The sequence below is a fragment of the Lissotriton helveticus genome, chromosome 3_1, assembly GCF_964261635.1.
Source record: "Lissotriton helveticus chromosome 3_1, aLisHel1.1, whole genome shotgun sequence".
Classification (NCBI taxonomy): domain Eukaryota; kingdom Metazoa; phylum Chordata; class Amphibia; order Caudata; family Salamandridae; genus Lissotriton; species Lissotriton helveticus.
The window spans coordinates 273,545,021-273,689,199 of NC_136061.1; the positions used below are offsets into that span (position 1 = coordinate 273,545,021).

Consider the following 144,179-nt stretch of genomic DNA (forward strand, 5'->3'; position numbering starts at 1 on the left):
GGTTTTCCATGATGTGTTGTTTGAAACATGATGTGGCCTGTAAGGCTAAGCATGTGCCAGGTATGGACAATGACATTGCAGACGCTTTGTCTCATTCACAGTGGGAGAGGTTTGTTCCAAGGGCTGGCCAAGGAGGCAGACAAAATCAAGACGATGGTACCAGCACACATGTGGCGCATTGGAGAAAGAGGATGCTGCAGTTGGTGATAGGGTTGCTAGCTGTATCCACCAGGAAAGCATATGCTTTAATCTGGGAAGAGTTTGAGGCAGGAGAGGCCTAGTGGAGGTTAGAACAGTGGGACAGGGAAGAGGATGTAGTTCAGCACATCCTCATGTTGATAGCCAGGGGTCTCTCGGGGTTCACCATAGTGGGAAAACTGGCTGGAATTGCCTTTATGGGCAAGTTGTTATGGGGATACCCACCTACAGCTGGGGTCTAGGTAGGAGATTGTTGGAAGGGTGGCCTAGGGAGAGGGGGTTTGGCGGCCTCGGCTGCCAAAGCCTTTATAATGGAGGTTGCTCAGGAAAATAAGAGCACTGCTGCCAGACCTATGCAGTGACAGGGGAGAATGAGTGCTGTTTTTTACTCTAATGTCATGGATGCTTTTCGTGGCTTTCCGGGTCTTGGAGCTGCTGGGTAGGAAGCAGATTCCGGGCCTGGAGGGGGTAGACATAGTGTATGTGGTAGGTGGTTTAGAGCTGTGCATCGGACAATCCAAGACAGACCAAAAGGCTCGTGGGGCTCTCAGTGTTCCCGGCCCAGGACGTGTGCCTGGTGCATTGGGGTGCAGAATGTGGTGCAGAATGGAGGGAGGTGAGTGGGTTTGAAAGGGAGGAAGTTTTTAGTCAAGTACATGGGCCGCAGGGGACTGCTTATGAGTTGCTGTGGGTCTTGCAACATGAATTGGCAAGCATCATGAAACACCCAGGGGACTTTGGAACACATTCTTCGAATTGGTGTGGCCACAGAGGTTGTGCAGAGGGGTTCTGTAAAAGAGAACATTCTGCAGTTGGGACGTTGGTCATCAGACGGAAACCTGCCTTATGTGCACAAGGTACAGGCAAGGGGTTTATGAATGGTGTCAGTGCGGTATCTCACATTTGTGTTCTTTACAAGTGCAGAAGCTGGGCTGGAAGCAATTGATTTGTCGATATGGATCATGGGACAATCATTTATAAAATGGGCTGAAAGACATGTGCTACAGAAGTGTCATGACGGCAACCTTGGCTGGATAACAAGCCTTTTACCGTAAAGTGGCATGGAACAGGTGGTATGAAGTGGCGCAAATTGTTACCATGTTTGAACAAACTTATTGCGTAGGTGCAAATGTCTTGACATTCTTGTGTTACTTCTAGGTGAAAATGACTTAGTGGTTTGTAGTGGCCTTGTCCTGTTAAAGGCAGTGGGCAGACACATTTGTGATATGGACGGAATGTGTTCCTCTGCAACACTGAAGGGAGGGTGGGTAAGCCAGCCGCCATCGGCAACGCCCGCCGAGAGTTCAACAGGGATATGAGGCTTTTTTGCAGAGAGGAAAGGTTTGACAAGGTGATCCAGAGCTGAGACTCGATGCACCATATTTTTACAGAGGGGATGGGGTCCATTTATCAAAGTATGGGATGCAGCTCTACCTGGTTCAGATCAGAGAAGCGCTTGAGTCAGCGCTGACAGGGAACAAAGTAAAGAGAGGTTCTTAGAGGGGGAGGTCAGAAAAGGAGGCGTATGAGATAGGCCTTTTCTGAGTGGCGGGGCAGTTTCACTTGCCATGGTTATACATTAAGATGATGGTGGTGAACAGAGAGGAAGCAGGACAATGGCGGGTGGTACTGAAGTTAAACCTGGAGGAAGAAAAGGTAAAGTTAAGAGTTAGGATACATAGATTGTTAGATGATAATAGATGTAGAATAAAGTGTTTGTTGATGTAAAGGTTGACAGTTCAATGTCACGAGGAGACTTGCAATTGCAAGATAAGGATTTTAAGGAGGGGCGGGAAATGTAGGGGTAGGGGGCAGGTGGAGGTTAGGTGAAGTACTGTATAGTGAGGTCTAGTTTTGTGAGGCTAGGGCCAAGGGTAAATTTATTGTAATATGCACCTGTCTTAAAGAAAGTGGCGTTTTTCACACTAAGAAGCGAGTATATGGTCGGTGCTGTCCCTTTTGACCCAAGATGTGAAGCCCCGACATATCTAATAGTCCTTACTCGTTTTCCCCAGCCTGTATCATATAGAAGCAAGAATATATGGTTGGTCACCAGTCTGATTTTGTGGGGACAAAGACTTGTCTCCCCAGATGTGTCATAGTATTTATCTAATGTATGCCACTTTGTCCCTGCGTTTTAAGGTTACCTAGTTCATATAGTCTGTCAGTGTGGTGCCAGCAGAAAATGGAGTGTACAGTATGCAGTCCTCATTCCAGGGGCGTCGGCACGCTATAATACTTGTCGAAGGTAGTTAGCCCTTTCCAAGTTGACGCCTTGTTTGCGGCCGGTAAGATCTCTGTATTTTCATGACAGCTGCCCTGTGCTCTCCAGCCGACCCAATCTGACCACCTACTGGTGGACTGCTTGTGTCTTCCCACCGGAGCCTCCCTCATACCCAGAATGCAGCCAATGATTGCAGAGAGGCTCGTGACTGGTCTCAGTCCCCCTGAACTATACTAGATCTCCACCTCTGGGGCATTTGCTTGAGGTTAAGAGCCTCCGGGTGGCAAGGTTGGACGTCTTTCACTCCGGTTTAATGCCCCCAGCCCCACATCTGCAGTCCAACGTGTAGAATTGCGGCCAATAGGCCTCCCCACCACTCCACTACTAGTAGGGCAGCATGTGAGAATGCAATTACTACTCTCTCAGTATGCAATTCGGTTCTAGTGGGGTGAGGGTGGTAGTAGTAGTGGGTGTTTATCTCCGCAGACCTTTTCACAAAGCCTTAGGTTGTGCCTTATATCTTTCTGACAATTGAGGTCACAGGAGCTCTAACCTGTTGCCTCCATGTTTCTTCCATAGAATTAATCTGAATGGGAATCATTTACATATAAATGATTATGCTAATAATCTGGCTTGGATCAGGGCCTCTTGGCTAGGAGGGTGGCTCAGTGAGCTGAACTACTGGCAAATGTAGTTTTCTGAAAGCCATGAGCTTGAATACCAGTGAGGGTCCGTCTGGGGAACCAAAAGCAGCCCTGTTAAAAATGCTCAAACCAGTGACGTAACTAGGGAGTGGGTGTGGGGTGATCTGCCCCGGGCAGCACTCTTTTTGGGGCAACCACTTATGTCTGTCGACTACCACCATCCCACCGAGAACAAGTCATCCGTCGGGCCAGCAAAAAAAGTCATCTTGCTGCGGCCACCCTTCCCCCGCTCTTACCCTGCACCGGGTGACAAACTTACAGGTCGCCCAGGGTGTCAGGAGGTTAGGCTATGCCACTGGCTCAAAGCAGTCCTGCACCTTTCATCTCCACGCTCTGTCTCTTTCTATCCTCTCTCTCTCTCACTCTCTCGCCTTCTCTCTCTTAACCCTCTCTGATCTCTCGCTCTCTTCTCATTCCTCTCTTCTGAGCTGAACTTAACCCGGGAAGGGAGCTTGGGGAGCTTGGGGGAAGCACAAGCAGCGTCAGAGCATCCAAAACCAGCCTCCTTGGGGGGTGTGGCTAGCGACCAGCGAAAATGGTCGCAGCTTGAGAGAGCTCCGGCGATCGTCGATACTTTCCCCGACAATCCTGTCATAAACCCGGTAGCGATACAAAAGGGGATGATGGACGGAGCGTTTGAGCAAATCAAACACTCACCCCCAGTCAACTGATCTGGGTTTAATCCATCACCATTCTTTAGCCCACTCAGCAACCCCATTTCAGACATGGCTATATGCAAATCAGTCTGACCCTGTGCCTCATGGGAACAGTCCAGCCCGAACTGCTAAGACATGTCTTCCATGGACCGGAAACAAGCATCCTGGGACCGGTTTCGGATTCATAATCCTCATCAGCCAGTGTTTGATTGGTTCAGATGCTCCGTCCATCACCACCCCCTTTTGTACCGCTTTGGCCGCCATAAGTGTGGCAGGGTATGCTCAGACGTGAGTCCCTTGCTCACTTTGCCACTGGATTCAAGCAAGCCGGGCTGAAGACGGCTGGAATGCCAGAAACCGGTCCTCGGAAGCTTGTTTCCGGTCCAGGGAAGGCATGGCTTGGCAGTTCGGGCTGGACTGTTCCCATGAGGCACAGGGTCAGACTGATTTGCATATAGCCATGTCTGAACTGGGGTGGCAGAGTGGGCTAAAGAACGGTGATGGATCAAACCCAGATCTTTTGACTGGGTGTGAGTGTTTGATTGGTTCAGATGCTCCGTCCATCACCACCCCCTTTTGTACCGCATAAACCCGGTAGCCACATCCATACTAAACACCAACAGCGGCTCTGGTGCGTCCACGGCACAATACGCTGCAAGTTTAAACTCTGTGTCTGCAACCGGGACCGATGGAGACCAATGGGAGTCACAGCCCATGAACTAAAGGCAAGCCGAGGCCTCGCATGATCCACGAGCTGCCCGCGGCAGAGGTGGGATCAGCCTGACCCTCGACAGACGACGGCGAGATTTGGTGCTAGAAATGAGCTACATCGCCCACATTGAATGGTGCCGCAAGAAGCAATATATGGATCGGCGCAACACCGGCCCAACACAAACACGACGTTCAGGGATGGTGACTGACGGAGGGCCAGTGAGACAACACAAAACGCAGACAACCTAATTGGACTGGAACCAGGGCCACGCACTGCCATCTGCACTGCAGACATGGCCCGGGCGAGGGCGAGGTCCCTGAAAATATTGGCTCATCGGCCGGAAGGCCTTCATGTCACCTCAGTTTCCTGGACTACTAGCCGCACATTATAGAAACTAACTCCACTGCACTAGCATTCGACAAGGTGGCAACAGCACAGGCCTGTGCAGGTGAGAACGACTCTTGCAGGCGCCTTCTGGGGAAAAAAATAATAATAAAATCACAGGGACTACTTTCACGCAGAGAGCGTGTCCCGTACTCACAGCGCTAACTACTTTTGGCGGGACCGTCCGACGGTGGATCGACACGCTCTTTCGGCTAGATGCCCACGTCGGCACAGAGCTCCCGTACATTACTGAGACATAGAGGACTGACTTCGGCAACACTAGAGGGTGCCTAATATTGGCGTGAGTACATAGGTACGGAGCTATGGTGCCCTGAGCAAACGGCAGAGCCCAATATTTCCCCGCGGCACTTCAGAACTGAAAGGTGGTGCGGAGCTGTACAGAAGGAACATAAGACAGGATCAGGGCAAAAAACTTTTGCAAGTACCTGCTCCTGACGCGGCGTTGGCGAGAGACAGGAAAACCGAAAGGCTGCGTTTGGAGGACACTCCCCGCTGGCAGGCAACGGCGATTACTGTTTCTCCCCCCCTAGTGGCCAGACACGCCATCCAGAGAGCCATATACCATGGGAGGCAGAGGCCAACGCACGGTGCAGAGCAACAAATTGGACAAATACACCTTTCTCAAAGACAGTGGCCCACAGACTGCAAAACCCAAAGATGTCACTCTGCAGGATGTTATGGCCACCCTGCACCAGATGTAAACATCTATTGGCACAATCTCCACCGACATTATGCTGCTGCGCGCAGATGTCTCCAAAAATGAACACCAGGATAACAGAGGTAGAAACCACCACAGCTGCTCTCTCCACAAACACAGCAAATCTGCAGCGGTCGGTGCCCCATTTGGAACTGGCGACCAGGCAAATGGCAGAAAAACTTGATGATCAGGAAGGCCGATCAAGGCGCAATAATATACGCCTGGTCGGGGTACTGGAAATTATCACAGCGCCGTCCCGGGATCTCTTCGTAGAGGACCTCATCGAAACTCAATTACAGCCACCTGGACTATCCAGCTTTTTCTCGCTGGAAAGGGCCCATTGAGTACCAGGGTGAAAGCCCCGACCAGTGGCACCCCTCAGACCCATACTGGCACGCATATTCAACTTCAGGGAACGGGATATGATTTTGCAGGTGGTGCACGTCACTCCTCCACTACAAGTGGACAACTGCACTGTGAACATCTATCCAGACTACACAGCAGCTGTGACCAAGTAACGCCGTAACTTTCTAGACATCAAGAAAGAGCTGCGCAACCGAGAACTTAAGTATGCAATGCTATTCCCAGAGAAGCTAAGGGTAGAGGCAGAAGGGAAAAGCTGGTTTTCACAACACCTGAGGATGCCCACAACTCGCTGGAGGGGTAGCGCCCACCCACGGGACCCAGGAGACAAGGACCAAAGCAGAAACAGCAACCCACGAACGCAGCGTTGACAGCAACAAGAGACGCGAAAGCATTGGCTGGCTCAGAACTACATGCCGATGACGACTCAATCTAATATCTCGCCTAGTGGTAGTTAAGAATCAATGGGGAACAAGCCCAATGGCAACGGCGGGAGGAACCGACACCAATGTACTTTGCTGCTGGGCAGTAATTGATAAGGGCTACGCTGGGTATCCTGCATGAAGGCACCAGAGACAGAGGCGGCTGAGACAGAGACAATTTTCTTTTTTGGAGGTAAACATTTTGCTGCAGTTGACTACAGGAACAGGGGACGACTTACAAAGATCGTTACGTAGCTCTCCCCCTCGCTCAAGTACAAAGTTATGGGAATTAAGCACTTTGCTAAGTTGGGGAGGCAGGTAGTTTTAAATCCACAGTGCAGGGAGGCAGGGAGGGAAGAATTCAGTTTAATGAGATATCGTTTTTTTCAGTGCAGAAACACAGGGGGATACTTAAAGGCATAATGGGTGGAAATATGACGCACATAGCACAATTCTAAAATTGGGATGGTACATAAGACGCTAATAGACAAATCGAGGAACGACCCAACCACGCAGACCCCTAGGGTGTCACACCTCCCTTTCACTGTGATGTCATGGAATGTAAATGGCCTAGGTTTTAAAATAAAAAGGGGATTGGTCTTCAATACCTTAAAGGCAAAGGCCTGGCTGTCATGTTGATACAAGAATCACACTTGGTAGACCTCGGCTTGTAAGGCCCTGGATAGATGGGGATACAAAATGGCGGTACACTCAGACTTTACCTCCGGCTCTCGAGGTCTGGGGATTTTAATTAATAAATGATTCCCACTAATACTGAAGGGGTCCTGGACGGATGCCCTAGGACGGTTTGCAGCGATAGCGTGTCAATGGGATGGGTGACCTTATAACCTAGTGTCCTCCTATATCCCACCAACGCTGCATCAGACATCCTTCCTGGCCCTGGGAAAGTTCCTATTATTGCTCCCTCAGGGCGAACACATAGTACGGGGTGACTTCAATGCCACGATGGACGCATCCATAGACAGAAAGCCCCCAAGAGACCCTAGCAGTACAAACCTTAAACTATTAGAATTCGCTTAATTGATTTATGGAGAGCACTTCACCCACAGGAGAGTCCATACACTTACCAATTGAGCGCTCACAATAGTCCAGGATCGACTACATACTTGCATTAGCAACTGGGTTAGAAAGGGTGGCTGAGATCTCCCACTTGCCGAGGGGTATTTCAGACCACTTGCCAGTGCTCATAACGTATGCATCACACACCCTGGGGCGACGCCGAATCTTTCCACTTTACCCGGGGTATCTCAAAAACCGCAAGATTGGGAAAGGTCTAATTCAAGCAACAGAGCAATATTTCACAGAAAAACAACACTCAGTTTCCTCTCCGACGATTCTGTGGGAGGCATATAAAACTGTGCTACGGGGCCAGGCCATCTCACTAGTTACTGAGCATTAACTGACCAAACGACAACAGATTGAGATGTAAGAACAGGGGGTATCCCAGGCTGTGGTTGACTACGCTACAGACACCAGTGAGACTTCAGCACACAAGGTGCGCTTACCGCAACAGAAATACAGGGCATATGCTTGAGAGTAGGCGAAATCCAAATTTACCAATACGCAGCACGCTATTTATGGATTAGGTGATAAAGCAGGCTCGACAGAGAAGAAAGAGCTAGCAGGTGGGTGGCACAACTCCAGCTGGAAAATGGATCCAGAACCTCAGACCGACAGCAAATAGTCGATACACTAGTGGCCCACTACAAACAGGTATATACGCCTCTGGCCTCAGCCACAATAAATGAAAACCTAGCCTTCCTGAAAGATATACAGATGACCAAGCTGACACCTGAGGCAGCGCAAACTCTAGAGACAGATCTGACCCAGATGAGTTTAAGTTAGCTATGGGGGCGTTGCACATAGGAAAAGCGCTAAGCCCAAATGCTATACCGGTGGAGCTCTATAAGAAGGCGGCACCACAGCGCCTACCACATCTGCTCAATATGTATGTAGATAGTTCGAAAAAAGGGGAGTTACCTGGAGATCAGCGCATGGCGACAATCGTTGCAATATATAAACCGGGCAAACCACAGCAGGAATGCATGTCATACAGGCCGATCTCCTTGATAAATGCGGAAGCGAAAATATTTGCTTAAGTGCTGGCCATGAGACTGCAGCCACAATCCAGATGTATGCCAAATCGAAAAACGGCACTTAACCTGAGGAGGTTGCATAGTGTCATGGTGCGCAGGACTACTATTGAAAGGGATGTGATTATTCTCTCTTTAGATGCCCTTATTGCATTCAACCTTGTCGAATGGCCTTTTCTCTTCGCGGTCCTCCGCCACATGGGATTTGACCCACAGTTCTGCGCATGAGTACAGCTATTGTACACGAAGCCCCTAGCGCAGGTAATTGTGAATGGCCGCATTTCGGCGGACTTCCCTCAGGGTAGCGGGACAAGACAAGTCTGTCCCCTGTCACCACTCTTCTTTGCGTTAGTGCTGGAACCATTGGCGGCATGGGTACGACAGGACCCGTCATCCGTGCTTTGAAATGGGCGGTAGGATGGGAAGACCACATCTTGCTATATGCGGATGACATATTATTATATCTAGCATCACCGGCACACTCTATTAACAGTCTACTGGATATATGTGCAGCATATGGGCGGCTATCAAGTTACACCATAAATTGGACGAAGTCACTCCTCTATGTAATTCATGGTCCCCCGCCACGGCTCCCGCGTAACTGTGAAATACAGATTACAACTGAAAAATTCAGATACCTCGGTATATACATAACGCACCAAAACGCACAGGTTATTGCAGAAAACTTCACACAGCCACTGGCGTATTTCCGCCGCAATGTCAAACATTGGCGCTCACTGCCACTCACGCTACTAGGCAGAGCAGCCCTCTTCAAGATGATGGCACTCCCCAGATTTTTATATGCCCTACAAAATACGCTATTTCCAGTATCCCCCTCATACTTTGCAGCGATAAACGCTGAGGTTGCCACTCTGCTGTGGGACGGAAAACCTGCCCGGATAGCCATGCATAACCTAGTGAGGGGGTGGTATGATGGTGCCATTGCCCTCCCCAATATAAAAATATATATTACTGGGCATCACAGCTCGCGGTAATAAATCAATGGCTTCACGCATCGCAAGATGACTCTGAGTTTCACATGGATAGACACCTCCTAGAAGCCGATGGGATTATGGGGACACTATACAACACATCCAGAAGGGCGGCCCTCACAGGTCCAACGGCCCCCACCGTCCGAAACTCGTTTGAGGCACAATGAATGATGGGAAGGGGTCATAACGCAGTCCACGCCATTGTGGGAAACCCAATGGCTCTGTAAACTGTGAAATACTAAAGGGTTCAGACAGTGGGACCTGATAGGTATTTCAAAGGTGGGAGACATATGGAAAATAGGCGAGGTTGTCCCGTTCGCTAAATTACAGACCACTTACGGGCTGGCACAGACCGAAACTTTCCGATACATGCAGATCAGACATGCACTAAAGGCAGTACTTCCACCAGGTACACAACTACCAGAGGCATTGCCGTTAGAGCACAAGCTTCTGACAGATCACCTGAATAAAAAAGCCATTTCCATGACATACCGGAAAATAATAAAATGGACCCCTTGACTGCCCTTAAGGAATGATGGGAGACAGAGGTGGGAACACTAGATGAAACAGATTGGCAGGACGCAATTGCGTCCCCAAAAGAGGTCGCGATTTCTCCTAAATTAAAAATGGTACATCTGAAAATTTTGCAACGCACTTACTACACACGACCACTTCTGCATAAATTAGGCACGACAGACACACCACTCTGCTTGAGACAATGGAGTACACCTGGCACATTCCTACACACGATCAGGCACTGCCCGACAATTCCTGGGATAAAGTCATGAACACCATTTCGCAGGTTACCGGGGTTACGGTTCCGCTGGAGCCAAAAAGATGTCTACTTAACATATGGGAACCTACAGACCTCAATCACACGGCTCAAGACTGGGCGACATTGGGTATGACGTTGGCAAAGCGAAATATAGCTCAGCACTGGGGATTGAGACAGCCTCTTAGCCATCGCCAACGGTGTTGGGACATCGATAATGCAATGATAGTAGAGATATCACTCTACATCCACAGGGGATGCCCCTGAAAATGGACTTGGGTATGGGGTGGGTGGAATGCTTTCCGAGGTAATATTTGCGAGCCTCCGCAGGTAGAATCAATGTCAGACGTCAGCGACTACCAGGACCAAAGCAAGGGTAATCTGCACAGTGATAAGACTTCGTATATGCTAAGTGAATAATGTGTAAGCGACACACTTTACTGCTTAATGTAAAAGATAATCAAGTCATGTATTTTACTTTGTCACGCCACACATGCCTCGCTGAATACCACTGCACTGCACCAAATGTAATATCTTAAAAAATGCCACCAAAATGTTGTTGTTTTTTAAAACAACCTCCACTGGTACCACCTGACCCCCTAACCCCCCCCCCCCCCCCACACACACACACACAATACCCCCATATTCCACCTTTAATCCCCCAATAAACCTATGGTAACTTTAAGGCCTGTCCCGGCCCTGAGCCCTGCAAGGAAAACTAAGAATGTCATCCTTACGAGGTGGATCAATAGGTTAATTGTGAAGTATGTTATTTACAGCGCTTGGAAATGGCAGAAGTTCGGTATTTAGCACTGTATGAAAAACATCTTAGACTGATCATAGAAGCCTGGAAACATTGTCATTGTTATGCTTTCCTCGTTTTGGGACGCAGGGGCGGATCGGCAAGGCGGGCATTCGGGCATGGGCCGAAGGGTCGGTGCCTCAGTGCCCTCTGTGGGCCGTTTTTTTCTCCCCTGTCCCAGTCCACAGAGAGTGGACTAGGAAAGGGGAGAAAAAAAACGGCCCACAGAGTGCACGGAGACAGACAGAGAAAATGAAAGCAGCCTTGCTGTGCGGCCGGACAGCGATTGTCAGCTGTGGCCTCTCCTTCACCCCTGCCCTGCCAAGCAATCAAGCTGAGGCTGGGCTGGGGAGGGGTGATTGTTTGCAAGAATCAGCCTCCCTGGGGGCCAGGTGTTTCTCAGGCCTTTGAGACATTTGCACCTCGGCCCCCCTGGGGCCCATGCAGCCCAGAAACGGTGTTAGTCTTAACACCTCGCCCACAGCCCTTCACATTCAGGGCATAGTGGGCGAGGAAGAATGGGTCTTGCTGTAGGGGCCAGGTGATGTTTGGAATTTTTTTATTTTATTTATTTATTTATGCGATTTTATATAGCGCGGACTTTACCCGAAGGTGTCAGAGCGCTTCACACTAGGAACAGCAAGAATACATGAGGAGAAAAATTACAAGTGGACAAATTACAAAAGAAACGTTAAGTTACGTGAATCAAAAGTGACAATAGTGAGCAACCAAAATACATGAGGTAGCAATCGGTACATTACAGGAGGAAAAAGTGATATGTGTGCAGGTTACAAAAGCGTACAAAATACAAGTAGAGGTATAATACTGCAATAAATGGCAGACACTCCAGCACAAGAACAAACGTTACGTAGGCAATGGTGGCACTTGTGCAAGTATCGAAAGCAAACAAAAGTGAGAGGTAGCATACAGTGTGATACCAGAGAAAAGTGACGTGTGCAAGTTACAAAAGGGTACCATACACAGGTACAAGGGTAATACTACAGTAAATGGTAAACACTCAAACTGCCAGAACACACTGGAAAGGCACTTCCCATGCACCAGCTTCACCTCAGCCTCCCCCTGGCTACCTGGCTACCTTGGATGACCCAGAAAGCTGTGTTTTGTGCTCCCCTGCCAGGACATTTTCCCGAGGCCTGGAGGGCTGATTAATTTACTATTTGCAGGGGCCTTACCTCTGTTCATGTGCTCCTGAGCTGAAGGTCTGGGGAGGTCTAAGTAGGTTAGTAATAGCAGGGGCTTTGCTGCTTTTCAGGTGCTCCTGTGTTGGAGGGCTGGAATATTTTTTTTTCAGAAAGGGGCCTTGCTATTTTTTTTAGTTGCTCAGCATGTAGGCCATTGGCACCTTGGCCCTGTGTCCTGTGCAAGAACAGTACCCTCCCACTTTCATTCCTTGTCTGTGCAAATGGTGTTTCATGAAAGGGCACGCCCCTTGAAAGTGGGCCACGCCCCTTAAATATGGGCCACGCCTCTTGAATGTGGGCCACTTTTTTGTCAGTGCCCGGGCCGAATTCTGATCCCAATCCGACCCTGTTGGGACGGCACAAAACGAATGTGTAAATCCCAGACAGGCTGGTAGACAGTGGATCACGTCCTGACAACCCTCGCTCACATGATCCGATTTATTTAGTCAATTAAAAGTTTGAGGAATTGGGCAATGAGGCGTTTTTCCCGAAGGATGCAATTCCTCAGAATGGTTTCGTCTTTGTTGCTGACTAGTGTCTTGCCTAATCTTTCTCACTCTTGGCGCAGAGCCATCCGTCACCGATGTCACGACATTTCTGCTATTTTTACGTCGATTTGTTCTGCTTCTACGACCCAGTTTTTTGGTGCATGTAAAGATTTGTAAGTGTTTTTAATTGATAGTTTTTAATTTTGCCGAATGTGCCTCGAGCCTCTCTCTCTTTTTTTACAAGAGCTCATAGAGGGAATTTCCAGTGTGAATGACGCCTCAATAAGTCTCAGCTGACGTCATCAAACCAAGGAACGTTCCAGAATGCTTATGTCTGGCGCTTGTTAATGAGCCGGGGTCCGGTAAAGAGAAAGGCTTTTCCTGCCCTGGCTGGCCGCCCTTTTCGAAAAACTTAAGGTTTCGATTCACCTGCAGCAAACCAACTGAAAAAAACAGTTTCTGATCCTTTTTAACGGGTATGGCAACAGAAGATGTATCTGCTGAGCCTGCAAGAAATCAGACTGCGCGAAGACTAGAAATGATGCATCCATTCATAAAAACCTCAACCGTAATATGAATGTGTTGGTCTGAGATTGTGAAAAATGTAGTCAGAATGGCACCTGGTAAACCTGAAGTTACAGTAGTTATTTTAGACGGATTAGGCAAGTTTCGTTATAATAAAACGTATGGGGTTCAGGAACCTAATACCAATCAGAGCGCTACGGAACCTCGCCAGGGGTTTGAAGCGCTATAAAAATATAATACAATCGGCCCACACAGAAAGAGCTCTGGAGCTCACAGGGGATAAAAAGGCGCACTACAAATATCTATCAGATCGATGGCAGAGGGAGGCGATGCGTTCTGGTAAATAAATGGCTCACTCTCGCCCAGAGAGTAATTGACAAAAAAATCGTGTGATTCCGGGCAAATTGTTTCATCTCCCTGTTCACCCAATTGTAAATATGAGCCATAGCAAGAACAGGCGTGCAAACATACAATATAAACCGTTCGTAAATGAGTCTCGCATAAGTTGTAGCTCTGAAGAGTTCTGTAGGCGCTCCCGGCTACCCCCTGCATCGCACCCTGTGCTCTGAGTTCTGAGGTCAGCCGGACCCTTCACCCAATACTGTTCTCTTCCCATTAACGAGTAAACTGTTCTCTTTACCCGTCGCTAACAATCACAGACAGTGGGCGTTTCTTTGTTGGATGTTGTCTGCTTGGTTTTGAGGTGTATGGGACCCCATTCTGTGAATGCCCCATAGGTGTAAATGCTACAGTTTAAATGTTTTCTGCCCTTTGCATCTAGTTCCTGATATGTGAAATAACTCAACTAAATAAAATACACCCTCCATAGGGGAACGTGAGTGCGAACATTGCGGCAGGCGGAAATCATTATAAGGAAGGACGTCTATCACCTGGACCGCAGGGGGGCCTCCTATCCCTTTCCCCCAGTGGCGTAATAAAACTACGGGGGCTCTCAGGCTCCTCCGCGCACAGTGATGGTGGGGGCGCCCTCGAGCTCGCCCCCTCCCGCACCGCGGGGGCTATTGTTACGCCACTGAACCCCCTCCCTCCCCCTTCCTCCCCCTCCCAGGTCCAAAGGAACTCAGACTGACACCGCGAGCCTTTGTTACACCCTGACCATCAACTCACTGAGCTGCCTCCATTTCGAAGCACGGTTTATAACACTTAAAAGTGATATTTTATTTCGGCCGAGACTACCCCAATCACACCTGCTTACTTACAAAATCCGTTCATATTAACATGCATTTCTAAATAATGACGTATTTTTATATACCGCGTCGTGCAACACTGCTGCCTCTTTTAGGTGACTTCATGTTTAAGGCCAACAAGGGAGCCCGAAGGAGTCAGCATAGGACCTCGGGGAACATGATTATTTGAAACAACAGTGGTCCCATGCATAAAACAATATTCAAAGAACAATAAATATAGACACAATGGATCTATATTAATTTGACATGTCCAGCCGGACAGAGGTCTCAATCTTTACTTCGTCAAGAATGAGAAACACGCATACCTCAGTGGTTATTTGAAACATTATTATTAAGGAATTCTTGTTTCTCATTCTTGACTAAGTAAAGATTGAGACCTCTGTCCGTCTGGACATGTCAAATTAATGTAGATCCATTGTGTCTATATTTATTGTTCTTTGAATATTGTTTTATGCATGGGACCACTGTTCTTCTTAGCGCCGACATGACATCCAAATTATCGACCTGAGAAGGATGGAAGGCTGAGTTGGTTTTCAAAGTATTCGAACTCATCTCCTACAGCAGCTAGAGTTTAACTCGCTGAGCAATTCTGAGAATTTAGATTCCAGCCAGCGATTATTGTTTGAGAGCTTATAGCTGCCACATATCCAGTGCTTGAAATTGAAAATTAGAAGTGCAGGTACTCTGCAGCAGAGTACTTGCTTGTTTCTGAGAAGTGCCGGTACTCTCCAATTAAAATTATTATATTTCTCCTGTGAAGTGCCGCTACTCTGCCTCTCAAAATAAAAAAAGTGCCGGTACTCGGTACCGAACTTTAGTAGTATTTCGAAAGTCACCCAGGCTGGTGGGAGCCCAGATAAGTCCCAACTGGCGCAGTCTCAGGTGAGACGCTGGGATGTCGTCCTTCGGTCTTTGAACCGTGAAGGTGCAGAGATCTCTCCGGTGCTGGAGTGCAGTACAAGGCTGACAGGGCACGAGGTGCCCGCGTCCTGATAGATTTATTTATACCTGCTTATCGGAAGTGGCAGGAATGCGAGCGACACTCGCTGCGCTGCCCCTTGAGAAATGTTCCCACCGGACACCGGCCGTGGGGGGGCCGGAGGCCTCGCCGCAGGGGGGAGGACAGAGCCGAGGCTGGAGGAGGAGCTCACCTTGACATCTAGCAGGGCCGTCCGAGCCTTATAAAAAGGCAGCCGAGAGGGCTCGGGCACTGCACTCAGGCGTCATTGAACCCGCTTCCTGCACGGACCGGCCTCCTACACTGATGATGAAAGTCCCGGCGCTGCTCCTGGCGCTGCTCTGCAGCCTGTGCTCTGAGGAAACCAGCGCGGAAGGTAAGACGCGCGCCGCTCTGGATTCTGCGTCTGTATCTTAGAAATGAAGTGACACAGTCTAGGCGCTATCCTTTGAATTCGTCTTTCCTCGTATCCCGCGCCATCTGGCCATGGCTCGAATAGTCGACTTTCAGAAGTTTATAGGGCATCATTTTTGACAGAAGTTGGCGGGTGATGCTACCGAGTCCAGTTTGCTATTTTCGGAAGAAGTCATATCATAATTTAATTCAGTCATGAGGTCAGTTATCGATCTGGTAAAGAGGAAAAGGAAAGTCAATGAAGTGAAATGTGAACGGAGAATTCCAGGTAGCCGCAGCAGGCGCACTGTCACTCTAAGCTATGTTACTAGAGTTTCCTGTCTCAGACGGAGCGCGCCGCATACAGTCACTAATAACGGTGATTCTTTTGCCCAAAATAAACGGCGCTCATTTTATTGATCAGGCTGGTTGCTCCCAGCTGATGGTTGGCACGGTTCTGTGCTTGTAGCAGTTTCTTTAACCCTTATATTTACAGAGTGTAAGAAAGTACACCACATTTCTCATATTTCCGTTGTGTACTTTTTATACAGAACTTTTCATTGTGTAGTTTTTATTTTGAGTTTCTTGCACCAGTCTAGCAGCTCCGCGGCTGTGTGAATAACGCGTGCCGCTATTACACACTTAATGGTACTCACTTTATCGACTTTAGAAATAAGGGCGGGGTCTAGGGGCTGGGAATTTATCCTGCTCCTCTCAGGGTGCACAGAGGGCATTGCACAAAGTTCGTAGACACAGGTGCAATAACTCGCTAATAGACTTACCAGCGGGTTCATTTTGTGTTCATAAATTGTAATTATGTTACAAACAGGAATAGGGGTAGCGTGGGAGTGGTCATTACCCGTTTCAAGGCGCTCGCTTCCTTCTGTTAACATAATTGCACAGTGGTGTAGAGAAGGTACCATGGAACCTGATTCGAAAAAATGAAATTGGGACCCACAGCCTGATTTGATTATGATAAACCACCAGTTTATGAAGTGGGCCCTGTGTCACTGCACCTGTTGCACTATTGAGAGCTACGCCTGTTGTTGCGCCGCTGCTGTGAAGTACTATCTCTCTATCATTGAAGGTAGAGCTAGTCCTCTGCTGTTGGAGGGATAGCAGTAAAGCTGAAGAGTACAGCTACTCCTGCATTAAAGGCATGCCAGCCCTGCTCAGAAGCACTGCACTGGTACTCTCATATTACATTGCTGCCCTAATGAATAGTGCTAGTACTGAAAGGGAGAGCAACCCTGCCGAGAGGTACTGGCGCTCTTGTATTACTGCTACAGAAGCTCTGCTGAGAAGTGCTGTTTATTTTGTATTTTATGTATGCAAGCCCTGCTAAGAAGTGAAGGCACTCTCCTATTCATTATATGCCAGCACTTCCGGGAGATGCAGGGACCCATAGTTTAAAAGTATTTCAGTCTCACTGACGTGTGATGGTTGTGTCCCATTACAAGTACAGCACCTCCGTTTCTCATTTCAAATACAGCAGTACTGCTGTGAAGTGCTGGCACTCTCCCATTAAAGTCTAAGCAGCCCTGCTGAGTAGTGATAGCACTCTCCTTTTAAAGTGATAGTAGCCCTGCTGAGTAGTGCTGGCACTCTCCTTTTAAAGTGATAGTAGCCCTGTTGAGTAGTGCTGGCACTCTCCTTTTAAAGTGATAGTATCCCTGCTGAGTAGTGCTGGTACTCTTCCTTTTAAAGTCATAGCAGCCCTGCTGAGTAGTGATAGCACTCTTCTAGCAGAGTGATAGTAACCCCGCTGAATAGTGCTAGTACTGTCCTAGCAAAGTGACAAAAGCCCTGCTGAGTAGTGATAGCACTCTCCTTTTAAAGTGATAGTAGCCCTGTTGAGTAGTGCTGGCACTCTCCTTTTAAAGTGATAGTAGCCCTGCTGAGTAGTGCTGGTACTCTTCCTTTAAAAGTCATAGCAGCCCTGCTAAGTAGTGCTGGTACTCTTCCTTTTAAAGTCATAGCAGCCCTGTTGAGTAGTGCTGGTACTCTCCTTTTAAAGTGATAGTAGCCCTGCTGAGTAGTGCTGGTACTCTTCCTTTTAAAGTCATAGCAGCCCTGCTAAGTAGTGCTGGTACTCTTCCTTTTAAAGTCATAGCAGCCCTGTTGAGTAGTGCTGGTACTCTCCTTTTAAAGTGATAGTAGCCCTGCTGAGTAGTGCTGGTACTCTTCCTTTTAAAGTCATAGCAGCCCTGCTAAGTAGTGCTGGTACTCTTCCTTTTAAAGTCATAGCAGCCCTGTTGAGTAGTGCTGGTACTCTCCTTTTAAAGTGATAGTAGCCCTGTTGAGTAGTGCTGGCACTCTCCTTTTAAAGTGATAGTAGCCCTGTTGAGTAGTGCTGGCACTCTCCTTTTAAAGTGATAGTAGCCCTGCTGAGTAGTGCTGGTACTCTTCCTTTTAAAGTCATAGCAGCCCTGCTGAGTAGTGCTGGTACTCTTCCTTTTAAAGTCATAGCAGCCCTGCTGAGTAGTGCTGGTACTCTCCTTTTAAAGTGATAGTATCCCTGCTGAGTAGTGATGGTACTCTCCTTTTAAAGTCATAGCAGCCCTGCTGAGTAGTGCTGGTACTCTCCTTTTAAAGTGATAGTATCCCTGCTGAGTAGTGCTGGTACTCTCCTTTTAAAGTCATAGCAGCCCTGCTGAGTAGTGATAGCACTCTTCTAGCAGAGTGATAGTAACCCCGCTGAATAGTGCTAGTACTGTTCAAGCAAAGTGACAAAAGCTCTGCTGAGTACTGCTGATACTCTCCTTTTAATGTGATAGCAGCCCCGCTGAGAAGTGCTAGTACTCTTCTAGCAAAGTGATAGTAGCCCTACTGAGTAGTGCTAGTACTCTCCTAGCAAAGTGACAGAAGTTCTTCTTAGTACTGCTAGTACTCTCCTTCTAAAGTTATAGTAGCCCTGCTGAGTAGTGTTGGCACTCTCATTTTAAAGTTATAGTAGCCCTGCTGAGTTGTGCTGCTACTTTCCTTTTAAAGTGATTTTAGCCCTGCTGAGTAGTGCTGGTACTCTCCTAGCAAAGTGACAGAAGTACTGCTGAGTAGTGCTGGTACTCTCCTTTTAAAGTGATAGTATCCCTGCTGAGTAGTGCTGGTACTCTTCCTTTTAAAGTCATAGCAGCCCTGCTGAGTAGTGCTGGTACTCTTCCTTTTAAAGTCATAGCAGCCCTGCTGAGTAGTGCTGGTACTCTCCTTTTAAAGTGATAGTATCCCTGCTGAGTAGTGATGGTACTCTCCTTTTAAAGTCATAGCAGCCCTGCTGAGTAGTGCTGGTACTCTCCTTTTAAAGTGATAGTATCCCTGCTGAGTAGTGCTGGTACTCTCCTTTTAAAGTCATAGCAGCCCTGCTGAGTAGTGATAGCACTCTTCTAGCAGAGTGATAGTAACCCCGCTGAATAGTGCTAGTACTGTTCAAGCAAAGTGACAAAAGCTCTGCTGAGTACTGCTGATACTCTCCTTTTAATGTGATAGCAGCCCTGCTGAGAAGTGCTAGTACTCTTCTAGCAAAGTGATAGTAGCCCTACTGAGTAGTGCTAGTACTCTCCTAGCAAAGTGACAGAAGTTCTGCTTAGTACTGCTAGTACTCTCCTTCTAAAGTTATAGTAGCCCTGCTGAGTAGTGTTGGCACTCTCATTTTAAAGTTATAGTAGCCCTGCTGAGTTGTGCTGCTACTTTCCTTTTAAAGTGATTTTAGCCCTGCTGAGTAGTGCTGGTACTCTCCTAGCAAAGTGACAGAAGTACTGCTGAGTAGTGCTGGTACTCTCCTTTTAAAGTGATAGTATCCCTGCTGAGTAGTGCTGGTACTCTCCTTTTAAAGTTATAGTATCCCTGCTGAGTAGTGCTGGAACTATCCTTTTAAAGTGATAGTATCCCTGCTGAGTAGTGCAGGAACTATCCTTTTAAAGTGATAGTAGCCCTTCTGAGTAGTGCTGGTACTCTCATTTTATTTATTTATTTTGAAGGTTTTATATAGTGCGAACAAGACTCTTTTGAGTATCAGAGCGCTTTACATGACAAGTAGAATATATACAGTAAATATTACAATATAGTGAACCACGAAATAAGTAAGTTATACATAAATTTAAAGGCTACTATCACTTTAAAAGGAGAGTACCAGCACTACTGAGCAGGGCTGCCAGAACTTTAAATTTGGTATAGTTCTATTTTAGAGTTTTTAGGTTTCACATCATGCATGTGTCGTCGGTAAAATATTTGGATAACAAAAAAAAAGGCCATTACTTGTCGTTGGTTGACTTCCCTGTCACTTTTGTTTCCTTGCTTCTTATTAGTTGGCAACTCCTGTTCGCCTCTTGCTTCTTCCTCGTGTTCTCTTCTGTGGAGAATGGACCTAGTACTGCTTGGTGTTTGAGGCCAGTGTCCTTCCACTGGCTGCGTGCTCCTGAAGGCACTTTTTCTTTACTGTTTGCCATGCACTGTATTGAAGTGCAGGCACTCTACAGTCCACCTCTCTCCTTCATGTTGCTTGTTCCCCTCTTCTCCCCCTGTACATTGCTTCTCCCTTCCTCTTACCCCACACCTCTCTTGTGTTTCTTCCTTGGCGCTTTTTTAGACGTATTGCACAGCATCACATTACTTACAGCAAAAAAGCGCTATGACCGATCAATGCTGGCAGCATCATGCCACTTGATTTTCTTTATTTATAGCCATGTTGAACAGCAGCCCACGCTACTGTGCAGCATGGCTTAAAGTAAAGTAAAAAAAAGCCCTGTCATGCAGTCAACGCTAGCGGTGTCATAGAGCATGTTTTACTTTTACTATAAGTCATGTTACATAGCAGTCTGCTCTGATATCCAACATGTCTGAAAAACACTGATGAAGTCTCACTTAGGCAAAACCTATTGGCTTTGCCAATGCTTGTTTCTGTAGCTCCGACAGAATTTTCCTACAGAAACTAACATGCGGAATCATTATTTTTGGACCCACCCTCATTTTTTCTTGCCCCACTCTTGAGGAATCACCCCAAAACGTTCTAGGAAGGGGCTAAGGTGGTTGGGATTTGGAAAGTTTTGTACAGATTTGTCAAATGGCACCAGTTATTAGCAAAACAAAAACACTCTTTCTTTGGGAACTCTGATCTAACTATAACTACACGGTGGTGACTGACAGAATGCGGCACACAGAAAGTGGAATAATGAAGATAAATAACAAATATTTCCCCTTGTTATGCTTCTCTGTGGTAGGCACACCATTTTTACGCAATTCAAGTTTAACTGCCTTTTTTAATTCTGGAATTGTGTCAATCCCACAGGTGGTTGAACAGGAACACACATGCTCCACACATAAAGAAATGTAACACAGCGTAGCGCAAGCCTCTGCGTTCCATTACATTTCCTCACAAAGTATTGCAAGGCCCCTTGCATGGCTTTGTAAATCCCATTTAAGTACATGCCTTGCCTTGTAATGACGTGCTTCACACAAGGACAACACAAGTTCATAGTAAACGTACCCGTAAAGGACTATCCCAGGCACCAAATCACAAACATTTTCCAATGAATGTGCACATATGATCAGACAAACGGCTGTCACTCATTAAGCAATAAAGCCAATGGCATAAATTAGTTAACCATTGCCCCATGCAGTTCTGCAGCCTTTATCTGCATAAGCCTTTCCACAAGTCAACCAAGGCCGGACAGGCTACCGGGCATTTTGGTGTGCTGCCTAGCTGGGGTCTAATTTCGTTGATGGGGACCTGCGTGTGCTGAACAAAGTTCGTTTTGCTTTTTTTATTTCAAAAGGCACGCAGGTCTCCATCAACGAAATTAGCCCCAACAGCAGAGAAATTAGCCCCCACATTTGCAGCACATAAAAACGCCCTGAAGTCAACTCACAGACATACAGTAAACTTTTTTTTATAAATATACAGAAAATGTTCATGCACTGCAGAGGTCTGTGTCTGTAACCAGAGAGCCACAGTACTGAATCCTCGTTGGTACATTGAAGACTAGTGACTTATGTAAGTTTAGCATTGTGAGGCCCCAGCCTGTGACAGAAAACACTGACTATGTAAGTCATTATTTTAAACTTTCATTACAAGCAGAATAAGATAGTCTGCTACAAAATGCATAGAAAAGTTTAAGCTAAAAAATGTGCTTTGAAAATATAGATTTTAGGAAAACCGGGACTGTAAGGAGTGCACTTTTTTATAACTGTCTTTCAAAAGAACACACTTTACAGCTTAGTTGGTAACTCCCCTGAAATACCAACAAAAAAGAATAAATCTGTGATATCAGGAAGCTTCAAGTGATTCCATCAATTAAAGCCAATACCAGCTTCCAAGTACCCTTTACATTTGCAGATTGACCAGTTAAGCACATTTACATTTCTTTCAGGCAGCAGCTCCCGGGATAAGAAGGCTTTTTTTATCTGCCTGCTCCTCTTTCAGTTTCACAGCACAAGAGACTCTTGGCCTTACACCTCAGCTGAAGCCTTTTAACTGTCAGACTTAACCTTCCCGGGACGATTGTCTTTTCACAAAAAGTAGGGGAACTACTTTTCTTAAATTTAAAAAGTATGGATACGTTGTGCTCCTCAGATCCCAGTGACTGTGACAATGGGTATATGTTCATATAATACGATATACGTAACTTCCCTAAACAGCATAACAAAGATTATAAATGTTTAAATCTTTACCTCGAGAGTTTATCACAAAGTTAACCAACACCAAAACCCTTGAGTCATGTGGTTATTTTGTGGCTCCATGTACTAAAATACATGCCTGCAAATTTTACCAAAGTACAATGACAATCCACCCTTAAATGCCTATTGGCTTTAACATTCTTTTCACGATAAATACGTCAGGCCTACTGCCTCTGTCCTAACTTTTCCATAACAAACAGATCAGACCTATAGTTGTGATAATTAGCTTATCACCATATTCAGCTCAGCCCTTCTGTGTTGAGCATAAGCTTCCCACCACACCAGAACTGCAATACAAGCAAGGGATTCGCCAGATATTTGCAACACCTCCATATTTGAACCATACCACAAATGTTACCAGGTTAGCGAAGCCCAAACCTCCCTATAAGAGTCCCTTCCACCATCCCGTCCAACCATATACCCTTCCTTTCACACTTCCATTCACCCACTTATTCATACACTCGTCCATCTAGGATTCTATCCATACACCTATTCTTTCCCCCAGCAATCCTTCCATGCTTTGAATTCATCCATTCACTCATCCATTCTTGCAGCCCTCCCTACAATCGCCCTTCCAAATGTTCTTTCACCCTTCTAACCCTCATTCATTTATCTACCCATCTATTTATACTTTCACATTTCCATCCATCTATTCATTCAACCATCCATCCAACCAACCACCGATCCACCAATCCATCTGTTCATCCATTCATCCATGTTTTCTCCCTAACCAGCCCATTCTTTCTATTTAACGTTTGGGCAGAGTCAACGCCCCTCTCTTTGCAGGGCTTCCTAAACCCCTTTATTCGGTTGACCACATAAGGCCTCCAACATCTGCACAGTCAAGCCGCACCTAGCGAGTGTGCTCTGCTCCTCAGTCTGTCAGCAGCTAAAAAAGGAGCCTAAAAGGCTTTGCTTCATCTTGGAAGTAAATGTTTAAGATTTCCGGACGGCTAAGTTTGAAAAAAAAATAGTAAGATCCATTCCAAGCTGCGAAGAAAGGACAAAAGGAATTTGCTCCACCATGACTCTGTGAAAAATGTTATGAAACGTGGTTCGTTTTCTCCATTTCATGTTAGACAGACGGCACCAGTGGCCTGAACACATGTTTCATGCCTGGAAGCTGCCTTGTTTAACACTGGGCCTCTGTCCTGGCGTCAGTGGACATCGGAGCGGCACGCGAGGACACCTGCACCGCAGGACTGAGCGCGAGCTAATGATTAGCAGCATCCCATTAAGGATATCTGCAGGGAAAAATGTGTCCTTGAGCCCGCTCTGGAGCCTGCCAGTGAAGGATCCGACAAGGCCCCGCGCGCTCCGGGGCGGCCCGCCCCCCACGGCCCTGCTCATCCCCCACCGCCCGGACCTCTGGAGGGCTCCCATCCAAGAGCTCGCCCTGGGTTCTGTCGGGAAAGTAGTTAGGCGGGTTCATGTGCCTGCTGCGGCTGAGCTCCGTGCTCGCCGCCGTGCACGTCACCTGTTTGATTGGTGAGGCCGACATAGCCTTTCAACTTTCTGATGTGATAAAATGAGTTTCCTTGCGTTCATTGACACCTGATTTTTACAGCTCCATAAAGATGCAAGACTGCGATAGTTAGCGCTATATGAAACGTTAATAGCGGCTGGTGAAGGGTGCACTTCTGCCTTCTTGCATTCCTTTGGGTGCTTTCAGTGTCGGGTTGTGTTTTAGTATTGTGTCACGTGATTGACGCACTTACAGTAAGGCGCTGCTGAGGCCGATAGTATTAAATGTACATTTCTTGAGCCTCTACCGTCTTAATTATTTTACTGGGTTGAGGTGAACTGTTGCTTGAAAGAGTCATCTATGCCCTCCACACCTTAAATTAAATTAAATTATATTTTAAATAATTGGTAATATATCAACTTCAGTGTTGGATTGTATCAGTCGTAGCAGAATGAATGGCTGAGACACCCCTGACGACATTCCAGTCCGTGATCTGCCAGTTACATGCATGTCGCTACAGCAAGCGCTCAACCCACCGTGCTGTTCCACCATCTGTCTGTGCAAGCACATCCCATGCATGCCCAGGCCCTGGACTCGCAGGGACTGGACTCTGCAGATAAGACTTTCTCTTCCGTCAATGAACAGCTAAATTGCCAAATCACTGTTGTTTTGGGCGCCACTCCATAAGATATAAACTGTTTGCTTTAAGAAGCGCTGAATATTTACTGTACTCCTCCGCACTCGGACCGCCGCATGCTTTCCCTCATCACTTGGCGGTGGTGGACTTTGAAGTTTCACTCGTTAAAGGGCCAGTGTCGTTTAATTGAAAAGATATAAGCAGGTCCACGGGAATTATGCGGCAAGGAAGGATCAAATTATGCAGCAGAGCTGATTGAATCATGTGGCGAGAAAAGGTAAATCACGTGGTGTAATGCGGCATATGTTGAAGCAGTATTACTTCACTATATTGCCACTTTTAATACACTCACCACCAATAAACTCCACCCAATCCTGAATCTTAAAAACGCTTCACCGCCTCCAAACTCCACCCATCACTAAACTCTAAAAACCCTCCCAAGCTTTAAATATCGTACATCCGGGATTTTAAAAAACATTAAAAATCCTGACATTCCACCCATCCCTGAACCCTGAAAACCCCTCACAACCCCTAAACTGTTATCCCTCAAAGCTCCTTTTTACATTTTTTTTAACATCCTTTTCCTTTTGCTGCCTCCAATGCCTGCCTCGGTGCTCTCCCAGCAGTCTCTGGGAAAGCAGGCTCCCTATCCAATCAAGACCCTGCTCTCATGCTATGAGAGCAGCTCCAAGATTGGTCTGATGTGCTAGGTCTTCTGATCATACAGTCTCTGGGCGCCTGCGGCTTATAGAAATGCGCATGTCCGTTTAGCCGACCTAAGACGGCCGGCCAAACTTACATGGGCACTTTTAAGTGCCCACTACTCCTCCCAGCCTGTCACGCCCTACACGCATGCCTAAGACAGTCACAGAAAAATGAATGAAGCAGCATTTATTGAGCGCATGGCTACCCAGGGGCGTCCCAACACTAAGACAGTAGCTGAAAACGACAGCGCAGCATACTTAAGGGAAGAGCCAGGTCTTCAATGATTTCCAGAAGGCTAAATGGCCAGTTTCCCTCCGTAGGCAGAGGGGAAGGGTATTCACAGCGTAGCAGCATTGTAGGCGAATGGGCGGCCTCCACTTCTGGCCCTCTTAATCATGGGAACATAAAATTAGGTTTTATTATCATTTTATTTTTCTTTGACTGACGAGTTGCGCAAAGCTTCTCCGCCCTTATGAAGGAGCCGCCCCTGCTCTCAACCCGTTTACTTTATTTTATTTATTTTATTTTGAGAGTTTTATACAGCGCGAACAAGATCTTTGCAGATATCAGAGCGCTTTACAAGTAAAAATACAAAGTAAAAATACAAGGTAAGAAGCGTATATACAAAGTAATATATGAGGTAGTTAGGTACAAGGTGCTAGTTACATGGGTAGGTCAAAGGACATGAGGTAGGTCACAGGTGTGGTAGTGTAGGTACACTGAGTATAGACAAGCAATTGTGTCAATAGCATAAAGTGCAATAACAAGGAGCATATACTTGCTTAGGCGTGTTTAGAGTATATAGAGTTTAAAGGTGGGCCTAGTTGAGGTGGGTGTGTGCAGGATGTATAGTCCCACAGGTGCGACAGTAGAAGGGAAGTAAGGATCGCTGAGGTGGAGAGGGTAAAGTGTGCAAAGTCAAGCAGGTGCGTCAACAATATAACAATATACATAATCAACCAGGTGCATCAAACATTATAACAAGATACAAAGATTGAGCGTATACAATTACGTAATTCGATAATACAGGGTACAGATTCATGTGATACTCATGTGACATTCATAGTGATACGTAGAATAGGTCATGTGTATTTTGCCATGAGGATCGCTTTAACTTCCTTCTTAAAGATTGTGTTGGAGGAGATGAGCCTTGTTTCAGGAGGGAGTGAGTTCCAGATCCTGGGTGCCATACCTGAAAAGGAGCGTTTATACGTTTTTTCCTTCCGAAATCTTCGAGGTTTCAGCAAAAGATTGCTTGTGCTCCTAGTAGTTCGGGAGCCACCCGAAATTGTCAACTTTTGAGTGAGGTAGGCGGGTGAATTCAGATGCACAGCCTTGTGTGTCATGCATGCGATTTTCAGTTGAATTCTGGCTTCAAAAGGTAGCCAGTTCAGTGATTTAAAGTCCGGGGAGATATGCAAGTGTTTTTTTGAGCCTGTGACGAGTCTCGCTGCGGCGTTAAGGGACGCTCTTAGGGGTGCCGTTGTAGTTAGGGGGAGCCCGCAGAGGGCGGTGCTACCGTATTCTATGTGCGGGATGACTATAGATTGTACTGCAGTTTGGAAGTCTTTGGCCGGAAGGAAGGGTTTAAGTTTTCTCAGGGTATTGATTTGGAAGTTCGCTCCTTTGGTTGCCTTGCTGATGTGCTGCTGCATGTTGAGATTGGTGTCAAGTGTTATGCCTAAAGATTTTGCTGAGTCTACTACGATGGGCTGTACATTTAGAGCCGTTAATTGCTTAAGCCATGTTTGAGCCGTGGATATTTTAGCGGGAGGTGAGATCAGGAGGAACTCGGTCTTCAGAGCATTGAGTTTGAGGTGATTCTCTGCAAGCCAGGATTGGGTGTTTTTGATCATGGTGTTCAGCAGCATGATGTCCTTGGGAGATTGTATTTTGAGATAAAGTTGGGTGTCGCCGGCATACATGTGAAAGTGCACATTAGAAGCCTGTAGCAACGTGGTGAGAGGTTCCATAACTAGGTTGAACAGTGTTGGGGAGAGGGAGGATCCTTGAGGGACGCCTAGCGATACCGGTACCGGAGAGGACAGCAGGTTGTTGCTTTTGATTCTTTGTGTCCGGTTGTGTAGAAATGAGGTGAACCACTTTAGAACAGTCCCAGATATGCCCATTCTTGTGTTTAACAGTTCGAGTAAGTTCTCATGTTTAACTGTATCGAATGCTGAGGAGAGATCCAGAAGGATGAGGAGACAGGTATCGTTTTGGTCTAGGATTTGGAGGGCATCGTCCACTATGTGAGTCATGGCAGTTTCGGTACTGTGCCCTGCTCGGAAGCCTGACTGATGAGCGTTTAGGAGATCAAACTTATCTATGTGTTTAGTCAGTTGTAGTTGTACGCATTTTTCCAACAGTTTAGCGAGAGTGGGAATGTTTGTAATAGGGCGGTAATTGTTTAGATCAGTGGGGTCTGCTGTTGTTTTTTTTAGTAGCGGTGTGACTTGCCCTACTTTGAGGGCGTTGGGGATGGATCCTTGTTGAAGAGAGCTATTGATAATCTTAGACCAGAGTGGGAGAAGCCAAGGGGAAAAGTCTTTTACAGCGTTAGCAGGAAGGGGGTCAGAGAGGTGATTGGAGGGTTTCAAGGCGCTGAGCAGTCTGCCAATTTCTTCTACGGAGTAAGTGTCAAAGGATGACCAAGTAGCATTGTTCTTTGGTTGAGGTATTGCTGTGTGTCGGGGGTTGGAGTACAGGATAGCGTCATTGAGGAGATCGCTTCTTATTCTCTCAGTTTTTTGGATAAAGAAGGCAGAGAAGTCTTCGCAGGAAGGAGAAACGACCATGGAGCTGATTGTCTGGGGATGCTCTTTGGATTGTGTTCTGACCAACTCAAACAGCCTTCTTGGACGGTTTTTAGCCTGGGCGAGCTGGAGGCTGAAGAAGTCTCTTTTTGAGCGTTTTATTTTCCTGAAGTAGGCGTTTCTCTGTTTCTTTAGACTTTTTAGGTGCACTGCAGAAGGGGCTGACCTCCAGGTGCGCTCTGCCATTCGCATCGCTCGTCTATCCTCATTGAGGCTTCCGTCATACCATGGGTTGGAAGTCTTCTTGGACGAGACTCTTTTCAGTTGCATGGGCGCCACCTCATCGATTATTGTGGACATAGTATTGAGATAGAAGTCAGTCAGAAGTTGAACGTCTGTATCGCCGGGAGGGGGAAGTAGCCTATTGCAGCTGTTAGGTGGTAGGGTGTTTGGGTTGAGTTTCTTCCAGTCTCTTTTCCACACTTTGTGCTTAGGTGGTTGAACTGAGTTAAGTCTGTTTTTTTCCTTGATGATGAAGGAGACAATATGGTGATCTGACCAGTCACAAGGTTGGATTGACTCCAGTTGAATAGCGCCCTCTTTGGAGATGATGAGGTCAAGGGTAGAACCTCTCTTATGGGTCGGGCTGTTGCATATTTGGTTGAGATCAAGTGCGTTGAGAAAGCTTTTGAGGCTGTTTACCACTGTGTCACTGTTGTCATTCCAGTGGAGATTGAAGTCGCCAAGGAAAATTTGGGTGTGCTGTCGTCCTGAGTTGGCTGTAATTGTATCCATGAGTTGTTGGACGAAGGAGAGATTGTCCCCAGGTGGGTGGTATATAATGTGTAGTGAGCATACCGGTTTGCTTTCGCTGTTGATATCAAGGCAGAGGTATTCACAGGAAGTAAGAGAGGAGACGGTCACTTTGGAGACTGAGAGGTTGCTTCTGTAGATGCAGGCAATTCCACCGCCTATCTTTTTGTCCCTGTCAAGTCTAATGATACAGTAGTTGGGAGGGACTAGGATATCCAGTATAGGTGTGGAGGAATCAGACAGCCATGTTTCAGTCAGAATGGCTAGGTCCAGTTCCAGGGACATGATGAGGTCGGCGACCTCCATGGAATGTCTTTGGGCCGATCTGCAGTTGAGAAGTATGCATTTAAGGCTAGGGGTGCAAAGGGTGGAGGATGATTCCAAAACGGGGGGTATATTAGTGAGGTTGTTGGGGACAGTGCCTCTGTTGTTATCCTTTTGGTGCCTGAGGTGGTTGGATATAATCGTTGGGATGGACATGTTGTTGGTAGCTAGTGGCTTTTGGGGAGCCGGGTCGTAAGAGTGGAGAAGGGTGTGTACGTCAAGGTCAGAGATCGTGTTGGTGGTGCGTCTGGGGCGATTGGTGGTATTGCAAGAGGGGGTAGAAGTCCAATGTGGGGAAAGATGTGTGGTGAGGCGAGTAGGAGGTGTGGAGGACTTGTTGTTAGGTGTAGAAGAAGGAGGAGTATTGCGCTTGATAGTACTGAGATTGCAATTGTTCTTGCGATTGTTGGTGTTGCGAGGGGGGATAGAGGTCCGGTGTGTGGAGTGTTGTGTGGTAGGGCGGGTAGGCAGTGAGGGGGACGTGGTGTTAGGTGCGGTAGGGGTCTTTCAATTGGAGAAGGGTGGACATAATAATGTCCAAGGTGATGATGGGCGCGGTGTTGGGGGAGGGTACTGGCGCTTAACCGGCGAGTACGTTGACAGGGGGCAGTCCGGGTGGAGAGGCGGAGCTGATGTGGGTGTTGGGGGCGTTAGCGAGAGGATAGGTGTTATTGGGAAGCGCATCCGTGCTAGGGGGGGAAGGGAATAAGGGGGCGATGTGAAGGCTGGCTGTTGTGGGGGAGGAGGTGGAATATTGAGGAGTGAGCGAGGGGGGTGGGAGGTTGAGGGAGGGATGCAGGCTAGGCGTGGCGGGAGTGCTAAGTGTGGGGGGGGGCTGAAGTCGGAGAGAGAGTCATGTTGTGTGGGGTGCCATTGGGGGAGGAGGGGTGCTCTGAGAAAAAATGTGCGGGGGAAGGTACGGGAGTGCAGAGTGTGGGGGGGGAGACAGGAGGATGAGCGGAGGTGCGGAGGTTAGTAGGGGGGCTGGGAAAGCGAGTGGTGTGTGGAGGGACCAGGTCTATGTCTGTGTATGAGGGGCGGGGAGGGTTAGCTGAGACGGGCAGGTGATTGATTGTGGAGCAGGGTGTGAAGGTGAGGTGCGTGTCTTCTTGCTGCTGACCTGGGTTAGGAGAGTTAAGGGTGGGAGCTGTGACGTTAGGAGAGGTAGGACAGGGGGTGATATGCGTGTAAGTCCGAGGATTGGAAAGGTGCTCTTTGAGAGAGGGGAACATGTTGTCGAGTAGTTCCAGGTTCCTGTCTGTCGCTTGAATTAAGACAATCCCGTTGTTGTATATAGTGACGGTGGTTCTGCCTGGGAGGAGTTGGGACGATGTGATGGAGAGTGTTAGGCCATGTGCGGATTTCCTGGAGGTGGAGACGGTGAATGGGGTGAGGAACACTTTTTTCCATTGCGCTCTACGTGTGGTGTGGAAAATGATGTCGGTGTTCAAGGGTCCATTGACCGTTGAGAAGTAGGTGTCGGCAAAGGGTGTTTCTGGGTGAGACCTAAGGAAGTCGTGTTTAAAGCGTTTAGTAGCTTTTTTGGTGAGCACGGGAGGGTAGTTTATTTTATATGTGTGTTTGCCGCTGAGCTCCATGTTGGTATGGTGGCAGTATAGCGCAGGGGTTGGTGAACCCTAGTGATATGCCGGAGCAAGATGCACATGCAAACACAGCAGGTTATCAGGATCAGGGATGGCACTAGCGGGCAGAAAATACACTAGTGAGACGACAGGCATATGTGCAGTCGATGCATTACCTGAAGGACAGGTAAAGTGAATACAGGTGAGTACAGGTAATGCAGTGCGGTTGCAGAGTTGTGTAAAGTGGTAGTGCAGAGTACAATTGGAGGAATAGTTCCGGGACATTATAGACCACCAACTGGTGCAGGATGCAGCATTGCGCAAAGTAGTGCAGAGTATACTTGGAGGAGTAGTTTTGATAAAAAATAAAAAATAATATAGACCTACACTATATGAGGTAGCAGACGGTGAATTACCGGGGGATAACAGTGAGAAATGGGTGCCGGTTGCAGAATTATGTAGAGTAGTGCAGAGTACAGTTGGAGGAATAGTTCTGATAAAATATAAATCTATAGATAAAATATACAAATATAGAAATAAACAGCAGAATACACATGCAAACAGTCGGTTACAAGACACAGATAGGTGTGCATCAGAGTAAAGTAGTTGGGCTTAGTCTAAAGTGGTAAGTTCTTAGTGTCAGTTTATAAAGAGAATTAGTCAATAGCCCAGCGATACTGACTAGTCCAAGATGGCGGCCCGAGAGGAAGAGACTCGTCACAATGGCCGCCACATAGAGGGGGGAAGAAAAACATTAGTCCTCTGTTTATTTTGGTTGCTTTCTGAGCCGGGAGGGCAGTTTCACTTGCATGCTCGAGGGAGCCTTATCTTAAGGAGCCTCGTGGCCACAGGAGGTGATTTATTGCCTTAGCTTTTGAATCTTGGACCCCCGCCATTTTAAACAATGGGTTTTTGAGTATTACTGTCGGCATAAGCACATAAACGAGTACCTTTAAGGACGCTTGCTGTAGAACCTGCACTATCCAACCGTAAAAGTGTCTTCATTTATTCACAGCACGATAACAGTAGGATTGTCTTCCTTTATTCTCAGCAAAGTACCAGAAGAGTGACTTCATCAGTGCACCGGTAGCCGCTTACCGCATAGGATAACAGCGCTGAGCTTACACGGTAGAGAGCACTCCTCGCGGGGTCATTGGAGGTTGTTTCCCTGCTCCGAACGTTTGCGTTCCACTGCGGCGGCCATTTTTGTTTTTAGGTGGTTCGTTGGAACGCACGCCGTGGCTGCAGATTTTCTTCTTTATTGGCCAAATACCAGGCTATTGTCACCAATGCGGGTATCCGCTTGCACCCCAGGTATCTCTATCCGGTCCGGTGAAGGGAGACCGGTGCAGGGGGGAGGGGGTGAGCTTCAGGACGCCGACCCTCCGAAGGTTCGAGGCTCCTCGGGCGCAGGAGCCCTTCAACCGATCCTCAGCTCCGCTGCAGGGGTGGGGGAGGGGTGAGCTTCCGAAACCACAACAACCCCCCGTGGGCACGAGACTCGTCGGGGGCTAGAGCCCTTCACAGGATCCACAATCCGGTGCCGGAGCGGGTGAGCTTCAGAGCGCCGACCCTCCGCAGACTCGAGACTTCCGAACCAGTAGTCTGCAGGCGTCCGTTGAGAGTGAAGATGTCTCCAGGTGACCCAGGCTGAGACGGACGGCTCCAACCATCCACCGGATAAGGTAGGAGAACTATAAGATGCTGGTTGCAATCCTGTTACTCTCATGCATTCGGTTCCCCGGAGTGGTGGGCGCTGGCAGGGATAAATCCAACAAGAGAGATCCCAAGCACCAGGAGCTCTTAGCAGGCTCCTTCTCCGGTGGCCATTTTGACCAAGGTCAAACCCATCCCTCAACATACAAACCCTTTCCGATACCTGAACTCCATCCATCCCTGACCCCTGTAAGCCCTCATCACTCCTAAACATCACCCATCCCTGAACAAAAAACCCTCAATACCACTAAACTCCACCTACATTTACTATAATTTTGGATTTTTCCTTGAAACTATCCTTATTTTAAAATGTGCCCTCTATTTTTCAGTTTAAGATAGCTATGTGAGTTAAGTATCTGCTCCAGAGATCTAGGGGGCATATTTACAAGACCCTATCGTCACAGGAACGTCACTTTTAGGGCAATGGGTGTTACAGTGGGCGTTCCACTACAACACCGATTAAGGTTGACTCTGCCCCATATTTACGAGGGTGGCGTAAATATGGGACAGCGCCAAAATGAATACAAAAAAACAATGATCTTAGCATGGCACAACAAGGAGAAAGTATTTATTTCTCCTCATGTTTAATGTTTCTATGTGTGCTGCATTATGCAGAACACATAGAAACAGCAAAATGCCATGTATGATTGTTTATGTGCAGGAAGGTTTCACTTACAGCACATAAACAATCATTTTCAAAATGACAAGTCGCAACTTCTATGTGTGTTGCACAAAACAGCACATATAGAAGTTACAAATCTGCTTTTAAGATTATTTATGCGCAGGAAGGGACACCTTCCTGCAGATAATCATTCCCGCAACACAGGTACCCTTGCACTATGGTTCTCTAGGCAGCAGTCATTAGCGCCATCTCAGGGGGAAACACAGAGCTAAACCATATTTGTTGTAAATACAGTGCAACCCTGCGTTTTTAAAGTGGCGGAGTATGGCGTTAAGCCAAGAAGGCTAACAAATATACCCCTAAATGTCTTTGTGGATGCCAAGCAAGAGAGGTTATTAAATGATTCCTGTTGTGATGTTGACACAAATAATTTTTGAATGAGCCAATTCACATTTCATCTTGGCTGTGTGCTATGTAAAGGAACGCACTATAGAAATGGTGTTTCAGTTATCCAGATCTAATTTAGGATTTCACAGAGAGAGAACACAGTCAGTCGACATCTGGCTCATATCACAGTTGAAAATGTAGAAGTGAAAAAGCACTTCGGAGTATGGACAATACTTTTAGACCCAGATTTACTGATATTTTGCGCCAGAGTTGCGTCACTTATTTGACGTAGCCCAACACAAAGGGGCAGATTTGCAAGCCCCTTGCGCCACTTTTGCGTCACTTTTCCCATGTTAAAAGTGACGCAAAAGTGGCGCAAGGGGCTTGTAAATCTGCTGCTGATGGCGTGTAACCCCAAAAGAACTAAAAATACTGAGAATGCAAATAAATTTAGAATGATTACCAAATTCTCGGAAGGGGCCAATGTTCTGAGAGGGATTCTCTCAAAAAGCTGGCATATACTACGCACAGATCCAATAATTGGTTGTGATGTTCCTGAGAGACCACTCATCACATTCCGCAAATCACGATCTATAAAGGATATGGTAGTCCATAGTCACTTAACACCTATGAAAACAACTGGACAAGGCACCCTGAAAGAAATGGCGGGGTTTTTCCCGTGTGGAAAATGCCGCGCATGTGAGCATAGCAGACGAGTACTCTCCTACTCCATTCCAGGTGTAACCCTACCGAAAAAGATCAAACATTTCATTACGTGTACTACACCATATGTGGTATATTGTTTGATCTGTCCCTGTGGTCACAAGTATATAGGGAGCACGATCAATGGGGTAAAAATGCGAGTTTTAGAACATCAACGGGCCATAATGAATAAGGATGTATCTTACCCTGTGGCCAGACATTTTGCCCAAGTCCATCAGAGTAATCGGGAATTACTCCAATTCTTTGGTTTGGACCATGTACCATCTAACCCTAGGGGAGGGGACAGGTTGACACGCTTACGTAGACTAGAGTCACGACACATCCTAGATATGCAGACAAAACAGCCGGGTGGGCTTAACATCGGAGAGGAACTGGGTGTTCACCTGGGAAAATGAATATGTTTTCATTTAGTATAATGAAAGGGGCATGTGGTGTCCGCATACAGATGACAGACGCCAAATGTCAATGTTAGGAAGAACCTTTATTTGCTCCCGAAACAACTTCCAACATAAACGACCTCAGCCACAGCAAGCGCCCTGCAGGTGACACTTCAGGTTCCGGGCGTTCAACTTAGAACCTTGGTCGCGGTGACATTCGGCATGACGTCACCGCGAGTCGTTCTAATGTGAGCTGAGCTACCGGGGGGAAAAGGAAGTAGTGGGAGATACCACACATCCCCCTCCCTTGCGGAAACAAGCATAGAACATTAAACATTTTTACCAGATAATACAGGCGGATTACATCATTACATATTGTTCAAAATGTCTGGGTGGTCTGGTCATTCTCAGGCTACTTCTTCCACCAGGTTGGGGGTCCGCCTCCCGTTTCTTGGGAGAGGGGCCACTGTTCCCTTCGGAGCCGTCCTCCCCAACACTGCCTCTATCTGAACCTTGACCGGGTGGGTAAAACTTCACTACTCTCCCCAAGTTCCAAATCTTCCCTTCCTGGGTCTTAATGGCATTCCTGAATAACTTAGTGATTTTGGTGGGCCTACTGTATCCTGATTCACTTGCCCTGCCAGTGGGTGTCCTGATTTTGACGTCATCACCTACTTGGAACCCGGCCTCCCGTGTGGAATTAAGCCTGTCGAATCTTTCTTTCCTCTCCCTCGTTGCTCTTTCCTGCCTCACTAACCCTTCCGCTTCTTTGGAGTGGTCTGACCAACCCTTGCGCCACCCCATCCACCCCGGAGACAGTTTGGTGTTGGGTATCCTTCCTCGGAGCATCTCGAACGGGGTAACACCCGTCGTCTGGTGCGGGGTGAACCTATACGCTTCAATGCGCCTCCACACTTCTTCTTTCCAATTCATGCCGCTGGCCTTGGCTAACTGGATACTCTCCTTGAGGGTCTTATTAAAACGCTCCACCATGCCATTAGTCTCTGGGTGGTACAGGGCGCACCGTTTGTGCGTGATTCCTCTCTCTCCCAGGAAATCCTCCATCTCTTTCGAACACAGTTGTACTCCATTGTCCGTGAGCAGACTGCTGGGTAATCCTTCCTTCTCGAACAGCCCTTGAAGGAACTCGATGACAATCTTGGTTGTGATTTCGCTCACCAATTTCACTTCCGGCCATCTGGAGTACAGGTCCATGAGCACCAGGATATATGGCGTGCGCACCTCTCCTGTCAATGGACCGACGATATCCAACGCCAACTCTTCCCAGGGTCCTGATGGCGGCGGTCTGCTCACCATTGGAGGTGTCGATCGCTTCAGCACTTTGTCGCTGATGCTACACGGGATGCAGTCTCTCACCTTCCTTTCAATCGCCAGATCCATGCTCGGCCACCAGTAGTCTTCCCTCAACCTTTGTTTGGTCTTGGTGATGCCCAGATGGCCATCGTGAGCCATGTCAATGAGATTCTCTCTCACCGTTGCGGGGGGAACCAACCTCGATCCCCTGAACAGACATTCGTCGACCACAGACAACTCATCCTTTACAATCCAGAATGGCCGAAGGGCCTCCACGCGTTTATCTTCATGTTTCCATCTGTCCGTTACTCTCTTGCATACCTCATCCAAAACTTCGTCGTCCTTTACTGCACATTTCCAAGTATCCTCACCTATTGCTCTCTGGATGGCACAAACATTTTCCATCTGGTGACTATCCAAATCATCTTCCGGTTTGTCCCGCGATTCACTCCCATCGCCTCCTTTCACCAACCTCGATAAACAGTCTGCCGCCAGATTGCGAGCTCCAGGGACATACTCCACATTGAAGGTGTACTCCTGGAGGCCAACAACCCAACGCCTGATTCTACTGGAGATCGCATCCAGCCCCTTCTTACTGAAGACCTCCACCAATGGTTTGTGGTCGGTGCGAAGGATGAACGTCGTGCCCCACAGGAAGTCCCTAAATTTGCTCAACGCCCAGAACACTGCTAAGGCTTCTTTTTCGATCACGGAGTAGTTGTTTTCTGACTTCTGGAGGGACCTTGAGGCGAAAGCTATAGTTTCTTCTCCGTCTTTGCTTGCTTGAGCGAGCACCGCCCCTAGCCCCTTGGCACTTGCGTCCGTGGTGACTATAGTCGTCCGATTTGGTATGTAGGACTTCAGACTTGGTGCTTCTGCAAGCGCATTCCTCACGTCCTCGAACTCGCACTGACACTCCTGACTCCAATTGAACGCCGTGTCCTTCTTCAACAGCAGCCTGATAGCATGCGTTCTCCCCGCGAGGTTCCGTATGAACTTCCCGTAAAATTCTAGCATTCCCATGAAGGACTTAATCTCTTCCTTGCTCTTCGGGGGCGCCAGGTTTACGATGGTGTTCTGGAGCTCTGCTTTGGGACGGATTCCTTCCGCAGTCACTTTGTGTCCCAGGAAGTCCAGTTCAGCACACTTAAATACACACTTCTCTCTCCTCACTGTCAGACCTTGTGACCTGAACCTGGCTAGTACTTGTCTCAATCTTCTGTCGTGCTCTTCATGGTCTCTGGCGAACACTAGGACGTCGTCCTGGTAGCACACGACCCCAGGAATCTCTTTCAGGATGTTTCCCATGAGCCTCTGGAAAACAGCGGCCGCAGAAACCAACCCAAATGGCATCCTTTTGAATTTGTATGCGCCCATGGGTGTCACGAACGCTGTGAGTTCTTGCGACTCTTCATGAAGTTTGATTTGGAAGTATGCTGAAGTAAGGTCAAGGGTGGAGAATACCCTTGCACCCTCTAACATGCTCATCATCTGGGTGATGTTGGGCAGCGGGAAGCGGTCGACCACAACCTCCTTGTTCAGGGCCCTGAGGTCTATGCACAGCCGAACCGACCCATCCTTTTTCTGTGCAGCGACGATGGGTGCCAACCATTCCGTTGCCTCTACCGGTTCAATTACACCAGCCTTGCACAATTTCTCGATTTCAGTCTTCACTGCTTCTTGGATGGCAATGGGTAGCTTCCTGACCTTGGCTACAACTGGCCTTGCATTTTCTTTCAATTTGATCCTGTGGCAGTAGTTCTTCAAACACCCTAGCTCTTCCTTGAATACTTCCTTAAACTCCGTCACTAGACCCTCTTCCGGCTCCTGTATCTCTTGTATCAGAATTTGGGGATTGCTGTTAGGATTCAAGTATACCCCCAGCTCCTTCTGTGCTTGCCAACCCAGGATGTTATCACCGACAGTGGACACATACACTTTGGACGTCGTTGTTCTGCCTTTGTATTCTATAACGTCCCAGAAGTAACCTTTCATAGAGATAGGGCGACCCGCATATCCCCCAGGCCTCAGATCCATTCTCTTCAAGATAACCTTTCCTTTGGACACGCGTGAAAACTCTTTCGCACTGATGATGGTTATCCTTGAACAGGAATCGAACAGAGCTTCTAACTCGGTGCCTTTTACTTTCACAGTGTCTTTAGGGCTGCAGACCAGGCCTTCTTCCACTTGCACAACTATTTCATCACAGACCGTGTTAGTCCTGTCCCTATACTGTCTACTGGGTCCCTGACCACTTTTACAATACTGCCTGAAGTGACCCCTCTTTCCGCACCTGTTGCATGTGAACTTGAGGGCGGGGCACTCCTTGTCATTTGCCATGTGTCCTTGCTTCCCGCACCTGTAACAGGCACCCTTGAATGACCATCCTGGTTTGTCATCTTTATGTTCCTTGTTCACCACCTTCTGGCTCTTGATCACAGACACTGCCTCCAACTCAGTTGGGTCAAAACACATTATAAATATGTCACTGTGTTAAGTATTTGAACCCACTTAGTAATGGCTGCCCTATTGTAAATATTTGCACACTTTGTCCGTTTTTCCTTTTCACCTGACAGGAAGTGAAATGTATATATTGTGCCGGGTAACATGGCACACACTAACACTGACGAAGGACTAGAGGTCTGAAACGCATCTGTTTGTTTTGGTCAGATAGCCGTAATAAAATTCTTTGCACTATACTCCCGTGAGTGCGTTTCGTCTCTGAAGCAAGGGTCGAATGGAGCTTGAATATATATATATATATATATATATATATAGGCTGTTGTAAGAAGTCCTGTATTACTGGCGAAATTCGATGTCCATACCATTAAAGGCTTTGGGGAAAGCAGCGCGTGTTTGTGTGCGGCTCAATTTGGAACCTCCCCGTGTGCATAAATAAATATATATATATATACCAAGCCACGCAAACCTGATTTGCTTAACTTTACGCGGCTCAAAAAAAAAACACATAAGGCCTTGTGATTATTGTACCTATCATCCCTATGACAGTACTTTTGTGCGTTATATGTGACACGAGTGGCCAAGTCTGTACCCCCTTGGCAGCAGTCTGGACCAGCGCGTGATACTGGCCGTGCCCAGGTGGAACAGCGGAAGTCACAACAATGGCATGCACCTTAATTCTACTTTGGCAATAACACTCCCTATCATTACTGAAAATTACAAGTCAGGGGTGAGGCGACCAGCCAATCAGAAGCGAGCTGCTGAAGGGTCAAACCAATTAACGGACTCGTTGAAGCGCGGAGCAGCCGGGGGCGAAGAGAACAGCAAACAGACCACTACTACCTACTACTGTGAAAGCACCTGACGTTTTGCTGTTTTTGAAAGGGTGTTTGTCGCTGTGCTGGGCTAAGAAAGGACACTTGATGTTGTTGTACATTTTGTCGGGCCAACAACTGAGATACAAAGAGGGCCTAGAAGTGACCCTCTTGTCCCTCAGGGCTGTTGTACTAGCCCACTGCGTGCTTCCGTTCCGTCGTTGGCGTTGACCCGCTCATAGGTGTCATGACTCCCAAGTAAATAATATGGTGGAGACTTTTGCCAAATAATCAGTCAAACTATTCTTTTTTCACCACCCAATTTGCGATGGTAAAGGTAAGTTACAGTTTCTCTACTGTAATCACCTTTTTCTTGCACCTCCCCTGAAGTATAGACGTCTTGGCAGCTTCCAGCAGCACTTACCACCAAAAACCCCCAAAACACCACATTAAACAGAGCATATCACACACACCTCGCTTCAGACACGCTTACCATTGCCATCTCTGCTGACCACACATAATATATCTGGTAAGGCGGTTTGTTTGCTTGTATCCATAACTCGCCCGCTGCTCTCTTTCCTATGAAAGTGCTTTAAAGCAGGCTCTGGGATGTCCCAGTGCTGCACAAACAATACATTATCTAAAATGAAAATAAAGCCAACATAGCACAGCTGTGCCATAAAACAGGCTGCTGCCGGCCTCCCAACAGCAACAGGTACCACCAAGACCCAACGACTCGTATCACACATCAGTGCAATCCTATGTCCCCATTTGCCAACTAATAGATTCTTTTAGACTTGTCCAGGTGCATCCATCCATCTATCAACCCCAACACAACCCTTTATTGAAGCTGTCAGGTGCACTAAGGAAATATGGTTTAACAGAAATTGCCATCCAAACCTCTCACCCAGTTCAAGCACAATCGCCCCCATAGAACCAACAGAGTGGGCTTCTTGGACGCATGCCACATGCACCCAGAAGAACTATAATATTGGTTCTGTCGGACTGACATACACAGTAATATAGTATATTCTCTATCGTGAAATCAACTTTATAAAATCTACTAGGAACCAAGAATTGATTGATATGCCTATTGGATTATTGCTCTTATAGTTGATGCTACTAATAATTTCGTGACTTGACAATTTTGTATGTTGTTTTAAATGTATATGAGTCCCGCTCAAAATGTATGCGGTATATATGTTTTGTGTTTGTCTGGACAGCTATAATCAATGTTTTAATACAATTCAGAGAAGATAAAAGTATATGACTAAAACGTTACTCTAATCTTCATTGTGGTCACTGTGTTCTGTTTCATATTGGTATAGGTACCACTATCTTTGTACCCTTACAGGGACGGATGTTGTGAGTAACAAACCAGGGAATACTATATTACTGTGTATTTCAGTCCGACAGAACCATTATTATTGTTCTATTACCCACCCAGGTTCTGAGGGTTACAGGCTCACCCCTTTACATGTAATGGACATGCACTCAGAAGGCTCTAAAGCTCTAAGGTAGGCAAGCCATGCCAAGCAACAGGTGGAGCGCTTCAGGCTCGACAGTAAAACTGCTTACAGCACACTCACCCATCCCCAAGGTGCTCTGTAATTGCCCCTCAATATAAGTCCTGTGATCTTTACAGGCACGAAAATCCTCGGTAAGAGCGCCAGCAAAAAAACAAACCCTATATAAGGAGGGAGTTGGGCCTTGTGCTGAGAAGTACCTAAGAGGCACTTGCCTTGAACCCTGACACAGGATGTGATCAGTGTTTAGATGTAAACATCCAACTGGGATTTCCACACAATGATAACACAAGTAAGTTGTAAACTTTTACTGACTTCGCCAACCAGCAGGCTCACTTTAAAACAGCTGCCATTGACTCGTGATAGTATCTGTTTTGGAAAATGACAAATCCTGGGCACAGGGAAGGCAGCGATTTTTAAGCTTTAACATTCTACCCAGTTATTCCTTCCACTCAGCATCTTTACAATGGTTTTGGTCTGGTAAGGCTCCTTGTGTGCCCACACTGAATGATGTGCTCATTGCATTCCCCAGATGGACATTTATAAACGGCCTCCACTGGATCCAGGACCGGTATTTGGGTTTTCACTACTTTGGATAACACTCCGTGTGATTCCCGTTGCATCTGACACTGGCACATATAAGTTTGTAGATTTATTTCACCAGCAATGTCTTGTTTTGTTGTTTACACCAGATTTATCAGCACATTAAAATAACAAAAGATGAGGGGGAGAAAGCTTCCAACAGCTTTAGCCATTGTCAAGTGTATGAGGATGGATGGATTCCAGTCCATATTGTTTGCCCGCTGCACAACTCCAAAAAGGGGTGCCACATGCTCCTGTCCACTGGCAACAGACCAGCCCGAACAGCCAGAAAACACCCCAATGAATGGGATCACAAGCCACCCTCGACCGGCTTCAGCTCAGTTGTGTCATCAGTGAGGTGCAGCTTGGATCCTATGGCACAGTCGACACGCATCCCACATCTGGGAACAATGAATGGGATCACAAGCCACCCTCGACCGGCTTCAGCTCAGTTGCGTGTCATCAGTGAGGTGCAGCTTGGATCCTATGGCACAGTCGACACGCATCCCACATCTGGGAACAATGAATGGGATCACAAGCCACCCTCGACCGGCTTCAGCTCAGTTGCGTGTCATCAGTGAGGTGCAGCTTGGATCCTATGGCACAGTCGACACGCATCCCACATCTGGGAACAATGAATGGGATCACAAGCCACCCTCGACCGGCTTCAGCTCAGTTGCGTGTCATCAGTGAGGTGCAGCTTGGATCCTATGGCACAGTCGACACGCATCCCACATCTGGGAACAATGAATGGGATCACAAGCCACCCTCGACCGGCTTCAGCTCAGTTGCGTGTCATCAGTGAGGTGCAGCTTGGATCCTATGGCACAGTCAACAGGCAGCCCACATCTGGGAACTCCAGATACACGCAGGGCATTGCATTAAAGCACCAATGCTGGCTGGCACGCTTGCATAGGAATCAGCCACCAGAAGATGCCCCGGGGCTGTAAATACTCCATCATCACCTCTCGTTCTTTTGGTGAGGCGGAAGGACATTGAGGGGAATGCAAAGAATCAGTGACATTGGATGTTGGTCAAACTCAGCATTCTAATGGACAGGAGCCTCAGAGATGCGAGTCGTATCTCACTCACTCCAGAAAGATCCTGCTGATAGTTATACAACTGAGCTCCTCTTATGTTCCCTTTGCAATGCCTGATTTGATCAGCAGCTATTTAGAATTTTCTTCACTTCTAAATGAACATCTTCAGCCACTTCCCTCGGCCACCTCTGATGTCAGAGCAGCTTCCTGCACAGTGATGCAGCTCTGTGCTTCTGTCGGCCTGCCTCCTCGGACAGAGCGGCGTCCCTACATCTGACTGGGGCCCGTGCGGCTTCAGTGGCAGCTCCCTTTCCTACAGGGAAGCAGTCTGGACCGGAGGAGGAAGGGGGCAAGGGGGTGACACTCACACCGCAGAGCTCAGTCAGACAAGCCGTTCAGTGCAGAGCTCAGGCGCGCGTGGCATCTGCATTTCTTCACGAAAGTGCCCTTTCTACAACACATACATGATCTGAGAGAGTCTCAGTTAGTGCGTGAGCTGCAGACTGCACAGCTGGGAAAGCTCAGAGCGGTGATCAGCACTCAGTGTTCCTGCGTTTTTCTGTCTTCAGCTCAGCAGGGACCTGGACATGCTCTGAGTTTATGCACGTGCTGTAGAGAGGGTCATTGCGTGAAAACAAATGCACAGATACATGACGACGAATTCGCACCACCCTGCTGGAGTATTTAAAGCAGTGCTCTTAGATGACTTTGTGAATAGCCTGCAAAACGCCTGAATGGGAATGAAACGGAATATTCAAGGATTATACAAATGCAACGAGTACAAGTCACTGGGCCCTCTTCACTTTTACTGATTTATAGGAAGTTGGACGTGTCCGGGCACACACACACACACACACACACACCCATACATGCTTTTGTGGCTCGGCCCCAATGAGTTGGAAGCCTGCCGCGAGGAGAATATGTCTGCCTGCGAGCCCCGCCCATTTCCTCTCAACACGCCCCGGGACACATTTCTCCAAGGTCGATTTATTGAGCATCGCAGGGCAGCAAAAGCCTCTGCTTTCACAGCACTCGTACATTTGGAGTACCGCAGTGATGCGGCCACGCCAGGATTCAGACCCGTGACCCTCTGCAGCAGACACAGTAACATAATGAACTTTCTCACCTCAGATACGTAGAAACTAAACACGGCAGACAAAGTGTTGCACAATATCATATGGAAACCGACATTAGATTTTCCGTCTCGTGACCCAGAGCAGCTGAGTTCCTTGCTATATCTACTGACCTGTGCATTAACATACAGGCTCCTAGTTCCCCAGTATGGCCTTTACAGCGCGCCAGGTATCTAAAAATAAACGCCTTTCATGCAGGAGAACACACACTGGCTACTGGGAGAACAAAGCCTCCCTTATAAGTTTCTCTGCAGTGTTTGGCCTTTCCTGGGACACCCGGCCATCTGATATTTCTTCCGCCTGCTGCTCCCCCAGTGGCCCATGTGGATTCCGTCAGTTTTCCCAAACACTCTATTGGAATGTCTATGTGACGTCAGATACCGTGAAAGAGACACCACTGCAAAAGTTCAGTGGTGTTTTGTAGTAAATATCAAGGTAACTCAATATGGAACCCCCCTGCCCGGCCACGCGCCTCTGCCCGAGCACATGCGGGGATCAGTACTGCTAAAGCCAAGAGTCACTCTGGGCTGGCCGACTCCAATTAGAGGCGGCGGCATTTTGTCCCAGGTTTACAGCAATTCGAAGGGGAAGAACACGGGAACCCTACTCACGACGGAACCAGGGTGACTGATTATAACAAGAAAACAATGGTTCCTGTGGAATAGTGTATATTCATATATGATGCTAGTGCGCAATCGCGATAGGAGGGTTATGATGATGTCATAGAGAAAGTGACCCACAACACCAAAGGTTTTCTTGAACATATATGTATTTATTATTCACAAAGTAAACAAAAATTATACAAAAAAGGAAGCAATTTGTGCAAAGTGTCCCAAGTGTAACATGAACCTAACAGTTGAGTAACATAGTGTGACAATATTTACAATGTTTCACAAATGTTTCTACCGAAAACGACCATATCTGAAGTTTTCATACAATATGCAGCAACTATATACAGTAATAAGTGCTGTGTCAGTGGTACGCTTTCTTCAATAATGTCGACGGTGTTTCGACCCTCTTTAGAATGTGGGGTCTCATCAGGACCTATGATAATAGGGACATCTGGGAAAAGAGAGAAAGGATGTGTGAGGTAAGTATAAGGACCTAGTTCCAGCACAGTATTAGATTATGTTATCAAGGGCAATAGAAAAACTACCTGGATTGTCAATCGCGCAGCTCTAGTGAGTGAGTGCCAACCGTGAGTGAAGTAAAAGGGACGATACTCACAGAGAGACCCAGCCGGGTTCTAATGGTATAGAGGGTGAAGAGATTTAGTGAAAGGTGAGAGAGATATGGGGTTCCTCTGGCAAAAATGTACATGTGGATAAAAAGGGAAACGTACCCCTGTGGAGGATGTGAACCGGTGAACACGATGAAGTTTAAGGGAGGAGATGTAGGTCAAGATCAAGGCGGATTTCTAAGAAGAGGAAGGAGAGTAAGGGAATGGTGCTCACACGCATAGTGGCAACATGAGGCAGGGTGTCCGCTTTCAAGGGTGTTTCGAACGAATCCTGTAATTAAGGGAATCGAACTATTAATCACCACCTAGAGCCCTGTAGTCAAGGAAGCGTGCGCACACAAAGGATGTGTAGCCTGTTTCTTACCCAATGCAGGATGAGGGCAAGATGAGGTTTTGTTAGGGCCGGACTGGCTACCGGGCAGTTGTGTGTGCTGCCGAGCAGGGGGATGATTTCGTTGATGGGGACCTGTGTGTGCAAAATGAAATTTGTTTTGCTTTTTTTATTTCAAAGCGTCCTGGGTTTCCTGGGGCACAAAGGATACTTGCTTCCAGCAAGTCCGCGCTAGTCTGCTTGCCTATGGGCTTAAATAGTGCTTCTGAGGGGAAATAACCAGACCGTGCGCAGGATTCTAGGAGATTGCCGCGACTCGGAGTTATCCGGTTTTCGGTTGTTCTCAATAGAAAGTGAAAACAGACTTTGCGCTGTCTCACAGGATGGAAAAAAGGAAAGAAAGAAGGACACATAGTATGTCCGGCAATATAAGTGGTTGCCTAGTGCGGGTGGCACATCATGTGGGTATAGGCGCAGGAAAAGGGAGAACAAATAAAATCAGGAGTATCACGTGAAAGGATAATAGCAGCGAATGTCAGGCAGAGGAATGAGGTCAATTAACGAGGCATTAAACATAGCGTGTACATACAGTTAGTAAACATAATAAAGCGCAGAAACAAGGGTGGTAAGGGCAAAGTGGAATATCGCTACATGATTAGCGGAGTACGCAATGCGCATTCAATGAAAAGATAATAGCAGCGAATATCAGGCAGAGGAATGAGGGCGATTAACGAGCCATTTAACATAGCGTGTACATACAGTTAGTAAAAGTGATCAAGTGCAGAAACAATGGTGGCAATGGCCTAGTGGAATATCTCTACACGATTGACGGAGTATTCAATGCGCATTAATGAGTCAGAAGGTAGTGAAACAGGATTGCATATCGATAGCGTGATATTGATCAACTGTTACCCATGAGAAAAATTATGAAAATCCTGTATGATACTGCACAGGAATCACAGAGTACTCAATACTGGAGGGTCCCACAGAGGGCAGTCATTATGGTTATATACAGAGATCATGTACACTTCACTCACGGCAGGCACTCACTCACTAAAGGTAGTTTTTCTATTGCCTTGATAACATAATCTAATACTGTGCTGGAAATAGGTCCTTATACTTACCTCACACATCCTTTCACTCTTTTCCCAGATGTCCCTATTATCATAGGTCCTGATGAGACCCCACATTCTAAAGAGGGTCGAAATGCCATCAACATTATTGAAGAAAGCGAACCACTGACACAGCACTTATTACTGTATATAGTTGCTGCATATTGTATGAAAACTTCAGAGATGGTCGTTTTCTGTAGAAAAATTTGTGAAATCTTGTAAATATTGTCACACTATGTCACTCAACTGTTAGGTTCATGTTACACTTGGGACACTTTGCACAAAGTGCTTTCTTTTTTGTATAATTTTTGTATACTTTGTGAATAATGCATACATATATGTTCAAGAAAACCTTTGGTGTTTTTGGTCCCTTTCTCTATGACATCATCATAACCCTCCTATCGCGATTCCGCATTAGCATCATATATGAATAGACACTATTCCACAGGAACAATTGTTTTCTTGTTATAAAAGGTTTACAGCAATGGTCCCTAAAAGGGACCATTGTTCCTTTACCCCAGGGCCCTACTGCGCCTCAGGTTCCCCTTATAAAACAATAGGGTTACAACAATGGCTAATGTCCTGGGTTTGCCATTGTTACATCAAAACCATTGTCTCGGAATCCACCTATGGGGACGGAAGTGCCATCCACTGTACAACTTACTCCAATAAATGAAAGTAGGGTGATTAATTCCTAATGATCATTGTCTTGTGTTACAACATTTTGTATGTGTCTTCCCAACTGTTCTGTCATAACTGCAATGTTAAGCATGAAAAGGAACTTAGAATGGGACAGAGAGTGCTGGCACTTGATGGTGACTGCATTGCCCAAATAAATTGTACCTGGACCGGATGCATGTCCAGCTATCCTTTGATGGTTTTTTGCAGTGGCGGTTCCTCCGATATGGAGAGGAGCATCGCCCCACTGCTTTCAAGCAGTGCCAAGTAGAAAGATAAAATAAGAATAACTTTGAGTTATTATCATTTTATGTTTGTGCAGCTTTGGGCGCATGCAGGTGGGTGGGGCTGCTCTGCTCTAAGAGCAGGGCAGTGGAGGAGTGGTGTGCACACTCCTAAGTGCGCAATAACTGTTTGGTCGGCCCTCTCGGGCTGCCCAAACCAGTCATGCGCACTCTCCCTGTTCTCCATGCAGGCTGCGTGGAGAACATACCCAGGCCTCCATTCCCTCGCTGAGCATCGAACCAGGACGCTCAGACCAATCACAATGCTGCATTGAAGCATTGTGATTGGTATGGGAAGCCTGGGTGCTTACTAATCACAATGCTGCATTGCAGCATTGTCATTGGTCAGTTGGACCTGGCTGTGCTTCCTGTTCCTCGAGTTCAACGATCTCCTCGCAGGAGCAGAGACGTGGGACTCGTGGCAAAGTATGTCTATTTTTATATTGTGCTTCTCCACCCCGTGTAACCTCCATCCCCGACTCCCCGACGCTTGCCCCCACCCTACCGCCTGCGAGCCATGCCAGCCGCCACTGGTTTCTTGTGAAGACACCACATGTGGCTTAGCAGAGTGAGTGATCAAGAAGTGTGAGAGACAGTCTCACAGTTTGTTTTTCAGTAATATGGCAGCTTTGATTAGCTCCACAGGACCTTTGTTTGGTATTTCTTATATTCCTAATCCATTTAGCTGGTTTACTGCACTGGATTGTCCAATCTGAGTTTTTTTTTAAAGTTTATGGTCCTCAGCAGGCAAATGTTAAAGGGAGAAATAGTGGCAAGATCTGCTGTGATGGACATTGTTTATATCATCACATATTTGATGCCATGAAGTGGCCTTAGGATGTAACTAGTCTGTACCTGCAGTGCTGAAATAATTTAGAATTGTCTATTGGTCAGCAACATTTGGCAGATAACTAAATTTATTCTACGCCTCATCATATGGTAATGGGTGGTTTATTGCTGTGGACTAATACAGAACTCTGTTATGGTCATAACCCTTATCATGTTTGTTTTTATCTGAGTGTAAGAATGTAGTTTCAAGCAGTAAATGGGAATTATTAACCCGTTAAGTGCGCCCGACGGCCAACGGCCGTCGCAAGCACTACCTCGGTAGTGCTGCGCACGTCTGTTGGCCGACGCGGCCCCACCCACATAATGAAACGCCCCGCACCACAGCGGAATTGCTGCCACGGTAAACGGGTTAAGCAGCCTGTTTGAACTATAATCGACTATCTGACTGCTGAGTGTTATCATGTTAGTTTTATTGTGGGTTCTATAGTGTATTGTAAATATATTTATATAACACTTACTTCCCATGACAAGGGATTGTTGTGCTTTAGACTGGGTAGCACGTTGCTCAGGTTCCCAGTGTTAGTGTTTTTTGTTTTGGTTATTAGGAATAATCTTGAACTCCTCTTGAAACAATTCCATGCCTGTAACTCCAGGTTCTATGTGGTAGATTAAATTAGAAGGAGTTAGCTGTGATCATTAGTGGGGAAGGGGGTAGTTGAATTCATACATTAGTTGACGGTATTAGCAGATGAGTTATAGGACATGAAGGGCCTGACTTAGAGCCTGGCGGACGGGTTACTCTGTCACAGCGGATATCCCATCCACCAAAATATTAATTCCATAGGACATAATGGGATTTATATTTCGGCGGACGGGATATCTGTCACTGTTGTGATGGAGTAACCCTTCCGGCAAGATCTCAATCAGGCCTTGCAGGGGTATGACTATTAATGAAGAGGTTGTGACCTTCGAAATAAGGTAAGGGCAATTTTAGTTTAGAAATACAATAATGGGGATTAAGGCAAACACACATGTGACTTAGAGTAGGCTGTGCTCAGAGAACAGAGACATGCAGAGGATGTAAAGGAACGAGAGAGTCATTTGAAAGAAAAAGGTGAGTCAACAATCAGAAGTTTGAAGTCATGGTCAGTTTTTAGGCTGAGTTTTTAGGAATATCGTGGAGGTTTTCTGACAGCATGCAAAGCTGAGAAGGAAGTAACATTATTTGCATGTATTCAATTCTACTGTATGGCATGAGAACCCAAGTGTGCGCCACACCACCATCCCCCGGGGTAAATACAGTTAAATAAATATGATTCATTTTCCCATGAATTCTGATGGTACGAACCACAAAAAGAGGCATGTTGTATTTTAAATATTTGTTCAAGAGATGCTCCTCCCCTTTCCCTCAGATGACCAGGGTGGATAAAGGATAACAGTCTATTTTAGTGAAGTTGTGTAAAGTAATACTTCTCCAGAGTTGTGGGTCACTATTTAACCAGTAAAAACAACGCATACATTTCGGTGATAAGAGCAGGACATTGGTGTCTTGCAGTAGGTCTCACACCTCCATGGCATGTTTGGTGAGTGAGCAGGTGTTGAGGAGCATGCAAACGAGTGTGGTGTGTTGGTATGGATGGTGGTTGGTATGTGTAATTGTGATCAGGTGGATGGTTTATGTGAGCATGTCGGGTGGTGGGTGCTGTTGGAGCAGGAATGGTGGGAGTAGCGTGTGGGAGAGTGCATGAGAGCATTCAGGAGGCCCATGTTGTGTGGTGCGGTGTGTTCGCAGTGTGGCGAGTGCCGGCCGGGGTTGAGAGCACAGGGGAGTGGTGGATAGAGAGTGGACCAGTGTTCGGATGCTGGACACAGTCAAGGCGTAGATGAGTGTAGACGTGTTTGACTTTGGCATGCTTTTGGCCTGCAGCAGCATGCCCAGTATGGGCGTCTGCTGTATGTCAGTGCTGCGGCTGCCATTAATTAGGCTCTAGGAGGGGGAGGAGTGCACATGGGGGTAAGCAGTGTGCAGATGGAAGATGGGGAAAAAGGGACAAGTTATGGGAATTATGGAGCAGGGTTTACTAAATGAAACATCAAGAAATGACACAATATTCAGCACAATGTGGCACATTTTGTGTCAGTATTCATAATTTTTTTCATTTTTACACGTTAACACTATCCGGGCAAACGTATCACCTCACATCCAAATACAGCAATCAGCTACTGGAAGGTGACTATTTAACCTTTGCATAGAGTCTTCCACTGCATGGAGCTTGTTTCATAACTTTTGATCCATTTGAGCAACAAACATTTTTTTGTTACAATTCGCCAATCATGCAGCAGGTGATGGATAATGTTGCAAGTTCTGCAAGTTTTTGATTCTGTGGGAAATGCAGCAGAATCATATAATTGCAGTGGCACTAGTTATACATATCCAGCCTGCATGTGCAGTCACTCCCTTTTCTAATCTGCTGCTGCAACTTATGTAACTGTAGCAACACTGTTTGTCAAGATAATAAAACAGAAATATTTTTAGTACACAATAAACGATTTCAGGGATATTTTTTCCTCTAGCCTTATTTTGATGTTTTCTCTCTATTTTACCAAAATGTCTCACTGGTGACTAACAGCAAGCTAAGGGCCTTTTCTATTTATTAATCAACAATGACTTCTTTAGCTTTCATCCTCTTCCCTCGAAGCCCCATGCTTTCTGTATACCTTACCTTTCTGTATACTCTATTCTGCTCCTTTGCATCTGTTTTTGCATGTGTGACCTAATCAAAGTCAGCACTATTGGGCTCATCCTTGTCAAATCCCTGGCACCCTTTCTTTGCTCTCCCTTGTTCACCGTTAGGCAGAATCTAATCTTCTTTTGTTTCTGAAAGTGCCAGACTCATTATAAGACTTTGCACTGCTCTTCCCCCCTCACATCTTCTAGCAGCCATCTATCTTTTATCTGCTCTATTAGCCCTTGTAAAGTATTCCTCATATGCTTGTTTATGTCGGAATGCCTCCAAACATGTCACAGTTCTCCATCTTTAAAAACGAGGCTTCTTTTACATTTCTACAAATTTCCATTCCTTTTTCCTATCTAAATTCTTACTTTTTCCTGCATCTCCTCTTTAGTTTATTCCTGTTTTAGGTTTTTAGTCGTTTTTTCTCTAGGCAGAAATTAGCAAAGTTTGCGGAATGGCTAGGTGCAACCTAGAAATGATCCATGTAGAAATGTGGCTATCTTCACCATGCACACAGGAGCCCCTGCTGAAACTGTTGTAGGCGTTTACCTCTTGTTTCATATAAGCACTGGAAAGGGACACACTCAAGCTGAGTTGTCAACCCCAGAACTATGAGATCTATGCATTAACCCTTGCGTCTCCACTTAACCACACTGTGTGATCAACTATTCGACGTTTTCTGTAAAGCTCTCCGCTGCCCACACCTGGTCGGAAAATTCATTCTTCCACCAGTTTACCTCCTGGCAGCGGTTCTTTGGCTACATCCCTCCTCCTGATCTATGCCATTGGGCCTGGAGCCTGTCACTTGCAGGTGGCACCGCTTCCGTGGCATGTGCCCAACGCACCCATCACTTGCCAAGTTTCCTTAAGCTCCTCGCAAACAGCACTCAGAGACCACGGTGTTTGGATAGCTTAGAATGACCTCACGCGTCCCTTTCTATCCAGTGGTTTATAAGAGTGCTGGAGCTTTGCAAGTGAAACAACAATTGTGCAGCACTTCTAAAGTGAATCTGTTTAAGGCAGTTAACAACAAATGCTGTTGTCCATGGTAATCATTTATATCAACCCAGGAAGAATACACAGTTTACTTGTCCCGTTTAAAGTTGCAGTGGAAATATTCATCTCTGAGCTGCCTCACCAGGAGGAGGGCGAGCTTCATCTGACTTCTGAAACAAGCTGAGCCAAATGAATTGTTGAGAGTACTTTGAGGAGTAGATTTGTTTACAAATAGCACAAAGCAGTGCAGCAACCAACGTTGCGGCTCTGGACTGCGTTGCACTAGATGGACAGAGCAACGTAGAGCCCTATCTATTAAATATGACCGGCTGCTGCTCTCTTGTGCACAAACAGGCTGCACAGTGCCGTGCACACTTTGCGTTATGCTATCTAGCATAGGTTTTGTGCTGTGAAGCAAACATCCAATGAGTGAAATGTCAAGAGAAATTGAACATTTCTCCTACTTAACACCTGCTTCAAGAAGGCATTATGTGTTGATGCACAGACATGTTAGAAAGTCTTTGTAGATCTGGCTTAGCGTCAAGAAGGCCCAAATACCACCCATGGGATGCCCCCTTGACGCAAAGGACAGCAGAGCACTATGTGCATTAGTATCAGGACTACTTTCCAGCACAAAACAAGTTATATGCTGGAAATTAAATGCTTTATTAAGACTTTGTGCTGCTTGGCATGGCTCAAAATCTTGATAACTTTAATGCTGAGTATCTCAGCACGGAGATCCCATAATGTACTCCAAGGCAGAAGTCAACTGCTTTCTGAAAAATCTGTAGATGTGTAAGTGTATTCTGCCAGTCGGGATAGAGGTGCACCATTAGAGTTCAATGGCTTCTCAGTGGTATAATATTGTTGCATGTTGTATGGTGCAAGGCTACTTCGAGGTGTACCACATAAAGGTACGCAAAATGTCCGACCTCATTAATATTTATGAGACAGGAGGCATTTTACGACCCCTACGAATGCCTAAGAATGAGAGAGTGATGGAGGCCTGTATCATCCCTGCATTCACGTTCTCTAGACGTCAGCATTTTTTAAAGCAACCCCCGTCCCTTTAATGGACAGAGGCTGCCTTTAAAAAACGTTGCTGTCCATGGAATGACATGGGAGGAGGAGCACGCACTGGTACCCTGACCTGCCAAGGCCACCGCTGTAATTGACAAGCGCGCAGCTTCCGCTTAGTCAATCAATTACCACACAATGTCAGGTGTTCATAACTAATGAGCGGGGTGTGGCTGTAACTGGAGCCACACACCATGGACTCGTTAGGAAGGGGCTGCCGCTTTCATGCACCCTCTGCTGTTTGCGATCTCCAATGAGTCAGAAAGACTTTCGTTTGCCAATCCCTCTGTTGCACTCAGAAACACGTTGATTTTGCAAATCACAGGCTTTATGATTGCAAAAGAGTTTTGTACATCTAGCCTGCCGTGCACGCAGCTGCAGTGACTGTTCTGGTAAATCACAAGGGCCTCATACTTTGTGATTGTTTCATGAGCTTGTGATCTTGCACACTGCCCCAGGCCTTCTTATAAACCTCACTCGCACTGGAAACATTGCGAGCAGAATGAATAGCTGCCAACCCACATGCCGGATTTTCTGCACAGGTAGACGTGCGGGCCTCCTGCATAGGACTGCCAAAGAAATGCCCCCACCCCCCGGTTGTTCATGAGGTTATTGTCCTGGCTTCCGCACACTCCATCCTGCAATGTATCTTTTCTCGAGTGTCCTCTCCAGCAACTGAATGAAGAATGACGTTAGTCTCCAGACAAGCCCCTGAAAAGTCCGGTTCCGACAATATGTCTTTCCGTTTGTGTTTCAGTCCACCAATGGTGCATCATCTGTGCAGATCAGCAGGGTACAGATGGAAGCAGCTTGATAGTTACTGAAGACTAGAATACATCTAGGGGCATATTTACAATAGTAGTGACAAAGTGCAGCGTTAGCCTTCTTGGCTTAACACCACACTCCGCCACTTCTGAAAGGCTGGCTGGACCATATTTACAACAACATGGTGCAGCCCTGCGTTTTCCCCTGCGCTGGTGCCAAATTTAGCTGCCTAGCGCCAACGCAGGCACCCTTGCACTATGGTGCCTGCGTTGCGTTTATGTGCAGAAGGTGTCCCTTAGAGTTTGGACATTTTCTTTGCCATCAGACACTCAATACGTAAGAGGGGTGTACTGGGACGTCGTATGGAGGACCAGCGTGGGTGTGTGAGAATGGTAATTCCGGTGCTCTGGGCGTGGTTCAGTAGAAGGAAATGTGCAACTGCATGTGTCTCTGTCGCAGTGTGGGTCTCCTTTGTGGGGTGTAGGTGGTCACTGATGGGATTTAGACACCTCGTATGTGATGTAGTTTGGCTTCCATGAGCTCTGACCCCACCCGCACCTGTTTGGATACCTCCTTTTGGCATTCTAACACTAGGCATTGGAATGCGATGTGTGCCGTGGTGAAGTGTTGGGAGCCAGCCGTGGTGGTGGGTGCTCCCTGCTGTGTGGTCTGTGCAGGGGCAGGGGTCTCCTCTATGAAGTTTTGCTGCCCTGCTCCTGGGCATGGGTTGCCTAAGATGTCCATGAGCTGTTGTAGGGCGTCAGTGTTGAAGGTGTGGTGGTCGTCTCCAGCATCACTGATGGGTTGTCTGGTCTGCTCTGCTGGAGGTGTTGTTTGTCCTTCTGCAATGGAAAGGGGAGATGCATGTTGACATTGTGTTGACATTTATGTTGGCGCATTGTTCTTGTTCACATGCAGACTGTATGACAATGTGTATTGTGACAGTTTGGGCGGTGCTGGCAATATTGATGGGGACAGTGGACATTTGGACTATGTGACGGATGTGAGGTTGTACACGTACATATGCATCTCACAGTTTCCTGCTGTGTTCGATGTGATTGGCCTGTTTCTGCGCATGAGCGGACCCAGTTGTGTCCCCTGTTCTGCAGTGTTGGTGTTGCACTGTGTAACACATTGTCGTGAGATGTGATGTGATTGCTATGTGTGTGTGCTGCAGTGTGCCACGGGGATCAGGGACATGATCCAGGGTCATTGCGGGTGAGCAGTGTGCTACACATTGTTGTGCATGTGTGCCATTGTGCCCATCTCCCCTCGTCCCCCCAGTCCCTGGTCGTTACTCACCCTGTTGATGTTGTGTCAGGTCCTCTCGATCTGTGTCCGTACTCCCTACTCCTTGCACCGTCTCCACACTGATGACTGTGGGCTCCATTTCCTCCAGCTCTTCCTGTGGCGCAGGACTCCCACCTCCTGTCGTCATTGCTGCCTTCCTGTTGGCAGCGGGTTTGTCCTTGGTTTGGCTTTTCAAATAATGCCAGTGCCTCTTGGCCTCCTCCATTGACCTCCTAGACACTCCGACTGCATTCACAGTAGTCAAATTGTGGGTCAGTTGGTGGTAGTACTCTGTCAACTTCATGACGCTGATCTGGTTTGCCTGCGGACTGCACCCCGTCTTCCTCTCCCTCTTCTCATTGGCCTTCCCCGACCCCGTTGTTCCTTCCTGGTGGTCTGTGGGGTTCGTGTTCACCTCTGCACTCGGTCAGAGTGCATCCATGTTGCTACGCACTTTGAATTGTTTTTGCTGTGTTTTTTTGGTTGCTTTTATAGTGCATTTTCCCGCCAAACGCGTGGGATTTGCAGACCTGCTGCTGCATTTCGCTGCTTTTTGTATCGCGATTGGCCTCATCGCAATTTTTTTTGCGTTCGTATTTCACATTTTTAGGGCTTTGCGTTGACTTTATCGCAGACACTTGATGCATTGTTGGGGGCCTATCGCATTGTGCCTCCATGTTGTGAAGACTTAGTTGACACTGCGTTATTTTCCCGTGATAGACTGTGATGTTGAAAGTTGCGTTAAGTTAATTTTGCAATGGTTATCACACGTTCTTGAAAATATCCCCCTAAGAGTACAGAAATCCGCTGTAGTAAATGCATTTTTGTCTGCCAAAAATTCTTCCATGAGGTGTAAAAGAAAGTATTTTGTTATATAAACGTACATTTATGACCACATTTACGTTTATGTCTAGGCTCCAATGCATTCTATTCATAGTGAGCAATCTGGCATCTTGATGAAGAGTTTAGTAATTGCATGACTGCTGGCCACTGTAATGTGCTATGTTTAGAATATCAGGCAGCTTTTACTGTAAAATATCATCTAAAGGTCCTTATTCGTGCCTTCCTTGAACTGTGTGGACACGGCGCCCAGCTTGCGAAAGCTCTTCAGGAGCACGCAAGTGGTGCAACTACACCAAGCGAGTGAGCAAAAATAAAAATTGTTCTTAACAATAACAGTGTTGCCAAGTTCCCCATGTCCATGCATTACTCGCTGCTTGGGGTCAGTTTTTTTTATTCCATTGCATTCTGGAACTTTTACTCTTTTTTTCCCCACGGCACAACCCGGACTCCATGTCCCACAATGCAAAGAAAAAAACACAAGCTGCTACAACTAGCCATGCACGGCTTTGGGGAACTTGGCAGCTATGCAATAAAGCCATTACAATTGAATGATTGGAAGATCAGAATAATACGGCAGAATAGGACAGTCAGAGCATGTCTAATTTAATCCATATCAATATGTGGATATGCAATGCAATGGCTATTTTTGGCATAACATGTTTAGCAAATGTATTTCTCCTAAGTCTGTACTGTACTCACAAGATATTACTTTTGTCTCCATTTTCAGCTCACTGGTGTTATGGATCCCAAAAAAACTCTAACAACGTTTGCAAAGGTAACTGTCGACAATATAATCCTGTCCTGAATTCTGTCGGTGGCAAGCACATCTATAGGCTTACTTCTAGCAATCAGAGCAGACCCAGCTTGATGCTTCTATTGTGTCTTTTTGTGGTGGGCATGTATGTATGTTTATGTTTATAGTGCAGACCACAGGTACTGTTCATGCTTGTTTACAAGAGACAGCTGAGTCGGTGGAGGTAGAGTTCCATCCATTGTGTATGGTGGTAATGTTCTCTGAGAAGGAGGGTCTTGAGGTTCTGGCTAAACTCCAGGGAGGATGAACATTTCTGATGTTCTGGGGATGTGGTTCCAGATCCTGGGTGAAGTGCATCACGTCAAGGACTTGGTCTATGCGGGTCTAGGTGTTGACAACCTTTTGATTGCTCTTGGCAGATTTGGGGTTGGTGACATGAATGCGCAGTAGATAGACTGACCTATTGAGAGATGGAAGGTTTCCAGTCAGGCGGATGCACCAGCTTTACTTGCCACGTCACCTGGTCCTCCAGCCTATCAGAGGCATTAGCTTCTAATAGGGCGGGCAGAAGCTGCTACCCTTAGCCAGCCCTTTAATACCCCAGGCACGGTTCTTTCACAATTGCCCAATTCATAATCGCAGATGTGCGGGATATATAATACATGCCCACGGCAGCACCTTTTGTGAACCTGGCTCAATGTTTTATTAAAACTATGAAAATAATTGGTGGAACGGTCTTAAAAACAAAAGTGAAGAGAGGGATAAATAGTTGCATGTTAAGCTAAAGCTGAGTAAAATTGTTCTCCGATTACGGCCAAAATGTATACAAAATCTGCTGTCACGCAAAATGTGTCTTGCATGAGCCTCCAAATAGGTCACCAGTAGTGTTGGTATGCTCTGTGAATGTGGGACGTGGCACGTTAGGGTGACCACCTCCTGCCATGTCATTACAGACCTGAGCTCCTATGTACCAGTCTTGAGCTGTTATGTGGCATGTATTCTAGATGCTGTAGTCTTAATGTGCTTGCAGTGAAAAATTAGACCTACGCACCTCATAGCAGTGATTTGCGGTGAAAAGGTCAGGACTGGAAACACTGTCCATGATGACATGGAGTGAGGTGGTCACTCAGGAGCACAGACCGAACGAACAGAGAACTATTTGCAAACCTATTGTTTTTGTCTTTACCTAGAACCCAAGCAGTGGAAAGAATTATACGGAGAATGTGGAGAAAAGAGCCAATCACCTATCAACATCATCACCAAAGACACAAAGTTCATGGCAACGTTGACCCCCTTTACCTTTAAGGGGTACAACCGCCTGCATTTATTGTCGATAACAAATAATGGCCATTCTGGTATGTTCATCATGTCTGTATTTCCATTTTTATAGTGATGTTGAATCATGTGAGAGGATGATATTGAACATAGAGTTAATTTCCTTACCTCATAACTGACTAACTGACTGTGGTCTACAAACCAAACCTTACTGTCATTTGATCGTCCCTACATTATTCATGGAAATGAAAAACCATCCACGTTTCTGCGTCCACGGAGTGGGTGGGTTCTCATGAGCTACCTGCTGACGGTGGTTCTAGATGATCTGAGCTATCACCCCAGCTTCCTCACTGGACAACTTTGTGTGATGCTGAGAATATCACTTTACCTCCTCATGGCTCTCTTCCATGATCAGGGGAGTACCTCCAGAGAGGCTGAACACTAGAAGTCAACTCTCCCTACTTGACATCCAGAACATTTCTTTCATATACACTGAAGAGGGAGAATGATAAAATATGTAAAATAGTTACAAAATATGTTCTCAAGCGAATCCACACTAATCAAACTGCTTCAAAGGACAGAGGGACTGACTGAAAAAAACGAAATAAAAGAAACATCTCTACAACATGTATGTGTACATAACAAAGCAGGAGCATGCAGTTGATCGACTTATTGCCATACAAAAACAAGTTATATGTAAGTGTGAATTGTTATATATCATATGTCCAAATAGCTTCATACATAACCCATAGTTCATTAAAATTACGTCATGCATATATTTTAGAGCATGTCTCCAACTCCCTTTATTAATCATGCAGTGTACGTCTCTGCAGATCTTTTTTAAATTTTATTACAGTTTTATGCCCCTTGTTTTTCTGTAGTGGCAAATAAAGAGCATCCCCCTGGTTTAGGCGCTAACGTAGGCACATAGGGCCACCTAACAGTGATCCATTACAGAAACAAGTATATTGCTCTTTTATCATTACACACGCCTGATGAAGGGACTTGCATTAGTTGTGGACTGGCAACGAGGCAAGTGAGAGATAGGTGCACACCTGTCTGTGCCTAGCATCCTCGGGTCTGGTTCTAGTTTCATGTGGAATGATCCTTGTGTATGTGCCACCTATGCCTTCCTTGGGATGGTAAGCAGTTCTGGTAGTTGTGTGGCCCTTCATCTTCACGTCATGGCGGTGGCGATCCGCCCTACGTCCGTCCCCGCCCGCCACCCATTTACCCCGCCACATTAGTATGGCGGGGGTACCGCGGAGGACGGGAAGACCATATTAAACCCTTTTCGCGGGTTTAATATGGTAACAGTGTCTGCTAGACACCGCCAGCCATATTAGGATGGGGGCGGAAACAAGCTTTTATGCCGCCACGGAAAGGCATGCGGAGTTTCCTTACTGGGGCCCGTTGCGGGCCCCCAGGGACTCTGGGGGGGGTGGACGGTGTGCATGGGGGGTACCTATGGTACCCCCCTGCATTTTCATGGACAGGGTGACAGGCACCTCACGGTGCCTGTCATCTTGTGCATGACAATGCACGCAGTGCATTTCCAGAATTGTGGCGGGCGGTGCTGTGAGCACCAACCGCCACAATGCTGGGAATGGAGGATGCCACTGCCACAGTGGCTGTGGCATCCTAATCGTCGGGGCGGGACCCCGCACCACAGGGGGGCGGTCCCGTCCGCCCGCCATCCTAATGGGCCCCTAAGTGTTCTTGCATGTGTCATTGATGAGCAAGAGTTCCAGAGCTTTGCTGCCTGTACCAAGAAGGAGGTTCCACCGATGCGTTCCTTTTTGTATGGAGGGACAGAAAGCCAAGGTGACAATAGAGCTGCGAGTTGTCATCTATGAATATCTTACAATGGGCCTTTGCAGTAGATGGCTCTGTAAAGTTTGTAGAGCAGACCCCTCTAAAGTTCCTTTTTCTCTGCTGAAACACAGTGTGGCTTTTAGGAGGTGTTTGTCAGCTTTAGTGTATATGCCATGGGGTTCAAGGCACCATATTTCACAACATTTTCGATCACTCCTTGGGTGCTTTTTCACTCTAGCCTAAATTAATCAGATTTGTGGTGCGACTAATTCCTTAAATGATCCTGACGCATTTCTGTACTACTTTTAGACTCTGACCTGCAGTCCCAATATATTATTTTATTTTATTGCATCATGTTGTGGCTTATCTTAGTTGTTAGAACTCCTTATTTAGGAAAATGGAGTAAGGGACCCGAAGCTTTAAAAGTGGAAGTGATGATTCTCTAAGGGTCACACACGGTGTAAAGTGATTGAACCAGATTAAATACGTGTCACACAGTTCCGCAGATAAGAACTCAATTACTCATTTAATCATTTAAATAAACGTTTTATGAGGTGCAAAAGGGGTAACAAAATCAATTTACTCCATTTTTGCTACATATGTGATGTGAAATTGGTCAAACAGGATTTGCCTCGCAGTAAAGTTTTGCATCAGAGTAAAAACTGGTGCCTAATGATTTTGAACTATTTTTGCTGTATCCACTGCGTAAGAATTGGAGGGAAAGCATCGATTATTTCCGTTTCCGATCAAGTAAAGAGATAAAATAAGGCAAACCATTCTGTACCGTTTTTAACAAAGGATTAGCTTTTCTTGGATAAAAGATATATTACTATCCCTGTAAACTGCTTATAAGGATTGAATGAACCATCTCTTCTTTTAGCAGTGGTCTCACCACCGAGCGTGCGTGTGAACGTTCTGACTGGGTCTTGACTCCAGCTGTGCAGCGGAAAAATATACTTAGGTTAAGATATGCTTCAGAGAACAGACACCAGCAGGGAAACGCCAGACATGCTGCTTTTCGCCCAAATCCAGCATAGCAAAATAAATAAGGCCAGAATGAAGTCTCCCTCTATGCTGACCCACAAAGGATGTGCGTTACAAGAAATTGAAAGCTCTGATAAAAACGTTTGTTTTGTGTTGACCTCTGCTCGACACTCAAGAGTTATAAATACACTCAAAGACAATGGAAGATTCAAACAGTTGCTTGAAAGCAGAAATGTACAAAAAAAACCTGGTTAAAAACTTAAAAAAAGATTGTCTCATTTGTTTACAAGTCGAGAGGAAGAGGCCATTTCACGAGGTCTCGTCAATCTGGCCCTTTTGTCGGAAAAAGGCTGCTTAACACCAACTCAGACCAAAGATCTATCATGCCAGTATTATTATAGAAGTATAGCGCTTCCATACACCTTGTGAGGCCTAAGCGCTTCACGGATTTTTGAGTAAGTAGATATTCGGGATGTAGCTACGTAAACTACACATTGACTTGACATCAAATCCAGGAAAATGGAGGATTGATTGGTAATGTATGACTTCCACAGGAAACCTTTATCATCAAGAACTGGATCAGATACTGGTTATTCGCCTGCGGTGGCAGCACAACAGTGGTTAACCACACTGGTTATGACATCACTAAGGCAAGAGCTCGCTTGCTCATTGTCTCCAGAGACACTGAGGGCCCCATTAGGATGGCGGGCGGATTGCCCCCGCTGGGCCGGCGGTAGCCACCGCCGGCCCAGCGGGGGCAATCCGCACGCCATCCCTGTAGAAAAGACCCCCGCCATATTACAATGGCTGGGGGTCCGCGGCGGACAGAAAGACCATCAGCCGCATTTCTGCTCGGTCGACATGTCGACCGGGCGGAAAAGGAGGAAAGACACCGCCAGCCATATTAGAATGTGCATTTTTGAATGCCTTTCCGTGGCGGCATTGCCGCCACGTAAAGGCATGCAGAGTCTTCTTGGGAGCCCGTTGCGTGCCCCCATGGACTCCGGGGGCATGGGGGGTGCACATGGGGGGGTACCTATGGTACCCCCTGCCTTTCAAGAACAACGTAGCTGGCACCGCGCGGTGCCTGTCACGTTGTGCTTTGAAAAGCACAACATGCATTTTAGCATTGCGGCAGGGCGGTGCTGGCAATGTTAAAAATGCGGGATGCGCCCGCAAGTGTGGCGGGCGCATCCTAATGGGGTGTGCGGGACAGACGCTAGCATTGCGGGCAGTCCCATTCCCCACTGGTATGGCGGCAGACAAAGTCCGCCCGCCATACTAATGTGCCCCTGAGTGTGGTGGTGGAATGTAAGTTGGTGGTCTCACCTACCTTCTCCCCAGTGAGAGCAAAAACACCCTGGTCTTACCCTGGTGCAAGGAGGAGAAATGCTTTATTTCTCCTAGTTTTTGCAGTTTCTATGTGTGCTGCATTGTGCAGTCTACATAAAAACAACAAAATGCCAAGCATTATTGTTTATGTGCAGGAAGGAGCTTATTTACAAACCCCTTGCGCTACCGGTTCTTTACTTTTAATATGGGAAAAAGTGACTTACCGTCAGCACAAGGGGCTTGTAAATAAGACAATATATGTTTTGTGCAATATGTTAAGAAAAACACAGTTTGAAATGTAAGGATGTGTGACCTTTAATTCTTACATATAATGCAACTAATTAAAGCACTGAGTTTAAAGTCATAAGGCCACTAGACTTGGTCAAAAAATGTGCGTGTTTTTCTTTTTCTTTTTAATAAACTCAATGATCAATTATATGTTTGTCTCTTTTTGTCTTTAGTTCAGGTTGACTTCATCGAGAACATGAACATGAACATTTCAGGTGGCGGCCTCCCCAAGTTGTACAGAACTGTCCAGTTTCATCTGCACTGGGGTACCAAGGAAAAAGGGGGATCAGAACATTTGATTGACAGCAGGAGATACCCAGCAGAGGTGCTTGTCATGTGTATTCTCTATGATACTTCTCACTAAAGAGGGAGGGAGAAATGTTGTACTGGCTATAAGAACCTCAGCTTCACCAGCTTATAATCAAAGCAACAAGGCGGTCTGAACCTAACAAAATTCATACAATACCTATTCCCTATCCATTCAATAGAGATGAAAAAAGTGAAACAGTTCTTAAATGAACCCTTACCCACATGCTAGTCTTATGGCATGCAGGGCCAGACTGGCTGTAGCGGGCACCGGGCAATCCCCCGGTGTGCCACAAGGGTGGGGGCCGGTTTTGGGCCCCTGGGGGCCGTTTTTGTTACAGGGCCGTTTTTGCAGCATAGCTGCAAAATCGTCCCTGTAACAAAATCGGCAGAAAACCGGCCCCGGCAAAGAGCTCGGCGGCACCCCCAAAACCCCCTGGGGGGAGGGGAGGGAGGCGGCCGAGCGCTTTGCCAGGGCCGGTTTTGGTTCCCAGTCCGGCCCTGATGGCATGCTTCATCATAGGATTCTCACCCGGCGAGATGCTAAAAACCGGGTGGGCTCTACAACTTCAGTACGGTGTTCAGTCTTTAAATGCCCTGCCAACCGAGTGACTATCTAAAATGGTTGTGTGACAACATTTACACAAACCAGAGCAAAGTGTAGATAAACTATTAACTTCCCAGGTCAAAACTTGTTTTTCACTAGAAAGTTGTATAAACGTAACCAAAGTAGTGCTTTTCATTACTTTGCAACAAGGGAGCATTACATGGGATTCCCATGTGACCATCCATGGTTTTTCATGCAAAGCTCTATCTACTAACAGTTTTAGACTGGGCCTTGCAGCACAAAATGAACCTCCTTGAGGCAGGCGCAAAGTAAAAGTTTATTTTTCTCAACATTGTTCCAACTTCGCATGTGTGCTACACTGCACAGTACAAATACTAAGGGGCCTATTAGGATGGCCCGTCATCCTACTGGGGTTTGGGACCGCCTGCCATAAGGGTGGGGATCCCGTGGGGGGTATTAGGATGTGCCCGCCACTGTGGCGGGCACATCCTGCATTTTTAGCATTATGGCGGGCGGTGCTCTCAGCACCACCCGCCACAATGCTAAAAATGCATTAATGCATTTGCATAGACAAAGCGGCAGGCACCGCGCGGTGCCTGCCGCTTTGTCTATGCAAATTCAGGGGGGTACCACAGGTACCCCCTCGTGTGCACCCCCCACCTCTCCTTCACTCTGGGGGCCCGCAGGGACCCCCCAGAGTGAAGATCGCATGCCTTTCCGTGGCGGCATCGCCGCCGCGGAAAGGCATCTAAAGCAGCCCATCATAATATGGCTGGCGGTGTCTATTAGACACCGCCACCATATTAAACCTTTTCAGCCCCGGTCGCAAGGCGACCGGGCGGAAAAGCGGCGGACGGTCTTTACGTCCGCCGCTGTCCCCCCCGCCATCCTAATATGGTGGGGGGAATTTAGGTGCGGTGTGGTGAGTATCCCACCCTATTCCTTACAACTTGTAATGAGAGCCAATTTATTTTCAACCTGTTAATTTTTCTTCAACTTTCGCCCATGAAACCCAGGAACCCAGTTGTGCCTACTCATTTTCTAATCTAGAACTCAGAGGATAATTTATAAAATGATGACAATATAGACTACTTTATGTTTGAGATTAAAAGTTAAAGTGAGTGTTTGGACAGTTTCTAGCACTGACTCGTGCAGGGGCTTATAGAGATAAAACTCAAAAACTTTGACCAGAGAAATATTGGAGCACATGTATGTTGTATGTTTTTTTTTTTTAAGCGCACAATCACCCGTAAGGGTCTCTAGGCGCTGGGGGCCGTGGGAAGATTAAGCGAGCTATTGCCCAGAGTCACATGGTGCTGGGCTAACCTGCTGCCGGAGCCGGGGATCGAACCGTGGTCCCCAGATTCCAGCGTCAGTCGCCCTGGCCGCGGCGCCATATTGTATATCAGTTTGTTGGTTGTTATGAAGCATATTTGTGGGAAATACTTATGTGAACAATTGTATTGAGTAAAACTTTGTGCTTTTGCCACTCCACAAGAGGTGGTTTGTTTATACATAATTGAATAAACATAGCAAAAAAGAGAGATTTATTAATTCACTAACTATGTATGCATTTTCTTATAGCTTCACATTGTCCATAAAATAAATGGCACTGCTGCTGCAAATGAGAAGGAACTTGCAGTGTTAGGATTCGTTTTTGAAGTAAGTCTTTCAGATATGTTGTAGAGAACTTCAGATGCATAGGAAAAAACACTTGTCCCTGAATTATACTATTATCCAAAATGTTGATCATTATCAACACAAACATGTATGTGAACTCTGACTGCAAATTGATTGTCATAACAGGCGATGAATTATACTTTAAGTTTAAACACTGAATAGACTTTATTCTCTGTTAATGTGAATTCCATAATTGTTGCAACACGTTTGCTCAAATAGTTGGTTAGTGTAGTCTTACTTTTGTCCCAATGGACAAAGTAAACCCTCAGGTCAAGGGACACACACCGGCTGCTGGCATAATTTTCAATAACATCAGGCTGCGGAGCTTTTACATTGCATGAGCAGTATTGCTAGGTGGACAGGGATTAATATTTCATCGAGTTTTGAACTTACAAAATGTGCTGTAAAACGCAGATGTAAAAAAAAAAATGCCTTAACACTAAATCAAAAAGAATCGCCCCATATCTGTCTACCAGCTTTACTTGTTTTCATGTAAGTTACCTTTACACAACAGTGTAGTCGTAATGTAGTTTTCCAGGTGCAAGAGAATTGGTAATGTGCTGATAGTCAAAACATATGGTATTTGATGTCTTTTTTTGTTACAAGCATTTATTTAAATGTGATCAATGGCCAGACATACTAATATATGTGGGTAGAGTGCAGGTGACCTGACATAGCGTAGAAATCTGTGGCTGGTGAAATATTTTCTTCACTACTTAATATTTCTGAACGAGAAAGCAGCTCTTGATACAGAAGGCTACACAGGCCAAAACTCTTAGTGGTCAGTGGGAAGCATACATTGCTCAGGTGGTTGTGCTGCGCCTGTGTGTAGCCTTCAGGTAGAGGGGGCACTAGCTTTATACTCAAGGTCTCTGCAAGGGTTACATTTCGGTGCTTCTGTGAAAAACCATCCACTTAATTTTGTATCACTTTTGCCCTGCCTTAAAGGCATAGTACATGGACCCCAAACTATCCACATTATGTTGTAGGTCTTGGCTACAGTCAGCTTTAGAGGTTGACATGACCTATTGTTTCCAATACATGACACATACATGGAACCCCTTGCTCATGATTTGATGGCTTTGTTGTCTTTCTGACCTCCCTGCTTCTGATTCAGTGACTTACCTCGCTATTTCTTCCTCATAGTGTCTCGATTGGTTGAAGCATGCTTCCACTGCTGATGTTGTAATTAGCCTTAAAGTGCATGTGACAGACAATTTTGCACTTCCCTCTCTCCCTGTTTTTCTTTCCACCTCTTGTTTTCACTCCCTCCCTCTCTTATTCAGCCCTTACGCCTTGTATCCCCACCTGTCCTGCTTCCTGCTCATCATCCGTTTTCATTTTTTGGGCGCTGGCAATGTTTTCGGTGCATGGCTATCTTAAAATAAGCTTTTAACCATTTCAACATGTCCGCCTGCATGCGTGCATGTATACACATCTATGACAGGCATCTTTCACTATATATTGGTTTATTTTTACCAATCCCATTCGAGGATGGCCCTCACGGAAGTGCATGCATTCGCAGCAGCCATCTTTGAACAAGATTTGTAAACATTAAATAAAATGATTTTGAAGACAGCTAGCATGGATGCATGCTCACACACAGTGGTCATCTTTTGATGCATTTTATTTTTTTAAACCAAACTAAAACTGGCTGCTGCAGATTTGTGTGTATGCGCAACAGCATCTACCAAAATACAAAATTAATTGGTAAAGCCAATAGGTTTCACAACTGAGATGCTTGAAGCACCCACATTCCCCATAGCCAAACACAACGCTGCATTACAACGCTGCAATGCAGCGTTGTGATTGGTCAGGCGCTCAGACGGGGACTGGGAGGCTCTGCATGTTTCTCACCAAGCTGTCGGACATGGTGGGGGACAAGCGGAGTGCGCAGGACTGCTTGGGCGGCCCGAGACCGCTGGCCAAGCAGTTGTGCGCACTTCAGGAGTGAAAACCACTCCTCTCCCTACTCCGTCAGCCCCGCCCCGCCCGATAGCCACTAAAGTATATAGGAAAAATAAAATGATAGCAATAGTTATCATTTTATTTTTCCTTTTGTTAAGTGGGGCGACGCTTCTCAACCTTAGCGGAGGAGCCGCCACTGTAAATGTGGCTGGAATGATGAGTTTAAATGCCGAAATCAGTGTGGTAACACGGATTTCTGCATGTGATCCCTCATTCCATATGGACTTACGAGGTTTTACCTGTGATCCCATGATTGTACCTGGACCAGGTAGCACCAATACCTTTGGTATCAGTAATGCTGAGTGCAGTATTATCACTACTAAATACCAGTCCATTCACAATCAGAGCCTAATGGTTAATTCTCTGTGTAAATGTCTTTGTAAGTGCCCAGTGTTGGCAGCAGGCTGGTATGACGTCAATAAAACCACGTTTGTTTTGTTTTTTCAGAAAGCTGAGAACGATAATGAGAAGTACGAGCCCTTGATTAATGCACTGAATGATATTCCACATGAAGGTAAATCCTTTGAGTTCCAGGTTTATTTAATTATTGAAGTACTTCATTCTGATAAACTCCAGTCCTGTTATGGATTGTTTCACCAGCAAAGAGGAAAGCGACAGAATGTAAGCGGAGAGAAGATGTAGCCTTACGGCTAGAGCTGTTGACGTCATACCTGGGGAACCGGCTTCGAGTCTCGGCAACGATGCTCAACATCCTGTGATTCTGGGCAAATCACTAAATCTCCCCGTGCCTAATAAGAATGAATGTGTTCTTGTGTAACGAAACTGGCGCTACGTAACTCTAAAAAAAGATAGAGGGGCATATTACCAAGCAATAGCGATAATTATCGCTATTGCTTGGTTAGAGACAAAATTTTACCGCTGAGCTGCGGCGATTTTTATCGCAGATAAACCTTGGTATTACCAAGGTTTATCGCAAATGCGATAAAAACGGCCGCAATGCATGAATATTGCTGAAAAGTCAGCGATATTCATGCATTACCGAGCTAATACTCTTAGCCATGTTATCCACCTCCCATTGGATAACATGGCTAAGAACTGCTCAGGGCAGGTGTTAGCTTTTGGAGATATTCGCGCTTAGCGCGAATATCTCCAAAAGTTGGTAATAGGAGATAGCAATGTTAGCGACTGTTTCCAGTCGCTAACATCTTGGCACGCCCACTTTGCATGTCATTAGTGATAAATATCACTGACATGCAAAGTGGGGCCCAAGATGGTCGCTATCTCCTACTAGCTGTCGCTAACTGGTGTTAGCGACAGCTAGGTAATAGGGAGATAATTTTATCTCCGCTTTCTTGGCTTTTAAAGCCAAAAAAGCGGAAATAAACCCCTTGATAATATGCCCCATAGAGTCCTCTGAGGAATGATAACAGCATTTTCTGCAAGATTCAATTAAACCATGAAAGAATTAAGCTGTAATGGTTGGGGAGGGTCTTTTAGGCCTCTTCCTATAAAGATTTGATATTCCTTTATTTTTAAAGAAAAGTCGATGAACAGGTTTTCTTGGACAATTAAATCCTTGTATAACTTGAAGAAAAGTACAGAGGCTAATACTTAAGTGGGTCCACACTCTCAGATTAAATAAGCAGTGGCAAAGTGAATAGGTGCTTCACAGATTGCTATCATTTTGATTTTGTCCATGCTTGTTTGCTTCGTCATGTTCTTGTAAAACTTTATTGTTGGGGAAGCTGGTGAGTCTCCATCAATATAACAAATCTCACTGTGGCTGTGGCTAAAAGCAAAACTTGTGTTTGCTTTCTAAAACACACACATTGCCATAGCAGTCTATAGCACTGATAAGAAAATCTTTGGACCTCATTTACAAGGCCATTGCGCTTCACTTTCTTTGACTGGGACAGCGCAGGTGCAGTGTGCCTACCCATATTTACAAGGCCACGTAAAGTCTGTGACTTTTCATGGCCCTGTAAATATGGGCCTCTTTCACGCATTACTCTGAGTGAAAGGGGCGTTCCATTGGGTGTTGCTGTGGGTGCTCCCACGAAACAACCACGGAGCCTGACGCATTCCCAGATTTATAAAGGTTTGGAAATGCGTCAGAATCCTATGCCTCCCCAGACTGGCGCAACGAGGAGAAATACTTTCCTTTCTCCTCGTTTATTTCTCTTTCTATGCGTGCTGCCTTCTGCAGCATGCATAGAAAGAGGAAAATGCCATCAATTATTGTTTTTGTGCAGGAAGGTGCCCCTTCCTCCACAAAAACAATCCTTCCCACAATGCAGGCACCCTTGCAACATGACGCAATGCTGTCTGTGCTGGCGCATGGCAGCCAATTGCGAGCCAGCACAGGGGAAATCACACAGGTGTGTCATATTATTGTTAATACGACGCACCCCTGAGCTTTAAAATTACGCAGCTCGGCACAACAAAATGGCTTGTGGCGTCGCACTGCATAATTTTTTGGGTAAATTAGGCCCTTAGTGTGCAGATGTGCTCCTTGTGTTAGAATAGCGAAGGTAGCCAATGGCTCAAGTGGGTTGGCTCAATGCCCATAGTGTATGCTGTAATGGGCAGAGGAAAATGTGAATGATACAAAGACTGACCAATATATTAAGAGGGCTGGAAGAAAGTCCCGGTAGGTATTGTATTTAACATTTTCGAAAATCAAAAGGTTTTGGCTAATGACAGACAAAACAATCATTGGCAAAGTCAATAGGTCTCACAAATTCAAGAGTTGTTGGCTTTGCCAATATGTTTTAGCCATGTTGTTCACCAGCGTGGCTGCTGTTAAGCATGGCTAAAAGTTAGTGGGGTAAAGGAGAGTGCCCTGGAGTGTTGTGGAGTAGGGGGAGTATTAAGTAGTGGCATAGAACGTCGTGGAGTGGTGTAGAGTAAAGCTGAGTGGCATAGTGGAGTGAAGTGGCGTGTCATGGGCTGGCGTAGAGTGGACTGACGTAGAGAGTTGTGGAGTGTTTTGGAGGGAGTAGAATGCCATGGAGTGGAAGAGGGTGGAGTGGAGTAGAGTGTCATAGTCTAGAGGCTCATAGAGTGTCAAAGTGGAGTAAAGTTTCATGGAGTGGAGTGGCATAGAGTGTCAAAGTTGCTTTGAGCAAAATGGAGTGGCATAGATGGTGTTGGTGGGGTGTATTAGAGTGGTGTAGAGTAGAGTGGTGTAGCGTGGAATAGATTGTTGTGGAGGGGTGTGGCATAGAGTGGAGGAGTGTAGTAGAGTGGTTATTCCTTTTTTTGAAACTTTATTTTCCCTATTCCATTGTCTGCCAACTTCTCCCCCCTGCCCACTGGTCGCAGCTGATCTCTCTGCTAGCCAGAGTGGTGGTCTTTTAGAAAGCGGTGTATTTTGGAGAAAATATGTATGTGGTGTTCAGAGAATCTGGTGGAAGAGGTTTTGTTTGGCAAAGTTTGGTTCTTTGGTATTATTCGGGCAAACACCCTCAGCGATAACCATCCTTTGGCTTTTATTATGGCAAATATTGTATGTATAATCATCGCCTCTTTGAGTATTCAACTTTTGTGTTTTATTAGTTTTAGTTTTTGAAGTTATGATTTTAATGTTAAATGTGTGTAATATCTTTAACATAACGTCTGTTTATATCTGGTAATACATTTGAATATTTTTTTTTACTTTTTAAATGTATTTATTGGTGGGGTATTGGGTTTGTAGGCAAATAGGGCGGTAAGTATTTTTTTATTCATTTTAAAATGTTTATCATATGTTTACTTTTGTTAATTTACTTATTAAATACATACATTATTTTTGTTGTTAGTCATTTAATCAAGACTTTCAAATACAATGGCAATTATTAATTGTAATTGTTAATTAGATTAATGGTTATGTGAATTCTTTAATTGATTTTAATAATTAGTATATTACTTGGTTGCACTTTTTTAAACAAATTATTTATTTGTAATATTTGTTACATTAATGTGTATTGTTAAATATTTTCAAGTATTATTTTAATTGTTTCTATGAGTGTTAGTTGTTTGGGGTAGCTTGTGGAGAAATGTTTTAAAAATTGATATTGTGTAATGTTTTCAATAGATGAATATTTGTAAGGTATTTTTCTATTCATACTTGCTAATGCATCAGCTTAATTTGTAATTATTTAAACCCCTTGTAATGAAAAAATATATATTTTATGTTAATATTTTAAGTATATGTATATATATATATATATATATATATATACATATATATATATATATTTATATATATTATATATATATATATATATATATATATATATATATATATATATATATATATATATATATATATATATATATATATATATATATATATATATATATATATATATATTTGTTTAAATTTAGGGGTGGAATATAACATTATTTTTCAAATCTACCACTGGAATGGGAATAGTAAATTTGATTCCTTCAAAGTCAACCGCTTTCCCTAACACTTTCACTTACGTTGGAGTGGGAATAGAACATCAGTCGCCTCAAACGTCCAACACATTCCTTGCTGTTGCCAGGTTGGAGTGGGAGTAGTAAATATGACCCCTACAAAGTCAAACACTTTCCCAACTTTGCTCAGGTTGAAGTAGGAATAGCAATTTTGACCCCTTCAAAGTATAACATTTACCAAACTGTTGCTTTGTTTGGAGTGGAAGAGTAAATCTGACCCCTCCAAAGTCCAACACTTTGGAGCTTATTACGAGTCTGGCGGTCCACTGACCGCCAGACACATAGGGGCGGCGCAGTGGTGACGATCTTGTGACTGTCCTATTAGGACCAGGGTGGTCAGGCCATACTGGGACCAACGCAACTGCCAAGGATCAGAGATCCCTGGCCGTGGCACAGCAATTTTGAGGCTGCAATATGCTGGAGGAGCCACTGCAGCCCTGCCAAATGCATTAGCAATGTTTGTGGCATCAGGTAGTACGAGAAAGCTACACAAAGCTGGTGGTATATGTGACAGATGCATTAATAGGGTAGCGCCAGCCAAAGATGCAGCTTTGGAATGTTGTTTTTACTGCTGTGAGGTCAATGGTGCATAATAACTTATAGTGAACACTATCGTCACATTACAGTAGAGAACAATGGCTTTGAGATTCCACTGCTGCTTTTAGTAAGGCAAGCCCATATACACACCTAGGTTTTAAAGTGGTGTCAACAGCTGACTCAACAAGTTTAATATTTGAATTCCTCACCTGACGGTACCGACACATATCTGTGGCACCTTTATCAAATTACTTGGTTATAGGTTTAGGAAGCATTTTAGCCATAATACAATCATCACTCTTTGAAAAAGCAGACTCTTGAGCTTTTCTTTAAGTGGGCTTGGTGCCAATGAACTACTACAAGGGCAGTCTACCACTTGCATCATCTGGCTCACCCTTTGCTCTCCTGTCGGTGCCTTTGGTACCCCTGTTGTCATAGTTTTATGTCAGAATATCATTAGGGGTGAAACGGTTCGCCCACAGAATTGGTATCATTCGGCGACTCTGCATTACTCTAACCTGGCATATTCTGCCAATCGCCGCATGGTTGAATGTTTTCATGCAAGGCTCCAGAAATGTGAATATGATCGAGATTTGGCATCCCCATGCGCCATTTTCTAACACGGGGACGGTCACAGTCAGTGGGCTGCTTCTCCAGTAGATTTGCTGCCTCTCAAGTACATTTTCTACAAAAACGGCAGCAAAATCATCTTGAATGGCGCAAGCTCTTGTGTACCACATTGTGTGCTTCGCACTGATTTTTCAACGCTACTCGTACTACTGGCACTAGATTGCAGCACGAGAAGCATGACATGCATATTTTCCACCCGTTGGTGGAACTCTGCGAGATCTTGCTGAGCTTTTGTGTAACTCTGCCAAATTCCACATAGTGAGAACCATAAGTTCCGCCCACCCCTAAATGTATTGTACAGAAATATTGTCTAACTTAAATATATTTACGTCAGTCAATATTCTAACAACAATATTCTAGTACCAGAACCTCAGGGTGCATTGAGGCAGAAGCAGAAACAGAAAGTAAACAGGCTTCAAGACAATTGTTTACTATGTGTAGCTTGCATTCCCTGCCTTAACCTAGACCCACAGCACGATGTAGGGGCCTGAGACTAGGACCAAATCTGTGATGTCATCAATGGGCCTGATATCACTTCTACTACACTTGCATTTTGGTGAATTGCTATCCATGAGCTTCACCATGGGTGATAATAGGAGTCCAGCTGTGGCTCACTGAGTGGCACATGGGGACAGATGAAATGAAAGAAATTAAAACAACATTTATAAAGCACGTGTTTACCCGAGGGCATCCCAGCGCTATGGGCAGAGCCGATTAAAGCTGAGGCGGGATAATTTGTAAAAAAGCCAAATTTTAAGCAACTTGCGGAAAACCATATGGTTGGGTTCCTTTCGTAGTTGCAGATGGAGTGAGTTACATAGTTTAGCGGCATTGAAAGAAAAACGACGGCCGCCGCTTCTAGCCCTCTTAATTCTGGGGACATAGGCTAGATGGAGATCATAAGAGCGAAGGGCTCTGTTAGCTAGGTAGGGCTGGACCAAGGAAGAAATAATAGTTGGACCTTTTCCCCCTATCAACCTGTGGGTAATACACAGGGCTTTGAACTGGATTCTTTCCAAGACTGGAAGCCAGTGCAGAGCTTTTAATGCTGGCCTTGCAGTTTGGCGGCTATGAATTCCCATAAGAATCCTGGCAGCACAGTTCTGCATGGTTTGAAGTTTGGCCAACACCAAGCAAGGGGCACCAAGGTATAAGGCATTTCCGTAGCCCAAGCGAGATAAAATAAGAGCTTGGACTACAAGCTTTCTGACCTGAGGTGGTAACAAAGGAAGCACTTTGCGCAGCACTCTTAGAATGCCAAAGCAAGAGCCGACAACCTTTCTGGCTTGAGTTTTAAAACCGAGCTCAGAGTCAAGCCAGACACCAAGGCTCTTTATCTCTGATTTAGGGACAGGCATAGAGCCCATTCATGTAGGCCAGGTGGAGACTATTTCAGAGAGAGATGGATTTCCAAGGAGCATAAGCTCAGTTACGATGCGGTTGAAAAAATGAATCTAGCAAGAGTCACTAGTCCTTCATCCTTGAGTGTTTCCAATGAAACAGGATGTGTCTGCTGCTGGAAGGGGAGAGTATCCAAATTTACCTTTCTGTATTTTTTTTTAATGGAATTAAATAAAATAGTAAAGTTTAAGATTTGCTAAAATATCCCACTAATCACAGAATAGTGACATTGTTGAATTAGACTGAATTTACATAACGTGCAATACAGATATGGGATTTTGAGTCAGCTAATGGGTCCCTGCTATTCTCTACCTGAGAGAGACTAGAAAATGCCACTGGCCACAGTTAAAAGGATGAATTTAACGTTTTCAGGGAGGATTCGAATGTAACACCAACAAATTACGTGTCAAAACATTCTAGAGATGCAACATGTCATAACAAATAATTTAGTTTCCCATAACTCTTCTCTGTATACAGTAACATTTGATTGATTCAGCTGCAACAATTTATATTCCAAGCAGAGTATTAACATAGACAAAATAAAGCCCAATCTCATCAACTGATTGATGGCTTCTGTGTAAAATGACACATAAAGCAGTCTTTAAGTTTCTTATCAACCGCCAATTTTATTTGGTACACTTCATTGGACCGTTAATGCGGTCTGTATGTATTCGACAAGTTCAGAGCATATGTTTCTTTTTTGAAAGACTTTTAAAAAACATTCTTCTTTTCAGTGCTAATGGCCTTTTATCTATATGTTCTGCCTAGATAACCATTTAATGGAGTATTTTATTAGTCACGCCTAGTGTTGGGAGGCATATTCTCTGGTCGTTTGTGTTCAATGGAAATCATGGTTTCATTTGCTGACATCTTTTTTTCCAATTATCTTCAGGTAACACCACTGTGATTGGCCGCTTAAAGTTAAAAGATCTGATCCCAGAAGAGGGAAAGCTTGATCGCTATTTTCGATACAATGGATCCCTAACCACGCCTAGCTGCAATGAAACCGTGCTTTGGACGGTCTTTGAGGAACCAATTCCACTAAGTCAAAGACAGGTAATGCCACCGTGAAATGCTAGACTTATTAGGCTATGCAAATAAAAATATTTGCTTCATACACTTGTGCACTCTAAGAGTCATAGGGCCTGATTAAAGTTTGGTGGAGAGGTTACTCTGTCCCAAACATGACGGATATCCCATTTGCCGTATTACAAATAACAAACCGCCAAACTCTAAATCAGTCCCTAATTCATATATATGACAATATTGTTAAGACATTCTTATAGTGTATGGAGTTTGAACTAGTCAGTTTCATTGGCTGATTCAGGGGACACTCTTTGTATCACATTTCAATTATGATCGGCTGAGTTAGGCTACATCTCTGACCGATCAGTTGCAGCTTTTATCATTAACCAGTCTGATTGATTGATAGATGTTGGGGGTTTTGAATCTATCCATCTATTCTCTCTCTTTTCTCCATCTCTGATCACGTTCGCTCTACCTCCCCTTCACTTGCTTTCTAGAAGCCTCCCTGCCTTCCGTAATGAATCTGTTATCTCAGGAGAAAGTGACACAGTCACAAAGAGTGTGCCTCTGCTTTCAGATCCAGCCTCCAAGGGCTCCAGGCCACTGGAGAAATGCCCAGTGAAGTACAAGGTCTTTCTGGCTCTTTTCCAGTATAATTGGCACACAATGCAGCTCGATACAATTTACTTTATCCCTCATGGATGTATGACGGTACAACGCGTGCTTTTACAACGCGTACCGTTACGACGCAGGTTTTACAACGCAAGTCGTTACAACGACTTGCGCTGGGGGGCGCTGGATAGTCAATAGTTTAATTTACTATTCCAACTCTAGTCCCCGTGGATAGTAGGGAAGTTGTTGGATAGTAAATTAAACTATTACCTATCCTAGAGCGCCCTCCAGCGAAAGTCGTTGTAATGACTTTCGTTGTTAAACCTGCGTCGTAACGGTACTTCGTTGTAAAAGTTCTGTTGTAAAGGACGTTCCCCTCCCTCATGCATGTGGTTATACCTTTCAGTATATATGAGTTCTAAAAAATAATTGGTGGTGGTATACTAAACTTATGATGATGCAACAAATGTATATACACACACATAACACACACACATGTATTTATATGTTTGTGGACTATGTGAGTGTGGTCTCAAGGCTCAGACGGGGTATGGGGGTGCACGCAGATCCCAGAGGATTACGGAGCTCCATCAAAAAGCCAGGTCTTGAGGTCCTTCAAGAACTTGGGGAGTGACAGAGTCTGTCAAAGGTGGAGACTTGTGGGGTGGTACTTCCACCCCGCATGGCAACAGATCACATCAGATGCTTGGGTTCTAGACATAAATCAGTATGGTTACAGCCTAGAACTCTGCACAACACTACCAGTCATCCCCCCACACAAGCACTTCCTCAGTGGTGAACACTTCTTCAAGAAGAGGCTCAAGTTCTACTTCACTATCAGTGGGGTAAAGGATTCTGCTCCCTAAACTTCCATATCCTCAAAAAAGACCGCATGCTTAGACCCATTCTAGATCTGAGTCCCCTCACAGATACATCCTATCAGAACACTTGTATATGGTGACATTGAAGGATGTCATACCTATCCTCCAGAGAAGTGACTATATAGTGGCACTTTATCTCAAAGTCACATACTTCCACATCTCAATCCACACAGCCCATCAACAGTACCTGAGATTTGTGAATAATGGGCAGTGCTTTCAATTCAAAGCATTACCACCACCCTAATGGTCTTCTTTATCAAGTGCCTGGCAGTGGTTGCCATACATCTAAGGAGGAGGGGCATCCATGTGCCCCCTACCACGACAACTTGCTGATCAAGAGTGCAAGCCTCAAAAAGGGCCTAGAGCGCACCCAAGTACCATCTTACTTCTCCGCAATCTGGGCTTTACCATGAAGTCAGTCTCACACACACGTGCTGCCTCTTTGTCACCTAGCCCAGCCAATTTGTCATTGGGCCATTTGCCAAAGACTTCACCTGATGGCAGAATACCTTCCGGGAGTGCAGATTTCATCAACAGGTCCATGAGTGGGATCTCAACCTGCACATATTACATCGCTGTGGCACCACCAACGTGGATCTGTTCTCTGCTCCAAAGAAAGCGAAATGCCCAAATGTTGCCTCTATGTATTCACACCCTCGGTCCCAGAACAACACTCTGTGGATGAACTGGTCAGGGATACATGCCATCGGTACTCCACCCTATTAGAGATGTCCATCAGTCCCCAAGAAACTCCCCAACAGGCCGGACCTTCTCACTCGGCACCAGGTACAGATACGACACCCTGATCCCAAATACCTCAATCTTACGCTATGGAACCTGAAGTCTTAAAATTCTGGTACCTAAGAATTCCACAAGAATGCATGGACGTTCTGCAGAAAGCCCGTACACCGATTTCCTGTGCATTCTATGCTGAGAAATGGAAACGCTTTCTAGACTATTGTAAAGCAAACAATACACAGCCACTCAGACTGGCTGTCCAAGACATCATCACATATTTACTTCATCTAAAGAGAGCAGCATTACCTTATATTTTCAAATATATTCATTTAACAGCAGTCATGGCATGTATGCAAAACGGGGAACACTTTTCCCTGTTTCGCATTCTTTTGATTAAAGCTTTCATGGAGGGCCTTAAAAGAATCATCTCTCCAAGAACACCACCAGGTACTATATAGAACTTTACCATTGTGCTCACCAGGCTCATGGATCCGCCATTAGGAACCCATGCATTCATGTTAACTTCAATACCTCTCTTGGAATGTCGCTTTTCTAGCAGCAATAACCTCCATTATGTCAGTAAGATACAGGCCCTCATGCTGCAGCAACCCTTCATAGAAGTCTACAAAGATATTGTAATTCAGAGTTCAAGTCATAGGTTTTCCCTAAAGTAGTCGAGCAGGTACCACCTCACCCAAATCATAGAGCTCCCTATGCTCTTCCCCCACCAGGACTCGGTCTCAAAGAGAGCGCTACATACATTAGATGTAAAATGTGCACTCATGAATTATATTGACAGTACCAAACCTTTCCATAAAATGGGCCAACTGTTCATTATCTTTGCAAAACCACATGAGGAAAAAAACAATATCTAAGGTGGGTATCGCCAGGTGGATAGTAAGGGCCATTCATACCTGCTACCACAAGCCTAAAAGAACCCTTCCGGTATAACCCAGGACTCACTGTACACATAAAAAGGCAGCCTCTACGGTGTTTTTAGGTAATATTCCTCTAGCCAACATTTGTTAAACAGCTACATGGTCAACCCTAAACATGTTCACTAAATACTATTATGTTGATGTCCTAGCCTGATAGTAAGCAACAATTGGCCAAACAAAGACTCTCTTTCAGACATTTAAATTAAATTTGTAGACTTATGTAGCGCAGCATATTACCCATGAGGGTATCCAGGCACTGTCCATGGACACAGGGAAATTAAGTGATTTGCCCAGAATCACAGGTTGTTGAGCTGACACAGAGACTCAAACCCAAATCCCCAGCGCTCGAGTTTGCAGCTGTGTCTGCTGCGCCACATCTTCACACTATCCACCACTCTTGGGATGTACTACTTTTTATTTCCTGCTAGGCATGTGTGTCTACAGAGGCACATGCTATGAGCGGAGAATGTTACTAACCCTGTAAGCATCTGTTTTTAGTGTAGCTTATTCGTACATTCACATGCATGCGCCCACCTCCTGGGACGCGTAACGATGTATTCTCAGATGTCTTCCCCTTCCAACTTCTCACAATTTACTCCCATGCTTTAGGCAATACACATGTGCATCATAACATAATATGTCACCACCCCATATAATACTCTCACCCGTTGCGCGAAAAAACTATCGAACATGTAGTTGATGCCCACAACGTAAGGGAGGAACCACTATACCTCTTGACTTGAAATACTTTTTGGGGAAAAAACAACTTGCAAGTGTCAACGCCCAAGAGATGGCAGTAGTATGCTAAGCATGTGAATCTATAGCACTACACGCTAGGAACAGATGCTTACAGGGTAAGTAAATGTATATATATATATATATATAATCCAATGTGTTTTTAATTCTTTCACTTAGATTCACTAACCCTCTGTAGATTAGATTCAGGAGTACATAGAGGATCTATGAATTGATGTCCAGATGTCCCTGAAACGGAATCTCTTCATGCCCAACCTGCACACGTTTTTAAATGTAAAACTACTCACCCAGTCTCCGCCAAACCAACAAAAGCAGAATCCTTGAGTAAAATGCTGCTCTCTTGTCAAATTTGAAATAGTCATTTGAACAGTATTTTCTGTATCAAAGAGTAAAAACTCGATTGGTAATTAAAAAGGGAAATTACACTATTTTGCAACCCCCCTCCCCCGGCATATTTTCTTGCCCCATGCTTGACAGATCTGTATGAAACATAGAGAACCGGCGTGTATATACTTTGTTTGAAAGTTTTATGTAGATTCATCAAACAGCAGCAAAGTTATTGAGAAACCAAAAAATGGTTTTGAAATTCTAACCGACCCATTACTACAATGGTGCTATCACTTCCAGTAAAATATATGTAAAAAGACTCACAAGAAGCGATGACCTCACAGTCATAGTGCCCCTCACATTCCCACCAAATGATCTGGATCTGCTTATAAAGTTTATACCTTGCTCTTTATTTATGTATAGAAGTTCTAAACATTAATGTCAGCTTACCCAAGCAAAGGATTCAATGACACTAACGCTATCTACCCTGTACTGTGGTAATAAGAATTATTATGTCCTTAGTCTAGTGATATGTGTTAATGTATGATTATTAGTTCACTTGTTCCAACCAGTGCTCTTAATCCAAAGGTAACGTTGCGCTCAACAAACCTATAAATAAATAATATGTTTCATTGGGCTACATTTAATGTTACAAGAAGGCCAGATTGATCATGTTCTTAAAGGGGACATGACCCACTCAAGACCTCATCTCAAGTAAGTCATAATCCCTCTCCACCTCTCTAGCACAGGAAAAGAAAAGAAGCAAAAACCAACTACTATGGCAGAAGAGGAAAGAAAATGTACTTTGTTGAGGATGGGAAGCTATTGCAAAGGCTTGACATAAGTGCTATTGGCTGTTTCTGACTTTTACTGAGATGGATCTTTTCTTTGTAGATTGAAGCCTTCTCTGAACACCTGTTTTTCCCTGATGGCGAGACCAAAATGAACAGTAACTTCCGGCCGACTGAAGATCTAAATAATCGGGATGTGTATAGATCAAGCGCAAATGTTCCTGTCCTCCGAGGGGCGACATTATTCGTTGCTGCTATGTTGGCCTGTCTCATAATTGGGCTCCAGAACTGATTGACTCGGATGCCCTGTGGAGTCTTGTTGTTCGAGCCCTGTGCTGTAAAATTGCCTCACACTCTCTTTGGGGGATGCACTGAGCAGCCAACTACTGCGGTTTCTATGGAGAGGATACCACACATTAGGGGCATCACCGGATGTGGGCAATAAACTGATCATATCACCCATTAAAACCCAGCAATGCACATCCAATATTACCACACCAAGAAGCAACATCAGGTGCTAGTCTCCACCCTTAATGACTGTACAGTTGCCTTTATGTAGCACACCTATTGGCAGTCCAAGAATGTACTTTAAAGTAACTCTGCTTCACACACATTTACACAATGTTCTGTTGAGTTTTATCATTCCTAATTTATTAAAAAACACATCAAATACAAAACTAGCAAGATCAGATTATTCCCATTGCAGATGTGTATTGATTACATGTCCACACCACCCACACATGCCCCACTTACCAAGCCAAGAAAGTAAAAAGCAGTGAATTTCCCTAAGCTGTCTTTCCAGTAGGAACTTACTAGTGATGGTTTACAGAACCTCAAGCTGGCGCAAGAACTCTAAAAATAGAAGGTCTGTTATTTACATTATTCCTAGTTTCAGGTCTGGGAATAATTATTTATTTATTTTTTAATGTATACTTGACTAGTTTTGCAACTTAAAGACTTATTTGTGTCATAATAGATCATATTGTGCATTTTCTAATATTTTGGTCTACTTTGACCATTAGATCTACATTTCAATTAAGTTATATGGCCTCACAACATTTCAATTTATTTTATTTCCTTACTAAAATGTTATTTGCAGAGATAGAATGTATCTTTAAACTCATGACACAGAATCACCTCATCAACAAGGAAGTATGTTGAAGTGATTCTATTTGTGGTGTTGTGCAATTCAAAGCGAACCTCACTCTAACACAGTGAATGAGAATATAAACAATGTGAAAAAAGGCATAGACAATGGTATGTAACTACCTATTCATAACTAACCAGAAGATGGTAATTCAGACAGATGTTCAAAATGTAGTATTTAGATATACATTTGGGGACTCTGTGACTCATTACGACTCCCTGTCCGTTTCCCACCGGAATTATACCTCCTTCTCCGTCTCAGATTTTAGATTTATGCCCACTCTGTAAGGTTTATTCAAGGGTTTTCTCATCTATTTGTGCTGCCTATAGGATGCACTCCTTGTTAGTAAAGCAGTGGTCCTGATGCATGAGGACTTGGAATAGAGATATTTTCCATTGTCAAGTGTTCAGGAGGTGCCACTTTGACATGAGAAGTGTGAACAAACTGATAATTCTCTTTTGCCAACCTACATGTTTAGCCAGTTTTATTACTTCCCTGCCAAAAGGTTTGTTTTAAAACAAATATTTTAAAAGAATGTTTTTGTACGTTTTTGTTTTGTTTTCAATCACATTTTACTTCTTTCACAGACAGGAAAGGCATTTGTTAGAGGTGTTTTGAGCTGGAAGTCTGTTATTATGTCATTATGACTCCTTTTAAGTTCCATTTACTTTGTAGAACTTTTGCACATCTTTAATCTTGACAAAGAGAGATTTGACTCTTTGTAGACATGTGCATACCTTACAAGGAAACATCAGCTCATAAATTCAGAAAATCCATAACTCTGAATGGTGAATAAAACAATTTCGTTACTATATGATGGATACTATAAAGTATTCTTTACTAAACGGAGACATCTGCTGACTAATGCTTAAAGGAAGCTGAATTAATTTTGTTAAGAGATTCCCATCAACCTATCTCTCTCCACAAACGTAACCAGTTTGTATATTTTGAGATTTTATGTTATCTGTTGTTAATCCTTTAATTGGAATCAAATCCTGTTACTCATTTACTTGAAATAATGTGAAGGAAGCATTTTAGGTTTTTACTATTTCTGTAATAAATGTGAAATATCCAAAATTAGAAAATGTATTGCAATAAAACAAACACTTGTTAATGAACTGTAAAAATAAAATTGTATTTTTATGAAGTTATAAAAGACTGATGTTTCTAAAGAAAGTATAACATATTGTGTAACAATAAAAGGGTCATGAAATATTTGTACATTTGCTTTTTTTGGAACGCAGAACCTGTTTGCTTACTGAGTGATAATCTTGGTTAGTCTGGTTAAGAAAAAAAGGTAAAGAATGGTAAGCTAATTGGAGACTGTGGTGCTAAATGTAGCCACGAACGGTTACTTGCCCTAAAGTCAGGGAGATATGACCCTCCATGAAGCTAAGGCCTGAGACTATATTGGATTGTCAACAATGAGGGTGGTCAGTTGGGAGGAGTGGATGTTGTTCATACAAAGTTGCATAATTGTATTGTATTAAAGCATGACAAAAACTGATTTAAAACAAAGAATGGTAAGAAAAAGTTTCTTTTAATGGCTTTCACTCCTGAATGGCTTGTTATTGGCAAGCCAAACAAAAGTAAAATAAAAATATCATGGGAAATAAAGCAAATAGTCTTCCAAATGATATTATCATCAATACAATTCTGAAACTGGATGGATCAATTGCAGGGAATTTAAGGTGTGATAGGAGTGTGTCTAATAGGTGTTCAGATAATACAATTATGAACACACTGTAATAAAGCTGGTACACTGGATATGTTGAACAGGAGATGATTTATTAGATGAAAACAGGAATCTACAGATGTAACGTCCTATCCCCAAATTGCCAGTAGGAACTGACCAGTGCAAAGTTCTAATAATACTCAGACACAAACAAGACTCTAGAATGGGCATGATGACATGCAGGTCAATATTCTAGTAGTGGAGCATAAAATAAAATGACACGCAGATCATTACAGTCATGCACACCTTCCCCCTTTACCCAAAGTGAGAAGTGCACCATTTATGAATTTGATCCATAAAGAATTTTTGGATAACTTCAGAGCAAATTCCTGGACATTTCTTGCATTCCTGCGCACACCATTCAAGCATTGCTTTAGGATCTGGAACACAGTGACACCACAGGACGCTGGTGTCTGGGTTTGTGGCGTGGGACTATTATAAAATATGAAACTGGTATAGAGGTGCAGGAAGGGTAGTCCACCGTCTGCTGTTTGTGATCAGACTGTCTTGTGAACGAACTTCCCTGGAGAATTTTTTTTAATTTCTTAATGGCCCAAAAGATGCAAAGAGTTTCTTTCTCTATGACAGAGTATTGCATTTCCGACCCCACCAGTGCACGTGACAAGAACATGATTGTGATCTCATGTATATTCTTCACCTGTTTGAGAACAGCACCAAGACCTTTGGAGCTGGCATCAGTGATAAGTATAGAATGTGCAGAAATGTCAAAACTCTGGAGAGAGGGCTCACCACTCAAAGCTGCTTTTATGTAATCGAATTCTGCTTGACACAGCGGTGACCAGACAAATCTCAAAACCTTCTTGAGAAGAGCCCTAAGGGAGAAAGTACAAGAAGCAAACTGTGGGACAAATTAATTATAATATTCGGCCATACCGCGAAAGGTGACATAACTCATCTCTGGACTGTGGTATAGGAAGATTTTCTATGGTCTTTACTCAATGATCTTTAGGTTTGAACCCCATCCTTAGACAATTTATGCCCCAAATAGCCAATTTCAGTGAGATTAAATTTACACTTGTTCTCACGTAGAGTCAAACAACGTGACTCAAATAGTTTCAGAACTGCCTTGAGTCTCTCATCATGTAACTTCTGCGAAGACCCATGCACCAGCGCATCATCCTGGTAAATCTTGACACCTGGTAGCCCTTTCAGAACGTCTTCCATAGCTCTCTGGAAGACAAAGGCTGCAGAATTCAAACCGAAAGGAAGTCTTGTAAATTTGTATGTGCCAAAGGGTATAACAAACGAAGTGAGGTTCATAGAGTCAGGGTCAATCTTAATCTGGTGGTATGCGGCCCTGAGGTCTAATGTGGAGAAGACCTCAGCCCCACCTAATTGTGTGAGCATCTCTGCAATATTTGGAAGAGGGTACTTGTTGGCTATCACAGCGCGATTGAGCGCGCGTAAGTCCACACATAGCCTCACCTCGCCAGAGGCTTTGTGGTCAAGCACCACAGGAGTTAGCCAATCACTCGCCTCAGTTTCAACAATAATTCCTTCATTTAGCAACTTCTGTAGTTCTTTTTGCATTGAGTCCCTCAGGGCAAAAGGTACACTACGCACCTTGCACGTGACAGGGATAGCATCCGGCTTCAGGATAATCTTATGTGTTTAGTCAGAAAGACAACCCAATTTCTCAGTGAAGACTTGCTCAAATTCGGTGCGTATATCTTCTACTTGAACAACTTTGGCAGGCACAGGGGTACAAGCAAGATCAGAAGGTGATGGAGGTAAGTCTTCCTTTAAGACGATACATGGATCTCCACCAGGAATTAGCATAACTCCAAGATCAGCCTGGTGAATCCAGCTTATTATACTGTTACCCTTCGACAAGATGTAGATCTTCCCAGCGTTTTTTTTATTCTTGAACTCTATGTCACCCTCAAAGTAACCTAACAGCTTGATAGGTTGTCCACCATAAGCAAGATGTCTGATATCAATCAGGCTTGAACACCTTCACTTTACTCATCAAAATTGTGTCATAAAAACTCTTTGGAACTAATGTGATTTTTGCCCCAGAGTCGAATAGCATATTGACTGACTAACCATTTATTCTGACACTGTCAATGGGGTTTTTGCACTTGTTCTGGCCGGCCTGAGTCAAGACTTCACCACAATGTTGCTCGTCAGTATCAGAGTCCGACTTATTTTGAACCCAAACTTCTTTTATTCGCTTATTTTTTAAACATTTTGATACTCTCGATACTCTGCAAGCCTTAGTTACATGGCCAATTTTCCCACAATTGATACACTTTGCATTTAGAGCAGGACACGACTTGTCATTGGCCAGGTGACAAACCATGTCACAGCGGTAACATCTTCCGGGGAAGGATTTCTGTGAGTTTGTAAGCCGAGGTTCAATTTGTTTAAATATTTTAGTCTTAGATACAACATGAACCTTGTCATTACTTGTATTAGGAACGTCGTTATCTCTTTTAATCACTTCAACACAAGCGAGGGAGTGTTCTATACGTTTGGCAATCAAAATGACTTCATCGAGCTTGGGGTAATTTTTTTGTCACAGTTCGCCCTTGACCTTTTTTCCTGGTGCAACCTAACATAAATTGGTCAAGTATATGTTCCTCAAGTGCGCTTTCAAATTTTCAAGTGGAGGCCAGCTTGCGCAAAGTGGGTAACATACATCTCAACAGACTCTTTAGGTTGTTGAACGCGCATCCCAAAGTGGTAACGTTCTAAAATAGTGCTTACTTTGGGAAGGTAGTGTTTGTCAAGTTTCTTTAAGCATATTTCAAACTCATTGAGGCTGTCAGATTCAGTGTCATTGAGGTCCGGTAGATGCTTGAAAACCTCTTGCCCGTCAGAGCCAAGACAGTATAGGAGTAAGGCTGACTTCCTCTTGGCACTCAGTGACACTCTGCACACCCTAGCGTAATTGAGGAAAACCTTCTTCCGTTTTGAGCAGCAGATGGAGGGCTCGGCAGGATTTGATAAGAAGAAAGGTGGTGGGGTGACGTTCTGCATTTTCAAAAGGTGTGCTTGTCACCGAAGAAAACAGTGAAAGCACTTCAAAGAAAAGTGTGTTTATCACTGTAGTGAAGAAGTGAAGACACAAGTGAAATGGATGTGCCTATCACTGTGTGCTGGTGAACAGAGGTATAGAAGTTTTTGAAATAACAGGCGCTTGTAAACCTATTTGTTAAAAATTAGCTGTGCATGTCAGTGAAGCCGGCAGAGGAGGACACCAATACAATGAAATAAATAGCTGTGCCTGTCAGCGAAGTGAGAGCAAATAGATTTGCAAGATGTGCTTGCCAGTAATTATGTGGGAAGCAGACAATATAAAAGAGTATTCAACTAACTGCTGTGCCTACCAGCGAAAAGCAAGTAGGGCGAAATAGTAAGCTGTGCCTGCCAGCAAGTAAAGAACAGGAGGCAGGCATTGTGGCAGCATCATTAATAGTACACAGAAGTGCTGTGCCCATCAGCATAAGCAAGCTGAGAGCAATAAAAGCCTGAGTTTTTAAAGAACCGAAGGACGCAGGGCAAGCAGGGAAGGCTCACAGGGGCATAATATCAAGCCCCAGTGATAATCATCCCCGAGCACACTTAGCGAGCTTTTAATTATCGCCGGCAATCGCTGGAATATATCGCCAAGCTAGCGCTGTATTATTAACGCTTAGCGCTATGGCGATAAATATTCCAGTGATAGCGGGGTTTTCCCTGGAACATCGCTGGTTTTCCAGCGATGTTCCATGGAAAAACGGCGATACGCTTGATGATAGGCCCTGTGGCCTTAGCCCCACAATCCACCTCCCATGTTAGGTATGCCTTAGTCAGGAATTTAACAGATGGTAAATTCCTGAGTCAAGGCAGAGTTAGCGCGATTTAAATTATGGCTACGCCTCATTGTTAATATCGCAATATTTTCCCATGTAGTTTTCACAGCCATGCCTACTTTGCATCTCATTATCGTGCGAGGCATGTAGGAGCGTGTCCTTGTAAATAATGCGATATAATTATCGCCGCTTTGTGCCCGAAAAACAGACTCTAAAGCAGCGATAATTATATCGCCCGCCCTTAGTAATATGCCCCACAGTTCCCTGTAGATGAGTTAGTCCAGATGGAGATAAGTTAAGCAGGTTACTGTAGCATGTTAGGACGTCTGTAGAATAAGGTCAGCATAGGAGATGGCAGTGAGTCCAACCCATCCTTGTCGCTAGTGTAATAAAGGTGGTACACTCGATATGCTGAACAGGAGATGATTTCTTAGATGAAAACAGGAATCTACAGATGGAACGTCCTATCCACAAACCACCAGCAGGAACTGACCAGTGCAAGTTCTAATAATGCTCAAACACAAACAAGACTCTAGAATGGAACATGATGACACGCAGGTCAATACTCTAAGAGTAGAGCATAGAATAAAATGGCACGCAGATCATTACAGTCATTACACACACTGTAGGATATTTTTTCTTATTTAATGTCCTGACCCATATTGAAGATGAAAATAATCTGGTATTTATAGAATGGGTTTACCAAAGTGCTCTATTTGGATCATATATAGGCATAATTATTTTACAAATTATACAATGGTACTCATGTGATAAACCGGAACTAAAGAATGCGTGAAACTTGCTGCAGACGCCAAACGATGACTCGCACGATAACAGATATTGAGCTAAATTTTCCGCAGGATATTTTGGCTTTAAAAACCTACTTCCTCGTTTGCTTTCTCATCTCTGAATCATTTGGGTGTGTGGAGATTTATTTTCTTTCTTTGGAAATTACAATCATCTTGCACCTATAGCCTCTAATTTGGGAGCAGAACTTCCTGAAAGTGATGTTGGTTTCAGCTCCCAGAATGCATGCAACACCTAAGGTGATTTCTGAAAACGTTGTGAGAGGCATCAGGAAAAGCACCCAGGCTAACCTAGCGCACCCCTAGAAACTTCTCATCTCAGTTACTTGCTCACACTGAAAGTGATAATCGTTCACAAAATTAATAGAAAACTCATCAGCACAGCTTTACAGCAAACAAAGAAGTATTTTGCCTCAATAACATTACAAGATGTAAATGTCCAGCTTAAGATCAGCCTTTAATGGCATTTTTAAACTGCCAGATAAGAGAGCCAAACACAGAAAGGGGAAATATTTGGTTTGTTAAACGACAGAAGCCAAGTTTAACATGCCTTAGTATTCAACGTAGCTGCTAGACGCCACTTAAATGCAGTGAACTTAATATCGAACTTTGAAAGCGCCTTGAGACCCTTACTGGTGAGTGGTCCAGCTTTACAAGCCACCTGATTGATTGATTTAAAAGGCACCTGAGTATCCTAGGTATTTTATTCCATAAATGTACCCTGTTAAAAAAGCAATATTCTTCTCAATGACGTAACATCAGCCCTGGCAACGTTTAACCCTCTTCTGCGCCAAGCTAGCAAGCCCCTCTCCTAGTAAGAGTCCCTTAGAAACATATGTGTAAAAATACTAAGGGCATTATTATGAGTATGGCGGTCCTGGGACTGACGTACTCGGGGTGGCGGTCTGACCACTACCACCCTGGCGGTTCGACTACCATATTACAATGGTGGCGGTGGGACTGCCACAAGACCGCCGCCTCCGGAATCCAGGATCCCATGGCGGTGGCGATGTGGAAAGGGGCTGTATATGCTAGCGGTGCCCCATGCCGGCACCACCAAGCATATTACGACTTCCATGTCCACCACCCATTTCATGGCGGACCCCTCTATGAAAAGGGTGATGGAAATGCTGGTAAGGGGGCTCTAACAGGGCACCGGGTGATTCTGGCCATTGGGGTGAGACTGCACGGGGGGCACATGTGCTCTCCTAGAACAGCACCTACGTTTGTACACTGTGTGGCATGCACCACATGGTGCATGCCACACCGTGCACGAACGTGCTGTAAGCGCTAAGCAGTGGTATGCTGTTTAGGCTCTACTATGAGCCTAACATACCTGCCGCTGTGACACCGCTGCAGCACCGCCCACCTGCCCTGAATTCAGGTTGTAATCCAGCAGGCGGGTTCACCACAAGCTTGGTGGTCTTCCTGGGACCGCCAAACTCGTAATAAGGCCTTTTATTATGCAGCACAATTTGTCCCTCCATGAAAAGGGTGAAGGAAATGCTGGTAAGGGGGCTCTAACAGGGCACCGGGTGATTCTGGCCATTGGGGTGAGTGTGGGGGGGGCACATGTTGTGCTCTCCTAGAACAGCACCTATGTTCGTACACTGTGTGGCATGCACCACATGGTGCATGCCACACCGTGCACTAACGTGCTGTAAGCGCTAAGCAGTGGTATGCTCTTTAGGCACTCCTATGAGTCTAACATACCTGCCGCTGTGACACCACTGCAGCACCGCCCACCTGCACTGAATTCAGCTTGTAATCCAGCATGTGGGTGTCACCACAAGCTTGGTGGTCTTCCTGGGACCGCCAAACTCTTAATAGGGCCTTTTATTATGCAGCACATTTTGTCCCAAATATTGGATGATGGTTCTAACACAATGTCGATAGCACTCTGTTGTAAATAGGATGGTGATAGATGACAGGATACTTCTGGTTGATTACATGTAGATTTATTGTGGGACACAGCTGAGTACAAAACCTCGCCAGCTGACCAGACCATCAACTGACACTGATAGAACACTCAGGTACCAGTTAGAACACTCTAAGGAAGGGCTAATGACTACTGTCAGCCATATTACAAGAGGAATCAATATACAACACACTCACCTTGGGTGGTGAATGTAAGCTGGGTTCTGACACAACAGGACTTTCAGTAAACCACTCCTGCACATAGAAGATCTCCCATTGAGAGGCTGAGGTGGAGGATTATGATAAATTGAATACCTAAGGGTTTCCCACAAAACCCTTTAAAAGTATATCTCTTACACAGGAAATCGAGTAAGTGCATATCAGAACTAAGGGCCTGATTTAGAGTTTGGAGGATGGGTTACTCCATCACAAACATCCCGTTTACCGTATTACAAGTGCCATAGGATATAATAGACAACATATTCATGTCACAGGAAAAGCTGCATAACTGTGACAGGCCATGCCATAACGGCATGAATGTGATACATTCTTTGTATTGAAAAGTAATCAACGTTATGCATGATGTGCCAGGTGATAACATGTTTTTGACAGTTTATCGTGGTATTTAATAGTGCATCCCAGTTCTGATCCCATAGTTTGAAGTATGTCAGAGCTGCCGGGTCACATGCCATTGTGATGCTACTAATAATAAAAGGTTGTTGCTTATGTGTTTCAGGGGGCTCTACGTAATATTATTAAGTGCACTGGTCTGCTAAGGGTGCTGTCCAAATCCACCAATCTCATCAAACAACCAGACATGCAACGGCACCTCTATGTGTCATGATGCAGTTTACTGTGCTTACATATTCCTCTAAGTTGCCGGATTAGGCCTCAGATGGCAGACATGTCTGTTAGGTTACACATATTTGCATGCTACCATTTTCTACATTGTCCAAATAGAGCACATATTGTCAGGATGCACTTCTTAACTTTGCTTCCATTATTATTTATTTATTTATTTATTTTGTGTACTTGTAGAGCGCAGACCTGTCACCCAGAGGGCATCCTGGCGCTTTGAACTTCGGGACGATTACACTTCTCACTACTCAGACAATAGTCGGAAAGAGATGCGTTTTCAACGCTTTCCTAAATGGCAGGTAGTCCTTGTGGCTTCTCAGAGAAAGAGGCAGGGAGTTCCACAGTTTGGCCGCTGCAACACTGAATGAGCGGCCACCCATCCTAACTCTTTGAAACCTCGGGACCACCAGCAGTTGTGCCGAAGAGGAACGAAGGGGCCGCGAGGCAGAGTACCAGGCAAACATATTCCGCAGTGGTATTGAGCCCTGTTGGTGTACTGCCTTAAACACCAGGCACGCGGCTTTATACAACACACGCAGATAAACCGGAAGCCAATGTAAGTCTCTTAAAGCGAGAGTGGAAGAGCTGGACCTAGGACGAGAAAGAGCCAACTTGGCGGCCATGTTCTGCACCCGTTGTAACTTCCCCACCAGATTTTTAGGGGCCTCCAGAAGTAGCGCATTGCAGTAATCTAGACGACTTAGAATAGTACTGCGGACTACTTCCGGCCTGGCCTGGGCGGGGAGAAGGGGCAGAACTTTACGCAACATGCGTAACAGCATCATGCACGTAGAGATGGTTTTATTGACGTGCAGATCAAGCTGTAAATTTGGGCCGAAGATCACCCCCAAGTTGCGAGCTGATTCCGCCGCCGCTACTGGCTCGGCAAAGGAGGTAGGCCAAAAGTTCTCAGGAAGAGCTCGCGGGATCCGATCTATGGAACAATAAAGCACCTCCGTCTTTGAGCTGTTAAATTGGAGGGAATTGTCCTGCAGCCAGTCCGCTGTGGCTGCCATACAGCGGTGAAATGTCTCCAGCGGAACCGCATTATTTCCCTCCAGAGAGAAGACCAGCTGGGTGTCGTCGGCATAGTTAAAAGCCGAAACACCAAAAGATTTAATAAGCTGGACCAAGGGGCGAAGGTACAGGTTAAAAAGTATAGGGCTGATGGCCGAGCCCTGTGGGACCCCCTGTCCAACTTTCCTTGGCTCAGAGCAGAATGGAGGAAGCGAGACCAGCTGTTGCCGGCTACCCAAGCACTCTACATTAAGCACTCTTCACTAGGTATGTTAGTTGATGCACTTACTGGAGAGATGTCTGTGCAATGTCTTGTCACAATTGCCCACTTCAGAGTGTATATAGTGTGTAACATGATTTGTGTTTGATGTAAAATACGTCAGTGGATTAATTATATTTTTGCAGAGAGACTTTTGTTACCTGCAAGCCACATATTACAATCATCGTAAAATAGTTGAATGAGTAATGCACCAACTTCAAACAAATTCATCTAACTTGCAAGACACACGTTTGAAATTGTTCAAGATTTTGTAACTCAATGTATCCTTTTTGTGTAAAGTTGAGGGAAAGGGTAGCAACGCTGGGCAGTTCGGAGTACTTATTACTAGTTGTTAAAATGCTTAGTGCACTATATGAGAGGTTATTACAGTGTGTAAAAATCTGACATTTTTACAGCGCATGCTCAGATATAAACATCTCGCATGCATACTGAGCACAAGTTTGAAACTTTAAAAATCAGATCTCAGTTTATCTTTCAACAACTTTAAAAGTGAATTGTTGCTTTTGCTTTTTAGGTCAAAGACTACCAACCGGTATTTGGCATTTGGAATGTAGGTGGCATGATTGTAGGATTCGGTATTTTACAGAATCGGTAACTTAAGGAATCGGTAAATTACCAAAGTCTTAACATACCGATTCGGTAAATTACAGAATCATTAATGTAGGAAGCACTCAAGTGAGTGCTTTTCACATTTAAGGATTCGTTATTTACCACTAACTACAAGTTGGTGGTAAATAACGAAAACCGTTAAAAAAGCAATTTTGTGCTTTTTTAACAGTGCCATGTGGCAGACATACATGCCCTTACGACATGTATGTGTGCCACATGTGCACCCATGCACTATTCAGGGGTGCAACAGGGTGTCAATGTGACACCCTGCCACCCTTGTAAGTCTACCCCCTATTACCGATTCGGTATTTACCGAATCGGTAATTCTCATTCATTCCTATGGGCCTCCAGGCCCATGGGAATGAATGGGGAATACCGAATCGGTCGAATTTTACCGATTCAGTAAAATTTACCGAATCATTAGCTACAAACTATTTACCGATTCTAAAATACCGAATCGGTAATATTCGGTATTTTAGAATCGGTAAATGATATTTACCTACATCTGGCCCTTAATTGTCAACCCCGGTGCTTGTGACAGTCTGCCACAAGGTGCCGATGTCTGGCTAATTTAGAGACTATCACAACAACAGTCAATTATAAATTCAATATACATTAAAAATAACTATTACCTGCTGCCCAAGCCATTCTTATAGCTTTGGGTGCCTGGAATAGCCTAAATTGTCACACCTGTAGGAGTGTAATGGTTAGTAGATGTGTTGGTACTGTCATTGGCAGTGTGACAGGGGCAATGTGTTGTGCAAGCTGCAGTGGCCTCCTGACGAGAGCCCTGGCACTTTTTATTTTACAAATTAAGCACTGCTAAGTCTACTTATCCATGGCACTAGGAGTTCACATAGGCCTGTGACTATACTGGAGTTCCCAAGGCGATTGAGCAATAAAGTGCTCTTTAAGTTTTGTTTACATCTTGGCACATTTGCTGTACATTCAAAGACAAAGATCACATGTCAGGCTATGTCTTCTGGCAAATTAATCTGTTAAAAGGGAGGTTGCTGTTTACTTTTCTTTCTCTGACTGCAAAATGAGAGGATTTTGTAAAGTGAACTATGCAACAATTTTGCTAGGTACAGGGAGTGTAAAAGGAAGGGCTATATGGTGTCATTTTTTGTAGCACACATCAGAATTGAAATACTTGTAAATAACCTGTACAAATATCTCAGAATTATTAGCAGTTGAGAACGCACAAACAAAGCACACTTATTTTGTAATTCTGAAGTGTGATGGAAACAAAGACTTTAATAGAAACAAAACATATAAATACACTTGGTGATCAGCAAATGAAACATTCACAGAAACACAATTTTTACACTTTATCGTACATGTGCAGAATAGTTTTATCAGTAAAACTGTATGTCTGTGTAAATTATGTGGTCATTTCAGTGGAAAATGAGTTGCCTTCAAATGACAGTGCTCTATGACACTATGATTTAGCAATATATTTGTAAGAGTGTGCTCCAAAATATAGCACCATCTACATATTAGACCCTTGCCACTCTTCTGCTGAATGCATTTGCTACACTTGTTCTTTGTGTGGCACATAGGGTTATATGTACAAGGAAATGGTGGAGCACGGTGTTACGCCACAATTGATAACACCGCATTCCATCAGTTTCAAAATGACAGGGATGCGCTGTATTTACAAAAATACGGCACACCCCTGCGTTTTCTCTAGCGCTGGCACTAAAGAACCTGCTTAGATACAGTGCAGGCACCCTAGCGCCATTTTGCTAGGGTGCCTGTGCTGCAAGGGTGATTGTTTATGTGCAGGAAGAGAAACCTTCCTGCTCATAACAATCTTTACAGGCGAATTACTCTATCCATGTGTGCTGCAGATTGCAGCACACATGGAGGAGAAATAAAACATTTCTCCTCGTATTACCTGTTTAAGATTAGGTATTTCCTGGTCTTATTTTTGGTGCTGCCCCATACCTTGTCAATATGGGACAGAGTCAAAAAGCAATGTGTGTTGGGGCAGAACGCCCACAGCAACACCCATTGCCTGCCCCTTTCACTGTAAGTGCTGCGTGAATAGGGGCATTATTTACAAGGCGCCATTAAGACACGTTAAGTGGCTTAGCGAAGCCTTGTAATTAAGGCAAAAGGGTTAACGCCATCAGAACGTTGCTAAAAGGGAATCTCTGATGGTGTTAAGTCCTTGTAAAGAAGCCCCCTATTTTTTCACAAACCCTATGATTCCAGTGATGGAACTTTAATGGCAGCAACCCTACTCTGAAAATTGTTCTATCACCTCTTATGCACGGTAATTACAAAATGTCATTTGTGCACAAGCGCTTGTTGGTAAACTTCTTTTCATTGATCCTGTTACTATGCTGGGTTTGAAAGAGGCAGAGTACTGTATTTTAAATATCCTTTTACTTTAGTATTAAGTGTTAACGACCAAGTGCTGAAAAAGACTAGCCTTCATCAATGAAGCAAACATACATATTACTGTATTACCATCTAAAATTCATATCTCAACAAAATAATAGGGTCTACTGAAAACAGTGCAGGGAGTCATTGAGAACTTTTAAAAAGAACCTAAACTATACAGTGATATATCAAAAGCAATAAAGGAATTATAGACACAGACATTACAAGCAGCAATTAGAAGAACCACCTGATACGCTCCTTTTATCAACAACACATAGCATTTCTATAAAGCTGGGGGGATCTTAGTAAATGATTTTTCATTGCACTTGCTAGCTTAACTGAACATGTTCCGAATGTTTACAGATAAGAGACTAAAGGAATGAGGAAACTCTCAGGCCTAAGATTCTATTTCGTTCTAATTCAATAATCAATTTACTTCCTGTTAGATCTGGGGGTCTCTAGTTGGCAATGGTTATCACCTTTGTCCAAATAGGGACCCTTACTTCTAAGTCAGGATAAGGGGATTACACTCCTTAATAACCCCTGCTCACCCCCTTGGTAGCTTGGCACGAGCGGACAGGCGTATCTAAGAGGCAGTATGTTAAGCATTTGTGAATATACACAGTAATACAGTGATAACACTACAGATGGACACAACACAGGTTTTATAAAAATAAGTATTTTTTATATAGCCTTAACACAAGACCACAAACGACGAAAATCCACAATACTACACTTAAGATTGCTTAAAAGATGATTAAAGTGTCTTCATTCAAGTTGTTGGTAAATGCGACAAAGTTCTCAACAAAGTACCTGGATGCGTAACGCAAAGTGAACAAAAGGCTTGCAGAAGGGGAGGTGCGTCGGTTCCGTGACCCGGGGGAACGGTTGCGTTCTTCCTCAATGCTTGCGCAGAGTAGGGGACTCATCGTGAGCCTTACCGGTGCGGAGGTGATGCGTAGATTCTCGGCCTGCGGGCCCGTTGCGGTGCGCAAGATGGTGCCTTGATGCGTGCGACGATCCGGTTGCGATGCAAGAAGATGGCGCCCCTAATGCGGCGATGCGATGACGCCCTGGCAGCCTTGCGACGACTCTGTACTTTGGAACAGCGACAGGCCCTGCGACACGCTTCTCCGGTGAATCGATGGCCTCACGCTTCTCCGGTGATGCGACAGCAGGCAACTTCGATGAACACACGCTTCCAGGGAGATGGGGCGCAGGCTCGCTTCTCTAGCGTTGCGATGATTTCAGCTGAGGCGGCGACACCCTTCCTCTCGATGCGTCGCGCTTCCAGCTACCAGCAGCACGCAAGTGACTGGAGTCAGAATTCCCAGCAAGGAAATTCAGGAGGGAGCTGGAGGTGAAGTCTTTTGTCCCTGAGACTTCAGCAGCAGGCAAGCACAGTTCAAGCCCTTGGAGAATATTCTGTAGATGAAAGTCCTTAGAAAGTTCCTTCTCCTTTCCCTTGGCAATGAAGCAACCACTGCAGGCCAACCCAGCAAACTGCACACTGGCAGAGGGGCAGTCCAAACTCCTGCAGCTTCCTTGGTTCTTCTCCTTGGCAGAAAGGTTTCTTGTTCCAGAAGTGATCTAATTTCTTGGGATCAGGGTCCCAATATTTATACCCCAAAATCCTTTGTTCTCTGAAGGCAGAGAGGCCTCTGCCTAGTTCAAACCAGCTCCTGAGTACTTTGTTAACATGACTCTATTCTTCCTTTCACTGTGCAGGGCAGAGACAACTGCCGCCCCACAGGAGGTGGAGCCAGCACAGGGGAGGGAAGATACAGCTCTGGAGCACACTGTTGACATGATTCTTCCTCTCCTTTCACAGTGCTGGGCAGAGACATCAGACAAGCCACAGGGGGTGGGGCCAGCATTGTAGAGGGAAGGCCCAGCCCTATTCAGGTCCCAGGTGCAATTCCTCCCTCCCATCTAGATGCAGATCTCTCTATTCACCACCGAGCTGCCCCAGCCTGTCTCCTGGAATCTCCCAGCCCTGTCACACACAAACCCAGGCAAGGAATACACAACGCAGCAGAGGCAGGCTCAAATGGTTAGGCAAGCAAATACCTTCTTTCTAAGAGTGGTAGCCTTCAATAGTGAAAAACGAAAATGGCTGTAATTCACTATTAGAACATGCTACACACATCAGAGCATGTCCCACCTTATACTTACAATGCACCCTGCCCTTAAGCCTACCATAGGGGTGTCTAATATGAAGCAAAGGGAAGGTTTAAGGACAGGAAAGTGGGTGCACTTGGCCAAGTCGACATGGCAGTGCTAGACTGCACAAAGGCCTTGCAATGCCAGGCCTGAGACACACTTTACAAGTTGCTTCTGTGGGTGGCACAACCAGTGCTGCAAGCCCACCAGCAGCATTTGATTTACAAGCCCTGGGCACACATGGTGCACTGTACTAGGGGCTGACAGATAAATCAAATAACCCAATCATGGAATCCAATCAGTATATCAATTTAACATAGTAGCACTTGCACTGTGGCACTGATTAGCAGTGGCACAGTGTCCAAAGCATAAATCCAACAAAAACATATCAAAACAGAGGAGGCAATCCGTCAAAAATGGAAGGGAGACTCACGCCAATGATGTCAGGTCTAACACTTCCTTTACACAATTTACTCGCTAAAGATAGTGATAGCAGGCAGAGAAGGGTTAACACAGGGTGCTGTAGATGGCTGGCGACTAAGATACAGCATAACTCAGTATTGTTAAACCTTTCTTTTCTAGAGACTAGAGCATCATTTAGAGCAGTGGTTCTGAACCTGTGGTCCTGTGAACCTGTGGTCATCATTTTTAATTTACCTAAAATGAGCTAAAAAAGAAATAATGGAGCCCTTCATATCACTAATCTGAGAGCCAGGTACTGTAGTATCTAATGCGGGTATCTCATGACAGCACCGGGCTGCAGGTCACCTCCACTCCAGGCCCTTCTTTCACCTTGACTCATTACTTGTGGGGTGAATCCCATGTACAGAGAAAGGAAACACCAAGAAATGCTGAAAATGTGAGCCCCACTTACATTTGACTGCTACCATAGGGGGGCTGCCATACCCAGCATCCTCCTGCTTGTTTCCTGGCCAGACTGAAACAAGGAAGTCGGGAACAGAGGTCCCTTCTGGGATCAGGCCTCCATCTTAATCGCTGGATGGGCTTTCCCTGTGGGACTCGGGAGGACTGCAGTCCATCATGGTGCTAGAGGCTCCAGCAATATGGTGAACCAGATCTCTGGCCAGGTAGGAAATATTTAGTAAAGGTAACTTACCAGCATAGCTACCAGCTCACAATGGGCCCGATTCACAGAACTAACTTAAGACAAAATCCTAAACTTACTACCATTTTGGTATTCACAGAAGGCACTTACTCATTTTGGTATTCACAGAATGCACTTACTCATTTCGGTATTCACAGAAGTTAGGAGTCCTAACTTTAGGACTCTTAAATGCCTTCTGTGAATATCGAAAGTCTTAAAATTAGGATTTTTCTCAATTTAGTAGTAGTAAAGTTAGGACTCCTAACTTTAGGACTCCTAAATGCCTTCTGTGAATACCGAAAGTCTTAAAATTAGGATTTTTCTCAATTTAGTAGTAGTAAAGTTAGGACTCCTAACTTTTGGACTCCTATATGCCTTCTGTGAATACCGAAAGTCTTAAAATGTTTTTTTTTCTCAGTTTAGTAGTAGTAAAGTTAGGACTCCTTACTTTAGAACTCCTAAATGCCTGCTGTGAATACTGAAAGTCTTAAAATTAGGATTTTTCTCAATTTAGTAGTAGTAAAGTTAGACTCCTAACTTTTGGACTCCTAGCTGCCTTCTGTGAATACCGAAAGTCTTAAAATTGGGTTTTTTCTCAGTTTAGTAGTAGATAAGTTGAGACAAATCCAAATTTTAAGACTTTTGGTATTCACAGAAGGCATTTAGGAGTCCGAAAGTTAGGAGTCCTAACTTTACTACTACTAAATTGAGAAAAATCTTAATTTTAAGACTTTCGGTATTCACAGCAGGCATTTAGGAGTTCTAAAGGAAGGAGTCCTAACTTTACTACTACTAAACTGAGAAAAAACCCAATTTTAAGACTTTCGGTATTCACAGAAGGAATTTAGGAGTCCAAAAGTTAGGAGTCCTAACTTTACTACTACTAAATTGAGAAAAATCCTAATTTTAAGACTTTCGGTATTCACAGAAGGCATTTAGGAGTCCTAAAGTTAGGAGTCCTAACTTTACTTCTACTAAATTGAGAAAAATCCTAACTTTAAGACTTTCGGTATTCACAGAAGGCATTTAAGAGTCCTAAAGTTAGGACTCCTAACTTCTGTGAATACCGAAATGAGTAAGTGCATTCTGTGAATACCAAAAGGAGTAAGTGCGTTCTGTGAATACCAAAATGGTAGTAAGTTTAGGATTTTGTCTTAAGTTAGTTCTGTGAATCGGGCCCAATGATTGAAGATGCAGTTGAAGAGATGCTTCCTCCCATTATATCGAGCTGCGGAAGTATCCACACTAGCACATGTGCGGCAGGGAATTGAGTTCCATACATGTGCTGCCTTTCGTTATCAGGCCAATGAAAGCTTTTGTGAGTCTATGGGTTCTGTTGAAGCAGACTCTTACAGATGTCATGCCTAAAGAAAGAAAGGATCCTCACATGAGAAATAAATTGGGATTTATGTCAAAATGGTATCCTTCAAAAGTCATGGACTCCAGGTTGTGTGATGTTATTTTTGTTGACTTATGTGTTGCCACTCTTGTAGGAAAAACCTCAATGTCTGAAGAAAATATCCTTAAAAATGTAATGGATAAAAAGGTTGTCTTAGCCTTTGAAACATGTATTCAGGTTTCTACCTAAAAATAATTGTTGGATCAGTAGGAGCTATACTTAATTTAGTATTGAAGGATTGGAATAGGAATAGAACCCATAGTTTCAGAGCGTTAGGTATGCTGTTGATGGCACTAACCTTTTTGTTTCTGAGCATGATTTTAAAATGCATAGTATATTGAAAGAAACATTCCTACTTCTTCAGATGTCTGTAATTAAAATCTCCTGGCTGTTATAAGCATTCATCTTATTTTTTTAAAAACCACCAAGAAGCAACTATAAGCAGGGAAGTTTAAAAATCCCAAGGAAAGAACTGATATTCCAATAAGCAGAAACAAGATCGGCATGAGATGCCGGCTCTCAGGCAGACTTTGATCCTGCATTACCAATCGGCTGTCATACTCTGCATTTTCAGCGGGATTGGAAAATTCAACTTCAGCTTGTCTAGGTGTTGAGGACAGGTCAGAGGGGCTAAAGAACAGTGATGGCTGTAAGAAAACTTAGAGGGGGTGAGGGGGTTCACACACACACACGCACACTCAATTACCCCCATTCAGCAGAAGGTAACCAACCAGCAACTCACTGAACACCTGGAATGCAACAACCTCTTGACCCCCTCAATCCAGATTCTGAGTCAACCACAGCACAGAGAAAGCCCTGATCTCAGCCACTGATGACATCAAGGCCTTTCCGGACTATGGCAAAATGGCAGCCCTCATCTTCCTGCACCTGTCAGCCACCTTCAACACAGTCTCCCCTCACATCTTGACTCCACCACATCGGTATCCAAGGAGACACCTCAAATGGATCACCTCATACCTCGCTGGAAGAACTCAGAGAATCAGTCTCCCATCATTCACCTTGGAACACAAGAAGATCATCTGCGGCGTCCCTCAAGGATCATACCTCAGCTACAACCCCTTCAACACATACATGACCCCCCTGATCAGCACCATCAGATCCCATGGACTCAGCATCATCTCCAATGCCAATGACACCCAGCTCATCGTATTGCTGTCTGAAGACCCCTCCACCAGCAAAGCTAACTTCCCCAGATGTGTTATGAACATCACTGACAGGATGGAGGAAAACGACGCATGGTGGCCTATCGAACTCAGTTCAATCCCCACCATGAAAGACCACACCCACAACCTCAGCATCATCCTGGACAGCAAGCTTTCCATGAAAAAACAGGTAAGTGCAGTCTTATCCTCCTGCTTCCACACCCTATGCATGTTCCACAAGATCTTCAGGTGACTCCCAGTCAACACCATAAGGACCGTGACGCAGGCCCTCGTCACCAGCACACTGGACTACAGGAACTCACTTTACATAGGAATCACCGCACGCCTCCTGAAGAGACAACAGACAATACAAAACTCAGCAGCCAGTCTCAATCTGGACCTCCTTAGGCGATCCCACATCACACCTCAAAACAAGAAGCGGCACTGGCTCCCGATCTTGAAGCGATGCCAGTTCAAGATGTTGACCCTGCACAACAAAGAACCAGCTTACATCAACAAACTCCATACCCTCCATCAACCACCCAAACACCTACGATTCACCTCCCTCTTCCTTGCAGACGCCCCTCGGATCTGCCAAAGCAACTGTGGTGGGTGCTCCTTTTCACACTTGGCGGCCAAAGCTTGGAACGACCTTCCCGTTCACTTCAGGACCGCCTCAGCAATTCAGGAAAAGATCAAGACCTGGCTGCTTGTATAAACAGATCACCTGAAAGCAAGAAGCAACTCCAGCGCCTTGAGACCCTCACAGGTGATTTGCCCAGCTTCACAAATGCTTGATTGATTGATGCATTCACATGGAGACAGGCGGACACACATCCCTTCACTACACTTGCTCACAAATAAACATAAATTCATACATACATGCACGCACGGACTAAATAGTCAATAAAAACACACCACCTGCTGCAGCTCTCGGGGAAGGAAGACTCGGTGGTGCTAGGATGGTTGGGACTTCTGCCACCCCTCATTGGATAACCTTAGGTCAGGCAATGAGGGGAGGCAGCAGTCCCTTTCTTGTCACATAGTAGGATGGGAGTCAGAGAAACTGCTCCTTCCATTCCACTCTTTGAAGAGGTGTCAGTCATAGACACTCTACCCTGGGCACTTCCGGGCTTAAAACTGAAGCGACCAGTTATGATGCTCCCCCTCATCTCAAGGGGGAGGGCCCCAAGGACCTTTGCTGAGCTGAAGAGGTCACACCCGCAGGAGCTGTGATATCCTTGGCTCAGCAAAGCTCAGCTCAGGCAGCCAGGAGCCTGCACATTAAGCGCATGTCTAGCTCCAGGCTGCCTGAACTGAAAATAAAGTGTGTCTGTTAGGCTGACCTTTGCTCAGTCTGATAGACACTCCTTTAGTCCAAAAGGTGTGTGGCCGGCGCCGCTCCGCCCTTAAGGATGGGTCGCTGCTGCTACAGAACACAATTTCTATCCTAAAATAAAGGGGTCATACCTACTGCTTGACCGAAGTGATCGTCAGGAAAGAGTCAATTAAACAGGAGCTAGCTAGCCTGATGGAAAAACAAATGGTAATCACTGTTATTATGTCGGTGATAGGGAAATGAGTTTATTTTACAATATTCCTGGTCCAAGGGAGAGTAGGACAAAGGGTAATGAAGATTATCAGTAAGTAATCGGACCATTCTTCCTTTATGTATTGAATTGGCATTCTTTGCCCTATTTCGATCAATCAAAATACAGGTAGAGAATGGACTGTAATTCTCCCTCCACAGCAGCAAGTGTGGCAAGCGATGGCAGTGAAGAGGGTGTGGCAAGCGATGGCAGTGAAGAGGGTGGCTGGACCCCTCTCAGACAGCCCGCAGTTAGAGCCCCTGACCCCTGCTCTGACAGGCTGCAGCCCAAGATAAGATGCCCATGGAAAAGCGTGACTGGAAGGTGTGATGGGAGAGAAAGATCGCATCACACACACCTTTGCTTTGAGGTTACATGGCTTAAGTATCCAGTGTGCTCATGTGTGGAGTGGTGCCAATTGATGCGTAATTCTTTTTTCAAATGCTGAAATATTCAATTTCTGGGGACAAATCTGCATTTCCGAGCCACCAAAACAAGTGGCCTGTTTTAAATGTGAAAAAAACACAGTTGATGGATAGAATGTAGAACAATGTCATACATTCACCCCAGTACAGAGATCTGGGCCTAAGTCCATTGTTTTTTTGCACTCCACACCACCCTGGGTTCGACACTGGCTATATGCAAATCAGCTCTGACCCTGTGCCTCATGGGAACAGTCCAGTCCGAACTACCAAGCCATGTCTTTCCCAGACCGGAATCAAGCATCCAAGACCGGTTTCTGGCTATCAGCCTTCATCAGCCTGGATAGCTTGACTCCAGTGGTGTGGAGAGCCTGGGACTCACGTCTGAGCATACCCAGCCCACTCGGGGAGAAAATTGCAAAAAACACAGTTGATGGATAGAATGTAGAACAATGTCATACATTCACCCCAGTACAGAGATCTGGGCCTAAGTCCATCGTTTTTTTGCACTCCACACCACCCTGTGTTCGACACTGGCTATATGCAAATCAGCTCTGACCCTGTGCCTCATGGGAACAGTCCAGTCCGAACTACCAAGCCATGTCTTTCCCAGACCGGAATCAAGCATCCAAGGACCGGTTTCTGGCTATCAGCCTTCATCAGCCTGGATAGCTTGACTCCAGTGGTGTGGAGAGCCTGGGACTCACGTCTGAGCATACCCAGCCCACTCGGGGAGAAAATTGCAAAAAACACAGTTGATGGATAGAATGTAGAACAATGTCATACATTCACCCCAGTACAGAGAACTGGGCCTAAGTCCATCGTTTTTTTGCACTCCACACCACCCTGGGTTCGACACTGGCTATATGCAAATCAGCTCTGACCCTGTGCCTCATGGGAACAGTCCAGTCCGAACTACCAAGCCATGTCTTTCCCAGACTGGAATCAAGCATCGAGTGGGCTGGGTATGCTCAGACGTGAGTCCCAGGCTCTCCACACCACTGGAGTCAAGCTATCCAGGCTGATGAAGGCTGATAGCCAGAAACCGGTCCTTGGATGCTTGATTCCGGTCTGGGAAAGACATGGCTTGGTAGTTCGGACTGGACTGTTCCCATGAGGCACAGGGTCAGAGCTGATTTGCATATAGCCAGTGTCTAACCCAGGGTGGTGTGGAGTGCAAAAAAACGATGGATTTAGGCCCAGATCCTTGTACTGGGGTGAATGTATGACATTGTTCTACATTCTGTCCATCAACTGTGTTTTTTGCGATTTTCACCCCGAGTGGGCTGGGTATGCTCAGACGTGAGTCCCAGGCTCTCCACACCACTGGAGTCAAGCTATCCAGGCTGATGAAGGCTGATAGCCAGAAACCGGTCCTTGGATGCTTGATTCCAGTCTGGGAAAGACATGGCTTGGTAGTTCGGACTGGACTGTTCCCATGAGGCACAGGGTCAGAGCTGATTTGCATATAGCCAGTGTCTAACCCAGGGTGGTGTGGAGTGCAAAAAAACGATGGATTTAGGCCCAGATCCTTGTACTGGGGTGAATGTATGACATTGTTCTACATTCTGTCCATCAACTGTGTTTTTTGCAATTTTAAATGTGGCCTCCTGAAGGCACAGTGATCCCAGTGAAAATACTACTGGGCCCTTATGTTACACAGTAAGCGCTGCATTAAATACTGGAGCATACTTTACAACTCGAATGACAAATTAAAGGCCACTTCCTTCAGCATCTCCCTTTCCCAGGAAATCTATTTGCATGAGTAATCTATGAAACCGAACTACCTATCGCCTGAGAACCTGCTTGTTGCCACAAATTGCTGATGCTGAATCATCAAGGCAATCACAGGAGGCGCACACATGCACGTCTCTGAGGACAACAAACCACACTATTTCTAAAGAAATCCCTGTGGAAAATAATCAATCTTATATAATTAAAGAATAAGGCACAACTTCCCACCCAAGTGCAGCCAGCACAAAACGAGGAAGTGCGCCTGATGAATAATTCAGATTTTGGTTTTCATCCGACAACAAAGATCACCACAAGAACTACGAAAATTGTCAAGTCAAAACAATAATAACCAAGTAGCCAGGCTTTAAGGTCTGAATAAAAAGAGCTTAAGAAGGTTCAAGGAGCAGAGTAGAAACAATAATGCTCTTCAAGATTATGGTTTCTACCATGCTCCTTGGATCTTTGAGCCCACCACTAACCCTTTAGCATTCGACACACCATGATGGACCAGAGGAGATGCCCCCAACAGCATCTGCTTCTTCCTGGCATGGGCCAAGAGGGGGCTGGTGGTCAGCTCAAGTGGGCAGAGACAGACAGTTCTCCAGTGTCACCATCCATGAACAGGTGGTACCCGTCTTCTGCCAGGATAGACCTGTACCTAAGGAGGTGGACTCTGTGAGCCTCGCGACTGGGAGACACCCATCCATCTACAGGGTAGCCCTCAGAAGGGAGGAAAATGCACATGGAAGGAAGACAGCTCAGTGAGCCCTAGCTGGTTCCTGATACCGAGAGGTCCACTAACATGGTGATCTGGCCCTTGTGTTTCTGTCCATGAAAAGTCTATCAAAAAAGTCTGAATACACGCTAAAACCACTGTGACTCATGGAACCTGAAAGTAAATAATGACTTTTAATAGAATATAAAAAAAACAACAGCAATGATCAGTGAATAAAAAGGAAGACAGCATTGGACAAGAAGTCACGTTGGGAATTATCAAATGAAGGTGTATTAAGGTGAATTGTAACCCATCTCTCTCCCGTGCCAAGTAGTTGTCTCATAGCATAATATTATTCGTAGCCTGGTAAAGGCCCACATACTGTCCTTCCATGACAAGAGAAGATTGTTCTCTTTCCAGGTCTCTCTCTGCTTCGCAACCAGTGTTCTTAAATGTGATTTCTAGGAAAGCTTTTTAGGTCATTCACTTCCTAATCGGAATGATGGCTCCTTGCCCATGTTCTGGGTGCTTCTGCCAGCCAACTATCACCACATCAGAGCTGGGGAGATGTATTACCAGATCAGTATCTTTAAACTGTGTTGAAACATGCCTGGAGCGGTCTTTCTGTTACAACATGTGAATTATCTGCTCATCACCACTGCACTTCCTAAATGCCATGCTTCACTGGTCCATCTCGGGCCACCTTCAGAGATCTATCCTACGTCATCAAAATACAGAAAGAATGGGGAAGGATTGTAGCTGTTCTTTAATTTGAGTGCATCGCTAGCCACACACTGGTTTGAATACTTTGTCTTGGCTTCTTAATTCCTGAATAATTTTTCTTTCTTTTTGTCATCAGGGGGCATTACTACAAGCAGCGGGTCGTGTCATACGGGCAACAAGCCATCCTGCTGGGCGTGGCCTATGCTTCTTCGGACCAGGCGGCAGTCTTTGTGGACTCGTTCTCACTTCAACAAGCCCTAATCCTGGTCTGAGGAAGACTTTCAATCTTCGCCAGCCATGTAGGCTGCACAGCAAGCATCATGGGTTCCACTATAATGCCAGCAGATGGACAGCCATGAAAATTCCCAGGCGTTTACTACTGATCTGGTATTTTATAATATATTCCATTACTGAGCCAGCACCCTGGTCTTGAAGGTCGCCACACCAGGGACCTGATTCACAAAGGAACTTATGTGTAGTAAAATTACCAGTGCGGAGTCTCCGCCATCGGGACGGAATCTCCGCACTCGAGCGGAATCTCCACAGCCCAGTTCTCGGGGGAGGTTCCGCCCGAGTGCGAAGACTCCGCCACCATTGCGAATATTCCGGACTTGTAACTTTACTGCACGTAAGTCCCTTTCTGAATCGGGCCCTGAGCTTTATGACCTCTATGCACTGTAAGCCGAGACCAGCCAAATTCCTCAGCGGCCCTCTTTGGGAAGGTGTGGCTCAACATTGGGCTTCCAAATGCTTCCCGCAGTTCCATCAAGCTTGGCGGCTCTTTACCCCATTTGTCTAAAGGGGCCTTTAAGTAACCATAATGAAAAATATATTAACATTATGAAGGGTCCTTGGATGTTGGGGCAGGTCTTTTACTTTGTTAAACAAAGGATCACATGTGTTTATACTCCCTAAATGGACGGGCATTGATTAACCTGATGAAGTGGCTATTCAAGAAGGCTGACTTCAAACATTTGGTCTTCGGCTGCGGCTTGCCTTAGTCATAGCTATGTTCCTACAGGTCTCCACCATCAATCAGACTTGAAGTCCTTCCAACCCGTGGGAGATTTTTCTTTAGCATGATTACTCTTTTAAAATTCAGATAGCCTGATAACTACGATTTCCTTCTCCTCGGGGTATCAATAGTCAGGCTTCTGAACCCTTCGTCTCTGGAGGGGGAATCTCGTTTTTCCAATTTCTGGCTTGATAACTTCCCATCCTCTTGGCTTCCACTGATCATGCTGTGGAGGTTTGTAAGGACACAAACGTGCAACCACTGGCACAAATTAAACACTGCATAGAAAGACAGTAACGCCAACATATCTTTCCACTAAAGAACCCTACAACCTCAGCAAAACGAGACAAGAAACAACCTGTGAAAAGTCAATGGTCATATACTGGAGAAAGAACAAGGGTGGCGCGGAGGGAGCTGGGAAGCAGAGTCAGACCAGATTTGAGAACATGATGACCTGGCCCTTGTGAAAAGCGAGATTCACTGGCTCTGAGACTGCCCTACGTATGAGGAAACATGAAACTTCTCCTGTGAGGAAGTCACCCACAGAATCAATGAAGTCACAGGAATTGAATATGAGTAACAACAAGATCGACATTCTGCTGGGCCAATCCAAGGGCTGGCCGAAGAGGCAGCAGAGCACTCATTAGCTTGCGACACGAGATACAAAAATGATTATGCAAAACAGTTGCAACATCTATGGAATAAATCACTGGCAAAGCTCTCAAACCAATGAGTCATTCCAATAAAACATTACATTTTATGGTATTGTTGAGGGTGTGAGTGGGTATGTAAAGGTATGTGATGACAACACAGCCACAGGTCCATATTGCGTTGGAGGTGCATTGGTGCAAAGAATGAAGCAAACGCTTTGCATACTTCTTGCTAATGACCTAGTAGCAAATGGAGCAAACACCTCTTGAGTCAGTCTATTATGTAAAGATTTATTTGCAACAGGGTAAAAAAGGAAACAGACTTTGAATCTTTCGTGAAACTATATGACAGGCCTAATGCTTATTTCTAATTTTACGGCGTTGATTACAAGAAAAATCATAGATACAAGCAAGTGGGGCCGGCACAAGAAAGAGCAGTGGTGCAGTGCGGGGGCGGGCCCAGGAGGTCAACAGATGACGGGATAGGTAAAATGAAATAAAAATAAAATAAAACCACTTACCTTGAGCTGCCACATCCCCGAGTCCGCGATGCGGCGAGCCCAAAGTAAGTGGTTTTATATTTTTTTTAAATTACATTTTAGCCATCCCGTCGTCTGCCAACTCCCCCCTACCCTGCCCCACCGCCCTTAACTGTGCCGGCTGCGCCTGGATACAAGATACAAGAAAACTTGCGCTTAAGAAAATATCAAATTGATTTTTGAAAATTCACACTTGTTTTCATAATGTGAAATGCCCAAAACATAACTTTCCTCTTTCACACTTTAATAGTGTAGAAAACTCTTAAGATGGATGTGCAAAAAGACATCAAATTCAGTTAGCTTTTTTTGGGCTGGTCCGAAAACCTGTATGGCATATCGACAACAGCAACACCACTGAGGTACACATTTTGGGCCACTCCCTATCACACAAGCAGCAAAAATAATGATAACAGAAGGGCTCCACTTTTTGCACCGGTGCCAACTTTAGTCTCTATATCACCAAAAAAACAATTAAATATGATTAATCACTATATGCATATTCGACAATCCCACTGCGCTCTTTCTCTTATTTATGTACTATTCATGTAGCACATGTAGGACCTGAAACAATGTAGTCCCAGTACGGACTTTAGTGCTCCCTGACTGGAGCCATCACTTCCAATAGTAGGTAATGAACGTTTAATAAGAATTACAGACAGTAGTTGTAAATTCAAAGCTTTAAATATGAATTTTAGGCAGGTTACAGATTATCACTATGGCAGTTTAACAGCAATGCATATCATAAGCACAAAGAATTCAGTACAGCTCTATGAGAAATCTGTCATAGATTCGCATTCTAAGATGGGTAAAGAGTCTCTCTCCCCTTGCTGCCCCTCGAGGTCTTCAGCCTTTCCTAGAACTCTAGCCAAAGACAGTCACACATTCTACATGTATACAGGTTTCTCAGGCTGTTCACTAATAGGGAACAAGCAATAAGAAACAATTTACTACAGAATACATTTGAGGACTCTCTCATGGGAGCAGACAACTACATTGAATGTGCGGACATTCTCACAGTTGGTTTGGCAGGCAAATGGATACTATGGGGGTCATTATGATGGCGGATTTTCCGCATACTCCGGGCCGGCGGAAGCCACCGCCGGCCCGGAGTATGCGGGAAATCCGCCAAGGAGGCCTTAAAGACCCACCACCAAATCAGGATGGCTGGTGGGTCTCACAATGTGTCCGCCGCTTTTCCGCCGTGGTCGGAAGGCGACCACGGCGGAAAAGCACTAACATGGCTGGTGGTGTCTATCAGACACCGCCAGCCATATTAGGATGTAGGGAAAGTAATGCTTTTCCGCGGCGGCTTTTCCGCCGTGGAAAAGCATACGGACAATCACTTTGGGGGCCCGTTGCGGGCCCCCTGGGTGAAGGTTGCGTGGGGGGTGCACATGGGGGGTACCTATGGTACCCCCCTGCCTTTGCGTGCACGAAGCGGCAGGCACCGCGCGGTACCTGCCGCTTTGTGCCTGCACATGCACAGCTTTCGTTTTTTACATTGCGGCGGGTGCTGCTTCAAGCAGCACCCGCCGCAATGTAAAACATACAGGATGTGACCGCCAGGGTGGCGGTCACATCCTAATTGCCATGGAGGGACCGCCGCTGCCCATGCGGACGGTCCCTCCTACTCAGGGGTGGCGGACGGACGCAAGTCCGTCCGCCATCCTAATCGGCCCCTAAGTGTGCACATAGGCTGAAACAATTGAGATGTCCTTGAAATATAGGAAAGAGATTTCTTTTTTTTTAAAGTATTTTATTAATAATTTTTATAAGCAAAGACATTAGTATTTCTATTACAAGGTTAGCCATTTGTAGTTTGTACAACAGTGTTTTCAGGTACTTCGAAACATATGCTTAGCTAACCCCCAATGACGTAACTTGCTGAGAACAAGAAAAAGGGTGATAGAAAAAGGCAGAAGAGAAAGGGGTGAAAGAAGGACACAAGAAAGGCTCTGCAGTTATTAGACTTGTAAACGCCTGGCAAAGCCACCACACCACTGGCTTGCTTGAGGCGAGACAAGTTAGTCCACCTACCGACCCTTGGGCCATAGAAGTTGTGCCCAGTTACGTTCTCTTTACTGCACATAAAGGCGGTCAGGGGGTGACTGGTTTCAGTTTATTAGTGTGAGTCTCGTAACCTAGCACGTATAACAAGGGAAACAACAACAAATGGCATGTGATCTTGATGACATGAAACAAGTTGGAGGACATTATAAACACAATTCGAATTAGCATGTGCCAAAACTACGATGCATAAAAAGAAATCAGCTCCCACAACCCCCTATTGATGACTTCAAATCATCACCCCAATTCTTTATTTATTCATTAGTTTCGGGTTCTTCTTGTTGGATTCACCCAAGCATCTCATGGTGTCATAAGGATCACTCTGCATCTCTTCGACCTTTACATCAAGTCTTTTCCTCTTTCTTCCTCTTATTGCTGACAGCTTCTTATACCCACAATCCAAGGTACTCTGTGATGAAATTCCTTTGCAAAATCACACAAGCAATGCCAAGCAATATAAGTAAAAGAGCTGTTAGAAGCGGTTTCAGAAATCCTCCTCCTACACTTCCAAGCCATTCCCTATGTTGGCAAACTCAGTGGTGGCATTTGAAAGTGGTGGGGGGTAAAAGTTCAGCATGAGTGACCATAGGGCAAGCGAGCATGCCGAGTGAGCCTGTCCGTCTTAAGGGGTATTCATGGAGGTTCTCCAAGAGGAAATTTTGAAAAAAAATTGGGCAAATGGTTCATTTTCAAGAAAATTTGAGAAAGCAAGAAGGTTAGTAAGGCAATTGTGAATGTGTAGTTATGATATCAACAATGAGATTTCATATGGTAATGATGTAGGTAGCAGCCTATTCAGTATAACCCGGAACTTCATAACAGACTTTGATGCAACAATGCTGAGTACCACACAAATTTCCTTATTTATTGATATATCTTAACAAAGGCAATCTACTGAGGAAATACAAGTTATTGTGATTATTCGGACTTGACACAATGAGACAGCAAGAAATACACATTAAAAGGCAGAAGGCCACCCTACAATACACTGTACGTCTCATTCAGGGGATGTAAAATATGATCATATCACCCCCATCTTGATGATGGAACTCCATTAGCTCTAAACTTCTTAATGATTAGAACACTAAAGTCTGGGATTCTCTTAACACGTTCTCCCTTTATAGAGAGCACTGCTAAAGAATTTAGGGGGATATTATCAACTCTTGGCGTTAAACATCACAAATCACGCTTAGCGCGATTTTGAATATCGCCGCCTATCGCTGGTTTACATCGCCATGTTAGCGGCGTATTTACAATGGTTTGCTCACAGGCGATGTACAAACCTGTGATAGATTGGGATATTCATCATTAGCGTGTGAAATCAAGTACTATTACTCACTACAATTTAAATAAAAATGAGAGGATTTTCCGATTTGTTAATGTGAAGTGTGAAGAGAAAGGCTATGGGTGCAAACACATTTTCAACGTAATAACATGTATTGGCCTGCTATTAAACTGTACAAATAATTCATATATTACCATATGTACCAGCAGTTAGGGAAGAATAAAGGAAGCACTTTTTGGTAATAATCAAGTGTGATTGAAGCCCTATTTCCACACGTTTGTATGGTTTATAATTTTATCAGGAGAACTTACTGTCCAATTGTCTGTGCAAATGTAGGGGCGATTGCTTCGGAAATGGGCTATATGTTAATGACAGTGTGTCCTTCTACAGCACCATCCTATAGTAAAATATTTGTGTCAATGTGCCCTAAATGCACCACTAGCTCAATACTACACTCTTACCACTTTCATTTGATACTCTCTTCTTTGTGCCCTGCTACCCTTGCATTTTTCCCAATTCCTTTGACTTCAATCAGGTACGCAACATTGAGGACAACACCCCCATTCTGAAACTTGTTTCTGCACCACTGCAGCCTTCAATCATGGCAGACCAGATCAATAGACCTTCACCCAATACCTGCCCATGCACTTCCCCATTCTAGGGCTGGGCCCAATGTCAAGGTGCTAATGGTAGGTGGCACTTTCAGCAACCTCAACTCTGCTCCAGAATAGAAGCTCAGATGCTCGGGATTTAAATGGGGGGTTTACATTGTCACTGCACATTTCTTCTCACCCTCCCTGTGGTGCTGGACAAGCGGGCTTTAGATATTGCAGAAATTAATATTTAACACATGATAACACACAACACAATCACTGCTGTTCATTCCTTTGCTACAAAAATAATGTTCTATTTTTTGATGTTCTATAATTGCTTCCAAGTTACAACCCCTTGCTGCATCTTTAACATACATGCTAGCACCCTGCCGTTGCCTGTTCACGTGAGCACAGTGCATCAAGGCAAGTAAGTGGGGCATCCTCCTGGGATTTCCTTTCTCAAATATTATTACTTTTGACATTGTGCCATCCATAGAATCTGTTACCAGGCCCTGTGTGTGTTGTTTATGTCCTGACAAATGTCTTGAATTTTACTGTTTGCATTTGGAAGCACCTGCTATCAGCAAACCAGTGTGTTTTAGGTAGGCCATTTGTCAGGCCATAAAGACAGCACACAGGGCTGAGGCCAGGGTGCAGGAGAAGTCAGAGGGCCTGGAAATAAACGATGAAATTACACCCTGCTTCTCCAGTGACACTTTCCTCTCTGTACCAGCCCAGCACTTAAGTTTGTTTTGCCTCACTTCCCAAAACTATTTTTGGATTTGATTAATTGATTTTTTTCAAGGGTCCATCCAAGTGATTACTCTGCCTGCAGCAAAGGTTAGAGGAAATGTGGGCTCGAATGAATTGTGAAAAGGAACTTGTTCAGCACGAACAAACCATACGAGCGGACTGGCGGAGGTGCTGCTCATTATTCTTGCTGGCAGCGGCGTCCGGGGCAGGTAAGCGCAGTGAGGTAGTAAGGCCGGGTGGGCTGGGCAGGGTGGGAGGGGGGACATCGACAGACGACAGAATAGGTAAAATTAAATAAATTAATAAAACCTATTGGTTGTCTGTCGACGGCATAGGTACAATTAAATTAAATAAATAAAACCTATTCCGTTGTCTTTTGACTGCCCCCTCCCCGCTCTGCTCCACCGCCCCACCCTGCTTACCTGCACCGGCCGCGACTGGTTACTGGTCCCTTTCACGTGGTGCAATGTACAAACAGATCAATGTCCTGACAACCGAACTTGGAGCGTTGGTTTCTGACAGACATGGGATTCCAAGTGTGCAGGGTCGGATTGGTAAGGCGGGCACTCCGGAAAAGGGCCGGTATCTGAGTTACAGCTGTGGCCTGCTTTTTTTGGGCGTAGTGGTTGCAGATTTGGGCCGCATCTGTGCCGTTCAGTTGTTTGAGGCACAGTGGCCGCCTGAGCAGCCTTTCCGGAGGCAGATAGGGTCTGTTAGCTCCCTTTGACCAACGAGGGAGAGGTGTCATTCCCAGTCTCTGGCTGGGCCAGGATGCAGACTGAGCAGGGGCAGGGGCCTGAGCAGAAGTGGCCTCACTTATAATGAGGAGTGGCTCACCATTGTGAACTAATCCGTGCACAAAGAGTCCTGTCAACATTTGCATTCTTTTGATCTCAGCGAAGTTAAGAAAACGTCTTTTTTCGAGAACCTCCTCCTCTTTCTTTTCCTAATACGTAAAACACTGAAGCAGTGTTTTGCGTAAAGGCGCAATCCGCAAATGTGTGCCAATTTTTTTTAGGGTACCCGGGCCTATTTTTGATCCCAATCCAACCCTGCAAGTGCGCAGTCTCCAGTACACAAATTGGCTTTCAGAGGAGCCCCGGACTGATTACTAAAGAGCGGCACTGTTTATACATGTGTTTTATTATTTCGCCAAGTTGTTTATTGCAGTCAGTATCAGTTAATAGAGCCGACCTGAACAATACTCATGTTATCAACTATAAGAATGAAAGGCTAAGTTGTCCTCACCTGAAAAAAAACGTTTTAGTCCACGACCCAAGAACTGCAGCTAGGATAGCACAATACATACATTATGAAGTTTTCTTAAGAAGCTATAAATATGGAATAAACATATACATTGTCTCTGTGTAATTCGTTTGAACTGTTTGGAAGTCACACTTACATTCTTAACTATATGGAACACATTATTGCCATAAGTGATACAGTTGTTAATATAAGGAGACATGCTTCAATGACTTACAGATTTTTGATTTTTAGTTGGTGCCCCTCAGGCACATCTTACCTACAAATTATTGTTTACCCAAATTCCTTGAAAATAGCAGAGTGCTGAATACTTTTAACTTAATACCTGTGCGAGAAAGAAGGTGCTGCAAATGTAAGTGTAGCTTCTGGTGTACTGGCCTATTTGGCACTTCTCTTTAGTGTAAAAAGGATGTTGCATGTCACTGTTGCATTATTTACATGCTTACTGATGGACGTGGGACAATTTATTTATTTATTTATTTATTCCATTTATATGGCGCAACAGCTACCCTGAGGGTTTCCCGGCGCCTTGGATCAGAGCATTCCAAGGGACATAGATTCATGGTATCATTCTTGATTAAAAAGCCATGCCTTGACACCTTTCCTAAATTTCATGTAATTTGGTTCAAGGCGCAGATTGAGCGGGATTGAATTCCAAAGTGCTGGTGCAAAATAAACAAAGGAGCGTCCTCCCAGTCTTGCTCGCCTAAATCTGGGAACCTCAAATCTCTCCTGATGGATAGATCGGAGGTTCCGGGTCGGGATGTATTTCTGAACCAGTTTGCACAGATAGGCTGGCGCTTCTCCTCTGTTTATTGTGTACATAAAGCATAGTGCCTTAAATTTAACTCGGTTGCCCATCTTGAGCCAATGTAACTTGCGTAGATGTTCCGACACATGTGCTCGCCTAGGTAGATGGAGAAGTATCCTCGCTGCCGCATTTTGCACGACCTGGAGTCGGCGTATAATTTCTTTATTGGCCCCCAAGAACAAGATGTTGCCGTAGTCCAACCTTGACCCAATCAATGCTTGTACTACAGTTCTCTGAGCCCCATCTGGGAGTTGCCACAGGATTTTTCTCAACCATTTGAGAATGGCGAAGCAGACAGATGCTGTTTTAGTGACCTGAGTGCGCATTGTCAGTTTGTCATCTATTATTACTCCTAAATTACGAGCTGATGTAACTGCTCTCGGGAGCGGCCCCATTTCAGTAGGCCAATGGGCTGGACCCCAAAGATCTTTTTGGTCTCCGAATATAAGCAGTTCGGTTTTGTCACCGTTAAGTTTTAATTTTCTGGAATACATCCATTGTGCCATGCTCTGTAATCCGGAGTGAAGAGAAGAGGGAGTCTTTTTATCAGTTGATGACAAGGAAAACACCAATTGTGTGTCGTCCGCGTATGAAAAAATTGTCAGACCAAATCTGTCCGCAATATACGCAAGAGGGGCAATGTAAATATTAAATAATAGGGGGCTCAGGATTGACCCTTGAGGAACTCCATGTGGGGAAGATTGAATCTCAGAATAGTTATTTTTAGAAAACACCTGGTACGACCTGTCAGCTAAGAAATTCTCTAGCCATCTCAGTGCTTTACCCTTTATCCCTATTTCCTCTAGGGTTTCTAGTAGTGTTACATGCGATATAGTGTCAAATGCGGCACTCAAATCTAGAAGAATGAGTGCCGTCGTGCCCCCATTGTCTAATGTTAGACGAATCGCTTCAGTGACTCCCAATAAGGTGGATTCAGTCGAATGCCCTGCTCTAAATCCTGATTGCGATGGATGTAATAACTTGTTGGTAGTTATGTATTCCCCCAGTTGCTTATTCACATGTTTTTCTTAAATTTTAGAAAACAAGGGAAGCAGTGATACCGGTCTGAAATTCGAGAATATCTCTGGATCGCTATTTGCTTTTTTCAGCAATGGTACTACCATCGCGTGTTTCCATACAGCCGGCATTATCGCTTCCTCTAGTGATGCATTTAGTAGTACTCTGATGACATTAAGTATATCGGGGTCAAGTTGTTTAAAGATACCAGCTGGAATAGGATCAACTGGAGAACCCGATTTAATGCCATTAAGAGTTTCTACAAATGACTGTTGGTCTAGTGGTTGCCAGCTCGACAGTTGGTTCCTCGGAGGGTCTACACTTTCCCTGGAACTTGGGATTCTATTTGGGGCAAGGCAAGATCCCTCATCATTACCAAAGTCTAAGTGAATATTTGTTATTTTATCACTAAAGAATTGTGCGAGGCCATTACACTGTACTATAGACAGCATAGGCGGTTCTGGTTGATGAGCGGCCCCCGCTAGCTCTTTTAGAACCTTAAATAAGGTTCCAGAATTGTTTTGTGCTCCTAGAATGGTATTTTTAGTGAAATCACATTTAGTTATTTTACATAACAAATGGTATGCCTTTAGAGCTTGTTTGTAGATTTCCTTCTTTTCCGCATCATAATCTTTCCTCCAATTTCTCTAGAGTTTTTTACATTTACTTTTTTCAATTTTTAGCTTTTCGAAAAACCACGGGACTGGGGGTTTACCAGAGTTCCGTCTGCTCTTAGAGAGTGGAATGGTAGATTCTACAGCTTTAGTCAACCATTGTATAATTTTGTCTTGATCACCTACTCTGAGGACCTCTAAATTAAAACGAGGCTTCAGATTGTGTAATTGGGAGTTCAGATCTGCTATCTTCACTTTTTTCCAACTTCTGGAATAAAAATCCTTGGGCCTACTCATAGCTTTCTTATCTGTTAACCTGACATAAAAAGTAGTCAGGTAATGATCGGACCAAATAACAGGTAATGCAGGCTCGCAAATGAGGCCCTCGAAGTTAGCAAAGATTGGTCTAATTAATGGCCCGCTGAGTGAGTGGGGCCAGATTAACATAAATGTACATTCAGGGCTTCCAAGTCAGTTAGAAAATTCTGTACCAATGGGCATAAATGGTCCTCTAAATGTAAATTCATATCTCCAATGATCGTAAAGATGGATGCTTCTAATAGCAAGGGGGTAATAAATTCCGGGAAGGCTGCCACCCAGTCTCTGGCGGCACCCGGAGGGCGATATACCAGGACTCCGGAAAAAGTGGATTGCGGAGATAGAGCAAGTTTAAAAATTCCGGCTTCACAATTAGCAAGTGATAACTCTTCCCATTTGCACGTATATTCTTTTTTAAATATAATGCCTTTACCTCCCCCAGTTTGATTTAACCTATCTCTTCTGACTAAGAGATAGCTTGGTGGAAGAGCTGTAGCAATATCGGGACCCGAGCTGGCGTTAAGCCATGTTTCGGTTAAAAACAAAGCGTCTGGTTTAATATCCACCAAAAGATTAAATATGTCCGCCTTATGTTTTGAGAGGGATCTACAGTTAATGGTAATACATGTAAATTGTCTGGTTAATTCCTCATTATTCAAAATAGTACATTTCCTAGCCCAGGCGTTTTCGCCGGTTATTCCTAATGCTGAGTGGGAAAAGGCGAAGTTGCAGCCGTTACACCGAGGCATGCGGTGTTCCATATTTAGGAGATTGCAATGTTGAAAATCTCTAGATCTTAGGGTTAGCAGCTGAGCCCGTGAGTAAGTAAGTAAAATTGCATTTGGGGCAGGGGGGGGGTGGCCTCAGGTCCCGGGCGGTCACGGACAGGCGCAGACGGGCTTGCCTTCGGCGCGCCCGCTGCGCGAGCAGCACATTGCTTGTTAAGTATTAATTAGGCAGCGCTCCCGCCCCTGACCTCTCCCCCGGAAGAATGTCCCTGTCCCGCCTTGCTCCCTTAACATCAAGCGGGAAGACCCGTGGTGGACCGGGGAGCGGGCGGACCGGACTGCGGGTGACTGGAGAATCAAGGCAGCAGTAAGTACAATTTTTAAAAACAGTTAGAAAATATAACAAGTAAAATCAGCGTATCCTTAAAGTGCAGGTAAATTCATTCCAGCTGTGCAAATAGCTAATGTCTTAATCACACCACTATATGGCACCTGAGGAGTGAGAGATCCAGTGAGTGCTTCCTCCTCCTCGCTTTTAACCATAAATGATTGGCAGCGCTCCCGCCCGACCTCTCCCCCGGAAGAATGTCCCTGTCCCGCCTTGCTCCCTCCACATCAAGCGGGAAGACCCGTGGTGGACCGGGGAGCGGGCGGACCGGACTGCGGGTGACTGGAGAATCACGGCAGCAGTAAGTACAATTTTTAAAAACAGTTAAAAAATATAACAAGTAAAATCAGCATATCCTTAAAGTGCAGGCAAATTCATTCCAACTGTGCAAATAGCTAATGTCTTAATCACACCACTATATGGCACCTGAGGAGTGAGACAAGAGACTTTATTGCTGCAACCGAGACTTCTCTCTTCTGTGGAAAATATTTGAGATAAGAAATCGGGAAGTTATTGACATCCAGAGGTCTTTATGAAGGATTAACGGGATTCAAGTGCGCGGAAATAAAGAGTTGTTCTCAGTGGCAAAACTTGAGGCCACTGGTTATCCTTGGAAGAGGGTTATCTCCTTGAGTGACACTACTCACCCACCCAAATTGGACAGAGATCAATTTACTAGCCAGACTTTTAGGGAAATGTTTTGTTTTCTCTTGCTCCAGAGATATGCATATTCTCTGTGTTCTCAGATGTTGCAGGGACGGGCCCGGGCCGAATCTAGTTTTGACACTGGCTGCTTTGAGTTACACGTGCTGGGCCAGGGCTGGTTTACAACGTGCACTTGTTTTTCTTTCTTAAGAAGCCCACGGCCGGCTAATTTGTAACCGAACACTCTTCTGTTCTTAAAAGGACCTATTTGTTCATTACATGAGATCACTTCATTCCAGATAGGCCAAATGGGGAGCCCGGTTCCTTGTGCACGTGATGCGAAATCAAACGACCTCGGGTCAACTGATAACTATGTTTAGGCTTTCCTGTTTTCAATTTCTATTTTTGGTAAATTCTGGTGTTTTTTTTCAGTGTTTTCAATACTTTAAAAAAACAGTGGTTATCAGTGATTACATATTTTTGCGCCATTAAAAACAACAGGATCAGTGTTTTTCCGGTGTTTATAGAATGTTTTTCTTTTATAACTGCTTGATTTTTGCACTGTTAGTGCATGTGTATGGACAGTGTGTGTACAGGGTATAAGAAGTCCAAATACATTTATAGAAATCAAAATGATTGTAGTTCACCATACAATACTTCTGTAGAGAGTCTTTGGTCATATGCACTCGCTCTTTCCTTCCCATGTAAACGTTTATCTGTAAAAAGGCCCTCTCAACATTGACACTTGAGATGGGCAACGCCATAACAGCCAGTACACAATTTGAAAACTCTGGCCACTGACATAGCTTTCCATGCCAAAACTGGTGCACCTGAAGATTGCAATTCTCTGGGACAGGTTCCTCAACATATCCATTGATCTGGGCGCATATGCCCTCAGTTATTGAAGTGGTAAAAAATGAAGCAGTACTTTTCAAAGTCTGGAGAAAATTCCCCTGAATGGAAGGGATCTAGTTCATGAGCAGAGTACCTCATTGAGGCTTCATTGACTTCAAATGCCATGGTTGGTGAAGGGACATTTCTATGCATCATTGCAAGCCATTTTTCATGCACTGTAAAATAAAAATTTCCTGAATTGCTCCTCAACATTTCTTTGCTTACCAAGTGGCAAGAATTCCTGCAGGGATCATGGTTCAGTGCCAAAGTCACTAAAAGTGTCGCCCAGACTACTCTGAAGGAGATGTTTCACATCTACACCAATTACACTGAATAATTGGGAGACAAGGTTGTTTTCAGACTCTAGTTTTTTGTATTATGTCCACTACAGCAGTCATGTTTTTCTGTAAAAATCTAAGAATGCAGTAGAGTGTACTTTTTTCACATCACTATCAATATATGACCACATTTCTTGCCTTTGTCATAATCACTAAGTAAAAATTCTGCAAACGGTCACCACATGGATAATATAGCATTCAAGGTCTCTAGAACTGAGAACTACCGGCTAAATGACACAGTTGGGATGACTCTTTCTTTGATGCCACACAAAGCACAAAATGAGAACTATTTGTGTTTTAGTTCCCAGGCATACCTAAATTGTGCACCAAAATGGACTACAAAGTCAATAGCTTTCTTCATTAACTCTGAAGATTGTATATATGCTTTCAGCATACCATCTAGCAAGTGGCAAGAATCTCTTACAGGGAAGGACTTCAGCTTAGGTATCGATTTTGACAGGTCATCACACAACATTTTCATTTACATAGCTGAATTACTGCAAATACAAACAATATCATTCCAATCTTTGTTGAACTTGGTAAGAGCTTTTTACAGCAGCATTCCATATGACACTGCATTCCATGTTTTCCAAACGTCTGGTGTCATGTTTTCACCTCTATCCCAGATGCTTGGTGACATCACTCTTTTCACATATACCTGGCACTACACCTTGCATTGAATGTTAAAAGCCGGGGATGTTTGGAAATTCACCTACTATCAATACAGACTCGCTAGAAAAGGGCGATGATGTATTAAAGGGTTTCATCCATTCTCTGTCTGTGTGTAAATGTGATGCTACATTTTGGGAATGATTGTTATTAAACCAGCCATTTTACCTATCAGTGAAAGAATCAAACATAGTCAAAATATCAAATATGATTTTATACAGTTTATAAAATAATTAAATAAAACCTAAAACATGGTTCGAAACCCTGCATCTTTAGACCAAAGACCACAAAACTGGAAAAAACAATAGGAAGAAGAAACACCATTTTAGTGACATCCCTAAACAACAAAACTCAAGCCGAATAATGTTTGACCCATCTTTCTTGCTGCTGACTTGTATAACACAATTACATTGTATTGGCCACTTCAGGAAGAAATAAAAATGACTCTTTCACTCACCTTTTCCTTTCTTTGAATGGCATTTAGTTTGTGGTTGCGAAGATGTTTTTTTAAGTGTTTAAATGTTTACACGTGTGAGGCCTGTTTTCCTTTTGGTGGGGTTTCATCAGTTATTATAGGTTTAAACCTAAAACAGGATAGCCTAATTACGTTTTATTTAATGGATAAGGGTTTATAGAATAACTGGAGGCATGGGGCTGTGTTACCTACCAGAAACACATATAAAAAAATCACACCTGACCAAAACAAACTTGAAGCAAAATAAACCGAAACAAATGTCAACTTGAAGAGTAGTTTTTTCAAGTTTTACAAAAGGTAAAACCTCAATACTCACTAAATCATCACCAGTGGAAAAGCAGCATTATATAACAACAATCACCAAACCTTACTGAACCCAACCTCACCTCTCTGACATTATTGTGTCCGAATCCCTCTTCTCCTGACCCCACCACCACTAAACACTCGCTTTCGCTGCCCCATCCTTTACCACATTATATTGTACCACCTACTTTTGCTCAGGGTTAAAAGTGGCTGGGTGTTAGTGTCGTGACCAAAGCAGTGTCTCATGACGGTCTACTCTACTCCCGATCTTTGTGATGATCACACAAGGCTGTACTCGAGCCTGCCTGGCCACAGCACCATGAGTTCTGGTGTGGTCTGGCAACTCCGTCTCACTCGCCAAGAGGGGGGATAAACAGGCTGGCCAAGCAACCCAGCAATGGCAAAAAGGAGCAATCACTGCATGGCTTCACAATCAGCCATTACAGTGATTGGTTATATTCTGTGAACAGAGCCTCCCACCTCTGGGGTGCCAGGTGCACCAGGCCTAGACTAGGCTTAGCTACTGCTTCTCCCAGCCTATCCAAACAATGCTCCCTTGCTGTTACACACCATGGGAGCAGCGCCAGGATTGGCTTGGACAGGTAAACTTACTGCTCATTAGGAGACTAATGTGCAGTAGAGAGAAGCTTTAGTGCGTATGTCGGCTGGCCAGAGAAAGGCAGCCGTCCAACCTGACATTGCGCACTTTGTGGCCAAGGTGCCGTGCGCTCGCTGCCACCCCTCAGCACCAGTACATATCCATCTATCAAATTGAAGCCACACCCCTGTTCAGAGCCGCAGCTGAAGGCTGAGTTGCAGGCTGATTGAATAAAATATAAATTGAAAATTTCAATTATTGTATAAGTCAAGTGTATTATATACTCACATATTATAAGGGGGCAGGGGCAAAATATGAGCAAGACAATGCTCCAAAGCCCTACGCAGGAACCGCACCTGGGAAAACCCCTTTCCCATTGAACTGAATATTGAATCCTTCCCAGACACTTGACTCCTCCTGTTCAGTTAGTTTGTGCGTTATATTTGCAATGTTAGTCATGTAGCTGTTAAGCTGATTATTTATGCGCAGAACGTGTACAAAACATTCCCAAGCATGAATGACTTTGCAAATGCTACACTCCTTTGCAAGGAGAAAATCCAACACAAGGCAATTTTGCATAATCGTAGCTCTCATTGCAAGCATTTTCTTGTTTATTACAGCCAGTGATATTACTTTGTTACAGCCAAGCAGGACAAATAATGTGGACAACTTTCTAATCTTAACATAATTTAATGCCACTTCTATAGAGGTATGTTGGATCGAAAACGTCGCTAAGAATCCACTTAAAACTATGCTTACCTCTTCTTTTGTATAGTTCAAGAGGAAAATCTAACTCGTTATTGTGGTATATTCTAGTAAAAACTAAAGCTGCATAACAGCTACTCATCCAGAAATAAGCTGTCTTTCTACACACATAATAAATCCCTTTTAAACTCATCTCTAAGTTCAAGATGGTCCTATGTTTAACCAAGTAATTATGCTCAAAATCGCTCCGACCTAGTTTCTCAACAGTTTAATTTCCCTCTGGATTCTGTATCATGCACAAGTATCCTTTCTTGGTAACTTCAACATCCAATCTTGGGGAGGAGGGGTTCCTTTAATGTCTCTTCGCTTTTCCTAATAAAATGTTCTGTACTAGACTACTCCTCCCTCTTTTTTTTGTCTATCCTTATCCTCTTATTCAATTTGTTTATAAACACTTTCTCATCTTGGTTAACTTTGGAGGTTATAAGTGGAAATATGCTGCTTCCTCAGCTGCAGAGGCTGATAGGTAGGAGCAAACATATCAATCTTCCTCCTCCTTGACTTTCACATATTCAGTTAACATTTGACAATACAGTTTATAAATATACACTCCATGTGTAGGAAGATGAGTCACTCTACTCGGAGGAGAAGGTCTAGCTAAAGGTATAAACATAGAGTTTATTGATATATGAGAGATATCCCCTTCCAGCAAATAGACATCCAACAACCAGCCAAGCATATAAACAGAGATGACAACAATTATACTGCTAAGCAAAATATTACTTAACAACAAGGGGTGGTGATGGAAAAATATTACAGCGTGGAACGGTTAGTCCTCCAAGCCTTATCCTATGCCTCTACCCTATCTAGAAATCTACTGTGATTTTTATTCTACGTCAACTGGAGGCTTCCCCTGACCATTGCCCTAAATCTCTGTCAGTCCTTGGAACAGTTGTCAATAGTAAGTGCGAGTAGGCTCTAGTCATGATGTCCTTTTTGTCTCATGGAGGCTCATCAATGTTGGTAAGGCAGTCATCAGAGTCTAACATGATTTGGGCAATATATGTCTAGTCCAGACCTGAGTACTTTCGATCAGCCTTCCTTTCTCATTTGGGTTGCTTGGTACTGGTCAAATCTAAGCCTTCGTCCACAAAGTCAATCTGGCCAGTCTCTTCTTGTTTGTCTACCTCGCTATCTTCTGCAATCATCTTTGGCCTCTTATAAGGAGTCAACAGTCATTGGCCAACTGCGTTCAGCAGTGCCCTGACCCTTGGAGGTGCTTGAGATTTTTGGTTCTAATGAGACAGACTCACTCTCCGAGGCAGATCGTCCTTCTCCTGACCTAGCCTCTATTCTTTGGGGAATTGGTTGTGGTAAATTGGTCTCAGCCTTCCATGAGTTGTCACTGTGACTGCATATTCTTAATCTGGTACTAGGAATCACTGTAGTTGCTGAAACGACAGCATTTTCGTTGATCTCTAGCTCCAAGTGTAGCTCCTCAGATGACGGCTGTGGGCCCTCAGTCTGGTCTCCCGCATTCGCAAAGGCCACAGATACCTCAAACGGTAGGCAGACAAAATATCAACATTTTAATATCGACCTACCATAATGTCGATTTTTTTAATATCGAAGGGACAGAATTTTCGAGGTAAGTAATATCTATCTTGTTAATATCGATGTAAGTAATATTGATGTTACTAATATCGATGTTAGTATTATCGATGTTACTAATATCGATTTTTATATGATTTTTATGTATATTATTATGTATTTAATATGTTAATTTTTTTAAATGTAATTTAAGTAACTGCTGTATTTTAGTACCGTAGCGGGTTGTGGGTTTATAGGGGAATAGGGTGGAAAGTAATTTAATTATACTAAATTAATTATTAATTTTTTAGGAATTATAAATTAATTTTAATTAATTGGTAATTAATTTTGATTAATTGGTAAGTTATTTTAATTAATTGATTAATAGATAATTATGTTCTGTAGCGGGTTATGGGTTTATAGGGGAATAGGGTGGGAAGTAATTTAATTATACTAAATTAACTATTAAGTTTTTTAGGAATTATAAATGAATTTTAATTAATTGGTAATTAATTTGTATTCATTGGTAATTTATTTTAATTATTTGATTAATTGATAATTATGTTCTATAGCGGTTTATGAGTTTATAGGGGAATAGGGTGGGAAGTAATTTAAATGTAATTAGGTAATGATTTATTTTTATTAATTGTTTTTGCTAATTATATTATTGGTAATTAACTATTAATTGGTAATTCATTTTTATTAGTTGGTAATTCATTTTAATTAATTGATTCATTGATAATTATGTTAAGTGTATTATTTTATAATTTGGCGTTTTGTTGTGTGTTAATAGGGGAATAGAGTGTAAAGTAATTGATATGTAATTAAGTAGTTATTACAATTATAGTTGGGTATTGATAATTAATTTTTGGGATATTCATTATTAATTGGGACATCTCGGAGGGGGCAACTTGACGCCGACCAGAACGCCGTGAGGGGAACGGCCAGACACCTGAAAGCGCTGTGAGGGCAACGGCAGTAGTTCCGCCGGGAACTACATTTCCCAGCAACTCCGGGCACCCCGCACACCTGCCACGAGACCAGCGCACCTGGAGGCGCTACAGAAGGCAGAGGCTGCACGAGCTTGTGCGGGGGACATCTCGGAGGGGGCACCTTGACGCCGACCAGAACGCCGTGAGGGGAACGGCCAGACACCTGAAAGCGCCGTGAGGGCAACGGCAGTAGTTCCGCCGGGAACTACATTTCCCAGCAACTCCGGCCCCCCCGCGCACCTGCCACGAGACCAGCGCGCCTGGAGGCGCTACAAAAGGCAGAGGCTGCACGAGCTTGTGCGGGGGACATCTCGGAGGGGGCACCTTGACGCCGACCAGAACGCCGTGAGGGGAACGGCCAGACACCTGAAAGCACCGTGAGGGCAACGGCAGTAGTTCCGCCGGGAACTACATTTCCCAGCAACTTCGGGCACCCCGCACACCTGCCACGAGACCAGCGCGCCTGGAGGCGCTACAAAAGGCAGAGGCTGCACGAGCTTGTGCGGGGGACATCTCGGAGGGGGCACCTTGACACCGACCAGAACGCCGTGAGGGGAACGGCCAGACACCTGAAAGCGCCGTGAGGGCAACGGCAGTAGTTCCGCCGGGAACTACATTTCCCAGCAACTTCGGGCACCCCGCACACCTGCCACGAGACCAGCGCGCCTGGAGGCGCTACAAAAGGCAGAGGCTACTCTCGCCTTGCGAGTCGCGCGCGGGAGCTGCCCGGGAGAAGCCCGGGACAAAGGCGGGACAGTCTACGGCAGTCCAAGGCAGGATCAGGCAGGGCTGGGCCGCCCATCTTATATCTGCTGACAAGATGGGTAAGCGAAAAAATAGAGCGACTGTGGGTGAAGGGGGGAAAAAGGCTAAAGTTGCTAAACAATCAGACTCTATTATGTCCTACCTCACCACCGCGGTTGGGGCGTTGTCCAAAGAAATCGCTACGGCACAGCAAGAACTGGGTTTATTAGCCGTTTCTCCCACCACATCACAACTAACCCCAGTGCAAGTCATCCCCTTAGAGCCTGATGTTATTATAACGAAACCCACTTCTACCCCTAGCGTGATACAACCATGTGCCCCACAAGCTTTGCAACCCATAGTGACTCTAGATCCACCTGCAATTTCTAAATCGACATCGACAAAGAGGAAGAAGGGAGAGGGGGACCCCGAAGTCAGAAAAGCGGTGGAGGGAACTTTGAAGGATCATCTTGATGCTCTTTTTGAGGAACGGATTGAACCTTTATTAGTGGGCATTGCGAAGGACATCGTTGACACTATGAACACATGCCTTGAGGGTCTGTTAAATAAATGTGTTTTGATAGACAAACTAGTTAAAAAAATTGATAATGCCCACAAAGGACCCATCCTGGGATCTGAAGGCCCCCCAAATTTGCGGGCAAAACCATTGTTACCATCACCCATTAACAACACCACGGCGGTAAATAGCGTAGGGCCAGCCATGAATGAGAAACCCCAATCATTCACATCTAACATCTCACAAGGGGTTCCTCCTTTGACAAAGGAGCACACACACTCAGAAAGTAGGTTCCACCTAAACCTGCCCCCAGCAGTTGCACCTTTTGTGGCAGTCTTTATAGGGGTTCCCCCGCTAAGAAAAGGAGAGGTTTAATCGACTGCTAATCTCATGAGAAAGGCTAAAAAATGGTGTGATGACTCCAGTAGTGGAGAATTAAACACTTCCTCCAGCATTATTTTAGCGAGAAGGGTGGGTTGGGTGGGGAATCGAGCCAAAACCGTGAAAGGGGACTGTGTGGTGATAAATTTTGATAACGCCTATTGCCCAAATAGCTTGTTTTGGGATGAGTCTGATATACGAGATAATGATACCCTTAGAGCAGTCCCTTTAGGGTTCTTTTATCCCCCATTAAGGGGGTATACTCGACCTAACATACACATGATTACAATCCCCAACATAGGGTCAACGGGAAATGGGTGGCAAACAATACCTAGTAAAGCAAGGCAAAATAGACCTGTACCCTATAGTGAAGGTTTAAACCTGGATCTAGTAAATAGATTTGACCCATTAACCGATTTAAACACTAATGACTGACAACCAGCCTCAATATTGTCTCTAACACCAGTACCCCCTGAGGTGGTTACTCCCTCCTTATGTACATTCCTGACTTGGAATGTCGCAGGGACGAGAGTTAAAAGGTCAGATCCAACTTGGATTAATTATATTTCTAGACACCAGGTGATAGCCATCCAAGAAACTTGGGACGCCTCACCAACCTTCCTATTGGATGGGTTTTCAAGTTTCACAGTACCAGCAACCCCAAGTAATGCGGGGAGAGCGAAAGGGGGGCTTGCTTTACTATTTTCTTTAGATTTAGCGGGGTCATTTAATCAGTTGGACTCAGGTTCACCGAATATCCTGACAATAGAATGGACTGTTTCCCCAGGGTGTACCCTACTTGTTATTAATTTTTTATAATGCATGGGGAGGACAAAGAGAAACGGATCATGTGGAACATCTGGAGAACTTTTTGAATAATTATAGTCAAAATACACTTATTCCCTTTGAGATTTTATTGATGGGGGATTTTAATATTCATAAATGTAAACTGTTGTGTCATTCAGGTATTTCAGAGGCCCCTAACGGAGCAGACACCCCTCACTTTGAACACTCCAAAACAGGAGAGGCGCTCGAATTACTGCTAGCTAGTTTTAATATGTATGAACCATTTAACACAGGAAGAAGTGAGATGGTACCTACCTATAAAGGCTTGCCAAAAGGGTCGGTTATTGATTACATATTCATTTCCCCAGGCCTTATTTCAAAGGTGAAAGATTATAAGGCATTTGCCTCACCCCATAGCGACCACAACCCCCTGTCAGTGGAGTTACACTGGAGTGACTTATGGCGCAAGCAAGTAGGACAAACACGGGTTTGCACCATGGCGGTACCCAGTGACCAGGGCAGACGGCTTAAATGGGGCAGGGTTGTGGAGGAAACATTTATGAACACCTTAATGCCTAAAATTGAGGGATCACTTGAAATTTGCATGGATTATACCACTCCAAACCCTCAAATTATAGTAGCTTTTGATCTTATCTGTGCACAAATTACTAGGGACCTTACAAAACCCTCACTACAATTCCCTCCAAAACCCCATAAATGGTTTGATACTAAATGCTCACGGTCCTATAGAGCCCTGAAACAGGCCTTAAAGGCTGAGGTAAGAGATAAGGTTTTAATTTCAAAGTTGAGACAGGATTATGAAGCAAATATCATGGCAAGGAAAAATGAGATCAAAAATAATGCCTGGAATGATCTCCTTACCATAGACGTTCTTAGAGACAGTAAACAATTTTGGGACATCATAAACCATTCTTTCTTTACGGGGGATGATAACACAGCCACAGATTGCGTGATCCCTGATGAGAAATGGGTGCAGCACTTTAGCAACATATATGGTGGTAACCGTAATGACACAGTTAGAACAATGGAGGAGGACTATTTTTAATCTGCAGTAGAGTTCACTGAGGAGGAGGTCCATAAAGCAATAATGGAGTCCTCAAAAAATAAGGCGCCTGGCCCCGATGGTGTGCCGGCGGACCTTTTTAAATATTGTCCGACACTTTGGTCCAAAGTACTAGCTAGAGTCTTTAGGGTAATAAATGAAGGATTCTTCCCTGAAACCTGGGCAATGTCTATCATTGTACCCATTTTTAAAAAGGGTAATCGGGAGGATCCAGGGTGCTATCGCCCCATTTTCCTCATTGACTCTGCCTTTAAGATCTTGGGCAGAGTCTTATTGACTAAATTGAGGGAAAACTTAGAACTATGTGGGGGGCTCTCGAACATTCAATATGGGTTCCGAGAAAAACGGGGCACCCTGGAACAATGTTCCAACCTGCACCTTTTGGTTTCCAAATACACGGTGGCCGGGGAGGGGTCAGTATATTTGGCCTTTATGGACCTCTCCTCGGCCTTCGACCTGGTGAACAGGACCAAGTTATGGTCTCTCTTACGTGAGATAGGGATAGAAGAACATCTAGTAGCTCTTATTGCTAGTTTGCATCAGGACCTCTCTGCTAAAATAAGGGTCACTAGGGACGGAAGGTGCACGGAGAGTTTCAGGTCAGAGAAAGGGGTGCGCCAGGGTTGTATCCTGGCCCCCCTTCTCTTCACCATTTATATAAATGGGCTGGGGAAATACTTAGAAGCAGGAATGGCTGATGTGCCGCGTATAGGAGGAGAACAGGTGCCAGCTCTCCTATACGCGGACGATGCCGTGTTAATCGCCCGTACTGGCATTGGTTTACAGGCCCTTTTAGATCGTTTTGGCTCCTTTATGGAGAACCTCGACCTAAAAATTAATGTAACAAAATCACATACTATGATCATAGGCCGTAAAGGAAATAAGCTGCATGCCAAAACTTTTACTTGCAAGGGTGAGGTTCTTTCAAGGGTTCCTGTTTTTCCTTATCTGGGGGTCCTTTTTGACCAGAGTGGCTCTTGGGCACCCCAGATTAAGGCAAAGAGTATAAGTTTGGCACGAAGTTCATCAGCCCTGTTAGCGTTCACAAAAAGATTAGGGGCTAAACCAATGGAGGCAGTGATAAAGGTATATAACAGCAAGTGTATCCCCATTGCCATGTATGGGTCTGCTATGTGGGGCTATGCAAACCTGGATAAAATCCAGAGGGTGGAAAATGGGCTCATCAGAAAATTTTTATCCGTTCCCAAATCCACGCCTACCTTTACGATCCATGAAGAAATGGGTTTGCCTTATATTATTGACAAACTAAAATTAGCCCCACTTCTTTTCTGGACCAAAACATGGTTGAACTCCGAGCTAACATTAAATCATGCAATCCTTAAGGATGTAATTTCAAGTGATAATGCCGCAAGAATACCCTGGCTGAAATATATTAGATCAGCTTTTGCCACGCTTGGGAGACCGGAGCTTTTTAATGACCCAATCAACATCAGCAGGGAAGACATTAGATGGATTAAGCAAGAGTTTCTGGAGAGGGCTCGTTTTGCGAGAGAGGAGTTGGAACTGAGGAAACCCTCGGTACGGGCTCACATAGTTTTAACCACCACTACCTCTCTGGAACCATATTTAAAAATCGTCACTAACCCACTCCACAGACTCCTGCTAACAAAATTTAGGTTGAATTTAATTCATTACACACTTGGCAACTTCCCTGTGTGGTCAAAACCTGAAGATGGACCACCTTGTGATTGTGATCAGTTTTCAACCCAGGATACCCTCCATTTTTTATTTTTTTGTCGTTTGTATACTACTGAGAGGGCAAAATATTTACTTCCTGTGTTAAAGGCTGCTGGATTCATCCAAGCAAGGCCAGCTTTAATTTTTCTTCATTTGCTGGCAGACACTCAAACCACATTTAGCGTTGCATGTTACTTAACAGCTGCCTTTAGATCAAGGAAGAAAAGAATATCTGGGAAAGCTTTATTTTAATCTAATTTTTAAATCTGGTTTTATTTGTAATTTTAACCATTGTAAGTATGAGGACAAATGAAATTAATAATCCATGTCATAAATTTGCAATCAAATCCTTTGCTGTTTTAAAAATTTGTATTGTATTGTATCTTGTCCTTTTATGATTTTAACAAAAATCGAATAAAGTGTATTTTGACTGACTGACTGGTAATTATTTTTTAATTATTATTTATTGGTATTTGTGAATAGTTTACATTAATTGAATAAATATATTTTTTAATATTTTAAAATATTAATTCATTTATAAGTATGTTATTTTTAACTTCTACGCTATCCAACACTTTCCCTACTGTTGCACTCTCTGGAGTGGGAATAGTAATTTTTACCCCTACGCTATCCAACACTTTCCCTACTGTTGCACTCTCTGGAGTGGGAATAGTAATTTGTACCCCTACGCTATCCAACACTTTCCCTACTGTTGCACTCTCTGGAGTGGGAATAGTAATATTTACCCCTACGCTACCTAACACTTTCCCTACTGTTGCACTCTATGGAGTTAGAATAGTAATTTTTACTGCTATGCTATCCAACACTTTACCTTCTGTTGCATTCTCTGGAGTTGGAATAGTAATTTGTATCCCTATGCTATCCAACACTTTCCCTACTGTTTCACTCCCTGGAGTGGTAATAGTAATTTTAACCCCTACGCTATCCAACACTTTCCCTACTGTTGCACTCTCTGGAGTTGGAATAGTAATTTTTACCCCTACGCTATCCAACACTTTTCCTACTGTTGCTCTCTCTGGAGTTGGAATAGTAATTTTTACCCCTACTCTATCCAACACTTTCCCTACTGTTGCACTCTCTGGAGTGGGAATAGTAATTTTTACCCCTACGCTATCCAACACTTTCCCTACTGTTGCACTCTCTGGAGTGGGAATAGTAATGTTTTCCCCTACGCTATACAACACTTTCCCTACTGTTGCACTCTCTGGAGTGGGAATAGTAATTTTTACCCCTAAGCTATCCAACATTTTTTTTCCTTTGTTTTTTTGGGAGTTGGAATAGTATTTTATTCCCTCTGTTACTTAATATTTTTTGTATTGTTTTAGTTAATGTAGTATGTAATTAATTTTAAAAATATAAAAAGTCAATTTAATTTTTTTAATTTGTTTTGCATAATTATTTAATTTTTATTTATGTTATTATTTTATGTGTATAGAAGAATTTGTAAGTTATATATTGTTAATTATTTATAAGTTATTACAATAAATATTAAAACTGATTAGTAAGTATATTATATGTATATGTTTATTTTTTTTAATTAAATTATGTATATTACGTATTAATTTTAAATAATATAAAATATGTTTACTATGTTTATTATATTTTAAGGTATTTTTTAATTAATTTTACATCTTTTTTATATTTAAAAAAACAATATTTTTTAAAAACGATATTTTTGACATCGATATTTTTTCCCGATATATTTGTACTTACCTTGTTGCAGATAGGATGTCAATATTGTTGACATCGATATTATTGCTCCGAAATTTTTGTATTTCGATATTTTGTGTTTGGATATTTTGTCAGGCATTCACCTCAAACCTGGGCCGACTCAATGAATTAGTGGATGTCGGCTCTGCTTCTTCCTCCTCATGCCCTGCCCTCTGGGTATGAGAGACGTGAATCCAATTCAGAGGACAGCACACTTGACAACGGTGTCAGTGACCAGGATCACTTGGTAGAGTCCAGAACTCATCCAGGAAAGACATCCAAATATGCATCTTGACGTGAGCCCAGTTGCTAGGGTTCATATCATGCCCTGGGGGCCCTTGAACAGCTGGAGTAGCTACATCAACCTGATGAGAGATAGAACCCACCACATCAGACTATCCTTTGCAGTACTCGAGGACTATGTCATGTCATCTGTGATATTCACAAGGATAGCTGTAGGAACAGAGGGTATTCGATTGGCTCTCCCCATCAACATCTCGTAGGGCGGCAACCCAGGTCCTTTACAGGGAGTACTTTGAATACTCATGAGTATCAAAGGCAGCGCGTCGGGCCAATTGAGTGATATGGATGCACAAACTTTGACCAACTTAGCTTTGATCGTTCCATGCAGTCTTTCTACCATGCCTGAAGCCTCAGGTCTGGAATCTCTGGTCAGTCCCTAAAGCTGTTCATAGTAAGTGTATTATCTCACTCTTGAAATGAATTCCGTGGTCTGATTCAAGATGAAATGGCATCCCGAATCGGGGTTTCAACTCCCCAGCAATAGCTTGCCAACTGTTAGGCTGGTACACCTTCTGATGGGATATGCCTCGACCCATTGTGAGAACAGACACATGATAACAAGGATGTACCTAAGCTGGTTACATCGGGGCATCTCCACAGAGTCAAGTTGGAGACGGTTGAAGGGACCATCAGACTTTTCAGTGTGACTCATGCCCACTGCAACTCTCTTGCCACATTCTGCTTCTGACATATATGAAATCGCTGGCAAAAATTCTCTGCCATTTATAGGAAATGGTGATGATACCGTTAGATGCTAAAGGTGGACACCATCCCATCCCTACCTACATGAGTCGGACTGTGCATTTATCATACCACTGCAGGTAAGAGGGGGTCAAGGAGAACAGGTTTTCCTTGTCTGGTTAACCAAATGTCACTTGCATCTCTTACACAAACAATCCTTTCCCCCTTAACCTTTTGCCAACTCTGGGGCAGTATGTTGTAGTTCCTTCAACTCGTTAAATGTGTGTGTACAGTTCAACAACATGTTGGACACAGGTTCTCCTCCTGCGTTACATGGTTCATCCAAAGGGAAGGTGCAGGTCTCAAGAGTGCAATATCAGGCAAACTCGTCTGCATAACGGTAGCCCCTGGTGACAAAATCATTGCCACCCTTGTGTGGAGCACACTTCACTACAGCAATCTCTCTGCGCAGCTGCAGGGTGTCAAGCATATTTGAAACATACAACGCATTCTTAATGAGGATACCGGCTGATGTAAAAAAATCCCTTCAGTGAGCACAACTGACCAAAATCATGCACAACTCTGAACCCATACTGGCTGCCTGTATGGATGGTGACTCTCAAGCCTTCGGAGATTCAGCAGGCTCGGGTAATGGCAATTAGTTCTGCCACTCGGGCAGACATCACATGACACAAGTATGATACGTCCACAACCATCTCAAGGTACACACAGCGTAAGAAACTTCAAAATACCAATTTTATCTCTTAGAGAAGACCCATCAAACAAAAAGGACATAGTCAGATTCAGTGATGGAACAATCCAGTATGTCGGGTCTTGGCTTTGTGGACAATTCAGTGACACTGATGCAGTCATTATCAAACTCACCCTCATTGTCCCCCTCTGGGGTTGGTAACAAAGAAGCTGGGTTTAGTGTTTTACATTTACAGATGGTAACAATCTTCACTGCCAAAATGATACTCTGATAGCGGGTTAGGCAGCCATTATTCAAATGCTGAGTTCTAGAGCGGGTCATGAGAATTTCAATGAAGGGGGGCACTATAACAATTGAAGGGTAACCAATCACATTTCCTTCAGTCTGCTGCATACTAAGGCACACAACTGCAACTGCTTTGAGACAACCAGGTAACACTGCAGCAACTAGATCAGGAGGAGTGGAACAATAACCAATGGAGTGCTCAGTCTCTCCATGGGCTTGTGTTACTACAAACAAAGCACACCCATCTCTTTCATGAAAAAAGAGCACACATTATTTCATGTAGTTTGGCATTCTGAGAACGGGTGCACTGCAAAGCAAAGTTTTGAGCTCCTGGATGGCTTTCATCATCTCTTGGTATAGGGTCATTGACATCAGTGTGTGTTAGCCTTATCATAGGCTTTCCCACAAAGGAAACGCTTGGTAATTCATTGTTGACAGAAGCCAAGCATACCAAAAAACTTCCTAACATCCCTTTGAGTAGTTGGAAAGAGTCTCTTAAGAACTGCCTCTATGCTCACATTGGACACTCACAGGTACATGACTTCCCTCTGACAGTTTTAGAGCTTCTTGATAGAAACCTAATGACCGTTTTCTGCCAAATGGTTCAGTGAGGCAATTGTGTCTTGTTTGCAGGCTTTCTTATTCATCAAGGTGATCAGGAGATCTTCAATGTATTGGTTTAGTGTTGAACTACAGTGTAACTGTAGAGACTCTAGGTTCTTCTTAAGTACCTGATTGAATATGTGGGACTATTGGTACACCCCTGTGGGGCGCAACACCACACAAGGGTCTTCTCTTGGAATCGGAGCGTGAAAAGAAACTGTCTCTCTTCGTGCAACGGGACCATGAAGAACGCTTGAGAAAGGTCAATGACCATGAACCACTCAGCCTCAGGAGGAATTAGGAATAAGATTACAGTAGGGTTCGGTACTACACGATAGCATGGAATCACAATTTGGTTACTATTTCAGAGATCTTGTACAATCCTCCACTTCTTGTTGGATTTCTGTAATGCCATGATTGGGGAGTTAAAGGGTCTCCCGGTAACTTCCTTTTTGATGCCCTGATCTATCATGCTCTCGATGACAGGGGGGATCCCTGAAATAGACGATGGAGACATTTTTTAAGGGCTAGTCTGCGGAAAAACAGTGTTAGGTTGAAGTATGACCTTTAGAGGCTCATCATCTTTAATCAGTCTGATCTCCCTTCCCATAACATCCAAGACTTCCTCTTTAACCATCTCAGCCAGATTGATCTACTGGCAGGTCCTCTGCGATAACAACTGCGTAAAACCTGATAACGGGTTCTGGGGACTGTAACTTAAACTCTGCGTCAGCTGTCTGTGTTTCGATGTTGACCCCATCCTGGGTGCAATAGATGACGCAATTGAATTTGCAAAGAAGGTCTTGTCCTAATGGGTTTACAAGAATCACATATTACAAAGTGATGCTGTTCTCTGATATCTCCTATTTTTACTGGCACTGGAGTGGTGGTTTGATTTGTGCACTGCTGGTTGGCGATGACTACAACATGAACTTCTTTTCCTGAGAGGGGTTGGTTAGAGACCTCAACTGATCTAGCTGTTGTACAAGTGGCTTGAGGTCTATTATGAATGATACAGGATGCCCGTTAACCTCCTCATCCACATATGTCCACTGATCCACTCCCAGGACTGCACCAATTAATCACTCCTCCTGCACCCTCAAGCACCGTCATTGGCTCTGATTGAAATCCAGGGAAGTCTTGAACATTATTGTGACAGGCCCTCTTAGTTCATCATTGGGTTCTGAGGTACCCTGTGGGTTAGTTGGGGATTTTGAAAACCCCCTTACATCTGCTTGTGTTAAAGGAATTTGACAAAACAACATATTTCGGGACCTTTGGAGCTGCTATGGGCAGTCGAAGTATTGGAGGAAGCGCTCCCTGTCCGGTGGGACTCACCACCTGGGAATCCACCACAATTCAGTCTGGATTGTAGCGGCATTCCTGCTTTGAATGCCTCGCCTCAGATATGACGCTGCATAATCTTCTTTAGGTATTTATGTTTGTTCTTGTTGAATTTCCTCTACCTCTCCCCATTCCTGGGATGTTCCCACAATAATTCAAAGAAATTCCTTGTATCACTGTCACCAAACTGGAGTCTAGCTTGGATCCCAGGAACGGAGCCTTAAACTGTGTCTGAGCTGTCATGAACCTTTCTTTAAGCCCTTTGTGCTTTGCTTTTAATATTTCTCAGCAGTATCTCTCAATACACCTGCATCTATCTCTCAAAGTAAGCATGCACAGGCTCCTTCGGCTCATCTCCTTTTGGGGGATCTTTCTTTCAGGTGCTTTACAACCTCCTCATACTTGGTTTCAACAATGGTTGCATGGGCATTTGTCCCTGCCACCCGAGGTGGTTGTTGGGTAGGCCAATCGACTGTCGACAGTCCTTGAATTCCTTTACCGTTTCATCTCACTTTCCTGACTTATCCTCTTTTGATCCTTATCCTCTTTTGATCCTTCTCCCTTCTGCTTCACCCTAGTCTTCGCTTTCTTTGATCACAATTTTGTAAATTACTCAACATCACTCCATTCCTTGATGTTCTCATTCATTCTTTCATTAATTCCTTTATTCAGTTTTCATGAAAATACAAAAACCATAATAGTACAGTTTTAAAAACATTGATTAAAAAGTATTCAATTTCATTCTCTACTTGCAGTAAATAATTGAAAAAAAGGAAAAACATTGCAAATTCAATCAATAGAGTACATTAAAAAATGCCAAAATTGCTAAACATGGTTAAAATACAAATGGAGAACATCTTATTCTTACACAGAGTGTACAGCACCAATCTCTAATCTAAGGGGGTCATTAGGATGACGGGCGTCCTACCGGTGAAAGGAACCGCCTGCCATAAGGGCGGGGGTCCCATGGCTAGCATTAGAATGCTAGCCACATTAGGACGCCACAGTGGCGGGCTCATCCTGCATTCCTACCATTCACTCAGCACTGCCCGCCACAATGGCAGGAAGGCATGCTGTGCACTTCCATGCACAGCATGGCAGGCACCGCGCTGTGCCTGCCATGCTCTGAATGGAACAGCTGGGGGGTAGCATAGGTACCCCCCATGTGCACCCCCACACCCCCAGAGGTCATGGGGGCCCGAATCAGGCCCCCAAAGCAGACTCTGCATGCCTTTCTGTGGCGCCAAGGCATATAAAAAAGGCCATTGTAATATGGCTGGGGGTGTCTGATAGGGGGGGGCTAAGTTTTTTCTGTGCCTAACACAGAGATTCAGAAATTAGGCAATATTTTGTATGAAACACTCTGCGTCTAGAAATTGCAAGGCGAGGTATGATGGGCGGCATTGTCTCCTACCCAAAATGTTTAAGATAGTTATTTCCCATCTTTTCCTCAACTCTTTGTAAAATATACAGAACAAAACCACGTGCATTGATGTTTGCACTGATATGTCGTCGCACAGGCAGATTGGCAAGGTTTTGGCCCAGTCGTTCATTTTGGGGAAGGTTATCAGATGATGGAATATATTCAGCCTAAACCGTACCAGAACAAACCTATCATATCCACTCAGGTTAAACATTAGATATGGTTGTATTGTTAAAGTGGTCTGAATCATTAGGTTATGTTGGACTGAACTTTTGTTTACATCCATAACTCACATGAGCCCCTCCAAGTGACTCATGCACCGGTATTTAAACATTTTCCTAGGAATCTGAGCTATCAGTACGGGATTGTGGTAATACTTTGACAGACCCAGATCAAATAAAAAATTGTTCACGTACTTTAACCACCCAATCTTATGTACATTTTCAAGGCCAAGACGGACCTTCAGAAGCTCCTGGTTAAATAATGTCTTAGAGGATGACCAAATACGATGTCATAGTAAGACTGGTTGTACTTTTACTATGTCAGTGATATACGGTATTCCTAGTTCTACATGGCAGTTAAATGTCGGAGTGCCTCATGGGACTGCCAACAAATACCGTAAAAAGGCGTTTTCAACTTTCTGGAGCACATCAACCCCTCCATAACCCCACACTCCAGCCCCGTATATCGCTGTGCTGATACATTTAACTTGATATATCTGGAGCATCTCCCCGGTGGCCTCTTACCTAGCCTCTGTGCAAAATTGACCAGTGCCATGGTAGTCCTCATAAAAAGCAATTTCCTGGCATTTATTGCTTGTCTCCACGAACCCTTATCATCAATTAAGATACCTAAATAAGGATATGTGGTAGTAGGCTTTAACTTTACGTTTTCAATAAAAATGTCCTTTTGTTTCTTTCTCCCTGCCCCGCAGCTCATTACAAAGGTTTCTCAATCAATTCTCTCACATGGGTCCTCAGCCCACTTAGTTTCAACAACCATAGCTCTTTTTCAGTCATTGCCATTCTAACGTTCTCTGCAGCTTCTTTTACTGTATTTTGTCAACTCCACACTCGTCCGCCACCTTCTCCATCCATGCATGCGCCTCTCTCGCCACTCTTGCGGCTTCCTTGCTCAGATAAAGCAACTTGTTTTGCCTGTAATATCCTAGAAAGTCCATTTCCACAATTACCTTCACCATTTCTTCAATTTCGTTTTTAATTTGTGCAAGATTCATTTGCTGATTACTCTGTCCTGTGCCTGGTGAAATTCCTGATAGGTCTGTGCAAGTGGTCTGACTTTGCATGCCATCACTGACTAAACTCTCCCTTTGTGGAGGGACTAACGCCATCCCTCCAAAACTCTGTGCTGAGTTTGCTATTCATAGATTTGGAATGGCACTAACGGATGCCTTAGCTGGTGGAACGATCAGGGTGCTCATCAAAGGAAAGGTACTTATTGCGACTGACACAGGTGTCTGAGCCACAGCCAAACCTCTCTATTTGCATCCTTTTCCTTCTTTGACAAGAGATTCCCCCTTCTGGCAATTTCTCATTGTCTTCTTAGTTCAATTGCTCACCCTTTTCACACCAACAAGCTCACAGTCCGTCCACCAATACCCGTGCATCTATGTCGAAGGGTACCCTCTCACGGCACGTTTATAGCATCCGCTAACCAATTACTGCGCAGCACCTTGATGAAGCAATGCTCTGACGCTGTCAGACCACTTCTGAACCTCTTTTTACAATTTCTTCATCATTTTTCCTCCTACAACTACACAGAGTCTTTATAACAACAAGACCACCTGCTATCATACTCAAGTGAACCCTCGACCTGGGGAAGCCACTACACTCGACGCCTTCACTCCCTGTATACTACAGAATAAACCACGAACGAGTTCTATTAGTATACCAGTGCAAGAAAAGATTAGGGGGCATATTATCAAGGACGGGCGATAAATTATCGCCGCTTTTATCGGCAGGAAACTGCCGATAATGCGGGGATAATGGGCTTGATAATATGCTCTATGAATTCCTATCGAAGCCCATGTTAGATGTGAAGACATCTAACATGGGCTTCGATAGGAATTCATAGAGCATATTATCAAGCCCATTATCGCCACTTTATCGGCAGTTTCCTGCCGATAAAAGCGGCGATAATGTATCGCCCGTCCTTGATAATATGCCCCTTGGTCTCTACTGCTGTGTGACTGATAGAGACTCACAGAACACCTCACCTATCAGGTTAATTTAACAATTCAGTAGTGAGACCTAAGATACCTCTCTCAAAATTCAAAATATATATAATCAACAAACGCATAATCTATTGCTCCAACACTACCAACAGGCAAAGCTCACAATAATTACTCTTAAATTCCATCCTTTGCCTTCCACCCCTACACTTCACCTAACATACGTTGTTCCACGGTTATTACATTTTCACGTTTTGCACGCAATCCCTACAGACACTCATTTTGTTGCTCTCCTTTGGTCACCTTATCTCTCTGGAACTAGTACAGGGTTGGGATTGGGTAATTTTAGATCACTGGGCAAACCATCTCCACCATGAAAGTGCAGTACTCAGTTCTACAGCCAATTAGTTCAGATCAGCTCCAATCAGAACCATCACCTCTGCTACCAGTTCTATCAGCGTGCTTTCTCCACTTTATGTACCATTCATGGAGCACATCAACAACCAGGACCGGGAGCAGTGCAGGCCCAGTACGGACTTTGGTGCTCCCTGACTGGAGCCAACATTCCCAATAGCAGATGATGAACATTTATTAAGAATGATAGAGAAGAGTTGTAAATTCAAAGCTTTATGTATGAATTTTAGGCAGGTTACGGATTAGTACTAAAGCAATTTAACAGCAATGCATATCATGAGTACAAAGAACTCAATACATTTCTATGAGAAATCCGGCATAGATTCGCCTTCAAAGTGGGAAAAGGGTCTCTCTCCTCCTGCTGCCCCTCGAGATCTCCATCCTTTTATAGGACTCTAGACAAAGACAGTCATACATGTTAGATGTGTACAGTTTTCTCAGGATATACACCAATACAGAATAAGCAATAAGAAACAATTTACTACAGAGTACATTTGAGGACTCTCTCATGGGAGCACTACATTGAATGTGTGGTTGAGCAGCCAAGTGGATACTGTGGGCCTCATTTATGAGGCCCCTTGCGCAATTGGAACTTCACTTTTTGTGAAGTTCTGTGGCGCAGAAGCCTGCGTGATATTTATCAGGCAGCACTAAGCCACTTTTTTTGTCGTACTGCTGCCTGATAAATATCAGTCCCTTAAACGCAGTGTTCTGCGTTAAAGGGGGGTGCAATGGGTGTTGCTGGGGGCGTTCCCAGCAACATCCATGGCCTTTTGACACTGCCCCAGATTTACGAGAAATCGTACATCTAAGGCAGTGCCAAAAGCTTACGCCTCCCCAGGGGAGGCGCAACGGGGAGAAATATCTTTATTCTGCAGCACACATAGAAAGAGGAAAATCCTGTAGTGATTATTTTTGTACAGAGAGGTTTCCCTTCCTGTACAAAAATAATCATCCCCGCAAGGCCCGCACCCTTGTGCAAAGTTGCCTGCGCTGGTGCAGGCAGCCCATTGTGCGTCGGCGCATGAGAAAAGGACAGGAATGCGCCGTATCTTATAGATACAGCGCATTACTGCCCTTTCCTTTTGCGGTAGGGAATTGCAGCAGGAAGGCCTGCTGCGCTTCCCTACGGCAAAACCTTATAAATGAGGCCCAATGTGTGCACATAGACTGGAGCAGTTGAGACATCCTTGAAATATAGCAAAGAGGACTCTGGTAACGGTTTTCAGTTTTTTAGTGTGTCTCGCAACCGAGCATGTAAACCAAGGTAAACCACAACAAAGGGCACATGATCTTGGTGACATTAAAACAAGATGTAGGCCATCGTACACACAACTCGAGTTAGCCTTAGTCAAAACTACGATGTTTTGGAACTAAATCAGCTCTTATAGCACTACCCCAACAATTACAGAGAGCGCAAAAGGAAAACAGAAGTTACTGCTGATCTCCCATTATTATGGGACTGAGATACATCCACTAACTCCAACAACATACATTTTAAAATGTCCTTTTTTTGTCGAAATCGGAAACCAAACACTTTGCAAAGAAGAAATCAGAAAAAGAAGCGGGGGGTTAACGTTATACTTAGTAGCACTCTGTGAGCCCAGAGAATAAATCTAAAAGTCCAGCACTTCAAAATGGCACCGGAAGATATTCAACTGTAGCTGCAGTGCCCCAGTCATGTGACTGGGGCGGCTCCTTGAACACCTCAGCATGAAACAATCTTTCTCTACCTGGTGAAGCACACAGAGGAACCCAACCTTTTAACCATTTTAAGATGGCACCCAAAGAAAATTCAACTGAAGCTGCCACTTCATAAATCATGTGACTGGACTCTCCCACCTCCAGTACCACGATAGAGACCGATGCAATTGCTCACTACTATCTAATTAATCAGGAATCATAAATAATGCTGCTCTCGTCCATCCAGTGCTTCATTTGTAAAAAAAACAATAAGTGCCAGGGCCCTCGTCAGAAGGCCACGGCAGCTTGCACCACCCATTGTCTCTGCCAGAGCTGCCAATGACAGTACCAACATATGCCAATCATCACACTCGTACAAGTATGACAATTCCAGGCCCGCAAAGCTGTAAAAACAACCTTGGTGGTAGGTATTAGTAATTTATTATTGTGTATTGAATTAATAAACAGCTGTAGTGATAATCTAAATGCGACTGTCAGTGCCACAGTCCGCAGACTTTCATAAGTGCTGGTGCGGAAGCGTGGAGTGCGATCCGCTGATGAAGCATGCCCCCCAGGTGGGTGAAGGTTCTTAGGAACACTTCCTCCTGTTCTCTAATCTCAGTGTAGGTAAGATAACCTCAGGGAATGTCACATTTTTCTTTAAATATGTCACAAGTCAGTGACCAGGAAAGTTAAGGGAAGCCAAGGCACACAATAAATATGAGTTAATGAAAATTAACAAATCAATCACAATTCATAAGCTCAGAGCACACAGAACTAGCCACTCCCTCTGTGCGTGCTTTAACATTAATCTACACAGCCCATGCATAAGCCGCGGGCTGTCATATGCCAAGCAAAGGACAAGGCATTCATGTATTCATTTCTAAACTAAATGAAATCAAAACAAGCAAATCTTACTCAACTAAATCGCTGGCAGTTACTTGGCTTTGCCTAACAAAGCAATATTTTCTTTGTTTTTACTTTTAGCAATGCTCCTCAGCAGGAGAATCCAGTAAAGATCAGTCAGAGCCAATCACAAATCAATGGCTGTGTCCACCTGAAGCCCGCATGGGCAGATGGTACCCTTTGAAAGTGGTGGGGCAAGTGAAGTGCACCACCACTTCCCAAAAAACAAAATAAAACACCCACTCCCTCTAAAACCTCACAGTAAAACTCCCCTCCCTTCAAAATCCCAAAATAAAATACATCATCCCCCCACAAGCCCAAAATAAAACAAACCATCCCTTCAAAAGTTGAAAAAATACAACTAGAATAACATTTTAAATAAATAAATAAAATAATGGGTCCGTTCCCAGGGCTGCTCGTTCTCCTCGGTATTCCATTTCTGAATCTGCTGTGGAAGTCGAACTGCCCTAACCAATCCAGATGTTGCTAATCAGCATTAGAGCAGTGCCAGGATTGGATGGAGCTGGCTGCCTAGACACTCCTTCAGGCCCTGGAGGCCTGTGCTTTGTCTCCACCCATCTGTCTAAACATGGGTACTCACAAACTTTCTCTCGGGGACCAAATTTACAGTGCGGTTTGTGTCCGAGGGCCGCACCAGTGGGGGCGGGGTCAGTGGGGGAGGGGGTGGGGCTAGAGCAAAAAAAAAAACTGTGACCATGAGGTTGAACACAGGTCCTTGCAGCAGACGCCTTCGTCCACTGAGCCACCAGACCCGGCATACACACATCTCTCTCTCTCTCTCTCTCTCTCTCTCTCTCTCTCTCTCTCTCTCTCTCTCTCTCTCTCTCTTTCTCTCTTCCCCTTTATCTCCCTCTCTCTCCCACTCTATCCCTCTCTCAACCTCTCTCTCCCTCCCTCTCCCCTTCATCTCTCCCTATTTCTCTCTCTGTCTCACTCAGACTATCTCACTCCCTCTTACTCACTCTCTCTCCCTCTCTCTCTCCCTGACTCCCTCTGTCTCACTCCCTCTCTCTCTCTCTCTCTCTCTCTCTCTCTCTCTATCTTCTCTCTCTCCCTCTCTCTCTGTCTCCCTCTCTCTCCTTCCCTCTCCCTCTCTGTCTCCCTCACTCTGTCGCCCTCCTCACTCTGTCGCCCTCCTCACTCTGTCACACTCCTCACTCTGTCACCCTCCTCCCTCTGTTGCCCTCCCCTCTCCCTCCTCCCTCCCTCTGTCACCCTCCTCCCTCCCTCCTCCCACCCTCTGTCCGTCACCCTCCTCCCTCCCTCTGTCTGTCACCCTCCTTCCTCTGTCTGTCACCCTCCTCCCTCCCTCTGTGTGTCACCCTCCTCCCTCCCTCTGTCTGTCACCCTCCTCCCTCTCTCTGTCACTCTCTGTCTCCCTCCCTCTCCCTTTCTCTGTCTCCCTCCCTTTCTCTGTCTCCCTCCCGCTCCCTTTCTCTGTCTCCCTCCCTCTCCCTCTCTTTGTCTCCCTTCCTCTCCCTTTCTCTGTCTCCCTCCCTCTCCCTCTCTTTGTCTCCCTCTATCTGTCACCCTCTCCCTTCCAATGTCTCCCTCCTCCCTCCTCTCTCTGCCTCTCTCCTCCCTCTGCCTGTTGCCCTCTGTCTCCATCTGTCTGTCTCCTTCCCTCTGTTTGTCTCCCTCTGTCTGTCTCCCTCCCTCTGTCTGTCTCCCTCCTTGTCTCCCTCTGTCACCTTCTCCCTCCCTTTGTCTGTCTCCCTCCCTCTGTCTGTCTCCCTCCCTCTGTCTGTCTCTGTCTGTCTCCCTCCCTCTGTCTGTCTCCGTCTGCCTCCCTCCCTCTGTCTCCCTCTCTCTCCCTTTGTCTATCTCCCTTTCTCTGTCTCCCTCCCTCTGTCTCCCTCCCTCTCCCTTTGTCTGTCTCCCTTTCTCTCCCTCCTTTCCTTCCCTCCCTCGCTCTCCCTCTGCCTCCCTTCCTCCCCTTGCTCTCTCTCTGTCTGCCTCCCTTTCTCTCCCTCCCCCGCTATCCCTCCCTCTCCCTCCCTCTCCCTCCCTTGCTTTCCCTCCCCCTCCCTTTCCCTCCCTCCCTCGCTCTCCCTCTGTCTGCCTCCCTTTCCTTTCCTCCCTTGCTCTCTCTCCCTTTCAATCCCTTTCCCTCCCTCGCTCTCCCTCCCCCTCCCTGTCCCTCCCTACCTGTCTCCCTCCATCGTTCACCCTCCTTCTGC

The 144,179-nt window shown here is 44.7% G+C and overlaps 1 protein-coding gene across 1 annotated transcript; it reads left to right on the top strand.

Moving 5' to 3' along the window:
• The first annotated feature begins 15,405 nt into the window (after positions 1 to 15,405).
• CA4 (carbonic anhydrase 4) lies at positions 15,406 to 82,015 on the top strand. The gene is made up of 8 exons (XM_078679801.1): positions 15,406 to 15,818; positions 56,350 to 56,397; positions 57,567 to 57,731; positions 62,244 to 62,395; positions 64,529 to 64,606; positions 67,040 to 67,106; positions 74,475 to 74,638; positions 79,755 to 82,015. The coding sequence occupies exons 1-8, from the start codon at positions 15,749 to 15,751 to the stop codon at positions 79,941 to 79,943; spliced, it is 933 nt and encodes a 310-aa protein (XP_078535927.1). The 5' UTR covers positions 15,406 to 15,748; the 3' UTR covers positions 79,944 to 82,015.
• The last annotated feature ends 62,164 nt before the right edge of the window (positions 82,016 to 144,179 follow it).

Bases quoted from the DNA above. Each gene is read 5' to 3' on its own strand.
- CA4 (XM_078679801.1), top strand. From the start codon at position 15,749: ATGATGAAAGTCCCGGCGCTGCTCCTGGCGCTGCTCTGCAGCCTGTGC. The intron at 15,819-56,349 runs GTAAGACGCGCG...CTCCATTTTCAG, and splicing joins TGAGGAAACCAGCGCGGAAG to CTCACTGGTGTTATGGATCC. The intron at 74,639-79,754 runs GTAATGCCACCG...TTTTCTTTGTAG, and splicing joins TTCCACTAAGTCAAAGACAG to ATTGAAGCCTTCTCTGAACA.